This window comes from Tachypleus tridentatus, chromosome 1 (assembly GCF_004210375.1).
Source record: "Tachypleus tridentatus isolate NWPU-2018 chromosome 1, ASM421037v1, whole genome shotgun sequence".
NCBI classification, from domain to species: domain Eukaryota; kingdom Metazoa; phylum Arthropoda; class Merostomata; order Xiphosura; family Limulidae; genus Tachypleus; species Tachypleus tridentatus.
Genome location: NC_134825.1, coordinates 177662447 through 177793405, shown reverse-complemented (window position 1 = coordinate 177793405; position 130959 = coordinate 177662447). Strand labels below are relative to the sequence as shown.

The 130959-nt window shown below is 35.2% G+C and overlaps 4 protein-coding genes across 4 annotated transcripts; 2 read left to right on the top strand and 2 right to left on the bottom strand.

Moving 5' to 3' along the window:
* Window positions 1-15260: 15260 nt before the first annotated feature.
* LOC143231139 (uncharacterized) lies at window positions 15261-22893 on the bottom strand. Its single transcript, XM_076465780.1, has 4 exons — window positions 22660-22893; window positions 21790-21827; window positions 18888-19130; window positions 15261-15912 (listed from the first exon to the last, which is right to left on the bottom strand). Exons 1-4 carry the CDS (start codon window positions 22661-22663, stop codon window positions 15829-15831), a joined length of 369 nt encoding a protein of 122 aa, XP_076321895.1. The 5' UTR covers window positions 22664-22893; the 3' UTR covers window positions 15261-15828.
* Window positions 22894-36503: 13610 nt separating this feature from the next.
* LOC143231134 (calcyphosin-like protein) lies at window positions 36504-50274 on the bottom strand. Its single transcript, XM_076465769.1, has 5 exons — window positions 50117-50274; window positions 42707-42853; window positions 38890-39067; window positions 38341-38550; window positions 36504-37330 (listed from the first exon to the last, which is right to left on the bottom strand). The coding sequence occupies exons 2-5, from the start codon at window positions 42847-42849 to the stop codon at window positions 37229-37231; spliced, it is 633 nt and encodes a 210-aa protein (XP_076321884.1). The 5' UTR covers window positions 42850-42853; window positions 50117-50274; the 3' UTR covers window positions 36504-37228.
* A 6924-nt stretch (window positions 50275-57198) lies between these two features.
* LOC143233768 (uncharacterized) lies at window positions 57199-64426 on the top strand. The gene is made up of 6 exons (XM_076470407.1): window positions 57199-57216; window positions 57641-58236; window positions 58374-58748; window positions 59271-59360; window positions 59863-60012; window positions 64063-64426. Exons 1-6 carry the CDS (start codon window positions 57199-57201, stop codon window positions 64241-64243), a joined length of 1410 nt encoding a protein of 469 aa, XP_076326522.1. The 3' UTR covers window positions 64244-64426.
* Window positions 64427-72311: 7885 nt separating this feature from the next.
* LOC143233763 (cilia- and flagella-associated protein 57-like) lies at window positions 72312-109144 on the top strand. Its single transcript, XM_076470393.1, has 11 exons — window positions 72312-72630; window positions 73451-73959; window positions 76952-77211; window positions 77463-77637; window positions 80167-80316; window positions 86172-86311; window positions 90475-90640; window positions 100493-100606; window positions 100799-101011; window positions 101395-101568; window positions 108956-109144. Exons 2-11 carry the CDS (start codon window positions 73486-73488, stop codon window positions 109142-109144), a joined length of 2055 nt encoding a protein of 684 aa, XP_076326508.1. The 5' UTR covers window positions 72312-72630; window positions 73451-73485.
* Window positions 109145-130959: the final 21815 nt, after the last annotated feature.

Sequence of the window (130959 nt, the reverse complement as noted above, 5' to 3'; positions counted from 1 at the left end):
TATGCGTACGCCGCGATCGCTGTATGCGTACGACGGATTGATCGCTGCTGCGCGTACGCCACGTCGCTGTATACGTACGCCAGATTGATCGCTGCTATGCGTACGCCGCGCCACTGTCATTGCTGTATGCGTACGACGGTTGATCGCGACTGCACGTACGCCGCATCGCTGTATGCGTACTGACGGATTGATCGCTGCTGCACGCACGCCCGCGTCGCTGTGTGCGTACCGGGAGTTGATCGCTGCTGCACGTACGCCGCGTCGCTGTATGCGTACGACGGATTGATCGCTGCTGTATGCGTACGCCGCGTCGCTATATGCGTACTGCCGGATTGATCGCTGCTGCACGTACGCGCGTCGGTTGCTATGCGTACGCCGCGTGATCGCTGCTGCGCATACGCCACGTCGCTGTATGCGTACGACGGATTGATCGTTGCTGCGTATGCGCCGCGTCGCTGTAATACGTACGTACTGACGAGTTGATCGTTGCTGCACGTGCGCCGCGTCGCTGTATGCGTACTGACGGATTGATCGCTGCTGCATATACGCCGCGTCACTATATGCGTACGACGGTTGATCGTTGCTGCGTATGCGCCACGTCGCTATGTGCGTACGACGGATTGATCGTTGCTGCACGTACGCCACGTCACTGTATACGTACTGACGGATTGATCGTTGCTGCGCGTACGCCGCGTCGCTGTATGCGTACTGACAGTTGATCCGCGCTGCACGTACGCCGTATCGCTGTATGCGTGCGACGGTTGATCCGCGGCTGCGCGTACGCCGCGTCGCTGTATGCGTACGCGGTTGATCGCTGCTATGCGTACGCCACGTCGCTGTATGCGTACGACAGGATTGATCACTGACTGCACGTACGCCGCGTCGCTGTATGCGTTGCTGACGGATTGATCACTGCTGCTTGCGCGCTGCATCCGCTGCTATACGTACGCCGCGTCGCTGTGCGTACTGACGGATTGATCGCTGCTGCGTACGCCGCGTCGCTGTATGCGTACTGACAGTTGATCGCTGCTGCACGTACGCCGTCGCTGTAATGCGTACGACGGTTGATCGCTGCTGTATGCGTACGCCGCGTCGCTGTATATGCGTACTGACGGATTGATCGCTGCTGCACGTACGCCGCGTCGGTTGCTATGCGTACGCCGCGTGATCGCTGCTACACGTACGCCACGTCGCTGTATGCGTACAACGGATTGATCGTTGCTGCGTATGCGCCGCGTCGCTGTATGCGTACTGACGGTTGATCGTTGCTGCGTACGCCACGTCGCTGTATGCGTACGACGGATTGATCGCTGCTGCACGTACGCCGTCGCTGTATGCGTACTGACGGTTGATCGTTGCTGCGTATGCGCCACGTCACTGTAATACGTACTGACGGATTGATCGTTGCTGCGTACGCCACGTCGCTATGTACGTACCGACAGTTGATCGTTGCTGCACGTACGCCACGTCGCTGTATGCGTACGACGAGATTGATCCTGGCTGCACGTACGCCACGTCGCTGTATGCGTACGACGGATTGATCGCTGCTGCGTATGCGCCGCGTCGCTGCTATGCGTACGACGGATTGATCGCTGCTATGCGTACTGACGGTTGATCGCTGCTATGCACGCGCCGCGTCGCTGTAATACGTACGCCGCGATCGCTGTATGCGTACGCAGTTGATTACTGCTGCGCGTACGCCGCGTCGCTGTATGCGCGGCGACGGATTGATCGCTGCTACGCATACGCCGCGTCGCTGTGTGCGTACGACGGATTGATCGCTGCTATGCGTACGCCAGTTGATCGCTGCTATGCGTACGCCAGTTGATCGCTGTACGTACGCCAGTTGATCGCTGTGCGTACGCCGCGTCACTGTAATGCGTACGCGGATTGATCACTGTGCGTACGCCACGTCGCTGTATACGTACAGACGGTTGATCACTGTACGTACGCCACGTCGCTGTAATGCGTACGACGGATTGATCGCTGCTATACGTACGCCACGTCGCTGTATGCGTACGCCAGTTGATCGCTGCTGCACGTACGCCGCGTCACTGTATGCGTACGACGGATTGATCGCTGCTATGCGTACGCCACGTCGCTGTAATGCGTACGCCGGATTGATCTTTGCTGCACGTACGCCAGGTCGCTGTATGCGTACGAGCAGTTGATCGCTGCTGCGCGTACGCCGCGTTGCTGTAATGCGTACAGGGTTGATCGCTGCTATGCGTACGCCGGATTGATCTTTGCTGCTGCGTACGCGCAGGTCATGTATGCGTACTGACGGATTGATCGCTGCTGCACGTACGCCGACTCGCTGTAATACGTACGACGGATTGATCGCTGCTATACGTACGCCGTGATCGCTGTATGCGTACGACGGATTGATCGCTGCTATGCGTACGCCGCGTCACTGTATGTACGTACGACGGTTGATCGCTGCTGCGCGTACGCCACGTCGCTGTATACGTACTGACGGATTGATCCGCGGCTACGCGTACGCCGCGTCACTGTATGCGTACGACGGATTGATCGCTGCTGCTTATGCGCTACGTCGCTGCTATGCGCATACGCCACGTCGCTGTGTGCGTACTGACGGATTGATCGCTGCTGCACGTACGCCGCGTCGCTGTATACGTACCTGACGGATTGATCGCTGCTGCACGTACGCCGCGTCGCTGTATGCGTACGACGGATTGATCGCTGCATGCGTACGCCGATCGTCGCTATATGCGTACGACGGATTGATCGCTGCTGCACGTACGCCGCGTCGGTTGCTATGCGTACGCCGCGTGATCGCTGCTGCGCGTACGCCACGTCGTTGTACGTACTGACGGTTGATCGTTGCTGCATGTACGCCGCGTCGCTGTATGCGTACGGGCGGTTGATCGTTACTGCGCGTACGCCGCGTCGCTGTATACGTACGGCCGGATTGATCGCTGCTGCGTACGCCGCGTCGCTGTATGCGTACTGACGGATTGATCGTTGCTGCGTATACGCCGCGTCGCTGTATGCGTACTGACGGATTGATCGTTGCTGCGCATACGCCGCGTCGCTGTATGCGTACGACGGTTGATCCGCTGACTGCGTACGCCACGTCGCTGTGCGTCGACTGTTGATCCGCGGCTACGCATACGCCACGTCGCTGTATTGCGTACGACGGATTGACGCTGCGTATGCGCCACGTCGCTGCTATGCGTACGACGGATTGATCGCTGCTATGCGTACCGACGGATTGATCGCTGCTATGCGTACGCCGCGTCGCTGTATGCGTACGCCGCGTCGCTATATACGTACGCCGGATTGATTGCTGCTGCGCATACGCCGCGTCACTGTATGCGTACTGACGGATTGATCGCTGCTATGCGTACGCCACGTCGCTGTATGCGTACGCCGCGATCGCTGTAATACGTACGCCGGTTGATTGCTGCTGCTGCTGCGCCGCCGCGATCGCTGTATGCGTACCTGACAGTTGATCGCTGCTGCACGTACGCCACGTCGCTGTATGCGGCCTGACGGATTGATCGCTGCTATGCGTACGCCAGTTGATCGCTGCTAATACGTACGCCAGTTGATCGCTATGCGTACGCCGGTTGATCGCTATGCGTACGCCGCGTCGCTTTATGCGTACGCCGGATTGATCGCTGTACGTACGCCGCGTCGCTGTATGCGTACGACAGGATGATCATCGCTATGCGTACGCCGCGTCGCTGTAATGCGTACGACGGTTGATCGCTGTGCGTACGCCACGTCGCTGTATGCGTACGACGTAGTGGATCGCTTTGCTGCGTACGCCGCGTGTATGCGTACGCCGGATTGATCGCTGCTGCACGTACGCCGCGTCGCTGTATGCGTACGACGGTTGATCGCTGCTATGCGTACGCCACGTCACTGTATGCGTACGCCGGATTGATCTTTTGCTGCGCGTGCGCCAGGTCGCTGTATGCGTACTGACGGATTGATCGCTGCTGCGCGTACGCCGCGTTGCTGTATACGTACGAGGGAGTTGATCGCTGCTATGCGTACGCCAGTTGATCTTTTGCTGCACGTACGCCGGGTCGCTATGTGCGTACGACGGATTGATCGCTGCTGCACGTACGCCACTCGCTGTAATGCGTACGACAGTTGATCGCTGCTATGCGTACGCCGTGTCGCTGTATGCGTGCGACGGATTGATCGCTGCTACGTACGCCGCGTCGCTGTATGCGTGCGTGACGGATTGATCGCTGCGCTACGCACGCGCCGCGTCGCTATGCGTACAGACGGATGATCGCTGCTGTACGTACGCCGCGTCGCTATGTACGTACCTGACGGATTGATCGCTGCTGCGCATGCGCCACGTCGCTGTATGCGTGCGACGGATTGATCGCTGCTGCGCGTACGCCGCGTCGCTGTATGCGTACGACGGATTGATCGCTGCTGTATGCGCTGCGTCGCTGTATGCGTACTGACGGTTGATCGCTGCTGCGCGTACGCCACGTCGCTGTAATGCGTACGACGGATTGATCGCTGCTGCGCATACGCCACGTCGCTGTATGCGTACTGACGGATTGATCGCTGCTATGCGTACGCCGCGTCATGTATGCGTACGGCAGATTGATCGCTGCTGCACGTACGCCACGTCGGTTGCTATGCGTACGCCGCGTGATCGCTGCTGCGCGTACGCCACGTCGTTGTATGCGTACTGACGGATTGATCGTTGCTGCGTATGCGCCGCGTCGCTGTATGCGTACCGACGAGGTGATCGTTACTGCGCGTACGCCGCGTCGCTGTTGTGCGTACGTGACAGTTGATCCGCTGCTACGGATGCGCCGCGTCGCTATGCGTACGCGACGGTTGATCGTTGCTGCGTATGCGCCACGTCACTGTAATGCGTACTGACGAGTTGATCGTTGCTGCGCGTACGCCGCGTCGCTGTATGCGTACGACAGTTGATCGCTGCTACGCGTACGCCGCGTCACTGTATGCGTGGGACAGTTGATCCTGCTACACGTACGCCGCGTCGCTGTGTGCGTACTGACGGTTAGAGCGCTGCTACGTATGCGCCGCATCGCTGCTATACGTACTGACGGATTGATCGCTGCTATGCGCCTGACGGATTGATCGCTGCTATGCGTACGCCGCGTCGCTGTAATGCGTACGCCGCGTCGCTGTATGCGTGCGCCAGTTGATTGCTGCTGCGCGTACGCGGTCGCTGTATGCGTACATGACGGATTGATCGCTGCTGCGTATGCGCCACGTCACTATGTACGTACGACGGATTGATCGCTGCTGCGTATGCGCCACGTCGCTGCTATGCGTACCTGACGGTTGATCGCTGCTACGCGTACGCCGCGTCGCTGCTATGCGTACTGACGGATTGATCGCTGCTGCACGTACGCCGCGTCGCTGTAATGCGTACGACGGATTGATCGTTGCTGCACGTACGCCGCGTCGCTGTATACGTACTGACAGTTGATCACTGACTGCGTACGCCGCGTCGCTGTATGCGTGGGACGGTTGATCCGCGACTACGCACGTACGCCGCGTCGCTGTATGCGTACGACGGATTGAGCCGCTGCTGCATGTATGCGCCACGTCGCTGCTATGCGTACTGACGGATTGATCGCTGCTATACGTACGACGGATTGATCGCTGCTATGCGTACGCCGCGTCGCTGTATGCGTACGCCGCGTCGCTGTAATGCGTACGCCGGATTGATTGCTGCTGCGCGTACGCCGCGTCGCTGTATGCGTACGACGGATTGATCGCTGCTGCGTATGCGCCGCGCGTCGCTGTATGCGTACTGACAGGTTGATCGCTGCTGCGTATGCGCCACGTCGCTGCTGTATGCGTACGACGGTTGATCGCTGCTGCACGTACGCCCGCGTCGCTGCTATGCGTACACGACGGATTGATCGCTGCTGCGCGTACGCCGCGTCGCTGTATGCGTACTGACGGATTGATCGCTGCTGCACGCCTACGCACGTCGCTGTATGCGTACTGACGGTTGATCGCTGCTGCGCATGCGCCACGTCGCTGTATGCGTACGACGGTTGATCGCTGCCATACGTACGCCACGTCGCTGTATGCGTACGACGGATTGATCGCTGCTGCGCGTACGCCACGTCGCTGTATGCGTACTGACGGATTGATCGCTGCTATGCGTACGCCACGTCGCTGTAATACGTACGCCGGATTGATCGCTATACGTACGCCACGTCACTGTATGCGTACGCCAGTTGATCGCTGTACGTACGCCGTGATCGCTATATGCGTACGACATTGATCGCTGCTATGCATACGCCGCGTCGCTGTATGCGCGTACGCCGGATTGATCTTTGCTGCACGTACGCCAGGTCGCTATATACGCGGACTGACTGGTGATCGCTGCTGCACGTACGCCGCGTTGCTATATACGTACGGCGGATTGATCGCTGCTGCACGTACGCCGCGTCGCTGTATGCGTACGCCAGATTGATCGCTGCTACACGTACGCCAGGTCACTATGCGCGTACGACGGATTGATCGCTGCTGCACGTACGCCAGGTCGCTGTATGCGTACGACGGATTGATCACTGCTATGCGTACGCCACGTCGCCGTATGCGTACAGACGGATTGATCGCTGCTATACATGCACCGCGTCGCCATATGCGTACAACAGATTGATCACTACTGCACGTACGCCACGTCGCTGTATGCGTACGACGGATTGATCGCTGCTGCACGTACGCCGCGTCGCTGTATGCGTACTGACAGTTGATCGCTGCCGTACGTACGCCGCGTCGCTGTATGCGTACGGACGGTTGATCGCTGCTGCGCGTACGCCGCGTCGCTGTATGCGCACGACGGATTGATCGCTGCTATGCGTACGCCACGTCGCTGTAATGCGTACGCCGGTTGATCGCTATGCATACGCCACGTCACTGTATGCGTACGCCAGATTGATCGCTGCTATGCGTACGCCGTGTCGCTGTATGCGTACGACGGATTGATCGCTGCTATGCGTACGCCGCGTCGCTGTAATGCGTACGCCGGTTGATCTTTGCTGCACGTACGCCAAGTCGCTGTATGCGTACGGCTGGTGATCGCTGCTGCACGTACGCCGCGTTGCTGTATGCGTGCGGCGGTTGATCGCTGCACGTACGCCGCGTCCGCTGTGCGTACGCCGGTTGATCTTTGCTGCACATGCGCCGGTCGCTATATGCGTACCAGACGGATTGATCCTGCTGCGCATACGCCGGTCGCTGTATGCGTACGACGGTTGATCGCTGCTATGCGTACGCCGCGTCGCCGTATGCGTACAACAGATTGATCGCTGCTATACGTACGCCGCGTCGCCGTATGCGTACGACGGTTGATCGCTGCTACGCGTACGCCGCGTCGCTGTGCACGTACGACGGTTGATCGCTGCTGCACGTACGCCGCGTCGCTGTATACGTACGGACAGTTGATCGCTGCTATGCATACGCCGCGTCGCTGTATGCGTACGACGGATTGATCGCTGCTGCACGTACGCCACGTCACTGTATGCGTACGCCGGATTGATCGCTGCTATGCGTACGCCGTCGCTGTATGCGCATACTGACGGTTGATCCGCGCTGCGCATACGCCACGTCGCTGTATGCGTACGACGGATTGATCGCTGCTGCGTATGCGCCGCGTCGCTGCTATGCGTACGACGGATTGATCGCTGCTATGCGTACGCCGCGTCGCTGTATGCGTATGACGGATTGATCGCTGCTGCACGTACGCCGCGTCGCTGTATGCGTACGCCAGTTGATCGCTGCTATGCGTACGCCGCGTCGCTATATGCGTGCGACGGATTGATCGCTGCTGCGTACGCCGCGTCGCTGTATGCGTACGACGGTTGATCGCTGCTGGCGCTGCGCTGCGTCGCTGCTATGCGTACGACGGTTGATCGCTGCTTGTGCGTACTGACGGATTGATCGCTGCTATGCGTACGCCCGCGTCGCTGTAATGCGTACGCCGCGGATCGCTGTAATGCATACGCCAGTTGATTGCTGCTGCGCGTACGCCGCGTCGCTGTATGCGTACGACGGTTGATCGCTGCTGCGTATGCGCCGCGTCGCTGTATGCGTACGACGGATTGATCGCTGCTGCGTATGCGCCACGTCGCTGCTATGTATACTGACAGTTGATCGCTGCTGCGCGTACGCCACGTCACTGTATGCGTACGACAGTTGATCACTGCTGCGCGTACGGCACGTCGCTGTATGCGTACGCGACAGTTGATCGCTGCTGCGCATACGCCACGTCGCTATGTATGTACTGACGGATTGATTGCTGCCGTACGTACGCCGCGTCGCTGTATGCGTACGGCAGTTGATCGCTGCTACGCGTACGCCGCGTCGCTGTATGCGTACTGACGGATTGATCGCTGCTATGCGTACGCCACGTCGCTGTATGCGTACGCCAGGATTGATCGCTATGCGTACGCAGGTCACTGTATGCGTACGACAGTTGATCGCTGCTGCACGTACGCCGCGTCCGCTGTATGCGTACGACGGATTGATCGCTGCTGCACGTACGCCAGGTCGCTGTAATGCGTACGCCGGATTGATCTTTGCTGCGCGTACGCCAGGTCGCTGTAATACGTACGACAGTTGATCCGCTGCTGCACGTACGCCGGGTCACTGTATACGTACGACAGATTGATCGCTGCTGTATACGTACGCCCGGATCGCCGTATGCGTACGACAGTTGATCGCTGCTATGCGTACGCCAGATCGCCGTATGCGTACTGACGGATTGATCGCTGCTGCACGTACGCCACGTCGCTGTGTGCGCGTACTGACGGTTGATCGCTGCTGCATGCGCCACGTCACTGTATGCGTACTGACAGATTGATCGCTGCTATGCGTACGCCACGTCATCTGTATGACATACAACAGGTTGATCGCTACTGCGCATACGCCACATCACTATATACGTACGCCAGTTGATCGCTGCTATACATACACCACATCACTATATGCATACGACAGGTTGATCACTGCTACACATACACCACGTCACTGTATACATACAACAGATTGATCACTACTGCTTATACGCTACATCACTACTATATACATACACCACGTCACTATATACATACAACAGGTAATCACTACTACACATACTGCGACATCACTATATACATACAACAGGTAATCACTACTACACATACACCACATCACTATATATGCTTACACCAGGTAATCACTACTACATATACAACACGTCACTGTATATATCAGGACATGATGTCTCTCAGGACGGCTGGTAAGGGCATTAAAACTTTAATTGAAATAAAGTCGAGAAGAACATTTTGACCTTATTGGGTTATCGTTATGTAACTACTTATCTATATAAATATAATGGTACTGTCTGTTGTATGTCCATGTAAGTACTTATCTGTATAAGTATAATAGTACTGTCTGTTGTATGTCCATGTAACTACTTATCTATATAAATATAACAGTAGTTTGTTGTATGTCAATGTAACTACTGTAACACATGTTGTATGCCATGTAACTGCTGAATCACATGTATTTCAATGTAACTACTGTATCACATACTGTATGTCCATGTAAGTACTGTTTCACATGTTGTATTTCATTGTAACTACTGAATCACATGTTGTATAGGCATATAACTACTGTATCACATGTTATATTTCCATATAACTACTGTATCACATGTTGTATTTCCATATAACTACTGATCACATGTTGTATTTCCATATAACAACTGTATCACGTATTGTATTTCAATATAACTACTGTATCACATGTTGTATTTCCATGTAACTACTGTATCACATGTTATATACCATATAACTACTGTATCACATGTTGTATTTCCATATAACTACTGTATTACATGTTGTATTTCCATATAACTACTGTATCACATGTTATATTTCAATATAACTACTGTATCACATGTTGTATTTTCCATCTAACTACTGTATCACATGTTGTATACCATATAACTACTGTATCACATGTTGTATTTCCATATAACTACTGTATCACATGTTTGTATACCATATAACTACTGTATCACATGTTGTATTTTCCATATAACTACTGTATCACATGTTGAATTTCCATATAACTACTGTATCACATGTTAAATACCATATAAGGAACTGTATCACATGTATTTCAATATAACTACTGTATCACATGTATTTGAATATAACTATGTATCACATGTTGTATTTCCATGTAATTACTGTATCACATGTTATATACCATATAACTGCTGTATCACATGTTGTATTTCCATATAACTACTGTATTACATGTTGTATTTCCATATAACTACTGTATCACATGTTATATTTCAATATAACTACTGTATCACATGTTGTATTTCCATCTAACTTCTGTATCACATGTTGTATACCATATAACTACTGTATCACATGTTGTATTTCCATATAACTACTGTATCACATGTTGTATACCATATAACTACTGTATCACATGTTGTATTTCCATATAACTACTGTATCACATGTTTGAATTTCCATATAACTACTGTATCACATTTTTAAATACCATATAAGGAACTGTATCACATGTATTTTCAATATAACTACTGTATCACATGTATTTGAATATAACTACTGTATCACATGTTGTATTTCCATATAACTACTGTATCACATGTTTGTGTTTTCCATGTAACTACTGCATCACATGTTGTATTTCCATATAACTACTGTATCACATGTTATATTTCAATATAACTACTGTATCACATGTTGTATTTCCATATAACTACTGTATCACATGTTGTATACCATATAACTACTGTATCACATGTTGTATTTCCATATAACTACTGTATCACATGTTGTATTTCCATATAACTACTGTATCACATGTTTGTATACCATATAACTACTGTATCACATGTTGTATTTCCATATAACTACTGTATCACATGTTGTATACCATATAAACTACTGTATCACATGTTGTATTTCCATATAACTACTGTATCACATGTTGTATACCATATAACTACTGTATCACATGTTGTATTTCCATATAACTACTGTATCACATGTTAAATACCATATAACTACTGTTTCACATGTTCTACATCATGTAACTACTGTATCACATTTTGTGACTACTGAATCACGTTATTATATTTTATGCTTTGAGCATTAACTTCATCTTTACAAAAAACTCTGACAAAGTTTCCTTCCTTAAAATGTTAGAGGAAATTCATAGCCATTGGTAGCCATTCTGGTATCCCAGCTTCAACATGAGTTGAGTAACCTCTGTAGTACTGCTGATCTGAACATCAACATGAGTTGACTAGTCTCTCTATTACTACTGATCCGAACTTCAACATGAGTTGAGTAACCTCTGTAGTACTGCTTATCCCAGCTTCAAGATATTCAGGTCACGTGAAGTCAGAGGCATGTTGATTTTCGAATTCTTACTAATCCTGGAGTGGTCCAAATGAAGAGTCATATGTCTCTTAAGTTCAGATATCACCCGAAGTGTGGGAGAGGTATGAAGAGCGGGTTCGCCACTGTATCTACTGTCGGCAACATTTATGGTTTAGTTAGTGAGCTTCTAAACTTGACGTATATGTAAATAGTCTTAACAGAAAATATCCAGCCACAAAGACACCAACTATGTATTATAATAGCAATGACGTGTCATTGCATCTATAAACAACGTGACCACAATGCTAGAGAGCCAGTTGGAAACTTCTCTATTAGATGAAAATGGGAAACTTTGATACAAAGTAACTTCAGAACCTTGCCACACACATCTCATGTTTTCTACGTAAACCTATTAACTTCTACATTAAAATATACTTCATATATATTCACCTACATATCTTTACAAAATAAATCCATTCGTGAGTACTTAGCTACACATCTTTTGTCATAACTTTAAAAACACATATTAACCTTTGTGGTGTTATACACTTATTGTCATAACTTTAAAAACAACACATTAACCTCTGAAGTGTTGAATACTTGTTTTCATAACTTTAAAAACACACATTAACCTGCGAGGTGTTGTACAGTTGTTGTCATAACTTTAAAAACACACATTAATCTGTGAGGTATTGTATATTTTTTGTAATAAACCCAGTAATGTTTTATCAACTTTAAGAACTGTTTCTTTATTTATTCGTGAATTTCGGTGAAGAAAAGATGGCATGGAGGCCTAATACCTTCTTTTTCTTCGTTTCTTTCGCTGTAGCAAAGTAGTACAACAGCTAATCAACCATTCAGACTGGTATAGCTGAAGCCACAGCTAACCAACCATTCAACTAGCTTAGCTGAAATCAAAACTAATCAACGCTATTTGGAAGATCAAAGTAAATAAGTGAATTAAGCCTCACGTATTGACATTTTCCCTTAACCACAAATATGTTTAAACTCAATAATGTTTAACCACAGGTGGCTGGCCCAGTAAACACAGATATCTTCTAGATCGTGTCAGTTTTGATGCCTCAACTTCTGCACCCCATACACTGATGTATAGTACCCTATCAGAACAAGTCTATTTATGTTGAACGTTCATCTTTCTTCTGACAAACATTATAAAAACTCAGTCGTTACATAAATATTACTATTAATAGTGGTGTAAAGTTCTTATGACCTATGAGGTGATATTTGCAATACTGTTTTGATAAACAACCTACCCCTATGTACCAGGGTTGTACGAGACATCAGACAATACTTTCTTATACATACAATATATATCTGTATGATAATTCTGTATTACTGTCATATTTAAAACGTGACAGTAAATGATCACTGGTTTGTAATAAAACTATTTTATCTTCACGTGTAAATATATTTACAAACACACATTTTTACATAATATTTTAAAGTCATAATTCGAATTTTAATTAACTATATTAGAATATTATTAGGTAATCCAAACGGTTTTAACTTGTTTGTTACTATCAAAGACTCTTTTACTTATGTTCACCAGACAGCTCCATCTGTAGAAACTAAAACAAAATACACGTCGTCCAATTACGTTATTGTATAATACTTCTAGAATTTGTTCACTTAATCAGCTGGCGACCTTGGTAGAAGGCCCGGCATGGCCAGGTGGTTAGGGCACTCGATTCGTTATCCGATGGTCGTGGGTTCAAATCCCCGTCGTACCAAACATGCTCGCCCTTTCAGCCGTGAGGGCGTTATAATGTTCGGTCAATCCCACTATTCGTTGGCAAAATAGTAGCCCAAGAGTTGGCGGTGGGTGGTGATGACTAGCTGTCTTCTCTCTAGTCTTACACTGCAAAATTACGGGCAGCTAGCCCTCGAGTAGCTTTGCGCGAAATTCAAACCAAACAAATCTTAGTAGAAAGTTCAAACACTCTCAAATAAACAACTCTGATATTGTAAGGCCTACTTTTGAAGTGATAGAAGGGAGTTAGTTAACATCATCAATTCTAAAGCTTCTCTTTACCAACGAATAGTTAGATCGTCACATTATAAATCTATCACGGTTAAAACGATCAGTATGTTCGCCGACAGATTATGATCCGGGGCCCTTCTAGGTTCATTGATTACATTACAAAACTATGTTAAGAAGACATATATTAAGAAACACAAATTTTCTGGAACTTATTGTATTCGTAATATCGTATCCTCATATTCACAATTCTAATATATAAAGTTTTAATATGCCGGTTTCAACGAACTTATTATTATACATTTCCCGTAGCAACCAGACGTCATCTGTATATTTAAGATTCTATTATTTTAATGTAATTATTTTTTATATAAAATTAAGTCTTTTATTGTTTACTGATTTCTCCAGATAAAACTGAGAATTTTCATGCCACCAGTTTTCTAAATATATCTGCTAAAAAGTTATGACAATAAATAAAAATAACTATATTAGATCTCCCATCCGTGAACACAGGTGAGCCAGTCTACTTTAGACAACAAGCGCACCCCCACACACATACGTTCTCGTCCATCAAACGCAATAGTAACAACTCAGGAATTTGTGGCTGTAAAAACAACAACGCTCTCGAATATCCTACAAGTCTTATATTTCCGGTGACGTACTTCCTCCTACGCATGTATACAGAGGTAGCGACAAACGTTTAAATCATGAAGTTCATTCCAGTTGTTACTACTGTTCTTAATTGACTGAAAGAGATGACGCTTCAATACCATCTTCATTTGATAAACTTCAGTACGAATACAAAATCTGTGAAATAATAATTTATCTGTTTCATGTACTAACTGATCACCTCAAAGGTTTACTACTAAATTATTATACAGGTTTTAACTGTTCAAATTAGTAAATATTTAGCTCCATTACACAACATGGGTTTCATGTAAGTTTGATTAAAGAACATGTTTTACGTAATGAATAAGTGTAATAAAACAACACGGGTTTCACGAAATGAACAAGTAATAAAACACGGGTTTCACGTAATGAACAAGTCTAATAAAACAACACGGGTTTCACGTTATGAACAAGTCTAATAAAACACGAGTTTCACGTTATGAACAAGTCTAATAAAACACGAGTTTCACGTAATGAACAAGTCTAATAAAACAACACGGGTTTCACGTAATGAACAAGTCTGATGAAATGTAGGCCTCCCAGTCCATTTTGTAAAAAAAGAAACAAAGAGACTATAATAATAAAAATTAAGTTTTCCTACATCCAGAATGATTGTTGTTTTCTAAATGGATTTACCACATAATTTCTCAGACAATCAAACAATTTCTTAATCTTAAAACACAGTAATATTAGGATTAAAATAAGTTTTACTGTTTGTTTTTTTTCAAACAATACCTACCAAGTTATCAGGTTGTTGTTATAGGATTTGTTTACAGTTATTGTGAATAAATCTTTATCGTTTTTATTCTACTGTTACTATAATTAGCTTAGGATTTCTATTTAGGACTAGCCTAAACGTAAGAATGTGTCCGAACCTCATGATATATTATTGGTATTAAGAATGAAAATAACATCAAAAGATACGATATTTAAATACATTGTAATATTTATATGCACGTAAAAAGAGTGTATTTAGTCAGCTGTACTGATTAATGTTCAGCTTCGTTGTAAGTGCATAACCTATCGGAAGATTTTATTTCTTATCACTGTTCTGTATCTTACATAATTTTATGAAAACATAAAGTGTATACAGGAGTTCCTATTGAATAAAACGAAATACTGTTTTTATAAAAATATTCTGACAGGTTCATTGGAAGACAACTGTTGTCAGGTTTAATAATTGTTTGGTATAACACATAAACTTCGGACTGTCAGACACTTTAATAGGGTCCTAACGGGACAATGAAAACTTCAAATAACATAAAGGTTGTAAGAATTGTTTGAAACCAACCAATATCAAATATACTCCATCGATTACACCAGTTTTTCCTGCCATCTATTGATAGCTTTTATTATTACCGCTGTAAGGTTTCTCAATTCACAGAACCAATGAAACGTAATTACAAAATTATTCTACCAAAAGTCGCCCTTCAATACTGATTGTTTAAAATGAACTCGATATCGTTTATTAGCACACACTAACCATCACCATTTTACACTGAAGTTGTGGGATTATGGGATATCCCATATATCTTTGTTAACAAGTTTAGTGAAATTTTCCCGACACCTTAATATCAAATGTTCATAATGCCAAGCAGCCCAAATTTCGCCCTTCACCGCTAAAGTCTTAACAAATATTGTGCTCAAAACCTTTGTCCTATCGTGGCAATCAAATCCTTGTTAATGGATATGTTTACATAAATAGGGTAAGCTCCAGGTACAGATAAATATATGAAACGTTTCCGTTTGCTCCATATCTCACTGATTCTCGACTAACCCAACAGATGGAGACGCAGTTGTAGAAAGAATCGCTTCTGTTTCATTTGAAGTTTTCATACGTTTCTGGAAATAAAAAGAGTCAAAGTCAAACCAATGATATTTGAAAGTATAACCGTTAAATTTTTCTCTAGAGTTAGATGTCTCTATAGAAAATAAGTCGGCTTAAAAAATCGTTCAATTTTGTTTTATTTCTTGATATTATTAAATTAAATAGTATATTCTTTCAGATATAAAACACTCGGATTTTAGTGACTTGTGAACAGAACCTTATCAAACACCTTATCACTGCTGTATACTCAAATTACTTGTTCTTTCAACACAAAAATGAAACTAGTAGAAAGATAAAGTGTAACTAAATGTTGGTCAAATAAAGTACATTTTTTTTTTACAGAGTTGCTAAATAGTTGCTACATTACAGTACAGTATTTACAGTGTCAACATACTTTACTGGATTCATTAGGTACAGTATTTACAGTGTCAACATACTTTACTGGATTCATTAGGTACAGTATGTACAGTGTCAACATACTTTACTGGATTCATTTGGTACAGTATTTACAGTGTCAACATACATTACTGGATTTGTCAGGTACAGTATTTACAGTGTCAACATACTTTACTGGATTCATTAGGTACAGTATGTACAGTGTCAACATACTTTACTGGATTCATTAGGTACAGTATGTACAGTGTCAACATACATTACTGGATTTGTTAGGTACAGTATGTACAGTGTCAACATACATTACTGGATTTGTTAGGTACAGTATTTACAGTGTCAACATACTTTACTGGATTCATTAGGTACAGTATGTACACTGTCAACATACTTTACTGGATTCATTAAGTACAGTATGTACACTGTCAACATACTTTACTGGATTCATTAGGTACAGTATGTACAGTGTCAACATACTTTACTGGATTCATTAGGTACAGTATGTACAGTGTCAACATACATTACTGGATTCATTAGGTACAGTATTTACAGTGTCAACATACATTACTGGATTCATTAGGTACAGTATTTACAGTGTCAATAAACTTTACTGGATTTGTTAGGTACAGTATGTACGCTGTCAACATACTTTACTGGATTGGTTAGGTACAGTATGTACACTGTCAACATACTTTACTGGATTGGTTAGGTACAGTATGTACACTGTCAACATACTTTACTGGATTGGTTAGGTACAGTATGTACAGTGTCAACATACTTTACTGGATTCATTAGGTACAGTATGTATGGTGTCAACATACTTTACTGGATTCATTAAGTACAGTATGTACACTGTCAACATACTTTACTGGATTCATTAGGTACAGTATGTACAGTGTCAACATACTTTACTGGATTCATTAAGTACAGTATGTACACTGTCAACATACTTTACTGGATTGGTTAGGTACAGTATGTACACTGTCAACATACTTTACTGGATTCATTAGGTACAGTATGTACAGTGTCAACATACTTTACTGGATTCATTAAGTACAGTATGTACACTGTCAACATACTTTACTGGATTCATTAGGTACAGTATGTACAGTGTCAACATACTTTACTGGATTCATTAAGTACAGTATGTACACTGTCAACATACTTTACTGGATTCATTAGGTACAGTATTTACAGTGTCAACATACTTTACTGGATTGGTTAGGTACAGTATGTACACTGTCAACATACTTTACTGGATTGGTTAGGTACAGTATGTACACTGTCAACACACTTTACTGGATTGGTTAGGTACAGTATGTACAGTGTCAACATACTTTACTGGATTGGTTAGGTACAGTATGTACAGTGTCAACATACATTACTGGATTCATTAGGTACAGTATTTACAGTGTCAACATACATTACTGGATTCATTAGGTACAGTATTTACAGTGTCAACATACATTACTGGATTCATTAGGTACAGTATTTACAGTGTCAATAAACTTTACTGGATTTGTTAGGTACAGTATGTACAATGTCAACATACTTTACTGGATTGGTTAAGTACAGTATTTACAGTGTCAACATACTTTACTGGATTCATTAGGTACAGTATGTACACTGTCAACATACTTTACTGGATTCATTAAGTACAGTATGTACAATGTCAACATACTTTACTGGATTTGTTAGGTACAGTATGTACACTGTCAACATACTTTACTGGATTGGTTAGGTACAGTATGTACACTGTCAACATACTTTACTGGATTCATTAGGTACAGTGTCAACATACTTTACTGGATTCATTAAGTACAGTATGTACAATGTCAACATACTTTACTGGATTCATTAAGTACAGTATGTACAATGTCAACATACTTTACTGGATTGGTTAAGTACAGTATGTACACTGTCAACATACTTTACTGGATTCATTAGGTACAGTATGTACAGTGTCAACATACTTTACTGGATTCATTAGGTACAGTATGTACACTGTCAACATACTTTACTGGATTCATTAAGTACAGTATGTACAGTGTCAACATACAATACTGGATTCATTAGGTACAGTATGTACAGTGTCAACATACTTTACTGGATTGGTTAGGTACAGTATGTACACTGTCAACATACTTTACTGGATTCATTAGGTACAGTATGTACACTGTCAACATACTTTACTGGATTCATTAAGTACACTATTTACAGTGCCAACATACTTTACTGGTTTCATTAGGTACAGTATGTACACTGTCAACATACTTCACTGGATTCATTAAGTACAGTATGTACACTGTCAACATACTTTACTGGATTGGTTAGGTACAGTATGTACACTGTCAACATACTTCACTGGATTCATTAAGTACAGTATGTACACTGTCAACATACTTTACTGGATTCATTAGGTACAGTACTTAAAGTGTCAACAAACTGGTTACTTCCACAAATGAATGCGGATGTTTTTAACATTGTACTGGTTATCTAACAGTCCACATGCGCTGGCCTCAGTAATTAATCAGCCATCTTAAAGTTACCAATCTTTACGTCTGATTATCCCAAAGGCTCTTCCACTGACATTGCTTACCAAAATCCGGCGCTTTTCAGCGCATGCGTATTCTGTTTCGTCCACATCGTTATAACAGTCGGAAAGGTAATTTTTGGGAAGTTTCTTTCCTCCATATTCACACAGTTTCTCTATCGGTTTGGCCTTCACGTACATCTTTTCCATACCTGTCGGTTTATCTTGAGGACAGTAGAACACCTTGGGAGTCTTGCTGTCAAAAACTATGCTCTTGCGCATCATATCTGCGCATGTTACTGCAAGTACCTGAAATAATAACATTATGTAGTTGATTGTCGGTTTCAGTACACTTTTGTATATTAATTTTAGTTTGTGAATTATAACCTCATCACACACAGATGACTTTCATTTTTATACAGTAAAACCACTGTCTGTATTTTATAATCTTGTAATACAGATTGTATTGGCCATATTTCTATTTATGCAACAGAATGCCTGGTTACAAATCAGAAATATTAATAGGAACATGAGAATCTATGGCATACAATAAATAATGTGAATAAACAACTGTGACTACTTCGTAAGAGACATCAGTAAATCATCACTTGAAATCCTTTTAGTCAGGATTATAATACTTTAATATATAAGACCTTTTTTACCTTTATATTACCTATATTTTTGTAAGTGCCATTAAAAACCAACGTGGAACGCACATGTACCCGAATCATTCCAAGATTGTTGGGGTGGTCAGTGTAATTAGAATGTCACTGATATTACTAAGAAACTCCTTACATTTAACACTATAGGGATGGTCGGTGTAGTTAGAATGTCACTGATATTACTAAGAAACTCCTTACATTTAACACTATAGGGATGGAAAGTGTTGTTAGAATGTCACTGATATTACTAAGAAACTCCTTACATTTAACACTATAGGTATGGTCGGTGTAGTTAGAATGTCACTGTTTTTGCCGTCTTGGAAGTCAATATAAAACTCATGTTTGAAAACTTGTTTAGTGAAATGTATCATTTTCCCACACGCTTTCGAACAAATGTTGTCTATAATTTTCAAACAGCTCCAAGACTGGTCTGTAAAACGTTTTTTTTTTTTTCAGGTTTCTCATTTCAGTCTTTGTTTTGTTGTAGCTGCTGAGACTATGTTTGGCTGGTGTGTATCAAAATGTTAACACTTTGTCTCATGATAACCGAGATCATAGCCTATCACTATGATAAATTATGACTAAGAACTACCACTTCCATTGACAACAGTACCAGTTTCACGAACCTCCTTCATTGTCTTGCATGTAACAATGAGTGAATGAAACAAAGTCAGACTGCCACATACGAGTGCCTAACATGTTGATTTCTCAACGTTTATAAGTATGCAATTTCCTTTTCAGGAGCTACTATGTTCAACACAGGGCTTGTGATGGTTGGTCACCTTCCGACTGATATTTTAATGTCAACAAAACAATGCACTAGTCAACATTTCATTGTTACACATGTCAACACGACAATGCACTAGTCAACATTTCATTGTTACACATGTCAACACGACAATGCACTGGACAACATTTCATTGTTACACATGTCAACACGACAATGCACTGGACAACATTTCATTGTTACACATGTCAACACGACAATGCACTGGACAACATTTCATTGTTACACATGTCAACACGACAATGCACTAGTCAACATTTCATTGTTACACATGTCAACACAACAATGCACTGGACAACATTTCATTGTTACACATGTCAACACAACAATGCACTGGACAACATTTCATTGTTACACATGTCAACACGACAATGCACTGGACAACATTTCATTGTTACACATGTCAACACGACAATGCACTAGTCAGCATTTCATTGTTACACATGTCAACACAATGCACTAAACATTTCATTGTTACACATGTCAACACGACAATGCACTAGACAAGATTTCATTGTTACACATGTCAAAACAACAATGCACTGGACAACATTTCATTGTTACACATGTCAACACAACAATGCACTAGACAACATTTCATTGTTACACCTGTCAACACAACAATGCACTGGACAACATTTCATTGTTACACATGTCAACACGACAATGCACTGGACAACATTTCATTGTTACACATGTCAACACAACAATGCACTTGTCAACATTTCATTGTTACACATGTCAACACAACAATGCACTGGACAACATTTCATTGTTACACATGTCAACACGACAATGCACTGGACAACATTTCATTGTTACACATGTCAACAACAATGCACTGGACAACATTTCATTATTACACCTGTCAACACAACAATGCATTAAACATTTCATTGTTACACAAAAAATGTATGTACGTATAATTATCGTTACCTACCAATTTTCTTTATTTTCATAAATATTTCTAAAACTGCATCTAATTTATGGCTTACGTGATGTAGGTATTTATGAAAAACTGGCAATATATATACGTGAAAAACGGCACACTTTCCATCGCCAGAATAGTTCCAATAATACATATACAGTATACTTACCATCGCCAGAATTGTTCAAAAATACATATATAGTATACTTACCATCGCCAGAATAGTTTCAATAATACGTATACAGTATACTTACAAATGCCAGAATTGTTCCAATAATACGTATACAGTATACTTACAAATGCCAGAATTGTTCCAATAATACGTATACAGTATACTTACAATCGCCAGAATTGTTCCAATAATACATATACAGTACACTTACCATCGCCAGAATTGTTCAAACAATACATATATAGTATACTTACCATCACCAGAATTATTCCAATAATACATATACAGTATTCTTACCACCGCCAGAATTGTTCTAATAATACATATACTTACCATCGCCAGAATTGTTCCAACAATGCATATACAGTATACTTACCATTGCCAGAATTGTTCCAACAATACATATACAGTATACTTACCACCACCAGAATTGCTCCAATAATAACAGCATTTCCACCTGGAAATACCAACAAGAGGAATATTAAATGTAGTTATTACCTGTCATAACAAAACGTTATAACCTTTATTTATATTAGAACAACAATGAAGGCTATTAACCCTAGTTAAGGGAAATCACTTGGAAACTCAGTTTAAATTCTTTATGGCGTTTGGAAATATTTTGAAGAACTTTCACATAGTATTAAGAAGAAAGCCCCTAGTGGCACAGCGGTATGTGTGCAGACTCACATGGCTAAAAACCGAGTTTCGATACCCGTGATGGGCAGAACACAGATAGCCAGTCCATTTTGTAGCTTTGTGCTAAATTAAACAAAATTAAGAAAAAGACAAGATAAACTATAGTGCTGCTATCTAGTGTAAAACCTCGCAAATTGCAAGGGCAATTTATCAACAGCTGAAACACGTGATTTATAAACATTAGGAACGAGTTAAATCTTTTGTTTTAGTTCGGTTATTATGTGTAATTCCTAAAACTTTACAGAGAAGATATAGGTGTTATTTTTAAATTTAATTTATAATTCTTTGTTGTCTGAATTACTACATACCAGGAATAAGTAAAAATGACTTCTATATACAATTTGTTTTTGTTTAGCAAATTATTCCAAAGTAACGTTTAACAATACTATTTAAAAATCTAAACTGTTGATTTTTTACCTTGTCGTAAAAAGGTATCGTTTATTTTGCTTACGTTTCGTGAAATGAAAAGAAACATTCACGAAATACAATTAAGGAAAAATAACTTTTCAACAGTCAGGTTACAGCAACATTTTAAGTTTCAAACTAAGTTGGCCTCTTGCAGTAAAAACATATATTTAACAAATATTACTTACCCATTTTATACACCAACACACTGTTACACAATCGTTACAAACACCAGTCTAACTATGCTTCTTCCACAGAACAAAGGAAGGATGAAACAACTGACGTGTCACAACCACGGTTATCCACCCTAGTCCTAATCACCTTTTACTCAGGTTGGTTTATTTCATTCCAAAACCGGTCTTGCAAGTCTGACATACATCACCTCTGTGTCAGGAGTTGATACTATACAGTAGCGCCGTCTATACCTGTACCTTGGCGCACATCCTTTCACTACTCGACTAGCGTTAAAAGAAATACTAGATTATCACAGCTATTATTGTAAAGAATTGATTTTCCAAAACTTAACATTAAATCACAATCTTTATCTCAGTTCACGATCAATAAAAAACTCTAAGCCTATCGTTTTCTTTACACTGTGTGTATTCAATAAAACAGCGTTGTTAGTTTGTGGTGGATCTCCGAATACATAGCTGGTGAGCCAGGTTCGAATCCGTGTGATATCACCAAATAGTTTCAAATAGCTGTGGGTACACTATGAGGCGAGCTAGCAGAACACTCTTGACTAACTGTCTTTCCTCTGATCAGTGATTCAAATAAGGTGTGTTAGCAGATAGCTTACGTAACGTGACCACAAATACAGAACCACTCTGTTGGTTTTGCCACTATGTTTTAAGAATAGCACCTCACATACCGGTATAATGGTTTAGTAAAAATGATGCAAAGTTCAGTCCGTCTAACGATTAAAAATATGATTTATTTCTTCGACACACCTTTCTGTAGGCTACGTTCGCTGATATACCTAATATCAAAAACCATTCCTTAAAATCTACTCTCGTTTGGTTCGTTTTGAATTTCGCGCAAAGCTACTCGAGGGCTATCTGCGCTACCCATCCCTAATTTAGCAGTGTAAGACTAGAGGGAAGGCAGCTAGTCATCACCACCCACCGCCAACTGTTTAACTTTATAATTGACGGTAACTCTTCAATAGACTCAATGGCTGATTATCTGTCTAACTAGTTCACTCAATAATTGACTAACTCATTCTGATTCACTGGCCAACTGACTGACTGACAACTCCAACTCACTCATTAGCTGACTAACTCACTGATTAATTAGCCAATTGGTTATTTCACTCACTGTTTAACTAGACGGCTTGTTATGTGACTTATTAACTCTCTGTTTTTAATAAGATATCTGTTATTATAAAAACTTACAAAGTTCGTTATTGTGTGTTTCACTCACTGTTTAACTAGACGGCTTGTTATGTGAATTATTAATTCTCTGTTTTTAATAAGATATCTGTTATTATAAAAACTTACAAAGTTCGTTATTGTGTGTTTTACTCAACACTTTTGAAGCCACATCAAATGTTATTGTTAATTATCTAGTACCCTATTACATTAAAAAATAATGTCATACATGACATCAAAGTAAGGGTTTGTGTCACAAATTACAACTAAGTAATTGAAATCCTGTCGCACATTACACGTTAGTGACTAATACTGTGACGTCGAATACAGTCTTTCAGGCACTTCACTCATACAAGTCAATTACTATATAAATTTGTAATATAACATGTTAAGGACAAACAATTCATTAATATAGGTTTTGGTTTGGTTTTCAATTCTCGCGCTAAGCTCACGAGGGCTATCTGCGCTAGCGGTCCCTAATTTAGCAGAGTAAGACTAGAGGGAAGGCAGCTAGTCATCACCACCCACCGCCAACTCTTTGGCTACTTTGATAGTGCCCCGTCGCACCAAACATGCTCGCCCTTTCAGCCGTGGTGGCGGTATAAAGTAACGGTCAATCCCACTATTCGTTGGTAAAAAGAGTAGCCCAAGAGTTGGCGGTGGGTGGTGATGACTAGCTAGCTTCCCTTTAGTCTTACACTGCTAAATTAGGGACGGCTAGCGCAGATAGCCCTTGAGTAGCTTTGCGCGAAATTCAAAAACAAAAACAAACAAACTTTGATAGTGGAATTGATCGCAACTTTATATCGCCTCCACAGCTGAAAGGACGAGAATGTTTGGTATGATGGGGATTCGAATCCGCGACTCATTATTTGGCCAGGTAGTTAGGGTCATGCTGAGCCCTCAATAATACTAATTAACGTTTATTAATAGTTGTAATATAACTTTTTAAAGAACAAACGACTCACTCATATAGGTTAATTATTATCCTAATTTGTAACGCAATACCTGGAAATACAAACATTTCAGTGGTACATGTCTATTAGGGTCAGAAGAGCTCCCATGAAAGGGCGCATTTATCCTTTACATTTCACACACACATACAGAAAATTGCACGTATTGTGATGTTAATTTAGCATCATAGTTAAAATAAATGTTTTTAGTAATTTTTATTAGAACTGTAAGTTTGTGTATAAGCAGACAACATTTTGTCTGTTGGCTTACACTATAAAGGTTGAGCCTCTATGTATATATATCTGTTTTCAAAAGATTCTTGTGGGCATCCTTATAATCGATTGTAACTCCCTCATTAAAATGGGAGATGACGTTTCGGCTTCGTTACCGAAGCTTTTTCCGGGTCACTGTAGGATGAAAGGATCAGAAATCTTGTGGAAAAGGATGTTCAGAGACAGGAGTCTCAGGAAATAGTTAAGAATCGTATGATTTTGCAGTTAAAATACATGAGGAAAGAGAAGAAATTGGAACTGGAAGTAATATTTCCAGAGTGAAGAACAACCAGAAGTAATCACTCAGGATGGAATTCATGGCAGGAAATCTCCTTTGTTTTATCATTCACGGTGAAGAAGGTGTTTCTTTTGATTAACGGTGGTCTTTCTGAATATGGATGAATGTTTCCTGAACTCAGACACTTTTCAAGTTGTACTCATCGTTGGTATTATTCTTGTTTCGTGAATAGAATAGTTTTACTCTGTTCTTTGATAAATCATTATACCTAAAATAGGGTTACCACTTTTTCATAGAAACATATTGGTACTCGTGTAGATGACACAATTAGCAAGTTAAGAGGACACAGGATTTCCTGTTGGCACTCTTGTAGGTGAAAAAATGGTAAGGACATAGGGTTTCCTATAGCCAGTCGTGTAGCTGACACAATTTGTAAGTTGAGAGGACAAAAAGGTTTCCTGTTGACACTTGTGTAGATGTCACAGTTAGTAAGGTGAGAGGAATCTTTAATAATCAGGAGAATTGTTATCCAACAGAGAAAATATTTACTTGGAGTTATTCAAAAAGTTGCATCACGCGTAACGAAACCTGATTTTCAGTGTTTTAAGACTGCAGTCTTACACCTGTGCCACTTGAAGGGAATTACGAGTGTTAATAATTATTACTTCAGTGTTTTAAGACTGCAGTCTTACTGCTGTGCCACTGGAAGAGAATTACGAGTGTTAATAACTATTTCAGTGTTTTAAGACTTCATTCTTACTGCTGTGCCACTAGAAGGGAATTACGGGTGTTAATAATTATTTCAGTGTTTTAAGACTGCAGTCTTATCGCTGTAACATTAGAAGGGAATTACGAGTGTTAATAAGTATTTCAGTGTCTTAAGACTGCAGTCGTACTGCTGTGCCAGTAGAAAAGAATTACGAGTGTTAATAACTATTTCACTGTTTTTTCTTTTTAAAATTTATTTTTTCTCTTTAATAACAGCATCTGGATTCTATAAACAGTGGTGTTGTCGATATTTGTTGTTCTGTTATTGGTTAGTTCAATTTTTAGGTATTTATTCTCTGTACTTTTAGTTTAGTAGAGTTACACCTTTGTGCAAATTAATTGAAACAAATGGTCATTTTAAAATATTTTCAGCATGGCGGCCGGTGTTGGCTCGCTGATTTCCTTTTATAGTCGTTTTTACATACAGACGGCGTCATTATCCGTGTTTTGCAGTTCGGTCGATCTATTTTTGGAATATGTGACGAAAATTTGAGGAATGTTACGTCATTCGAAATTGCGTTGTAAGGGTAAGGAGACCAGTGAAAAAAGAACTTCTTACCAACTCAATGAAGAAAAAACGGTATCAGTGGGGTCTGAAATACAAGAACTGGGTGCAATAACAATGGAGGAAGGTATTATTCAGTGACGAGACTCATTTCTTCGTACAGGGTCAAAGAAGTCTGCATGTTCGCAGATCTCCAGGTGAGAAACTTCGAGAATCTCAAATCAATCAGTTCGTAAACATTCTTTGAAGATGTTTTGGGGCTTTTTCAGCTAGTATGGCGTCGGAGGCTTACATATCGTAGAAGGTATTGTGCGAGGACCACAGTGCATCGAAGTTTTGCAGAGAAGAGTCGTTCCAGAATTGAAAAAGAGATTTCCAGATGGATCTGGCATTTTTCAGCAAGATGTGGCTCCGTGCCACACATCGAAACTTGTGAAGAATTTTATGACAACAACTTGTATAAAGGTGCTGGACTATCCTGGAAACTCTCCGGACTTAAATCATATTGAAAATATTTGGACGATATGTAAAGAAAGACTTCGGAGAAAAGTTTTTTTGTTTTTGAATTTCGCACAAAGCTACTCGAGGGCTGTCTGTGTTAGCCGTCCCTAATTTAGCAGTGTAAGACTAGAGGGAAGGCAGCTAGTCATCACCACCCACCGCCAACTCTTGGAATACTCTTTTACCAACGAATAGTGAGATTGATCGTTGCTTCATAACGCCCCCACAGATGAAAGGGCGAGCATGTTTGGTGGGACCGGGATTCGATCCCGCGATCCTCAGATTACGAGTCGCACGCCTTAACACGCTTGGCCATGCCAGGCCTCGGAGAAAAGACTGTACTACGAAAGATAAGCTAATTAAGGTGTGATACCGCGATCCAAACATTAGTAAAGATTGCAGTCAACTCGATGCCAAAGCGGATTAATGATTTTCTGAAGTATAAAGGCAGTCATATCATGTATTAATTTGTAGTAATGTTTTGGATTCTCAGAAATAAAACGCAAAAAATTTAACAAATCGTAATTTTCCGTCTTGTTTCAACTAATTTGCACAAGGGTGTATATCCTAGTACTTATTGATGGAACAACCAATTATCTTGTGTATAGATAATTTCATTTCGATCAATAATGCACTTGGATCTTTAACTTTAATGTCACGGAAATGTTTGTTCGATGTTAGTATGTTGTCAGCAGGTTTTATTCTTCGGTATATTCTAATATTGACCTGCTTTGTTTATTTTACCGTCTTCTGTGAGATAAGTACATCTGGATTCATTGTTTGGTTAAGCTGTTATTTAACTCCACTTTCTGTTCAACTCCATACTAGTATACCATTCACAAACTAGTAGACTTGCATCTATAAGTAATAAGTTGAAGTAATCGGCATGTGAAATAAAATAACGAATCTCTGAAATACAACAGCAGAAAGAACGCTCAGTGTCACCCTTACATTTAACATATAGTTACTTAAAAAACCAGAAAGAAATCTTTAATTTTGGAAAACTCAGTCATTTTATATCCCATCCTGTAGTGTTAGACTATATGTTATTCGGTAGTGTTAAACTATATTTTGTCGTGTAATATTATTCTATATATCATTCTGTAGTGTTAGACTATATGTTATCCCCTAGTGTTAAACTATATTTTGTCGTGTAATATTATTTTATATCTCATCCTGTAGTGTTAGACTATATGTTATTTGGTAGTGTTAAACTATATTTTGTCGTGTAATATTATTCTATATCTCATTCTGTAGTGTTAGACTATATGTTATTCGGTAGTGTTAAACTATATTTTGTCGTGTAATATTATTCTATATCTCATCCTGTAGTGTTAGACTATATGTTATCCCGTAGTGTTAAACTATATTTTGTCGTGTAATATTATTTTATATCTCATCCTGTAGTGTTAAACTATATTTTGTTGTGTAATATTATTTTATATCTCATCCTGTAGTGTTAGACTATATGTTATTTGGTAGTGCTAAACTATATTTTGTCGTGTAATATTATTCTATATCTTACCCTGTAGTGTTAGTCTATATGTTATTCGGTAGTGTTAAACTATATTTTGTCGCGTAATATTATTTTATATCTCATCCTGTAGTGTTAATGTTATTCGGTAGTGTTAAACTATATTTTGTCGTGTAATATTATTTTATATCTCATCCTGTAGTGTTAGACTATATGTTATTCGGTAGTGTTAAACTATATTTTGTCGTGTAATATTATTCTATATCTCATTCCCTAGTGTTAAACTATATGTTATCCTGGGGTGTTATTCCATATCTTATCCTGTAGTTGGAATATACGTTATCCTAAAGTGTTAGTCTATATGTTATCCTGTAGTGTTAGACTATATGTTATCTTGATGAATACTCTGCCTAAACAATCTATCAAAGAATATATGTTATCTTGTATTGTCAGTCTGTGTTATCTTGTGGTTTTAGTTTCTATCTTATCCTGTAGTCTTAGTCTATACCTCATCCTGTAGTTAGACTATATTTTATCCTGTAGTGTAAAGGACTTTCTGTAGCATAATTGTAATTAGCAAAACTTGCCAGGAAGACTAACAGGTAAGTACAAAAACCACCGTCAGTCACCTGAAGTTGGCCTTTCTAGACCTGGTTCCGAGTTATTTGATGTTACGGCCATTTTTTAAATTTCATTTCCAACTAGATGAACTTGGGTTCTTAAAAGTGAATCACATTAAAGGTCTAATGTATAAATTAAAAACTTAACCAGCATTAAAAACATATTTTTTTGGAATTTCGGGCAAAACTGCACGAGGGCTATCTGCGCTAGCCATTCCTAATTTAGCAGTGTAAGACTAGAGGGAAGGCAGCTAGTCATCACCACCCACCGCCAACTCTTTTACCAACGATTGACCGTCACATTATAATGCCCCCACGGCTGAAAGGGTGAGCATGTTTGGTGCGACCGGGATTCGAACCCGCAACCATCGGATTACGAGTCGAACGCCTTAACATATTTGGCCACGCCGGGCCCATAAATATTAATGGCCTTTAAAAAACTAGAAACATTTTTAAGGTGGATAGTGTCACCATCACCAATAACACTAACATTATGGATAAACCTTGGGACAGAACACGTTTAAAATATTGCCGTCGTTGAGAGTCATAACGACAACAAGAATGTAAAATGTGCCTTATTGTGACCTGTGTGTTACACAAACTACACATTGGTGCATCAGTTACAGATAAAAGAAAACGATAAGTTAATAAACTGTGACCAATGCATAGACCAGTTAGAACAACTTCCTTTTTCCGATCCTTATGGGAACAAAATGGACAAAGCCCAATATAGGGTTTTATTTGAAAAAGCTTCTTTTCACGTTGCTCACTCCAAGTTGACTGACAGCTGGCATGGAGCCGAGCCTTGAATACAGGACCATAGTCCATGTATGGAACAGGCACAGCAGTGATAGTGCCAGAGCAGATAGATTTAGCTGCCATGTCTACAAGCTCGTTCCCGCGAATACCAACGTGGCCTGGTATCCAGAAAAACTAGATAGAAGAAGATGTTAAAGAGAAATGAGCCAGTCGGTCTTGAATATCGGCAGCAACAGGGCGAGAACTAACGTGATGCAATTCCAGGATAAGTAGAGAACTGAGCAAGTCAGTATAAACAGTGCAGTTGGAGTACTGCTTACCTTCTATGTTATCCAGGGCAAGAGAAATGGCATATAGTTCAGTAGTGGACACAGAAACTATAGAGATGATTCTGTGTGCAACCACTGAACCACAACAAACCATGACAGAGCCCACACAGTCATCTGTATAAATAGGAATGGAAGTATGGTTTGAAAGATGTTCAGCAAATAGCAGACAGTATTTCTAATCAGGAATGTCTACATTTCTCAGATGACTTGATGATAGGTCACAATTGGGGACTGTAAGAAGCCATGGTGGGATAGGCTGTCCAGTGGATACAGCAATGTTATCCAAGGACAGACCCAATTCATCCAACTTCACCTGGATACGAAGGCCAAAAGCAACAATGACAGACCGTGTGGTCTGAAAAAGCATGGCCCATTGAGGAAGGAAAACAGAGCCCCAGGTGGGATGCTGTGGTAAGGAACGAAGTTTCGAAGCATATAGTAAAAGACAGTTGCAAACGGCGAAGGTGCAAAGAAGGTTCATAAGACTCTATGCATAAGCTCTGAACTGGGGAAGTGCAGAAAGTTCCAGTGCAGAGCCGAAGTCCTTGATGATGAATAGAGTATAGCCGATGGTCTGGCAGAGCCACAGACCAGTGATCCATAGTCGAGTTTCGAATGAATAAGAGCATGATGTATCTTTAGCATAGAACGTCAATTTGCTCCCCAAGTGGTGGAAGAGAGGACAGGGAGGATCTTCAGTGCTCTTGTACATTTGACCCACAGCTGCTTGATGTGTGGTATAAAGGCCAGCTTATGATTAAAGATAAGCCTCAAGAACTTAGTCTCAGATACCACATGCAGTACAACTTCACTGATCCGGAGTTCAGGATAAGGGTGAATACACCATTGGCGGCAAAAATGCATGCAAACGGTTTTAGAGAGAGAGAGAAGGTAAAACCGATTTATGTGGTCCACTTCAGTAAACAATTGAGGGCATTCTGTAGCTGCTGCTCAATATACCTCATGTTTGACAACTGACATGATATAAAATTCGTCAACATGGAGCCCGTTTGCAACAGTGAGAGTGAGTTATTCAGTGATGACATTAATTTTTATACTGAAAAGTGTGACATTCAGAACACAGCCACGAGGGACTCCAAATTCCTGTAGAAAAGAACGGGAAAGTGTCGAACCCACACGTACTTGGAATCTCCTGTCCATTGAAGATTTTTTAATAAAAATGGGCAAATGGCCACGCAACCTGTAAATAGAGGTGGAAAATGCCAAACTCCATGTTGTATCATAACCCTTCTCAAAGCCAAAGAATATTGATACAAGACGTTGTCACTTGAGAAACGCTTCTCTGATTGACGTTTCAAATCTAATTAAGTGGTCCATGGTGAAGTGCTGTCATTGGAATCCACACTGGGTGGGCGAAAGGAATGTTGTTTGATTCGAGGAACCAAAGAAGACGAGCATTAACTATCCTCTCTAAGGTCTTACAGAGACAGCTCGTCAAAGCAATTGGACAGTAGTTTGAAGTTAAAAACAATCAAAAGGATAGCAAGAGAAGCAGGAGAGAGATGGCACAGCATCTCATAGTGTATATCATCAGGTCCAACAGATGTACTGCAGACAGATGAAGGACCAGTTTCAATTCCACCAGTGTAAAGGGACGATTATAGTCATAGAGACAATCAGCTCGAGAGAAAGAGGTGATTGCTTTGCCTGCATCTTGATGGCTAAGAAAGTGGAAGAAGAAGCAGAAGTGCTGGATACCTGCCAAAAGCTTTCACCTACAATATCGACGCTGCTCTGATTATCAGCCACTTCCTGGCCATCAGAGAGCAAGATTGAAAAGGGTACAGAGTTATATTGCCCACTGATCTTTCGAATCTTGTCCCATATGACTTTGGAAGTGGTGGTAGAAGATATGCTGGTTGTGAACTTAATCCATGATTCCTTCTGGCTTTGACGTCTTATCCATCGAGCTTGTGCATGGGCCCACTGGAAAGCGATGCGGTTCAAGAGTGTGGGATATCTACGGAAATTATCCCAGGTTTGTTTCTAAGCCTTCCTTGCCATGTGGCAGGCAGGATTCCACCATGGACGAGTATATAGTGGTAAACGTGTCGAGGTTTTAGGAATATATTGAGTAGCTGCTTGTATAATACATTCAGTTATTGCTGCCACACAGTCATCTATTGAGGGCTTACAGACAATGGCAGAATCAAGTTCTGCGAGAGCAAAGAAAGAGGACACGCGGGTCGGGTGGCATCGACCATGGCCAGTCTCTCTCACCATTACAGGGAAATGATCACTGCATCGTGAATTATTGCCAACACTCCATCAAAAATGGGAGAATAAAGAAGGGGAACAACTTGAGAGATCAATAGCAGTAAAAGAGTGACTAGGCACATGGAAATAAGTAGAAGAACTAGTATTGAAAAGAGAAAAGTTGTGATCAGAAAGCATACGCTCTACAGAGTGACACTTCCTATCAATATCAGCACTTCCCCAGAGGGGATGATGTCCATTAAAGTCCCCCAGGATGAAAAAGGAGAAACAGCAACTGTTCAATGAGATCATCAACGTCTGATTTATCATATGTCTCTCAAGGTGACAGAACAAACAGTGATGGTATGACCCAAGGAAGCATGGATGGCTACGGCCTCCAAGGCTGTGTCAAGTGGCAAAGACAGGGCGGGCACATGCTGATCAACAAACAACGCCACACCTCCATCACACAGCCTGTCATTTCTGTACAAAGAAAACTGCCGAAATGTGACTGTATCGGCAGGTTTCCTGCAAGGAAAGACAAACAGCATGGTAGGAAGCAATCAGTGTTTTAATGTCATCCAGATTAGAAAATAAACCTCGACAGTTCCATTGTATCAATGTGGCCATTTTTATTTACGTGTAGGCGAATTGGGTGGAGAACCCTTGTTTACGACCACATCTTTTTGCCATACTTTCCTCATTCGAGGGAGGTCTATCAACCTCCATGGATCCTGCCCTGGGTCGATTGGGCAGGTCTTTGCTGTTCGATGGGGGATTCCAGTAACTGAGGACGTGAACAAATGATTGTTTTGCATTTTGGGGTGAAAGAAGAAGATGGATCCGAGGAAATGCCTGTACCTGGAACCAAAGGATGTGGATCTTGGGGTTTGGTGGAATGTATATAAGGGACAGAGATATATGTTGATTCATCAACATTTTTAACCATGGAGGTTAGAAGACTTCATTTTTTTGGAGAACGATTCTTTAGGAGGTACAGAGAGATCTATTTGCACTCCCACAGTAGTTGTGGAACAAAGTGCAGCAGCAGACGTCTGAGATGAAGTGGTGAACTGAAACTTTCGAGCCTTAGGATAAGCAATGTCATTAATCGTTTTTAAATGCAGCACCTCTTTCTTTCAACCATTTAGGGCAAGAACGAAAGTAGGACAGGTGAGAGCCATTGCAATTGATGCGATGAGGGTGTTTCACACTCGTAGGCATCATGGTCCTTGCCACTGCAACGAGCACACGTCAAGGAATAATGACATGACGTCTTCGAGTTACCTAACCAATGGAAACATTGGAGAGGGTTTGGAATGTATGGCAGTACTCTGCAATTAACATAATCAGCCTTGATGGTGGCAGGTGGTTTTAGAGAGAGAGAGAAGGTAAAACCGTTTGCTGTGGTCCACTTCACGAAACGATTGAAGGTAATCTGTAGCTGCAGCTCAACATACATCATGTTTGACAACTGAGAGATGTGAAAGTTGTCGACATAGAGCCTGTTTGCAATAGAGGGAGTTGTTCAGTGATGGCATTAATCTTTATATTGAAAAGTGTGACACTCAAAACACAACTCTGAAGGATGCCAAGTTCCTGTAAAAAAGAACGAGAAAGTATCGAACCCACACAAACTTGGAATTGCCTGTCCATTAGAAATTTTTAAATAAGAATGGGTAAATGACCACTTAACCCATACAAATGGAGGTATCGCAAAATGTCATACCTCCATGTAGTATAATAAGACTTCAAGGTCAAAGAGTATTGATGCAAGATGTTACTGTTTGAGAAAGGCTTCTCTGGTTGACGTTTCAAGTTGAATAAGGTGGTCTATGGTGGAGCACTGTCTTTGGAACCCACATTGAGTGCGCAAGAGGAGGTTGTTTGATTTGAGGAACAAAACAAGATGAGCATTAACCATCCTGTAAGGTCTTACAGAGACAGCTTGTCAAAGCAATTGGATGGTTGTTTGAAGTAATTTTTGGATCCTTTCCAGACTTAGAGAAAGGTAGGACAATAGCCCAGCGCCAGGCATCGGGAAAAACATTCTGCTGTCAGATCCAGTTAAAAACAATCAGAAGAATAGTAAGAGAAGCAGGAGACAGATGGCACAGCATTTCGTAGTGCACATCAGGTCTCACTGATGTACTGCCAGACCAATGAAGGGCCAGTTTGTGTTCCACCAGTGTAAAGGGACGATTATAGCCATAGAGACAATCAGCTCAAAAGGAAAAAGGTGATCACTCTGCCAGTCTTGATGGCTAAGAAGGTGGAGGATGAAGCAAAAGTGCTAGATACCCAGCAAAAGCTTTCACCTAGAGTATTGGCGATGTTCCATGTATCAGTTACTTCCTTGCTATCAGAGATTAAGATTAAAAGGGTGACAAAATTATATTGCCCAATGACCTTTCAAATCTTGTTCTCAGATCTGTTTCACACTCATAAGCATCATGGTTCTTGCCAATGAGCATATGTCAAGGAACTACAACATGATGTCTTCAAGTGACCAAACTGCTGATGCTGGAAACATTGAGAAGAATGTATGGCCATATTTTGTAATTAAGATAACCTGCTTTGATGGTGGCAGGTGGTGTAAATGTTAAAATGAGGACATTGGTTGGCATCATAATTCCATTTTTTTTTGCAGAGATACGTTTCACTGCAGAAATTCCTTGGGAGGAGAAACCAGCAAGAACCTCCGACTCGGGGATGTTATTCAAATCCCTCTCAACAATAACCCCTCGTGACGAATTCAAAGTATCATGCATTGCAACCTCAATAGTTATATCCCAAATTGCCTTTCAATGCAAGAGGAGTTCACTGTGTTGAGATGTGGATGTTTCAACCAATATGTCACCAGATCGAAGCTTGTTTGCTGACTTTGGAGAGCCAGCAAGTCCCTTCTGAATGAACATGGGAAATATTTGCCCTAAAGGTTTGTCTGAAAATGAGTGCAATATAAGAAAATGAGGTACAACAGGTAGTACAGATGGTGAGAATTGCTGCTCAGAATCTTCCAGACGTGGTTGTTTACCTATGGACTATTTTTTACTATTTTATTTGGAGGATCCATAATAACAGTGTTTCAGTGCCCACTGATCCCATCCACCATGAAGCCCTACAATGCCAATCAAGGACACTGCAGCAACACCAGCGTTTCGTGAGCACTATACCCAAAACACCAGCATCAGATACAATGTCCACAACACTTGTTGAGAACACCCAACACTGGTACTTGGTTGACCCTAGCCCACGTAGACTAGCCGATTGACCCAAGGGGGGCACCCCAAGGTTGCCAGTCTACAGGAATTCAAGATCACAGTGGTGTGTTAGGGTTGGACCTCTCAACCACCAGGATCCTCTCCTCCCCTTCACAGGTCACCATGCACAACAAACACGTGGGTGGATGTTTAGATCCCAGAGGAAGTAAACTGAAAGAACAGAACCTTCCTTGGGAGGTCCCTTCACCACATACAGGAATCCACACTGAGGGGCTTGAGAATTTGATGGCAGAGAATTATGTGACATCAATAAACTGTTATCTCAGATTGTTTAGTTAAACAAGAATGGTGGTCTGTGTTACAAATATGGTAAGGCTGCTTTAAAAGTGGAAGCTATTTGCTCACTTAATATAACTGGGTGTTTGAACCCAATGATACTGTTACTGAAAATGTTTAATGTCTGAACAGTGTTCAAAGTGTAACAAGACTAAACTGTGTAGTTTCAGTAAATAACTGTTAGTACTGTGAAATCATATGTTAAATGTATTTTAGGGGTGGTTGTCCCTAAGCCACTGTTTAAGGGTTCAGGTTAGTGCAGCTGGAGTCAGATTTTTGTTCATTTAATTTTACTTAGCAGTGGAAACTTTTAAAAGTTATTTCATTTCCAGTGTTTTTGATAACAAAATACAGGTGAAAGCTCTGGACTTTTTAATTTTGGCATATAAAACATAAAACTTGGTACAATATAAGATCCTCAACATGAATGAATTTGATATTTTAAAACAGATCAGACAACCAGTCTAATGTTGATATTTTATTCAAGTAGCTACATAAGCATTTCCTGAACGTATGTGATCGTTCAGGATAACAAAATGGAAGACGACTGTCTAAGAATAGTTGAACACAGAAAATAATATTGAGTTTCAAAGCACCAGCTAAACTTGATCCTTTTAAAAACATTAAAAATAAAATACACTTATAGTTCACCTATATTGTAGCTTGTACATTCACACAAAATATACGAAGTTTAAAGTTTGAAACAAAAGACAATAAATTCAAAGTTAAGGTTTTCAAAATGTTTAAAATAAAAAACAAAGGACTTTATGTTCTATGAAATGTTTCCATGTACTACACTATTTTACATAAAAACGAACAAGGTTTACTTTCTGGCTTTATGTTTGTCATTAAAAGCATATATAGCAAGTTGTAAAATGAAGTGTGGTCGGATCATGTCCATCTTAGATTGTCAGTTTACAAATATATGGAATGGAAGCTCTAGAAGGTACAAAAATAAAGGTTCACACAATAATTTATGAAATAAATGAATTAAAAAGAATTCCTGTTTATCTACTGGAATGTACCATTGTATATTTAAAAAAAAATAATTTGAGAATCCTATATCCTGCTAGAATCAGATATAAAAAGTTATTGTACCTAAATGCGTATACTATGATTCTTCTAGAAGTTAAGTCAGGTTAGTTTGAAAGTGTGGACAGCTTTGTTGCCAAGGGCTCAGCTTCTTTGGCCTACAGTTTCCATGCCTGTCTCATCATTAGATCAAAGTAAGCATCAGTATCAATCGAAGCACTCACACCAGAGTAATAGTTGACAAACTCTTCCCATGTCACCTGTAACAAAGACAGGAACTTCAGTAGGTGTAGAAACACAGTGGTCAAATAAATAGTGAAGTGGTCTTGATATGTGTGTCATTAAGTTATAAAAGGATGGGCACATTTGTCAGGATATTCAGTTAAGACTTAGTTGAGTGCTTGAACCAACAACATAACCCTGCCTTTCACTTTTATAAACAATGAATATTCCATACTTCACTCATTGTATGCACTAACAAGTGTTAGTGTAGATTCTCTAGGATGAGAGATATTTTCAAACACCAATTAACCTCTTAAGTTTCATTGTAATCAAGCTGTTTCGAATGTCAGAAAACTTTTCTATTAAAGTGACAAGTGTAGTCACATGACAGAAAACTTTTCTATTAAAGTGACAAGTGTAGTCACATGACAGAAAACTTTTCTATTAAAGTGATGAGTGTAGTCACACAACTGTAAACGATTACTTACAAAGAAACTTTTTGCACAAATGAATATGTTTCTGCAGCTTGTACAATACAAAGACTGAGATATACAGTTAAACAGGAAACAATTCACATCTAAAAAGGTCCTCTTGCTATATTACTACAAGAACTGTAACTATGGTTGGGATGGTGTAGTGGGTAAGTTGTTACTTATTATTAATATACAAGTTGTGTTAATTACTGCCAAAAATTATAAATTAAAATATTCATGTCATATAATCAGAAAGTGATTGTTACATATACAATTAATGTAAAGTAACTACTGGAAATGATACAAACACACCAGTGGACAACTCTTATTACAAAGATTTTTGATAATACTGTAAAAAGCTAGTGATGAGAGTGAAATAGAACCTTGTAACTTTATAATTTATTACTAGAATACTAGTAGCCCTGAAAGAAAAAATTTTACATCATTAACAAAGGAAGTAAGCAGAGTCAATATACTGAAGTAAGTAAATTAACAACACAGCACTCAAGTTACTTTAGCAATATAACCTGATGTCAGGAAGAGTTGTTTTTATCAGAGTTTGATTGCAAACTTACTTTAGCATCAGGATTGCTGGGAGAATCAAAGCTTTTCAAGAAGAGTTCAAACACTTGGTTCTCAGTCAGTTCACCATTTTGATACTTTGGATGATAGCGAGCATTGTACAAACCTCGCAAATCATCGACAGTGATCACCTTGTCACCAGTACGGTCCAGCTTCCGAAAAGCTTGTTCAATAAGATTCAGACGTGCCTGTGACATAGGGGGCTAAAAGGTAGGGTTTATGATTAATAACAGCCCAAGCCAAAATTAACATCTTTATGAATGATTCTGGAAAAAAAACCCAAAAAAACAATATTTTGTGCAGATGTGTACAGAAACAATGGCTGCACTCTACAGACCTTATGTAGTATCAATTATAATAAATTAGAATCTAAACCAATAATATTACTTATTAAAAGGTACTTAGTAAAGAAGAGAACAACAGTGGAGAAGGTTTTATAAAGAGTGGTTTCAAAAATACTATGCCAAATAATACTTTATATATGCTGTTGTATGATAGAGTATAGAAAAGGATGGCAGCTAAGATTATGAAATATTACATACCCTCAGTGCTTTGAGAAACTCATCAAAATTTAGGTTTCCACTGTTGTCTTTATCTATATCGTTGAACAAGTTTTCAATCTCACTGTTGTCCAGATCAACTCCATAGTCATGGAGACCTTTGGAGAACTCTTCAAGATCTAGCTTTCTGTCACCAGAATCATCCATGATCCGAAAGGATCTAAGAATAGTCAACAGTCTTACCAAACTTCATTTGCTAACTACTAGTAAACATGATCCTTAAATGTTAAACATAGAAATGACATCCGATTACTTAACACAATTTTAACAAATAGAACGAAATTCATTAAAATTATGTAAAAATTGTATTCAGAGAGAGAGAGAGAGAGTGAGAGGTTAAGATCCAAGTAAAAATTGTGTATTAAAACTTTTTAACCTCAACAGAAAACTACATAAACTAACTTGACGATAGTATTCAAAGGTTATTGAGCTACAAACAAACTAGTTAACTTTGTTTAGTTTTATACAAATGTCTTACATCCACATTTAACAGTTATTTACACTGATCACAGCTGTCATCAATACCTACTGCCAAAAGCCTAGGGCAACTTTTTAGTTATACTCTGCCCATCAAACACTTCCATTACAGGCCTAAAACAGCAGTATCATGATAAGATGTAGACTGTACTAAAACAAAACTGTAGACATCTAATATAAACTATTGTGTTAACAACACTTCTATACACTAGCTATTACCATTTTTACAATGACATGAAACATTATGAAATGTACAGTTTGCTGTGTAACACTTTCTCTTTAACACAAGAGGAGATACGAGTACAGTGTTATAGTATATCTGGAGTCATTAGTGTCAACCATGTACTCTCACATTAACCTAAAGAAAGGAATATGTTCTGTGATAAAAGTTGTTATAGTTTAAAACCCAATAGGGAATAAAATATTTCTAGTTTAGAACCATGAAGAATCTACTCATTGTAATCAAACTTACAAGAGTGCTTGGAGCAGTAAAACATTTACCACTGTTACTAGACATCACTTTTTGAAGTAAGAACTCTACAGATAAAGTTTATATGTAAACATGCAATTATTGAAAATGAAATACCTAAATATAAGCACAATAAATAAAGTTATATCAAAATGATAGCAGCAAAAACACAGAAATAAAAACATGTGGTGATTAAATACAACGATAAAATAAAGAAACAAGAGAGGTAGTGTGGTGATGAAATACAAAGATAAAATAAAGAAACAAGAGAGGTAGTGTGGTAATTAAATACAAAGATAAAATAAAGAAACAAGAGAGGTAGTGTGGTAATTAAATACAAAGATAAAATAAAGAAACAAGAGAGGAAGTGTGGCAATGAAATACAAAGATAAAATAAAGAAACAAGAGAGGTAGTGTGGTAATTAAATACAAAGATAAAATAAAGAAACAAGAGAGGTAGTGTGGTAATTAAATAAAAGATAAAATAAAGAAACAAGAGAGGAAGTGTGGTAATTAAATACAAAGATAAAATAAAGAAACAAGAGAGGTAGTGTGGTAATTAAATACAAAGATAAAATAAAGAAACAAGAGAGGTAGTGTGGTAATTAAATACAAAGATAAAATAAAGAAACAAGAGAGGAAGTGTGGTAATTAAATACAAAGATAAAATAAAGAAACAAGAGAGGTAGTGTGGTAATTAAATACAAAGATAAAATAAAGAAACAAGAGAGGTAGCGTGGTGATGAAATACAAAGATAAAATAAAGAAACAAGAGAGGTAGTGTGGTGATGAAATACAAAGATAAAATAAAGAAACAAGAGAGGTAGCATGGTGATGAAATACAAAGATAAACTAAAGAAACAAGAGAGGTAGTGTGGTGATGAAATACAAAGATAAAATAAAGAAACAAGAGAGGTAGCGTGGTGATGAAATACAAAGATAAAATAAAGAAACAAGAGAGGTAGTGTGGTGATGAAATACAAAGATAAAATAAAGAAACAAGAGAGGTAGCGTGGTGATGAAATAAAGATAAACTAAAGAAACAAGAGAGGTAGTGTGGTGATGAAATACAAAAGATAAAATAAAGAAACAAGAGAGGTAGCGTGGTGATGAAATACAAAGATAAAATAAAAGAAACAAGAGAGGTATGTGGTGATGAAATACAAAAGATAAAACAAAAGAAACAAGAGAGGTAGCGTGGTGATGAAATACAAAGATAAACTAAAGAAACAAGAGAGGTAGTGTGGTGATGAAATACAAAGATAAAATAAAGAAACAAGAGAGGTAGTGTGGTAATTAAATCAAAGATAAAATAAAGAAAACAAGAGAGGTAGTGTGGTAATTAAATACAAAAGATAAAATAAAAGAAACAAGAGAGGTAGTGTGGTGATGAAATACAAAGATAAAATAAAGAAACAAGAGAGGTAGCGTGGTGATGAAATAGAAAGATAAAATAAAGAAACAAGAGAGGTAGCGTGGTGATGAAATAGAAAGATAAAATAAAGAAACAAGAGAGGTAGCGTGGTGATGAAATAGAAAGATAAAATAAAGAAACAAGAGAGGTAGTGTGGTGATGAAATAGAAAGATAAAATAAAGAAACAAGAGAGGTAGTGTGGTGATGAAATAGAAAGATAAAATAAAGAAACAAGAGAGGTAGTGTGGTGATGAAATAGAAAGATAAAAAAAAAGTCAAACAAGAGAGTAGTGTGGTGATGAAATAGAAAGATAAAATAAAAAAACAAGAGAGGTAGTGTGGTGATGAAATAGAAAGATAAAATAAAAGAAACAAGAGAGGTAGTGTGGTGATGAAATACAAAGATAAAAAAAGAAACAAGAGAGGTAGTGTGGTGATGAAATACAAAGATAAAATAAAGAAACAAGAGATGTAGTGTGGTGATGAAATACAAAGATAAAATAAAGAAACAAGAGAGGTAGTGTGGTGATGAAATACAAAGATAAAATAAAGAAACAAGAGAGGTAGTGTGGTGATGAAATACAAAAGATAAAATAAAGAAACAAGAGAGGTAGCGTGTAATGAAATCAAAAGATAAAATAAAAAGAAACAAGAGAGGTAGTGTGGTGATGAAATACAAAGATAAAATAAAGAAACAAGAGAGGTAGTGTGGTGATGAAATACAAAGATAAAATAAAGAAAAAGAGAGATGTAGTGTGATGAAATACAAAGATAAAATAAAGAAACAAGAGAGGTAGTGTGGTGATGAAATACAAAGATAAAATAAAGAAACAAGAGAGGTAGTGTGGTGATGAAATACAAAGATAAAATAAAGAAACAAGAGAGGTAGCGTGGTGATGAAATACAAAGATAAAATAAAGAAACAAGAGAGGTAGTGTGGTAATTAAATACAAAGATAAAATAAAGAAACAAGAGAGGAAGTGTGGCGATGAAATACAAAGATAAAATAAAGAAACAAGAGAGGTAGTGTGGTGATGAAATAGAAAGATAAAATAAAGAAACAAGAGAGGTAGCGTGGTGATTAAATCTATACAAAGAATAACTAAGAAGCACAATAGATGTATACAAAAACACTTCTACCTCATAAACAAGTTATTTTACAATACCAATTGTCTTAGTTATGGTTAGACAACTTGAGATATGTGAAGATTACGAGGAGGTAGCCTAGCAACCGAGCAGAGGAATGCCCAGTGGGGAGAAGTGTGCTGCATCCCTCTAAACAGCAAAAAACATTTCATGGTTTGAAATATTTTCAATGACAGGTATATCTGTGATTGGTACTAAAAGTTTACAATTATTTAAATTAAACTAACGAGACATCCTGTGTTAAACACATTACAACAGTATAATACAAAACCACAATACAATATTTATTTACCTTCCTAGTTCTTTAATTCCTTTAGCCCCTCTCTGCAGACACTGGTATCTCAGCTTCTCTATTGGTGTTGTGGCCTGGGTGGCCATTTTCTGGGCTTTTTGCTTCATTTCTTCTTCCTGGTGGTCTGTCTGGATAGCTGACATGGTTCTGTTGAGATTAGTTTAGAACTGTTTGTACAGGTTTTATATATGATCTAAGTAGGAACTTCATCTACACTACACAGTCATCTTGTAAGGGTGTGAAAAATGACTCATACTATTAACTCCCACCCCATTCTTCAAGATTTAGTAAGGTAAGAGTGGGTGTTTGATGGGTCACAGCTACACAGTGGAATAAACATAATAACCAGAACTAGACAGACCTGCACGTCACGTCTGGATACAATACACATAGCTGTAATTACATTCATATGTAAATAAACATGAATGAGTGACAAGTTCACGAAAATCTACATTCCTATACTAGAGCAGAAATAGCCAAGTATATATAAATGAGGAGGGCTGATAAGTTTAATCTACACCCAAAGGAAGACAGTGTTTCTACTGACACAAGTATCATGTCCCAGGTCGTCAACTGTCAAATCTGTTGGACAGTTTCAAAAGAAGCAACAAAGCAGTCACATTACTACAGGAAAACAGAGCACAAAGTTGTTCAGTTGGAGTTGACTTGTTATCATACATTAGATTTGTTATGAACAACAGTTGTTTATGAAGTACAAGTCATCTTACATTTCATCATCTGATCAAATTACAGATTTATTTTTTTTAGTTTAGTTCTACTTGTAATTAAGTCATTCTTTAAAATTAGGAAACAAATGTTTAGTTTCATAACTTTATTTTTTACTGCTAGTAGTTTAGAACCCTGAGAAAAGAATGTATAAAACTGCTATTATTCTGAAAAGTTTCTAGAAAAAGATATTTTCAAATACCTAAAGAACTCGGGTACCATAATTTTGTAAATAAACTAAGTAGTTTGACTGGTACAGATTGAAGACTCAGGTCTTTTGGGAAAACATTAACAAAATATGGAATATAGACATTGAGAGCTACTAAACCTTACATTCTTAGATATGGAAGAGATATAATAAAAATTATGTTCTAAGTAAGACTGTTACAGTGGAACTTGCTTTACTCGTGCATAAATAAACTATCAATGCAGATAACTAGAAAATATTAATAAAACACAATAACAAACATTTACTAAAGATGACCAAGATAGAAATATGCTTTAAAGTGAGTTTACTTTGAAAATGTTTTATTTAACTAAAATACAAAATGTTCTTTGTGATATATTCAGTTTGATATTATACTATTGCCAATTTATGGATCATGTTTGTAGATATACAGTCAAAGCAGGTGGGCAACATAGTAGGTGCAATACATTTTTGAGTGCAGTGCGTGTGTGTGTGTGTGTGTGGATGGACAAAAGAATCAAAGTTAAATACATTTTGAGTTTAGAAAAATGTATTTCCAATACTTACCTCCTTGACACTATAGCTATTTCTCGATATATAACTTTTTAACACTTTGCCCATCTACACATTTAGAACACTTGCTCCAGTCTTATACCAAACTCAAATGTCTTGGACACATTCTAACTTAAAAATTTCTCACCAACTTCAATGTACCCTCTATATAGGTACTGTATACAAGCACCCAATTCTAATAATGTAATTACTTTTTCAAGATATGAACCAGTTTTTAGTAGAGTGTCAGCTAAGGTAACCATTAGTGGAAATACATTTTTCAGTGCTGGAAAAATTTAACTTCCAAAACATACCATCTAGCTAGAATCCAGCATAAAAAGTAGAGGGGTCAAGGTTGGCATGATCCACACAAAAATCATCTGTATGGAAGAGGCATATACCAAGATAAAAAATGGTATAAGAGGAAGGGAACTGCACTACATCCAAAATAGGCCTGCTCTTCATGGAAGAGGCATATACCAAGATACAAATGATATAAGAGGGAGGGAACTGCACTACATCCAAAACAGGCCTGCTCTTCATGGAAGAGGCATATACCAAGATACAAATGATATAAGAGGGAGGGAACTGCACTACATCCAAAATAGGCCTGTTCTTCACCTAGAACTTAGTTTCTGTATCAATGTTGAAATAGGATATGAGTAATCATCAGTATAGGCTAACCATGAACACATACTTTTGATTGGATCCCAAACTGTAGCCATAGTGATGTATTTCACACCAACTGAATCGTGATGAGAAAGTAAACAACACCTACATGAACAGACTTTCTCTTCCACCTGAAAAAGTCCAAAAGGCAACATCCTGGACTTGGAATGATGGGATCATGTATGCTATACACAACCAAAGGAACAGAACTCATCCAGTCTGGAATTATCAACATTTGTCCTCACTCCCCAACCAAGAGAAGAAGGAGTACTCTGCTTGTCTCCTGGAATTATAGAGGGGATGTGGAGCCTGTGTCCAACCAAGGACCTAAGATGGACTGGTCGGTTTGTTTGTTTCGCATTTTATGGCACATAGCAACTAGGCTATTTGCACCAAGGATGGGACCACTTTACTTCCAGAATTATGAGGAGGTAGTGCACCACCTTTCATGAACAATATACAAATCCAACAGTGATCAAAGAAAAGGGCCACGCATTCCTCAACCAGATATTACAAGTAGTTACCACACAAACTGGACTACTCCTACTGACATTTGGGAAAAACATCCAGGGTCCCTAGTAAGAGGGCCTCCAACTTCAACCTCTTCTTCAAGAAAGGAGAAACACACTTTAGCAACTGTAGACTATGGGAGATAAGGACTTAGAGGGTGAACGAAGTTCCTCACATTTTTAAAAGCAAACAAATTCCAATTTAAACATTCTGAAGATTGGCAAAGACAGGCAGGATCCCCTTTAGCTTTACTAATTATTGTACACAACTGCCAGTCTGTAATTAGGTAACACCATCAGGTAGGTGCCTAAAAGCTCCTATGGAATACCCCATTTTGACAGAGCCTGTTGCAACATCTAAGTGAGGTTGTCTCAACAGACACTTCCAACATGGAAGAAGTAGAGAAGGACATTCCTGCAAATACTGAAGAAGCAGAAACCATGCTGGAGCTGGCCAATAAAGTGCAACCAAAAGAACTCAACATGGAGTAAAACAAACCACAATAAGAACCAAGGACAATAAGTAAATTGGGAGAAAGCTATACATGTGTAAACCTGTGCAGTCCTGACTGAACGCATCTACTGCCAACATGCGAGGATAAGATAGAGAAACCAAAACAATGACAGTGGAGAATTCCACTGAGTTGCAAAAGACAAACTTTTAGAGACATGAAATGAAAACAAATCCACTGTAAAACCTTGTGATGTAACATCCATTCCATCAAAAGAATGTGGCTGGATTGAGACAAGTGATCTGAAACTAAATTTGTCACTCCTGGAATATGACATGCTAAAAGACAGATGCTATGAGAATGAGATCAGTACAAAAGACCTAAGGTATGAGAAAAAAGGTCTGGAGGATGTGTACCTTCTTGATGAGATAGCTTTTCAGAGATGTCAGAATGTATCATGGCAAATTTCCCCATTCAAGAGAGACAGACTTCAAACCATTGCCCAATGTACTGCACGAATTTGAATACATCGATATGGAGAGTAGACTTGCCTTTTGTCCAAGGACTCTGGAACTCCTGACCTTGAAGATAAGTTCTCCATCCCTGAAATGCATCTCTAAAGAAATGGATCTCAAACAAGGTGGTGGAATGGGCACCTGAATAGTAGTAATGCTCTGATTCAAACATCATTCACAATCAACTATGATGATCCTGAGTAATGATAGCAAAGTATGGTCCATTGGTTGTGTAATGACCACTGAAAGGACTTCAATATGTGCTCATCTCAAAGGAATGAAAGGCTTGAGGGATGCTGATATCTCCAAATGAGAAAACCATCTGCACAATAGGAGAAGGAGATCGAAGTTGATGCATTTTCCATAACTTGAAGGCTGACAGAGATTATTGAGAATTACTTAAGTGACTATTGAAAAATAAACCCACACAACTGATGCGATACTGCATTTGTGACAAGACAGATTTCTCCAATCTGATAAGGAAGTACACTTTCATAGGTTCCACAAGGAGAACCTGAAACTGTTGTTCTGCTGATAACTAGTGGGATAGTGCCAGAAGAAGCAAGTTGTCCATATAATGGTGTGTACACAGGTCCAAAGAATGCAGGTGAAAAGAAGAAAAACTTGAACTCTGCAGAAGACAAGGTGCTGATGAAAGACCAAAATGAAGAGCCCATTGTGGTACCTGTCCCTTGTACATAACACTGAGAAACCTCTGAGGAGATTCTGCAATGGGAATATAAGATAACCATTAGTACCATTGAACTTTGTCATCCAGAGGCCTGGTGCAAAGTGCCATCATAGGGTGAGAAAAGATTTCACCATGAAGCAAAGAGAATCTAAAAAATTGGTTGAGTTGAACTAAATCAATGATTGGACACCAATCTCCCATCTTCTTGGGTACCATGAATAAATGGGAATAAGATCCCAGAAAAATGGGATCAACCCTCTCTAATGCCTTTTGGCTAACAATTCTTATGGCTTGGGAACAAAGCCCCAGTCACCTTGGATCTTTTGAAGGTGAAAAGTCAATAGGCTGAGCAGAGAATGGTGATAGTGATGTAAACTGAATGGTCTGCCCTGAATTTGGAATACTCATGAAAACCTGAAGAAAGAAATTCAGGAAGTGATGTAATCATACTTTTACTGCCCCCCTGCCTCCAATATAGTCACCGATACCATTTTCATCAGTTTAACTGAGTCAAAGATCCTTGAAAATACAGGTACACCATTTTGTGGAAATCAATAAACCTGAGAACCAAAGTAGGTGGTCAGAAAAGCAAGAAGCAAATGATAGTAAAGAAAAATGTAAACAAAGCGTTCCAATTTGTGATTCTAACATCTCTGGAACTCAAGCAAATAACATGAGATGGAGGAAAGGAGCTTTCCCTAATTTCTCAACAGAAGAAAAAGGCAAATAAATCCTTTCTAACAAAGTGTCTCTACCCAATAAATTCCAGCAACAAACCACCAAGGAAAGGAAGAATGGAAGAAGACAATCTGAATGAGGTAATGTCAGCAATATTCCTAACTCATCCTCAACTTATTGGAGGGAACACTGATAGGGTTCAGGCAAATGTTAGATTGAAAATAACCAAAAGGTCATAAAATTAGGATGGATCCATGAAAATTGATTGGTTAAAAGTAATCACAGGCTCCAATCTTGAACCCCACAGGTCCAAAAGGTGTCCATCCATTGAGATTCTCCTGATGGTGATAAGCCAAATTATGCTGATCCAATAAACACAGGTGATAAGGTATAGCTATCTGGTCATGTAAGAAACATTCAAATCTTCCAGCATGAACATAAATATCAGGAGAAGGGTAAAAACCAAGTAGTCTATTGGTGTCTTTTCTGCTAACCAGGAAGTTGAGTCAAATACAATTAGAGAGACCCCCAAAACCTCACAAACTCAAGTAACTAATGGGGAAAAAAGGAGCTGGAGGATCAAACTGATTCTCTGTTGAAGTTGACCAAGTAAAAGAAGGAGCTGGAGGATCAAACTGATTCTCTGTTGAGGTTGATCAAGTGAAAGAAGGAGCTGGAGGATCAAACTGATTCTCTGTTGAGGTTGACCAAGTGAAAGAAGGAGCTGGAGGATCAAACTGATTCTCTGTTGAGGTTGACCAAGTAACAGGAGCTGAAAAACAAGAGTAAATTCCTGCCAGTGATTTGCAAAAACAACCTCAGAACAACCCCAGAGAGACACTATCAGTTCATATAAATATATCCAACTTACAATGGAATATATCATAGACAGCTTTGACTAAGAGTGACTCCTCCCCTGGCTGTTGGCAAACTCTAGATAACATTAACTAGGAATTTCATACCCATCTGCAAGAAGATTTTTGGTTAACATAAATATAAAAATAAAAGATAACCATGGAAATGCAGACTGCATTCAAAATCACAATGTAAAAAGTAAATAATTACAACACTTCTGTTGATAGAAACCCATTCTGAATGTTTTGTTGAGAAAAAAGTAATTACATTATTGGAATGAGGTGCTTATACACATCACTCGAATAAAGAGTACATTGAAGTTGGTGGAGAAATTTGAAAATTAGAATTTGCCCAAAGGCACTTTAGTGGAACATGAAGAACTGAAGGAAATGTTCTTGCTGCTTAAATGGGCAAGGAGTGGAAAACTTGGAGATCAAGAAATAGTTGCAGTGTCAAGAGATAGCAAGCATGGTTTGGAATTGGTACTTAAATATTGCAGATGATAGCCATGTCTTGGAAAGTAACCTCTTCACAGGCATGATATGAAACTACTTAAACCCTGATTCAGGTTATCAACTACAGCAGAAATATGTACCTTGCACAAGCTCTATGTTAAGGGCCTGTCAATTTACTTTTCTAATGCCCATAACATGACAAATCTGACATCTTAAAGCTGAATTAGCAAGAGAGATACTATTCAACGTATTTACACTACATGCACAATGAATAAAATTACACATCTAACATGGAAGCAAATGTACATGCCAAGGGACCCACATATCAGTTACCACCTTAAACTTGTAATATAATGTTCCTCATTACACATTCAAGCTGTTTTCAAATTTTATCTGAAAGAAGATTCTTAATCATCAAGCAATCAAATAAATTTACTTTAAGAATATTAAGATGTGTACTTAGGTATGTGTTAATCGAAGTTATATTTCTAATAAATAATTGTTGCATTTCACATCTATACTGGAATACCCTTTGTTCCGTTTACGATGTTAAATACAAACTACAACTTAAGTTACATTTATTTATAAACAATGAGCAAGAATTTAACAATGTGACACGCGATTTAATTTTAGATAAATCTGTCTATATTTTCTATCGTAGACTACATGAACACCTTCGAACTATAGCTGAATTACACCACAAACCACACCCTGCGACCCACTTTACAAATTACATTACAGTGACAAAAAAAACACACCACTCGGAGTTGCGTTATTCGTTATAAAAGTCAAATATACATTATAGTTTATACAGCTCAGTTTATTGAAGTTGAACTATCACACCACACTAATTACGGAAAGGACGAACTTGAAAAACAAGGCTAAACTGACCCAACTATAGACCAAACTTAGGACTAGCCCTAGTCTTAAGACAAATTTAAACGGAACCGGTTACAACTATATATTATCAATAGTTTAACGTTATATGAACCTCATATTCAAAATAATATCGTATTACTTTTGATGTTAACAAAAACGAAAGTATTATAACAACACGCTAAATATACGTATATAACTTCTGACTTCAAAATAAGAATCTTTACAAATTAAATTATAAATACCTATTACTATAACTGTTTACACCCCAATCTTCAACGTCTTTCTCGTGAAAGAAACCTCACACTGCCCAAATATGTAGCGTGGTTCCGGCCTTCCCGTGATGCTTCACAGCCTTTCTTCTGCATCATCAGTAGGTTGGAACACGCTAAAGTGCAAAAGAGAACCAAAATGGTTGCCCTCTGTTGCCATAATTATTTCCAAATAAAAAGGGTGTGAAACTAGACTTTATTTTCAAAAATAAATGTTCACTTATTGGTTTCTCTCCCTCTCTCTGTATATATATGTGTGTGTGTGTACATTGCATATCTCGCAAAATAATTTTATAAGTATTTTTTATGTCTACTTATAAAATTATTTTGCCCCGGAGAGCCAGCTATATCATAATAAATTTCTGACTCTTGAATTTTTAGACGCAACTATACAGGTAGTATTTTAGGCCTTGAAATTGTTTATAAGTACAAGCCACCTATTATTTACATTTGTATAACCAAATGGAATACTTGATTTTAAAAAACAACTAGAATTAATGAAGCAACTGTAGTTGTCCCATTTATATGGGTTGAGAAAATATTTTACATGTAGTTGTTCAAGTGCGTTAGCGTTGAGTCTGAAGACTCATTACCCCAAATCGCATAGCTTCAATAGTTGTGCATTTGCTTTTGAATTTCGTGCAAAACTACGCGAGTCCTATCTGCGTTAGGTGTCCTTAATTTAACGGTGCAAGACTAGAGGGAAGGCTACTAGTTATCACCACTTACCGCCAACTCTTGGACTACTCTTTTACTAACGAATAGTGGGATTGAGCGTTCCATTATAACGCCTCCGCAGCTGAAAGTGTGATCATGTTTGGTGTAACAGGGATTCGAACCTGCGACCCTCAGATTACGAGCTCAGCGCCCAAACCATCTGGTCATGTCGTTGTAATGGGCACAGCACGGTCAACTCATGCTATGATGTTGTGCTCGGTAACAAATGAAATTTGTAGTTTGTATAGCAGCTCCATACAGACACGAACAGACGTTATTGTCTGCTCCGGCCTCACTACGTTCTGGATATTTGTCTAAAAGTGAACCATGTCATAAATTCTACGTGAGACATTACTCTCTGCAGCTTATTCGATTTAGGAACTTGTCTACTGTTTCGTGAGATAATTGTCGATCTGGGAACTTGTCTACTGTTTCGTGATATAGTTGTCGATCTGGGAACTTGTCTACTGTTTCGTGATATAGTTGTCGATCTAGGAACTTGTCTACTGTTTCGTGAGATAGTTGTAGATCTAGGAACTTGTCTACTGTTTCGTGAGATAGTTGTCGATCTGGGAACTTGTCTACTGTTTCGTGATATAGTTGTCGATCTGGGAACTTGTCTACTGTTTCGTGATATAGTTGCATTTTTCATTACTTGATCTTCTAATTGGGTATCCACCTAATATCTTGCAGTGAAAATCCCATTCTGGTCGCGGCCCGCTATAGCAGGTGGTTAAGGCACTCAACTCGTAACCTGAGAGTAGCGGGTTCGAATCCTCGTCACATTAAATATGATCTCCCTTTCAGCTCTGGGGACAGCCATTCCCACTATTCATTGGTAAAAGAGTAGCCCAAGAATTGGCGGTGGGTGGTGACGACTAGTTGCTTTCCCTATAGCCTTATACTCTTAAATTAGGGACGGCTAGGGTAGATAGCCCTTGTGCAGCTTTGTGCGAAATTCAAACAAAACCAAACCCATTCTAGTCGCATTGTGAATATAACTGTTGATCAAGTTACATTCAAGTACCATTTATTGTTTCTTTGCATTCTCGTCATTTTCTTACTCGTTTGTTTATTTTTGTATGTTCATCAGTTTATTTATTAATAAGATGTGTTATTACTAATTTACTTCATAATTCTATTATTCCACAACTCACTGCACGTTTCTTCCGTAAATTAAATCACAAATCTCTCGTTTTTACCGAGGTTAGATTACTGTGTACAGATATAACCGTGAATTACTACAGAGTATCTCGATAAAACGTACGTGATGTCTGTGATTAAGATCTAGTTATTGTAGAATTTGTGATTTATTCCATTCTCGTTCGTTTTACCTTTTTTCTCTCACTTGTTATTAGCAGTGAAAAAAAATCTAACAATTGCCTCTCCATGTTAAAAATAAATGTAGCAACTACTAGTAGAAACAGACTGTTCTGAAGATAAGAACTGAGAATATCCATCTAGCTTAAAGCATCAGTCTGTTGAAGGTTGATTGAAGAAGAAACAGACTGTTCTGAAGATGAGAACTGAGAATCTTTATGGTTAGCACGTCACATATTTCAGATAGACAGAGAGCTTTCTTGTTATGAAGGAAGAAATGTTGGTGCTTGTGGTCGAGCAGCCACAGATAAAAAAAGCACAAAACAATTCCTATGATAATGCTACACTTTACTAAGTAATTCAACTGGTGAGGAAAATATATGTGTAGAAAACGGCTGGTATGAGTTGGGAAAAATTTTTATGTAGAGGAGCAAACAACGTTGCGACCTTTTTCGGTCATCGTCAGGTTCACAAAGAAAGAAAGAGGTAACTGTTCGATAGCTGACCACATGTTTCAAAGGGCCTGTGTAATTGAGTGTAGGAATGTAGAGGGCGTGCTTAGATGTTTGACTATATTTATTAATATAGGTATAAAGGTGTTCCTTTGTATTGATTTATTTTGGGCTTGAGTTGTTATATAAGTAAGGCTTCTTTAATTTTGCGCTTGTTTATTTTTGTTTCTTTGTTTAGTATTTGGGCGTTTTTTTTTTATGGTTATGTTGTGTTTATTTGATTTTCAGTGTTCGAAAACGTGTGAAGGTGACTTTTTGTGTTCTTTGAATCTGGTTTCCATTTTGCTACTTGTTTCTCCAATATACAAGTCGTGACAGTTGTCTAATTGTATTTCATAAATAATGTTGGTGAGGTGTTTGTCAGTGAAGTTTTTACATAGTATAGACCTCAGTTTTGAATAAATTTGGTATTAACTGGAATGTCATATTTTGTTACTAGTTTTTGCCAAATGTTGGTTATTTTTCTGCTGATGTCGGGAATATATGGTATGCAGCAGTATATGGTTTCGTGATTTTTTGATTCGTGGGATATATTTACTTTTGTTACTTGATTTTGCTTTCTGTCTAGGTGTGTGCGTATAATGTTTTCTACGGTTTGTGGAGGAAACTTGTTCATGTTGATGAAGTATTGTTTTATTTCGTCTAATTCATCGTTAATTTTATCTGGTTAGCATAGTTTTATGGCTGTGTTTATTTGTTTTTTTTAGTATGTTGAGTTTTTGTTTTGTTTCATGTGCTGAGTCCCAAGGAATGTATAGTCCAGTATGGGTGACTTTTCGGTGGATTTCTGTTTAAATTGTGTATCGATTCTTGTAATTTTGAGGTTAAAAATGATATTTGATTGCTTTCTTCCTGTTCACATGTGAAGTTAATATTGGGATGTATAGCGTTAATGTGATTGAAAAATTTAAGTGTGTGTTCTGTAGATGTGAATCCTGTAATCGTGTCGTCTACATATCTGTACCAGTACAGTGGTGGATGCAATGTTGTGTTAATTGCTTGTGTCTCAACTTGTGTCATAAAAGTATTGGCTAGAACTGGTGATAATGGGTTGCCCATGCTCAGGCCATTTGTTTGTATATACAGTGGAACCTCTCTAAGTGGCCACCCCTCAGATTCGGTCACTCCTTGAAAGCGGATATTCAATCACAGTCCCTTTTTTTGTTTACATAATCCTTAATTATGTACAGTGGAACCCCTCTAATCAGGCCAGTTTGTCTCAGTCCCGAAGGTGGCTGCTTTAGAGGGGTTCCACTGTTATTGTGGTTGTTGAACACGAAGTTTGTCTTCATCGTGGTGAATTCTATGATGGTTACTAATTGGTTGCTGGGAATGTCTATAGATGGGTCAGGGTCTCGGATATAGAGTTCTAAGGCTATCTTGCAAGCTTCAGCGGTTAAGACTTCTGTAAAGAGGGATATAACATCGAAACTGGCCATTAAGGCTTCATGGTTAGGTTGATTAAGATTAGACTTGAAATTAAAGGAGTCTTTGATGAATGAGTTGGCTGATGTTACGTATTTGGAGAATGCCCATGCTATGTATTTACCAGGATTGTAATTAAACGATTTGTATGTGGACATTATTGGTCGTAATGGACAATCTGGTTTATGAGGTTTGGGGATGCCGTATATTTGTGGTGTGCGTGAGTCGGTTTTACGTAGGTAGGAATAAAGTGTTTGTGAAACTGTGTTGGCTCTTTTCATTTTTAGTAGTAATTAGTTCAGTTGCGTTTCGTGTGTCTTTGTTAGATTTGTGTGTATTGGTTTAAATTTGTTTGTGTCTGATAGAAAGTTTGTCATTTCTTGGATGTATTCATTCGTGTTTATTATGACTATAGCGTTTCCTTTATCTGCTTTTAGAATTTTTATGTATTTGTCTTGTTTTAGGTTTTTAATGGAATTAATGTCTCTTTTTGTAAGGTTGTTTTTTAGCTTTTTGTTTTGTGAAATTATGTTGATAGTTTTGTGAGAAAATTCTTTGCAGAAATCTTTTAAGATGTTTATAGGTGTTTCTGGAAAATATAATTTTATTATTTTTTCTGAAAGTTTGGCTGCTGGATGTCAATAAAATTGTCTAAGTTGTCTTCTTTCTGTTGGTTGTCTTCTTGTTTTTGTTTTCTGTAGAAAGTATTACAAGTCTCCTAGCTAGATCTTCTAAACATGTTTTAATTTATAAAGTTGAATTGCACCTAGGTGCTATTGTGAAGTTGAGCCCTTTGTTAAGTAAATGTATCACTTAAAGACTCAAATCATGGATACTCGTCACAGTTCGCCGATGATGTAGCAATATGGAAAAGTGTCCCTATACCAGAAATTGCAGCCACTAACATATAACCACAACTAAACAGAATAAGTGAATACTGCCAAAATATAGAATCAAAATAAACGCAGCAAAGATAGAATTAGTGATATTTTCAAAATCAATGAAACATCAAAAAGTACAACCCCAGTTTTACATGAACGGAGCGCTTCTCCAGACTGCTACATCTGCAACATTTTTAGGACCAGCATACGATTCTAAATTTACCTGGATAAAACATGTTAATAACATAAAAACTAAAATTTGGCGAAGAATAAACTATGCTAGGAGTCTAACTGGTAAACATTATGGAACAACTCGTGAAAACATCCTTAAAATATACAAAACATATGTAAGACCTGTAGTAGACTATGTAGCTCCTGCATGGATTAACTTAAGTAAAAAAACAACTGAAAACCAAACTACAATCATTACAAAATACATTAATTACAACAACATATATAGTACCCAAAACCACTTCATCAAAGTTCCTGCACAAATACTCCAATACACAAACAATACCAGATAGACTTCTACATAGTACAATAAAACATTTCGATAAAAATTGGAGAAAAAATGAGCTGTTATGCGAACAAGACAGGTATTACATATATGAGAGTCCTAAACACCTCTCTCCGATAAACTTATACATTAGATCATTGAGCTAAAATTAAGTATTAAAATTCAATAAGAAATAGCAATAAAAATAATATACTAATGAGAAAAACAGGTCACCTATGATCCAGACTTAGATATACATATACATACAATATACATGGATATTACCCTGAAAAGGGCCTGAGTTATATTCATCACTCTGGCCCACATGTATTAAATTTAAAAATACTAACAAGTCTACTCTAACAATGAAAAGGAAGAAGGAAAAGACCTAGTGTACCTGACTCTCCCGGGTATACAAATTTAAATACCCAAACAACTAGGGAGAGAGAGGAAGAAAGAGACCTTGTGTACCTGACCCTCCCAGGTATACAAATTTAAATACCCAAAGAACTAGGGAGAGAGAGAGGAAGAAAGAGACCTAGTGTACCTGACCCTCCCGGGTATACAAATGTAAATACCCAAACAACTAGGGAGAGAGAGGAAGGAAGAGACCTAGCGTACCTGACCCTCCCGGGTATACAAATTTAAATACCCAAACAACTAGGGAGAGAGAGAGGAAGAAAGAGACCTAGTGTACCTGACCCTCCCGGGTATACAAATGTAAATACCCAAACAACTAGGGAGAGAGAGGAAGGAAGAGACCTAGTGTACCTGACCCTCCCGGGTATACAAATTTAAATACCCAAACAACTAGGGAGAGGGAGGAAGGAAGAGATCTAGTGTACCTGACTCTCCCGGGTATACAAATTTAAATACCCAAACAACTAGGGAGAGAGAGGAAGGAAGAGACCTAGTGTTCCTGACCCTCCCGGGTATACAAATTTAAATACCCAAACAACTAGGGAGAGAGAAAGAAATTTCCAGTTTTTAACGATATTACTACAGCTTTTCACAACTGACTTCTTCAGCAATGCATAAAAAGAAAGTTGTATACAAGTACACTTAAAAACAAAAAGTTTGACGTTATTAATTTTGTTTTGTATTATTTTATTCAGAGAACTGAGCATTCACAGTTGAGGTAAGAATGACGTCACATGCTAACAGAAGCATTTATTAAAGTTTTGAAAAATAACACGAAGCGTTTCGATGAACAATGTACTAAATACTGAACCATATCTATGATGCATACTGAACCATTGGATTAGCGTTGAGTATGAAGGTTTATAACGCTAGAAACTGAGTTTAGATAAATTACACACACACACACACCATTGTATAGATTTGTGCTTAACTAGGAACAAACGATATTTACTAGAATATTGAGTTTTTAAATCATTATTTTCTGTGCCTGTTAAAGTTTTTCCATCTCTTTTGTCTACAATTAGGTCACTGTAATAGAGCGTGAACAGTGGAATAAAGATAAAACTAATTAATTAACAGCTGACCGTCAAATATCCGTTTTGTACATAAATCAATGACCTTTTGCATGCTATGGTTCGTCCCACTTTACTTACACAGTGTCATAGTCTTTAGTTTTATATGTTGGTCGCTTGGGAATCAGTATCACTCCCTTGTGGTTTCCAAACATTGTGTTTACTTACATTAGAAGAAGCTGTAGTCACTGGTGAAAATAACACAAACGGAATGGTTTGGGAAAGTTTGGTAAGTCACTGAAGTCCTTATTGTCAAAACTACCTGGAACACCTCGAACTAACCACAACAATACTCTTTAACAACTTGTGACGAGATTAGAAATGTTTCAAGAGCATTTTAATCATTTAACATAATCGAAAGTTGTGACGTCAAGATTAGTATTGTTTAAAATACTGGCAGAAATAAACAGGTTAAACAAGTGATTAATTTTTACCTCAACTTTTCAATAAAACAGTTTTTTGTTTGCTTACTTTTTAATGGCATACATTTTTTTACTGTAATTGAATCATCTTTCTTACTTTTCTTGATTATAAATTGTACATCTTCATATGTTTCTTATTTAAATCCGTAAGTAACGGTGTAAAAAGTAAGAAACATTAGTGGCGCTACCTTAATAATGTTGTTCTTATTAATTGTTTTAATTATTATTTAGTTATTCCTCGTACTACCTACAACGATATTATACCATACTGTAACGTCGGATCAAGATGGTGAAACAACTAGACGACATGAATATGACCTTCAACCACCACATATTGGCCATTCTGTGTCGCTAGGAGGAAAGCTTACTCTAGAACAACGTCCTGGCCGTGGTTTGACTGAAGTACTAGATATTGGTCATTTTGAGTCATTAGACGTAACCGTGACATCAAATCAACATCCTGACCACGAGTTGACTAAATCACTAGACAGTGGTCGTCTTGGTTCACCAGGTGGAACTCCGATCACAGAACAACATCATAACCACGAGCTGAATAAATCACTAGATAGTGGTCATCTTGGTTTACTGGATGGAACTCCGATCCCAGAACAACATCATCACCACGACGTGACTAAATATCTAGACAGTGATCAGTTTGGGTCACTTGATGATATTCTGATACCAGATCAACATTCTTACCATGAGCTGACTACGGTACTGGATAGTGGCCATTTTAAGTCACTAGATGGAATTCTGACCCCAGAAAAATATACTGACAAGGGGTCAACTAAATCACTTCGTCCTTCTCCAGAACAGATATTGGATGAGCATTTTGAAGACGAATCAAACACACCTCAAGTTAAAGGCCTATATTTTGAAGACGAATCAAACACACCTCAAGTTAAAGGCCTACATTTTGAAGACGAATCAAACACACCTCAAGTTAAAGGCCTACATTTTGAAGACAATCAAACACACCTCAAGTTAAAGGCCTACATTTTGAAGACGAATCAAACACACCTCAAGTTAAAGGCCTACATTTTGAAGACGAATCAAACACACCTCAAGTTAAAGGCCTACATTTTGAAGACGAATCAAACTCACCTCAAGTTAAAGGCCTACATTTTGAAGACGAATCAAACACACCTCAAGTTAAAGGCCTACATTTTGAAGACGAATCAAACTCACCTCAAGTTAAAGGCCTACATTTTGAAGACGAATCAAACTCACCTCAAGTTAAAGGCCTACCTACTCAAGCTGCTGACCACTGCAACGTTCTTATTGATGGAAATCAAGTCAGTTGTTTTAAGCCCGAGGATGGACATTACGATAAAAAACTGTAAGTTATGAACAAAAACCTGCTAATCGAGAAAATGTATGTATACAGTATTTAGTTGAGTCGACAATGATTACTGTCGACATTGAATTGTTGATTACCAATCATAGCAATCTAGGTTTCCGTGACTTGCTGATCGCCAGATATTCTGCTCTTCTTTGGAGTGGGACCAAGAAAAAAAAAATTAGATTTACTCTTCAAATTTATCTCCAGTTCCAGTTTAGGAAATTTTGTCACTTTCACCATCAAGTAATTAGCACAATTATTTTTGTAGAAGAAAATAAAACTGATTGGAGTTCAACCAAGAATTATTATTTACAATTTTTATTTTATTTAGAGCAAAGTTACAATGAGCTATCTGTTGCTTACAGAACGAGAAATCAAACCCCAGATATTAGAGTTGTAAGACTGTAAACTTACTGCTTGCCCACCTAATTTAAATATAATTAAAGCATTGGTAAATGTGTATTTCATTTATGTACAGAATAATGTCTATACATCTTGAGAACTATGTGATTCTTACAGAGAGCAGCTACAATACCATTATCCAGCTCTTCCTCGAGTATCTACAGGAACCAGCCGCTGTTCCACTTTAAAATATTACACCAGAAGGAGGTAAGTTTATTCACGGTGTTTTGGCTTTAAATACGTGTTTCTCACATTTTCTAATTGGTCATAAAAAACGTTTTGTTTTTATTCATAAAACGTTCCTTCTGTGTCTTTCTCGACACGGATAGGGCTGAGTTTCGGTAGCTGTTCTGGAAGTGTTCGTACATTTTATTTGTTTTTTATTTGATAACCAATCTTATATAACATTGAAGCGATTCTAACGACCACACAGTACTTCACCATATCCTTCTTTGTTAACCTATATAACATTTTGAATACCGATACCAACCATATTGTATTTTTAAAAGCAATTATGGACGCTAATCTTGGATCGAATTATTTGGATCTGTAATATTAATGTAGGTTTTCTAAAATAACTCTTTGGTTAGTTAATTTGATAACTAAGATATACAACACATAATACCTAATTTATAACCTTTCATCTCCTTCTTATATATTCAGTTATTTATTTCTTTATTTTTAAATATTATTACATTATTATTTTCAGGATAACTCTGGGATCGTTATTTAGCCCGTGTGTGGAAACAGGTTTCATTCTACGAACTCCTTTTTTCATGTATAACATAGACCAACAGTTGAGATACATTGTTCAAGATCCACCTCACATTCAACAATGTTATTTTGATGCTCGTTGTAGGTAAGTCTTGTGTTGTACAACATTCATAACACACGTACAACAATGATACATTGGCATTTAAGCCTCGTATTGTACGACATCTGTCAAACACATACAACAACTTAGTTGAGTTTTATTCTGTTGTAGGAAATATTATAATACTTCAAATATTTATTTACGTGAGTTTTATTGCATTGTAAGAAGTGTAATAACATATCAAATATACATTTATATGAGTTTTCGTCCATTATAGGAAGTCTAATAACACATATTTATTTACACGAGTTTTTATTGCATTGTAGAAAGTCTAATAACATATCAAATATTTATTTACATGAATTTTATTGCATTGTAGAAAGTCTAATAACACATGAAATATTCAATTAAATCAGTTTTATTGCTTTTTAGTAAGTCTAATAACACATGAAATATTCATTTACATGAGTTATATTGCATTGTAGGAATACTAATGACACATCAAATATTTATTTACATGAGTTTCATTGCATTGTGTGTAAGAAAATAACAGATGAAATATTTATTTACATGAGTTTTATTGCATTGCAGGAAGTTTAATAACACATCTTATATTTATTTACAAGAGTTTTCCTCCAAAGTAGGAAGTCTAATAACACATCAAATATTCATTTACATGAGTTCGATTCCATTTTAAAAAGTCTAATAACAAAAGAAGTATCAATTTACACCAGTTTCATTACATTGTAGGAAGACTAATAAAACGTTAAATATTTATATAAATGAGTTTTATTTCACTGTAGCAAGTCTAAATTCACATAAAATATTTATTTAGATGAGTTTCATTACATTGTAGGAAGACAAATAACATATCAAATATTTATTTACATCAGTTTTATTCAATTGCAGGTAGGCGAATAACACATGAAATATTTATTTAAATCAGTTTTATTGCATTTTAGTAAGTCGAATAAAACACATCTAATATTTATTTACATGAATTAGTGCATTGTAAAATGTCTAATAACACGTAAAATATTCATTTACATGAGTTTTCTTTCATAGTAGGAAGACTAATAACTAATCTTATATTTATTTGTAAGAGATTTATGGTACAGTGGAGCGCCGTTAAGCCGCGGTATTTGGGGGGGGGGGCAACCTGCTTAACCGCGGCTTAAACCTTTGTGACTGAAAAGCCGAAGTCGCCAACAGATCCGCCGAGGAGCCTCATCCGGGCCATTGCGTGATCATTATATCGGATTATCGAATTAAAATAATACTTTAATTATTGATCACTTTTTTCACGGATTTACCGCGGATTAACTTTAATGTATGGAGAGATGTGATTCGGTAACAATGGCGGCCTCCATAACGCTGACATAGAGACCGGATAAGGTAGATTAACGGTCGATTTCTATTGTAATATATTTTATTTATTTCCCAAGTTAAAGCAAATCCTTTTTAAATATACCCTTGAAGTTATAAAGCCAGGATTAAATTCGTAAGCCGCGTTTTTACACGTTCTTAAATAATCCTCGCTCACAAAGACTTGCTACAGCGGCTTAAGCGATTTCGCGGTTTACTGGTCCGCGGCTTAATGGCGCTCCACTGTATTGTAGGAAATTTAATAATTCATGTTATATTTATTTATTGTTTGTTTTTATTGAATTTCGCGCAAAAGCTACTCGAGGGCTATTTGCGCTAGCCGTCCAAAATTTAGCAGTGTAAAAGTAGAAGGAAGGCAGCTAGTCATCACCACCCACCGCCAACTCTAGGGCTACTCTTTTACTAATGACCGCCACATTCTAACAACCCCCACGGCTGAAAGGGTGAGCATGTTTGGTGCGACCGGGATTCGAACCCGCGACCCTCGGATTACAAGTCGAACGCCCTAACATATTTGGCCATGCCGGGCCATATTTATTAATATTTTCATTGCATTGGAGGAAGTGAAATAACACATCAAATATTTATATACATGAGTTTAAATGCATTGTAGGAAGTCTAATTACACATCAAATATTCATTTAAATCACTTTTATTGCATTTTAGTAAGTCTCAAAACACATCTGATATTTATTTACATGAATTTTATTGCACTGTGGAACGTCTAATAACACATCAAATATTTATTGACATGAGTTTTCTTCTATTATAGGAAGTCTCATAACACATCTTATATTTATTTACATTAAATTTATTGTATTGTAGGAAGACTAATAATAAATGTAATATTTATTTACATGAGTTTTGCTGCATTGTAGGAACTCTAATAATATACCTTATATTTATTTATATGAGTTTTATTGCATTTGAGGAAGTGAAATAACACATCAAATATTTAATTACATAGTTTTATTGCATTTTAGTAAGTCTAATAACACACTAATATTTATTAATATGAATTTTATTGAACTGCAGGAAGTTGAATATTACATCAAATGTTTAAAAAACACATCAAATATTTATTTAAATCAGCCTTATTGCATTGTAGGCAGACTAATACCACTTCAAATATTTATTTATATGAGTTTTATTGCATTTTGGGAAGGCTAATAACACATTAAATATTTATTTACATCAATTTTATTGAACTGCAGGAAGTCGAATATGACATCAAATTTTTATTTACGAGTTTAAAAGCACTGTATAAGATTAATAACACATCAAATATCCATTTACACCAGTTTTATTGCATTGTAGGAAGTCTGATAACACATCAAATATTTATTTACATGAATTTTGATGCATTTTAGAAAGACTAATGACACATAAAATATTTATTTACATGTGTTTTATTCATTGTAGTTAGGCTAATAACACATGAAATATTGATTTGCATGAATTTTATTGCATTGTAGGAAGACTAATAACAAATCAAATACTTATTTACATGAGTTGTATTCCATTGTAGAAATTCTAATAGCACATGAAATATTCATTTAATTCAGTCTTAATGCATTTTAGAAAGTCAGTAACACATCAAATACTCATTTAAATCACTTTTATTGCATTTTAGTAAGTCCAATAACACATGAAGTACTAATTTACACCAGTTTTAATGCATTGTAGGAAAACTAATAACACATCAAATATTTATTTACCTTAGTTTTATTGTATTGTAGGAAGACTAATAACATATGTAATATTTATTTACATGAATTTTGCTGCATTGTAGGAAGTCTAATAATACATCTTATATTTATTTATGTGAGTTTTATTGCATTTGAGGAAGTGAAATAAGACATCAAATAATTATTTACAAAGTTTTATTTTATTGAAGAAAGTCTAATAACACATTAAATATTCATTTAAATCAGTTTTATTGCATTTTAGTAAGTCTAATAACACATATAATATTTATTTACATGAATTTTATTGCATTGTAGAAACTGATAACACAACAAATATTTATTTAAATGAGATTTGTTGTTGTTTTGAATTAAGCACAAAGCTACACAATGGGCTATCTGTGCTCTGCTCACCACGGGTATCAAAACCCGGTTTTTAGCGTTGTAAGTCAGCAGACATACCGCTGAGCCACTGGGGGGCATTTAAATGAGCCTTATTGCATTGTAGGCAGGCTAATCACATATCAAATATTTATTTACATGAATTTTATAGCATTGTAGAACATCTGGTAACACATCAAACATTTGTTGACATGAGTTTTATTGAATTGTAGAAAGTCTAATAATACATCAAATATTTATTTACATGAGATTTCTTCTATTATAGGAAGTCTAATAACAAGTTATATTTATTTACATAAGTTTTATTGCATTGTAGGATGTCTAATAACACATGAAAGATTTATTAATACTCTTTTTGTTAGTTGGAATGACAATCGCCATAAATATTGTTATTTTTAATTTCAACCTTTATATACACATTGTTGACTTCAATAAAATGAATGAAACGATAAATTGAAGTTTCTAATGTTGCATTGTTTTCCTTTTAAAGGAGAAGAGGCTTAATCAATTTCAGGGTATAAATATTAATAAGATTACGTTATATTTAAAGATGTGAGCGAAAATTTAAAATCACAGAAATCATTTTTTCCTATTTATGTAGAAAAAGACACTCTTCTTTCAGGTTCGCAAACAGAATTTGCTTCCGTTTCAATATATATTTGTTAATGTCCAAATGTCATTTAAGGACCTGTGTCCACACCCTCTTGGCATGGAACCCTTCTACACCTCAGCTGGGAACGTTTTTCGACACTTTCCATTTCGCCTGCTACTGCGAGTGTCCTGGACATTTCCATAAAGGATGACATTATACTGTGTATCTTACATGATGGTTTTATAAGTATTATTAAACTGCACTTAAATAACAAATTTAACTTTTAACGTTTCAAATAACAGAAACTAATAGTAACACCTAGACTTGATAAACGTATTAAAATATTAACTATTAAATGTCAAACAAGGTGTGAAAACACAAACAACTATTTCAAGAAAGAAAGTGTTTAAAATAAAAACTGTTTGATGGAACAAAGTGTTGAAATATTAACTACTCTCAGATGAAACAAAGTGTTAAAATACTGACCACTGTTGAATGAAACAAGAGCTTAAAACACCAGCTACTGTTTGATGAAACAGAGTATAAAACACACTATTGTTTGATGAAACAAGGTGTTTAAACAATAATCAATGTTTGATGAAACAAGACATTTAAACACTAACTATTGTTTGATGAAACAAAACTATAAAACACTAAATAAATCATGATGAAATAAGGTATTAAAACACGAAATACTGTTTGATGAAACAAGGTGTTAAAAATACGTTCTATTTTATGACACAAGGTTTTAAAACAAACTATTCTTTGATCTAACAAGGTGTTAAAACATTAACTACTGTTTGATGAAACAAGGTGTTAAAACACTAACTACTCTTTGAGTATACAAAGTATTAAAACACGAACTACTGTTTGATGAAATTAGGAGTTTAAACACTAACTACTATTTCATGAAGAAAGGTGTTTAAACACTAACTACTGTTTCAGGAAACAAGGTGTTAAAACACTAACTATTGTTTGACAAAACAAGGAGTTTAAACATTAACTATTGTTTGATGAAACAAGGCTAGTACTTATTTTTTATTACCTTGATTCATCAAACAGTAGTTGATGTTTTAACACCTTATTTCATCAAGATAATAAAAAATAAGTACTATTTTATGAAACAAGGTGTTCAAACACTAACTATTGTTTGATACAATAAGATGTTAAAACACTAACTACTGTTTGGTGAAACACAATGTTTAAACACTTCCAATTGTTTGATGAAACAAGGTATAAAACACTAACTATTGTTTGATGAAACAAAACTATAAAACATTAAATAAATCATGATGAACGAAGGTGTTAAAACACTAACTACTATTTCATGAAAAAGATGTTTAAGCACTAACTACTGTTTGATACAATAAGATGTTAAAACATTAACTACTGTTTTATGAAACCAGGAGTTTAAACATCAACTACTGTTTGATACAATAAGATGTTAAAACACTAACTACTGTTTTATGAAACAAGGAGTTTAAACATCAACTACTGTTTGATACAATAAGATGTTAAAACACTAACTACTGTTTTATGAAACAAGGAGTTTAAACATCAACTACTGTTTGACACAATAAGATGTTAAAACACTAACTACTGTTTTATGAAACAAGGAGTTTAAACATCAACTACTGTTTGATACAATAAGATGTTAAAACACTAACTACTGTTTTATGAAACAAGGAGTTTAAACATCAACTACTGTTTGATACAATAAGATGTTAAAACACTAACTGCTGTTTTATGAAACAAGGAGTTTAAACATCAACTACTGTTTGATACAATAAGATGTTAAAACACTAACTACTGTTTTATGAAACAAGGAGTTTAAACATCAACTACTGTTTGATACAATAAGATGTTAAAACACTAACTACTGTTTTATGAAACAAGGAGTTTAAACATCAACTACTGTTTGATACAATAAGATGTTAAAACACTAACTACTGTTTTATGAAACAAGGAGTTTAAACATCAACTACTGTTTGATACAATAAGATGTTAAAACACTAACTACTGTTTTATGAAACAAGGAGTTTAAACATCAACTACTGTTTGATACAATAAGATGTTAAAACACTAACTACTGTTTTATGAAACAAGGAGTTTAAACATCAACTACTGTTTGATACAATAAGATGTTAAAACACTAACTACTGTTTTATGAAACAAGGAGTTTAAACATCAACTACTGTTTGATACAATAAGATGTTAAAACACTAACTACTGTTTTATGAAACAAGGAGTTTAAACATCAACTACTGTTTGATACAATAAGATGTTAAAACACTAACTACTGTTTTATGAAACAAGGAGTTTAAACATCAACTACTGTTTGACACAATAAGATGTTAAAACACTAACTACTGTTTTATGAAACAAGGAGTTTAAACATCAACTACTGTTTGATACAATAAGATGTTAAAACACTAACTACTGTTTTATGAAACAAGGAGTTTAAACATCAACTACTGTTTGACACAATAAGATGTTAAAACACTAACTACTGTTTTATGAAACAAGGAGTTTAAACATCAACTACTGTTTGATACAATAAGATGTTAAAACACTAACTACTATTTTCTGAAGCAAGGAGTTTAAACATCAACTACTGTTTGACACAATAGAATGTTAAAACACTAACTGCTGTTTTATGAAACAAGGAGTTTAAACATCAACTACTGTTTGATACAATAAGATGTTAAAACACTAACTACTTTTTTATGAAACAAGGAGTTTAAACATCAAGTACCGTTTGATGAAACAAGGGTATAAAATTCTAAATACATCTTGATGAAATAAGGTGTTAAAACGCGAACTACTTTTTGATAAAAGACGGTTCTAATACACTAACTACTGTTTGAATAAACACAAACTGTTGTTAGATGAAACAAGGTATAAAATGATAAATACTTTTGATGAAACAAAATGTTTAAACACTAACTACTGTTTGATGAAAGAAGGTTATGATACAATAATTACATGTTGATGAAGCAGGGTGTTAAAACACGAACTACTGTTTGATGAAAAAAGGTGTTGAGAAATAAGTACTGTGTAATGAAAAAGATGTTAAAATCCTAACCATTGTTTGATGAAACAAAATGTTAAAACACTAACTATTGTTTGACGAAACAAGATGGTTAAACACTAATTACTACTTGAGGAAACAAGGTGTTAAAACACTATCTACTGTTTGGTGAAACAAAATGTTTAAAGACTTCCAACTGTTTTATGAAACAAGGTGTTAGAACACTAAGGACTGTTTCATGAAAGAAGGTGTTTATTCAAAACGTATCGAACTTCAAGTATAAAGCTGACAATAATAAAAATTCTGTCATAACCAATAGTATTTACTGCAAAATAGTAGCATTACAGTGCTGATTGAAATGCACGATCTGGCACGAAATATCATGTACACACACACATGACGATTTATTAAAATGGCCCTTGGTTTTTACAAAACTGCCACCCTTCATCTTGTTCTAATGTACAGTAACTTACAACAAGTGTTATATATATTAGCTAACATCTAATGGTTGCTCAAGGTTATTGAACTTTTTCTTTGTAACTCGCACTATATGTGAATATTCCGAATATTTTAAAACACTTAAAAGATTAATTTGTGAAGAGATTCAATCATTTCATAGAAGAACTGCGAGTCATTGATCACGTAAAGGCAGTCTACGATGATAGAACAAGCAACATTGGTCCCTGTAATACAGCGTACGTCCTGAAGAACAGAAATGATAGAATATTATTCTACTTTTGGCATACTGGCATCACGTGTTAGACCTTTTTTGGTATGTTTTCTAGGATTGTTTAGTTCTTTCCTCTAGTTTAGGTATTGCAATTTTTAAATTGATTCCAACAATCTTAGGGCCTGGCATGGCCTAGCGCGTTAAGGCGTGCGCTTCGTAATGTGAGGGTCGCGGGTTCGCGCCCGAGTCGCGCCAAACATGCTCGCCCTCCCAACCGTGGGGGCGTTATAATGTGACGGTCAATCTCACTATTCGTTGGTAAAAGAGTAGCATAAGAGTTGGCGGTGGGTGGTGATGACTAGCTGCCTTCCCTCTAGTCTTACACTACAAAATTAGGGACGGCTAGCACAGATAGCCCTCGAGTAGCTTTGTGCGAAATTTCAAAACAAACAAACATCCAACAATCTTAGGAATACATGAACTAGTCCAGTTATGAAACTTCAGCTGACCATGATAGGTGGCGGAATCATAAACAAAATTAAGGATAATGTCACCGAGCTTACCACAAAACAACTTCCGGTCAGTCAATCTATAGACGGTCTTGGACTAACCATAACCTTTCTTAGTGGTATTCCTCCTGGTGGAATGCGATTTATAATATAAATAACACTGCATCATGCATGATGGATGGCTGAGACATTACATAAACTCAAGATCTGAATAATTATGGGACACTTTAAGCTCATTGGCTGCAAGGAAGGAGGATCCTGTAACATCTGAATCTCTGTTGTTTGAGTCTATCTTACGGCATGGTTCACTACTGCTGATGCCACTTCTACTTCTTGCGTTGTCGTGTTTAATATAGGAAAATGAATTCTGCTCTTTCAAAATTTGTCTATTAAACACTTGCTAAATATTTATGGTGTTCAATCACGAACTCATTGATTTGACGTTCATGATTGAACCTGTAAATTGCATATCAGGATGTCTGAGGGCATTTTAATTGGCAATATGGTCACGAAGAACGTAATAAACCTCTTCGGGTGCTCTGACATTCCATCTGGTTTTCTAGATCGTGACCCTGAACCATGAGAGTTCAGGAAGGTCTGCTGACAGTTTAAGACTTTAGTGTGGTAAATAACAGTGCTGAACGAGGTGTGACTGTTATTGAGGAATACAATGTCACCATTACAAAGGAAGAACAGAAAGCGTTCTTTTTAAGTTGTGCAGGATCGTGAAAGACAGTTTTAAAACAGCAACAATAAATCATTAACAATGTAACCACACCAAATAATATCAATATGTATTTATACCATTGTATATGCAATAAAATATAATAACATACTTCAAATAAATCATTTATAGTATATGACAGGTGTATTTTATATCACTAATATAAAGGTCCGTAAAAAAAAAAAAGACGGGAAACCATTGGAGTATGATTAAAAAAATTACAGAATTTAACTACAACGAATTTGTCTGTACCTCCAAAATAGATTTACTCTTCACTTATTTCACCGGTCTTGAAACAATTCTTTGTTCGCCTCATTTTTAATAAAAACTACACAGAAAAGTAAAATTTTATCATAAACAAAAGTACGTGTACACTCTGAAAGAGACTGAAGTAGCACCCTTGAGTCTTTTAATTGTATTCTAGGTCAGGAAGTAAAGAAATATAGTGCGGACACTCTTTTATGGTTCGTGACATACAGTAGCAGGCTTCTGCAGTTTAGAAAGTATAAACTTCTCTAAATATGGTGCAAGATGGATGAAGTTAGACATATATTTTTGTACATTGGAACAAAAGTAGTGGTTGAAAGTTTTAGAATTTTTAACTTGAAATTTTACGTGGAAACGAGAACCGCTCTAATATGTGTATTTCCTGCTCATCACAAAACTGATGACTCTGCTTGTTAGTTGTTAATTTGTTAATATTTAATTTGTGTTGTATTATACTTTATTTTAAAGAAAGACCAGATCAATTTTAAAATCACTTTAAGTGTTAAGGTAAAAATTTTGTAATATTTCAGATGATAAGACTTAAGGTGCCATAGTGTATGTGGAAAAAAGTCACTACGGTTTGAAATAAAATCATAGAAAATCTTACACGTTGGCTTTTCTTTCAGAATTTCATAGTCAATTTTTAAAATTGAGCTAATTGATTAGGGGAGCCGACTGTTAACTCTTTAAATATTCTTGTCTGTGAGATTTGACAGTTACCCTTATAGTGCAACCACGTTAATAAGATTTGGAGCACTCTTTTGCAACAAAAGACCATGAACAGGGAATTTACTGATTCACAGTTTGGCACATTAACCACCAGGCCGCGTCTGGCCCTTACATGTGCAAAATAATAATTTTTCTTAAAACATACAGCTGAAAGGCTTATTTCATTTTCTACCAAATCCATGTAAATGTACTTATGACTTTGTGTATCTTACCCAAGCCACAGATGTCTTTCACATCTGCACGTAGTTGTTGCTTAAGCAGAGATATTGAAATTCATTGTGGATATTGTTGTCTCAGTTATCTTGTCGAACTGAAGTGGCCATTCTAGCCTTTGGGTTGGTGTGAGGTTTGTGGTTAACGTCAATGAATGTGAACTTTACAAAAGTTTAGGGATTAGGCTCTTGAAAATGTACCATGTCATAAAACTCAAAGAATTTCTCCAGGCAGTATTTGTTCCCTCTGACACTGCAGTAACCACCCAGAATAATGTATAACTGGCAAAGTCTATTGCACTTTTTATGAATCTGTGTTTAAGCATCAGCTTCCTTAGCCTTCTCCTTCTGGACAGCTGAGGTCGTCTAGTGACAATAAAAGCTCTGTTTGCTCTGACTTGTATATGCTATCGCCTTGGCACTACTCTTTGAAGTATGTCTGATGTAGCCTAATGGTTAGGGTGCACAACCTACCATATGCACATCGAGGGCTCGAATCTCATTATCGAACATGATTGCACTTTCAGTATAGGGGCGTTATAAAATGATAGTCAATCCCACTTTTGTTAGCAAAATGTAACTCAAGAATTGATAGTAAGTGGTGTTGGCTAGCTGCTTTTCCTCTAGTCTGTCACTTATCAAGTGGAACAGCTAACACAATTCCCTTCTAGTAGCTTTATGCAAAAGTCAACAAATAAACAAATTTTTAACTAATCATTTTCTGTTCAGATTTCTTACTCCTAGCTATGTCTGTCCTAACAAGTATGGTTAGTGGTGGGCAGTAACTTGTTAGAATAGGCTGTAGTTGGCTTACGCTAACCAACTGAATGATAAGTACTCTCCAACCATCAAGAAGCCTTCCTGGTGCAGTACTTTATGCATCTCAGCCCTACTTATAACTGTTAACTAAGCATTTTCATATTGTTACTATAGCAACAGAGAGTGGTAAAGTATCTTATCCGTTTGATGATATAACCAGTTTATATGTGTGGCACTATCTCGTACATCTTGTAGAGCAAATTTGTGTTAGCCATAATTCCCATATGCCAAATATGTATTATCCTAGTTGTGCATACAACTAGGCTTCAGGTGTTTAAATAGTGGGACTAATATTATTAATAGATTAAACTCTGTTTCGATTTTTTACAATAATTGTTCTTGTACGAACACCTTTTACAAGCTGGCACAGCATGGTTTATATTTAATTATACTTGTCATAAGACATTATGCAAGGCCTATTATATATATTTGAAGCTTAATATAGTTCCTTAGAGATTTTCAAGAATTAGAAAAGCAAATTATAATAACAGTAATGTTCTTGTAACAAATTGCCTAATATAATATTCCGTTTAATAGTATGACTGTTATATCTCAAATGGCCTGAAGAACTCTAGATTGAGCCAAACGTAAGTCAGCAATGCATATGACGAATATAGTGTAATCGGAATGCTACAATTATATACCTTTATATATATTTTTTTAATTCTCTAGTAAACAAGATTAAAAATATTGTGTTAAATCGTATAATGAGTCTAACATGATATATCATGAGAAGTGTAGTCAATTATAATCATTATTGGACAGCTTATAAAACGCGTTCACATCGAAGCAATTGCTGTTAAACTCAGAGATCTGAGAACTTCTAATTGTTAACGGGCCTAACTACTTTGTTCTGTTGGTTATTCAACATAAATCACACTATTAATTCACAAAAGACCACGAACTATTTTATATAATGAGACAAAATAGGCTATTGCTGAGCACCAACGTAAATTTTTTGTACATTTCACTGTTTATGTCATGGATAATTATTGCATAGTATGTAATATTCAACATTGTTGTGTATAATGTAACGATTGTATTTAAATTTCCACATCTGACAAATAGCGCATGTAAAATATTGAAATCTTCTGGTATTAACTCCAAAATTATTATTATTTAAGAAAATTATTTCAAACTACATATCAAAACTTTAACTGAAAGCTACTTGTAAAAGATATAAGCTAATAATATGTTGTTGTTTGTTTTTATAACAATGTATCAAGCTATATTTCTCTTTAAATAAACGGAAAATAAATGCAAAGTTGAAATGAAGGGCGACACCTATTATTTAAATTTAGCGTTCCATTCTGTAGTTATGACAACTCTACAAACAGGAATTTATTAGCTGGACACAATTTAAAACGACTAATTTATAGCTACGATGAAACATAATACAAAATAATTTTGATGGTTTATTGAACCTCAGAGCTTTGTATGAAATGAAAACAAAACGTATTTTGATTACTCTCTGTAAAAATCTGTCGTGAGAGAACAGCTGTTCTTTTATTTTATGACGACTTAGGTTAATGTTAGTGTTTTTATACTGTAGACTGTATTGTAGGCAAGGGCTGTATTTAATTTTACAATACCAGAAAATCAAAGTTCACATATTTGGAAGCTTAACGTTAGGATAGGTAATTCATGACGGTTTTTAAGGAATGCTTCTTTAATTTTTTGGATTACTTATAGTAGTTAGTACTGTTGAGTGTTGTAATATATTTATTGTTTTAAATTGGGTATTAATATCGATGCTGAATGTGAAAAGCAGAGGTCTAATTGTACTACTTGTAATTAAGTAGTACATAGTGTCTGACTTGTTCTAAGTAGAATAGATTTCATTTCAATTTCATGAGGAAGCAGAATGAAAAAAATAAAGTGAAAAATTAGTGTTTTAAAATTAGGTTTTGAAAGTGTTTTTGTAATGGAAACTTCAAATTGGCATCATAAAGTTTGTTTTCAACTGTAGCTTAGAAAGAGTTGCAAATAATTTATTGTTAATGAAATAGCTTATTTTTTTCTTCATAAAATCCATATAATTAACTGAATCTACTAATTACTTTGGGGTTTTATGGTTGTTTTTTTTTCATATAGACAGCCACTAGTAATGGTAAAGTATAAGATGTAATTTATGTAACTGTGTGGATGTAAATAATGTTGTTACAAGAGAACGCCTAACTTGATAAAAACTTGTGTTTCCAGTTGGTCAACATCATATGAGGTGAATGTCTAATATATTGATTTTAATGTACTGAATCAGTAAGGCTTGTTACAATCCAGTAATAAGAATAAATACTATGTGTTGTAAGCCAGTACATAATGTACATTAAAGAAAGCACAAAAACAGGTTTATTCTTTTAAAATATCTCAATGTATGAAGGTAAAAATGTCATTTTATTATATTTTTATATTTATTATTTGTGTTTAATTCTTATAAATATTTGTGTGTTGATATAGGTTTCAGGTCTCAAGGAGTATTTATTGAATACAGCATGACAAGTTTACCCTTGGTACAGTTGCATCATGTTTTTGGCTTCTTTTGTAAGGTGCGAAATTGTGTTGAATTTTATGACGAGCAGACAGTCATATATGTAGCAGGGAAAGTTATTGTATTCCATAATGCTGATCATAATGTTCAAAAATTTATTGTCTGCAATGAATTGAACGATATTACTACATTGAAAATAAGCAGTAACCGGAAATATTTAGCCGTTGGAGACAAAGGAGTTGATAAACCGAGTGTATTAATATTTGACTTGGAGGCTTTACGTAAGAAAAAAATACTTTCTTCTAGTGATATGCAGTCCAATATCTTTGTGAGTGTGGCTTTTTCTCCTGAATCAAAGTATGTGATAGGGCAAGGTGGTATGCCAGAATGGACACTCAGCATGTGGCACTGGGAGAAGAATCGTCTCATAACAACTTTCAAGCCTGTAAATCTCTCTCCTCATGCTGAAATTCATGAGGTAACAAACTAAAGCAATTATCAAGTGCCATATGCAGTCTTAAATAAAATATCTTAATCTTAAAGGATTAAAATAATTAGTGATAGACTAATTAAAGGCATGGTTATTGGTCAGTTCAACTGAAACAACAGTATTAAAGTAAACTTATAATCATTTTGAACTCGTTGGTAAGGTCTATAAGAAACAACAGAACAGATTACCTTTCAAGTTACAAATATTACCAGTCAATTTGTTAGATAAGAACCTTGAACTAAAATCCAGAGAATATGATGATTTGTTGTATGTAATAATAAACATCTTTTTAAATTTGCTTTTACTTAAAGATGCATCTTGTATCAATACTGTAAAATATGTATATTATGTGCTGACATCTCTTGTTTATGTGTTGTTTATATTATTTTATGATTCAGATAATGCTAACATATTGTTTGTGTGTACTTCTATCATTACAGCACCTCTACACACATCACATAATTTATTTAAAGCATGGTTAAGAAAAGTAGTGTTAATTTAATACCTTCTAGTATGTAGGGAATTAACATCTGTTACATGGGTGTCAAGCACTATAGAGTAGCATCTGTTACATGGGTGTCAAACACTATAGAGTAGCATCTGTTACATGGGTGTCAAGCACTATAGAGTAGCATCTGTTACATGGGTGTCAAGCACTATAGAGTAGCATCTGTTACATGGGTGTCAAGCACTATAGAATAGCATCTGTTACATGGGTGTCAAGCACTATAGAGTAGCATCTGTTACATGGGTGTCAAGCACTATAGAATAGCATCTGTTACATGGGTGTCAAGCACTATAGAATAGCAGTCAATTTGTGGTTGTTTAATCACTTGTTTTTAAATGTATATTTAATTCCAAAAATTATTATTTTATGTTTTATTTGTATTATGTTATAAATAATAGGTATAATGTGTATGTTCTTCTATCTTGCTGCTGCTTTACAAAAGGATTTTGGTTTTGGTGAATAAATGGCAGGTGGCTGTTTGTGATAGTAATTACTAACCATAATATTTAAACCTCAATGAAGAAAAAAATTAGAAGTGAACATTTTCTAAAAACGTTTTTTTATAAAGTGCTGTATAAGAAAAGAGTTCCTATTGTACTCTTTAGTGATACACAACTCACTGAATCAGTTATTCAATTATTATAACTTTAGTGATACACAACTCACTGAATCAGTTATTCAATTATTATAACTTTAGTGATACACAACTCACTGAATCAGTTATTCAATTATTATAATTTTAGTGATACACAACTCACTGAATCAGTTATTCAATTATTATAACTTTAGTGATACACAACTCACTGAATCAGTTATTCAATTATTATAACTTTAGTGATACACAACTCACTGAATCAGTTATTCAATTATTATAACTTTAGTGATACACAACTCACCGAATCAGTTATTCAATTATTATAATTTTAGTGACACACAACTCACTGAATCAGTTATTCAATTATTATAACTTTAGTGATACACAACTCACTGAATCAGTGATTCAATTATTATAACTTTAGTGATACACAACTCACTGAATCAGTTATTCAATTATTATAACTTTAGTGATACACAACTCACTGAATCAGTGATTCAATTATTATAACTTTAGTGATACCAACTCACTGAATCAGTTATTCAATTATTATAACTTTAGTGATACACAACTCACTGAATCAGTGATTCAATTATTATAACTTTAGTGATACCAACTCACTGAATCAGTTATTCAATTATTATAACTTTAGTGATACACAACTCACTGAATCAGTTATTCAGTTATTATAACTTTAGTGATACACAACTCACTAAATCAGTTATTCAATTATTATAACTTTAGTGATACACAACTCACTGAATCAGTTATTCAATTATTATAACTTTAGTGATACACAACTCACTGAATCAGTTATTCAATTATTATAACGTTAGTGATACACAACTCACTGAATCATTTATTCAATTATTATAACTTTAGTGATACACAACTCACCGAATCAGTGATTCAATTATTATAACTTTAGTGATACCAACTCACTGAATCAGTTATTCAATTATTATAACTTTAGTGATACACAACTCACCGAATCAGTTATTCAATTATTATAACTTTAGTGATACACAACTCACTGAATCAGTTATTCAATTATTATAACTTTAGTGATACACAACTCACTGAATCAGTTATTCAATTATTATAACTTTTACTGATATAAGCTGTAATATTTTCACTTATTATAAGTAACAAAGTTTAATGAAAAAATTAGTTTTTTTAAGAACTCCAGTTTATCTTATCTCTATTTAAAAACTACATCAATAAAGATATAAGCAAACAATATTTAACTAATATTTTAATAGTTCATAATTAGACACCATGCTGCTCATAAGATTTAAATCCACTGAGTATTTTCTAAGCATGTTATCATTGTGAAGTCAAATATGATGTGTTGATAGTTGTCATGTGTTCTCAGTTTGAAGACAGGAAAAATACATTTTGGCTAAAGATAACAAGAAGTTAATGAGCGTTAATCATTAAAATGATTTGACTATTAATATTAAATGTGTGGTGATTTTCACTTGTCAGAGTTAATAGTTTATCACATCAGGTAACAAAATGTTTTAAACTCACAATTTAACAGTTAATATAAACTGAACAGATGTGAAATGTGGGAAAATTATTTTACATTTGACAGTTATATTCATAACCTAAAGATTCATGGTATTAGGAAAACACAGAAGTTACACAGTCAGTTGAAAACAAAAGTAGTAAATCTTAAAACCCAAGTGCTTTAAAAAAAGTGTACATTTTTTTCACCAGGGGGTACACGTAACACTGGTATAGCAATCAGTAACAGTTTCTTGATAGCATGTTAATGTTTATTTTAGTGAGATTTGGTAAAGATTTATTAGAATTACAAATGTGAAATTTATTAAATATATTCAAATCTCTTCATAATCTAAGACAATTTACAGGTTTCATTTCATCCTCAAGACTCAAGTCAAATCTGCATTGTTGGGAAGGGGGTATTTCGTCTTTATCGTTTTACAGAAGGAGCTTTCAAACAGTTTGCTTGCCAGAAATATGAACAACAAAACGTGTTTTTGTGCCACAGCTGGACTCATAGTGACAAAGTTGTTGTTGGGACACAAGACGGTCGTATTGTGGTGTTTGAAGCAGGGGAAATAAAGGGTGAGATTTTTGTCAACGATACCGATGTAGGTGATACACAAAGGTATGGAAAGATTGTTTTCATAAATTATTAGCTGGACTGCCAAATGTTTGTTTTATAAAAATATCCTTCTGGGTGTGTCAGTTGATTACTGACCAATTTTATTATAAATGTAAATATTTGAAGTAGTATATCATGACAAACCTAGTTAATTTGACACTAACATTAGTAAGACATCTCTTTTAACTTAATGTGTTTAAATATGTTTTTGTGTGATGTAAATATAATTTGATTTGTTTTAATAAAATCTTCAGTTCACATGCTAGTCTCAAGAGTGTTATGAACAAACCATTATCCACCACCCAGCCTGTGTCATGTATTGTGACAAAAGCTAAAGGGCTGATCTGTACATTTGGAGCTGAGAAAGTTGTCGTGTATGAAAGAATAGAAAATACAGAGGTTGGATATAGATACGTAAGATCAGTGAAGGTAATTCAAGCCACTAGTGTGTTTACTTATAAATTAACAAAACTTTACAGTTATAGTTTGCCTATAATTGTTACAGTAATATATACTTTCATCAAACTACCTAACATTTTTACCAAACATTGTGTTTTACAAGACACCGCCTTACAGTTGAGAAAGAACAGTCACAATAAGTTTCATACTGTTTGTTATAGTTACTGTTCTTCAATATGTACTATGTTACTAAAGTCTCTTAACTTACTTTTTTTTATTGATGTATAACATGTATTATCTAAACAGGCCCATCACTGGGTCATTCACACAAACTATGGTACCTGAAGGAAACATGTCACAAGGAGTGTGTAACTTAACATAATATTTACAGACAGCAAGGTACCTATTGGTCTATCTCAGATGTCCTATCCTCTAAACCAAACTAAAATTATTAAATAAATATATTTTTTAAAAAATCTTAAAGCCAGCCCTTATCATTCATATAGTTATCAAGCTTTCTCTTAAACTCACTTAACTTTACTGTGTCTACAACATTTGAAGGCAATCCATTCTATAGGACAACCACTTTGTTAGAAAAACAGAACTGATTTGTCTGAAGATGACTCCTATCTGCCAAAATTTATATTTTTGTCCCATAGTCCTGCTATTATCACTGAAAGAAAGATAATACATCAAGACTATTGATTGACTATTGACTATTGATTCATTTTACAGTTGTAAACACCTAAATTAGATCCACCTTAACACTTCATTTTCTTCAAGAGAAAGTAATTTCATGGATCTTAATCTCTTCATCCCAGGTACAATTTTTGCAATGCCCTCCAAACCCTTTCCAAAAGTTCAATGCCCTTCCTAAGGTAAGGAGCCTAAGATTGAACACAGTATTTGAAATGTTGCCTAACCAGTGACCAGTACAATGAAATTATAACCTCTTTAGACTTGTATTCAATATTTCTGTAGATTTGTCATGTATATATCATGACTCATTCATGTATCACATGTTATATTAAGTAAATTTGTCACATGTACACTATGTGGTGGGTTATGTATGTTATATAAAAATAACTTTGAACATGCAAATAAGTAAGCCACAAGACAGTTATAACTGTTAAAGTTACAGTTGAATGTCATGAATCAGAAGTAAGCTAATATGCTGTTTGGCATTTCTCAAGTAGTGCTGTATCACCAAATATTGATTGTATATGGGAAGTATGAAACATTGTAACACATTCATACTCAGATCATAAATACATGATAAAATGATACTCAGAATTTTCAAAATGAAAATGTTCCCATACATTTCATGACATTAGAAAGAAAGGAATGTAGATAAACTTGGTGACCAAGGACCAACTACAAAGGAATATAGATGAACTTGATGACCCAGGACTATCTACAAAGGAATATAAATGGACTTGATGACCCAGCATCATATACAAAGAAATATAGATGAACCTGATGACCCAGAACCATCTACAAAGAAATATAGATAGACTTGATGACCCAGCATCATATACAAAGGAATATAGATGAATTTGGTGACCCAGGACCATCTACAAAGAGACTTGTAATAAGTTGTATCCCATTATTAACATGAGTCTCCATTCATAAAAAGAGGCCAACAATATATGGAATTAATGAAGAAAAGGCTTCCAGTTATACCTCTTGTTCAGTCATCACACAGCTTAAAGAGTTAGAAAATAAATTTGGTATTTCTGCTATTCAATATGGAGATATAACAGTCAAGTTGCTGGACACATTTTCAATGGATTACTGTGTGACTAAATTGTTGAAATATGATCTATACACATGATAAGAGTATGGAAAGAAAAATGGAGGATAGGTTGTACTTTGGACATCACAGTCTTCTGAATGAGTCACTTGCAATGGAAACTAACTACAGAGCTATTGTCAAGATGCATGTTGATCAGATACAATATGGACAATAATAAACTGGAGAGGTTTCAAACTTGGTTGAATATAAAAAATACAACCCTTAAATTTGTAATAATTCACAAAAAAGTGACTCTTTTTACCACACCTGCCACAAGCATGGTCATAACATAAAAAAAACTAATGTTGTTATTACTATCCTTTACCCATCAATGATGACGAGAAAACCCACTTGTAGAGAAAAATATATATGTAAAAATGGCTGGTTTTGGTTGAGAAAATTTTTATGTAGAGCAGCGAATAACGTTTTGACCTTCTTTGCTCCTCTACATAAAATATTTTATCAACCCAAACCAATCGTTTTTACATATATATTATCCTTTACCCATGTGGATGAAAGACAATCTTCATTTATATTCTATATTTTTTATATCAGTTTCAAAGAAAACTAGAGTATAACTGTTCATTATGGTACAGAAATCTTTTGTATTAGTTTCTTTCTAACACCAAGCAACAACAAAGTCTAAGTAATTGATAACAGTAGAGACTGTTCTAGTACATAGTCATAAGTATAAATGTAACTTAAGTGTTCTTGATAACTATCTACATTAAGTGGTATAATTATGCTTTCTTTTTGTACAATAGTTACCTGCTGAGGAAGAGATCACAGATGAAATGTGTCAGAAAGCAAGGATTCTCTGTCTTTGTGTGAGTCCAGCAGAAGAAACACTTGTAGCTTCAACTGATACTAATCAGTTGTATAGTTATTCATTGTCAGCTGCTGAAATACAGAAGGTAAATGTGTGTAAACATTTATTGATGGTAATATTAAATTCTGATACGGTACATTACCTCCACTCACATAAATAGGTATTCTCATTCACTGCTGTTCTATATATGCAAAACTTTTATCCATCTCAATGTATCTCTTAAGCAAATCATCACGTGACAACCTTTCACCAATAAGAGTGCAACATACTCTCATTATGCATGTGAATCACACTATTCAATTCTATCTAACTTTCCCTTCTCATTTCACAGTACTTGTGCTCAGATGTTTTTTTTTATTTCATTTGGTGCTTTCCACTTGAACCGAATGGTTTCAATTCCAAAGTGTGATTTCTTCATTAATATTTTATCGTTATTTTGAAGATACCTTTAACTTAATTTTCTAGTCTTTATTTTGTTTCTCACATTTACATTTGTCTATCACTTTTGGTTCAATTCATATGCCTGAAATGAATTCATATTACTACTTCAGGTGTCATACCTTTTACAAGCACTCTTTTCACAGGTTACAGGTGAGGGTGACTTGTCATTGGATTTATCAACAATTGTCTGCCAAGAGATTAATTATTATATGGGTCAACCACTTTCTCCTGAACTTGCCACACTTCTTCCTAAAAGCTGAACCTATTTAGGCCAATAAATTCTAACTTTTTTACACCACTGGATTTTGCTGTGTCTTCCTATGCCCAGCCTGCAGAATAATCTAGGCCTAATACAGCATTTTTAGAGATGGCTTTTGAGGTATGTGATGTCTTATCCATTTCCCTGATTTTCTATAATTCCTGTTCTTCTTTGTTGCATGATAATTCTTCCTCTCTTGTTTAGTATTCCTCTTCTCCCCAGACATTAGATTTTGGCTTACCATCAAGCTAACTTGTTGCTTGACTCTTGGCAGTTGTAGTCTGTTTTACCTGTATTGGGGGTGGTCACTACCTAGATGCTCTTAGAGTTGTGCTTTCATTATTTTATGGACAAATGGCTTCTATTAGCTCATTCTGAACAGGAGTTCACCAAGCACACTCATCAGCTGCTCCTGGAGGCAGCTGGAATTGGCCAGTTCATCAAATTGGAGAAGTCACTTCTTCAATAAATCCAATATCTTGGCCATTTGGGTGTATTTTTTCAACACACATCTCAGTCATGGCAAACCTTCTTATCTTTGACTTTGTTTCTATGGAGCTTCCAGGTCTTTATCCTTTTACTGCTCCTTCTATTAAAATACACAGGGTTCTATTCCTTTTGAGAATGTGGTCTTCCATGGCAGCCTCTATTTCTTTAAGTCGTGTTCATGTGTAGACTCACTTCAAGACCAATGGAATCTTGCATGGGATCCTTTTAAGGTTTTATTATTATTTATCCTCCTACCATAGGTGACGATCTTCAATGGTGATTGGACAAGACTGATATGCCCAGATTTACACATTTTCATGGATGCATTCCTTTGAGAATGGGGTGGGTGGGTTCATAAACAGAAAGCTTCAGGGTATTGCTCTGCAGTTGAGAAGTATTACCATATCAACGTCCTGGAACTTCTCACTGTATGTCGGGTTTTGGTACATTTTCTCCATCTGGCCAGAAATTGTTTTTTAATTATCCATTCTGACAGTTCTACACTGGTTGCTTATATCAATCATCAGGTTGATTGTCATTCTTGATCTCTCTGTATTCATATGTTGGATCTTTTTCTTTTATGGGACTACAAGCAAGATATGCATATCATTGCATATCATGTTCCATGTGCTTTCAGTTTTGTTGTGGATTGGCTTCTTTGTCCAGACAAAATCTGTCTGATAGAGTGATCTCTCAATCCTCTTGTTTTCCAGTAGTTTTGCCTTCACTGAGGCACTCCTCATATAGATGCTTTTGGCACATCCCTCAGTCATAAATTACCTCCATTTTGGTCTCGTGTCCCTCATCATCTGGCTCTAGCTGTCAATGCTTTTAGCCAGGATTGAATCAACAAATACCTATGTTTATCCTCCCATTCGTTACTTCTTCACCAGGTGATTTAGATCATCCATACCACTCTGTGTTGAGTCTGTCTAATTATTCCTTACTCCTGGCTCAGTCATGGTTTCCATAGCTTCTTTAACTTCAATTTACCCCTCCATTACTTCATTCTTTCTCTTCATCTACCTTAATTACTGGCCAGGTTTTGGATTGTAGTTGAGTTACTGATGAGATGATATTTGTTACACCCCCATGTGAATATCAGTTTTAGCAGCATGGGTTTTGGAGGTACTTGACTTCTGTGTATGGTCTGTTGTGACCTAGCCACTCTACACCTAGGATACACCCTTTTCATTTTACCCACTTTAATAATATCTGGGATTGACTTTCATAAATATTTCATGGTTTGGACCACATTATGGCCATAGTTCTCTCCCAGTTGGATGTGTTCCTTTGTTTTCCACAGAAATATACAACATCTTTCTATGAATGGTGAAGAGTATACCTGGTTCAGATGTGTTGCATTGTATCTCTCACATCAGATCTTCAAATCTCACTGTTTCATCTTGGGGAGTGTCCTTTCAACACTTTTAAAGGATGCTTATTTCTCTTCCTTGTACCAGTCTCTAGCTATTTACAAAATGGAGGTAATGTACTGTGTTGGAATTCAGTTTAAGTAGTTAGCACACAGGATCACCTACAAAAGTTGTAATATTTTCAAAATGAGACTAAAAACTCGAGCACTTTCAAATAGTTGACTATTCTCCTTCAGGAGAATAAAGGATTATGTTTAATGTGTGTGATGAAATATATAGGCTTGAATGTTAATGTCACATAAACCTGATGTTTAATGTAAGTTGGCTTTAAAGAGTTAGCCAATCATAACCTAGAGTTTGTGTCAGGTTTAGTGTTGTGTCAAAGGTGTATGTAAAGTTCATAATAGTTATAAATATCTTTATATAGATTAGTTAACAACTGTTATAACTACAATGAACTTTACATACACTTTTGACACAAACAACTCTAAGTTATGATTGGCTAGCTCTCAAGGCCAACTTGCATTGAACATCAGGTTTATGTGATATTGACATTCAAGCCTATATATTTCATCACACAAATTGAACATAACCCTTTCTTGTCCTGAAGAAGAATAGTCAACTATTCAAAAGCACTCAAGTCTTGGGTCTCATTTTCAAAATATTATTGTATTGAAAGTTATAATTTTCCTATACTGAAAATTTATTTTTGATAGGTATCTCCCATATTTCCTCCTCACTGAAAATCGGTACTTCCATCTCCTGTCAAAACTCGATGTGATATTTAGGTATAATTCAATAGAGGGAGCAACATGGGCAATGAGAGTATGTCACACTCCTATTGGTGGAAGGTTTTGGCAAGATAATTTGTATAAGAGATGAATTGGGATTAGTTAATTCCAATGGAGGGAAGGAAAAAGGCTTGTAGTATGCAAAATTTTTTTTGCTTATAGAGGGCAACACTGAATGAGAATAGCTGTAAGTACCTATGGAAAATACATTTTTAGTATAGGAAAAGTACTACCTTCCATTTAATAAAGCTGTTTGTAGGTGTTGATTTGAATAAACATACTCATGATTGATAATTATCAATAATTGTAAAAAAATATTTTATGAACAGAAATTGTAAACATTTCATAATTACCAATAACGGTGAATGTCTCTTAGTTACAATAACATTGTAAACAGGTTTTAGTTTACCAGGACTTATAAACATGTTTCCTTACCAATAATTGTAAACATGTCTTCATTACTAATAATTGTAAACATGATTTAATTACAGTAACATTATAAGTTTGAATTAAATATCAGTAATTGCAAACATGTCTTATTGAAATAATATTATAAACATATTTTAATTCCCATAATATCTTAAGCATGTATTAATTACCAGTAATATTGTAAATGCCTTGATTACTAAGAAGTGGATAATAATACACATCATATACAAATGAATAATAATACACATCATGACAAATGGATAATAATAATACAAATCTTGAACAAATGAATAATAATAATACACATCATGACAAATGAATAATAATACACATTATGAACAAATGAATAATAATACACATTATGAACAAATGGATAATAATAATACACATTATGAACAAATGAATAATAATACACGTAATAAACAAATGGATAATAATAAACATTATGAACAAAAGGAATAATAATACACATCATGAACAAAAATAATAATAATAATACACATCATGAACAAATGAATAATAATAATACACATCTTGCACAAATGAATAATAATAATACATATCATGAACAAATGGATAATAATAATACACATTATGAACAAATGATTAATAATACACATCATGACAAATGAATAATAATACACATTATGAACAAATGAATAATAATACAAATCATGAACAAATGAATAATAATACACATTATGAACAAATGGATAATAATAATACACATCATGAACAAATGAATAATAATACACATAATAAACAAATGGATAATAATAAACATTATGAACAAATGGATAATAATACACATCATGAATAAATGGATAATAATACACATCATTAATAAATGAATAATAATACACATCATGAACAAATAAATAATAATAATACACATCTTGCACAAATGAATAATAATAATACACATCATGAACAAATGAATAATAATACACATTATGAACAAATGGATAATAATACACATCATTAATAAATGAATAATAATACACATCATGAACAAATAAATAATAATAATACACATCATGAACAAATGAATAATAATACACATTATGAACAAATGGATAATAATACAAATAATGAACAAATGAATAATGTACACATCATGAACAAATGAATAATAATAATACAAATCTTGAACAAATGAATAATAATAATAATACACATCAAGAACAAATGGATAATAATACACATCATGAACAAATGAATAATAATAATACACATCATGACAAATGAATAATAATACACATTATGAACAAATGAATAATAATACACATCACGAACAAATGGATAATAATACACATTATGAACAAATGGATAATAATACACATCATGAATAAATGGATAATAATACACATCATTAATAAATGAATAATAATACACATCATGAACAAATAAATAATAATAATACACATCATGAACAAATGAATAATAATACACATTATGAACAAATGGATAATAATACACATCATGAATAAATGGATAATAATACGCATCATTAATAAATGAATAATAATACACATCATGAACAAATAAATAATAATAATACACATCTTGCACAAATGAATAATAATAATACACATCATGAACAAATGAATAATAATACACATTATGAACAAATGGATAATAATACACACCATGAACAAATGGATAATAATAATAATACACATCATGTACATATGGATAATAATGACACATACCCTACATATGGATAATAATAGCATACATCACCTACATATGGATAATAATAACACACATCATCTGCATGTGGATAATAATAGCACACATCATGTACACATGAGTGATAATACACATCATGTACACATGGACAGAGTGAAGACAGTTTCAAGAAACAATATATTTGTCTTATGTATATAATTTTCTCAAGTTTTATATGTGTTATGTTTGCTCAGTATCTGTTTATAAAGTTCATCATTGGTGTGTGGTACTTAGCATATTTCTTTTACTTGTATTGATACTAATATATTTATATATTTGGGTGTGTTTGTATTCATTTTACTATGAAATAAATACCATGAATCTTGTAGATAATGTAAACATTTCCACTTCATTTCTGCAGTAGTACGTGTATGTCACATGTTCTAATCTTTAATTTATTTCATGATAATTTTTATATTTACAGACATGTCAATCAACTTTTGACTTCTTATCTCATTCTAATCACTTCGGTTCCATTCTGGGGTTAGACATTTGTATACGAAAACCTCTGATAGCTACTTGCTCCACTGACAACTCTATTCACATATGGAATTTTGAAAAAAGGTATAATCTTGTTCGAGGAACTCTTCGGGTTTTCAACACTTTTGTTATCATGAGTGTTATTTTATTTGGTTAATTTTCATCTTGATGTTTAACACATGTTTCACACATTCCTCAACCTCACCAGTTTAGTAAAGTCATGAGAATAAAATATTTCAGCTCATGAAATGTGTTACAATTCAAGGTAATTTGTGTCATGATTGTCATGTATGATGAACAGTGATGGTTTTGTGTATTTATAGGAATACCACACATTTAATTATGAGATTTTTACTGCCTCAGAATCTGCTGTGGTTCCAAGTATTACAGTTTGAGTTTGTACTTTTGAGATATCTGTTTTACATAATGAAACGTTCAGTTAAGTGTGAAGATGATCCTTGTTGCCTTTGATATGTTCAGACTACAGTAGGAAAGCATTGATGTAGTTAAGTTACAGCAGGCATATTATTAAAAAAAATTAATACTTCAGTGTATTGACTTGTAATATAATAAATTTGTTATACACAACATAAAGATGATTTTGTTATTGCATGTATGGAGCACACCAACGTGTTCTATTTCTATATTCATGTAATTTACATCAATATAAGTAAAGTTAAATATATATGTAATTAAGATAAAAACATAATAAATAGTATGTTTAACCACATTCGACATTCTTTGACCAGTCTTCTGGCTGCTTATTTTTGCTCAAATACTCAACTCTGACTGAGATTTCAATAATATAATTAAATTTTACATAGAAGGTAATTTGAATATATGGTCTAGATTTTCTGAATGAAAATTTCTGTAGGTTCAAGAATCTCTATCTCAGAGTTTATGGATTTAGATCATTATAAAATCAGTCTTCACTAATCTATACATGTAAGGTACAAAAGTCTGTATCATAGTCTCTTATCTAACTAATTTCAGCTTGGTGGGTCAATTCCAATCTGACTTTTTAGAATGATAGTGTATGAAAAAGGGAATGTTAGTGAGGATTCATAAATTTTCTATTTCCATTATTAATGTTATTCAGTGTATATTGTTGATGCAGGTTAGAAGGATTATGTGATTAACTGGTGTTGAAATTTAAAATATTACCTTATTAGTTGTAGTTTAAGGTTATAGAACAGTGATGTTATTAGCTGTGGTTTAATGTTACAGAAGAGTGCCTTTATTAGCTCTTGTTTAATGTTATACAAGAGTGATGTTATTAGCTGTGGTTTAATGTTATACACAAGTGATGTTATTAGCTGTGGTTTAATGTTATACACAAGTGATGTTATTAGCTATAGTTTAATGTTGTATAAGAGTGAATTTATTAGTTGTGGTTTAATGTTGTATGAGAGTGAATTTATTACTTGTGGTTTAATGTTATGCAAGTATGATGTTATTAGTTGTGCTTTAATATCATAAAAGATTGTTATTAGCTCTACCTTAATGTTATAGAAGAGTGACTTTATTATCTGTGGTTTAATGTTATAGAAGAGTGATGTTATTAGCTCTAGTTTAATGTTATACAAGAGTGATGTTATTAGTTGTGGTTTAATGTTATAGAAGAGTGATGTTATTAGTTCTAGTTTAATGTTATACAAGAGTGATGTTATTAGCTATAGTTTAATGTTATAAAAGAGTGATGTTATTAGTTGTGGTTTAATGTTATAAAAGAGTGATGTTATTAGTTGTAGTTTAATGTTGTAAAAGAGTGATGTTATTAGTTGTAGTTTAATGTTATAAAAGAGTGATGTTATTAGTTGTAGTTTAATGTTGTAAAAGAGTGATGTTATTAGTTGTAGTTTAATGTTGTAAAAGAGTGATGTTATTAGTTGTAGTTTAATGTTGTAAAAGAGTGATGTTATTAGTTGTAGTTTAATGTTGTAAAAGAGTGATGTTATTAGTTGTAGTTTAATGTTATACAAGAGTGGTGTTATTAGTTGTAGGTTAATGTTATAAAAGAGTGATGTTATTAGTTGTAGTTTAATGTTATAAAAGAGTGATGTTATTAGTTGTGGTTTAATTTTATAAAAGAGTGATGTTATTAGTTGTAGTTTAATGTTGTAAAAGAGTGATGTTATTAGTTGTAGTTTAATGTTATACAAGAGTGGTGTTATTAGCTGTGGTTTAATGTTATTGAAGAGTGATGTTATTAGTTGTAGGTTAATGTTATAAAAGAGTGATGTTATTAGTTGTAGTTTAATGTTATAAAAGAGTGATGTTATTAGTTGTGGTTTAATTTTATAAAAGAGTGATGTTATTAGTTGTAGTTTAATGTTGTAAAAGAGTGATGTTATTAGTTGTAGTTTAATGTTGTAAAAGAGTGATGTTATTAGTTGTAGTTTAATGTTGTAAAAGAGTGATGTTATTAGTTGTAGTTTAATGTTGTAAAAGAGTGATGTTATTAGTTGTAGTTTAATGTTGTAAAAGAGTGATGTTATTAGTTGTAGTTTAATGTTGTAAAAGAGTGATGTTATTAGTTGTAGTTTAATGTTATACAAGAGTGGTGTTATTATTTGTGGTTTAATATTATAGAAGATTGTTCTTTGCTCTAGTTTAATGTGATAGAAGAGTGATGTTATTAGATCTAGTTTAATGTTATACAAGAGTGATATTATTAGTTGTGGTTTAATGTTTTACAACAGTGTTATTAGCTGTAGGTGAATGGTATGGAATAGAGACTTTATTAGTTTTGGTTAAATGTTGTACAAGAGTGATGTTATTAGCTGTAGTTTTATGTTTTAGAAGAGTGATTTTACTATTTTGTGGTTCTATGTTTTAGAAGAATGATTTTACTAGTTTGTGGTTTAATGTTATAGAAAATTAACTTTATTGTTTGAGGTTTAAGGTTATAAAGATGACACATTTAGCTGTTGTTGAAGTTAAGATGTTGCATTGTTTCACTGATTTATGACTCCTGTTGTTGATTGTTTTAATATATTGTGTTTCTCTTGTAGAGTGTATCTGAGATGGTGTACATGTTATAATTTATCTGAGACAAATCTCCAATTTATTTTGATATGTACATTATATATTATGAATTTAGATTGCAGGAAATTTTAATTTATAAGTTAATTGAATGTTGATATGTGTGAAATTTATGATTTTTGACTACAAGATTTATGTACATTTATATAAACAAATGTATTTTAATTTACAAACAACAATACAATTTATAATAACAATTATTAAATATAATGCTTTGTTTACAAGAGTTGTACAAACTATATTGGGTCTTCTATCTGGCTTAGAACTGGTTCAGTTCCACTACAAGCAGATTAATTTTGAGTTGATATTGTAATATTCAAATAATATTAAATCCATAACAGAGGTGGTAAATTATTACTTCCAAAAATCTGTTTAATGTATTTGTGAACTAAGCAAAATAGTGCATTATGATATATTGATTTGATTATTATTGGGAGCTTGGATGAAGTATCAATTCAATTATTGTTTCAAGAAAAATTTACCTTATTATTACTTTAAAATGTAATGTATACTTTGTGAATCCTATAAATAATAAGGTGTTTGATATTTAATTATTGTTTTCTGATGGTTCTTAACTAAAATATGTATTTGTTGTTAAAATATTTCAGTTGATTTTAAAATGCTGTTGGAGTTTAAGTAAATCCATATACTGTAAAATATTATTGTAATTGTTGCTCTTCTAGGAGTTTAAGTAAATCCATATACTGTAAAATATTATTGTAACTGTTGCTCTTCTAGGAGTTTAAGTAAATCCATATACTGTAAAATATTATTGTAATTGTTGCTTATCTAGGAGTTTAAGTAAATCCATATACTGTAAAATATTATTGTAATTGTTGCTCTTCTGTACATTTTTTGTCATGGTTATTGTTATTATATGGAATTTTGCTGCTAGAAGTTATTTATGTTGGTAAAGTGTCAAGGATATTTTCAGCTGAAGCTATAGCTTCACCATTGCATTGCTTGTTTCTAGAATAGAACAATATCTTGGTTTGTATACTGTTTGACCTTAGAAAGACATCAGCATAGAAACCAAAATGTTAGTCCACTGGAGGAAAAATGTGGGAGCAATCTTTAAAAGCTAGAATATAATATTAATGTAACATTAAAGTATTTGTTTTAGTTACAAGACATTTTATTATGAAGTTAGATTAGTATTGTGAATAATTAATAAATTAGTTAGCTTTTATCTATTTTGGCAGATCTCTTGATATTCATAAAACATTCCAGGAAAAAGTGTACTGTGTGGCTCTTCATCCATCTGGACTTTTTCTAGTAGCAGGCTTCAAGGACAAACTGCGTGTACTTACAGTTTTAATTGATGACTTAAGGGTTGAGAAAGAGTTCCCAATAAGGAGTTCTAAGGAGGTAAGGGTTTTTATCCAAGTTGTAGAATGGATGTCCCAGTAAGGAGTTGTTCTAAGGAGGTAAGGGTTTTTTATACAAGTTGTAGAATGGATGTCCCAGTAAGGAGTTGTTCTAAGGAGGTAAGGTTTTTTTATACAAGTTGTAGAATGGATGTCCCAGTAAGGAGTTGTTCTAAGGAGGTAAGGGTTTTATACAAGTTGTAGAATGGATGTCCCAGTAAGGAGTTGTTCTAAGGAGGTAAGGGTTTTTTATACAAGTTGTAGAATGGATGTCCCAGTAAGGAGTTGTTCTAAGGAGGTAAGGGTTTTTATACAAGTTGTAGAATGGATGTCCCAGTAAGGAGTTGTTCTAAGGAGGTAAGGGTTTTTATACAAGTTGTAGAATGGATGTCCCAGTAAGGAGTTGTTCTAAGGAGGTAAGGGTTTTTATACAAGTTGTAGAATGGATGTCCCAGTAAGGAGTTGTTCTAAAGGAGGTAAGGGTTTTTATACAAGTTGTAGAATGGATGTCCCAGTAAGGAGTTGTTCTAAAGAAGGTAAGGGTTTTTATACAAGTTGTAGAATGGATGTCCCAGTAAGGAGTTGTTCTAAGGAGGTAAGGGTTTTTATACAAGTTGTAGAATGGGTGTCCCAGTAAGGAGTTCTTCTAAAGAAGGTAAGGGTTTTTTATACAAGTTGTAGAATGGATGTCCCAGTACATCCATTGTTCTAAAGAAGGTTAGGTTTTTTTATACAAGTTGTAGAATGGATGTCCCAGTAAGGAGTTGTTCTAAAGAAGGTAAGGTTCTTTTATCCAAGTTGTAGAATGGATGTCCCAGTAAAGAATTGTAAGCAGTGGCAGTGCCAACGGGGGCCTTTTAATAAAATATGGAAAACACAATTATCGTTGTTGCTTAACAATTAACATCAAAGAGACATAGATCTGTAGAACTCAACCTCTTCATTAAGACAGAAGTATGTGTCATGCGTCCCATAACAACGTACTGAATGTACTGAAACTCGTGTTGTATTGCCGCTCACTGTGTAATGCCATTCTATCTTGAGCGTTGACGAAGATTAGAAAACCACGTTGATTTCAAGTTACAACAGATTATCAGGGATTTTACTTGATAAACTAAAGGTTTTACAGGTATTTACCCATTAATTTCATTTATATTTTATTGAAAAGTAAAACACAGCATGCATGTACAAGTGTATTGTGTATAGGTCAAAACTATAAAGCGTTTAGCCAGTTTTGTGTCCTCTATGTGATCATATTGCATTGTGTATCAGCCATCCAAAATTGTACTGATGATTGTGGCATACACTTAAAATTGTGACTTACAATCCAATTAATGTTATACTTATGATTAGATAATAACCTTACATGTTAACTGATCAAATAATATTTCTAAACAATTCTAGAATGAATTTTGAAATTGTCATTGGGCTATTTAGAAGTGCCTAATTTAATGTAGTGTAGTAGTTACATTATTTTAACAGGTGCTTGTCACACTTATGATAATAAGAACAATACCACAATCACAGTTTGGCACACCTTTCTGAAATGTACCTTGGTATTTACATTATTATAATTTACCATCTATACTTCATATTGATGGCATTTTGGAACCCCCTCCACAGTTTACCTCAGACCTACCCAACGAAAATATCCTGGCGTCGCCACTGGTTGTAAGAAGGTAAGGTTCTTTTATACAAATTGTGGAATGGATCTTCCAGTAATGAGTTGTAAGAAGGTAAGGTTCTTTTATCCAGATTGAAGAATGGATGTCCCAGTAAGGAGCCCCTCAGTGTGGATTCCTGTATGTGGTGAGGGGACCTACCAGGGAAGGTTCTATTCTTTCTGGTTACCTTCTCTGGGATCTAAACATCCACCCACGTGTTTGCCGTGCGTGGCGACCCATGAAGGAGAGGAGAGGATCCTGGTGGTTGAGGGGTCCAACCCTAACACACCACTTTGGCCTTGAATTCCTGTAGACAGGCGGCCTTTGGGTGGCCTCCCTTGGGTCATTCGGCTGGTCCACTTGGGCTAGGATCAACCAAGTACCAGTGTTGGTGGTTCTCAACGAGCGTTGTGGTAATTGTTTGATGCTGATGTTTGGGTATAGTGCTCATGTAACCCTGGTGTTGCTGCAGTGTTTTTGCTTAACATTGTAGTGTGTCCCCTCATAGGGCTCCATGGTGGGTGGGATCAGTAGGCACCGAAAGTTCCTCTTTCTTATGGGTCCTCCAAATAAAAACTTAAATAAAATAGTGAAAAAACAGTCAATAGGTAAACGACCACGTCTTGTAGACTCTGATCAGCAATCTTCAACATCTGTAACACCATTTTCTTATCCCACATTCTCTTTCACAGAAACCTTTAGGTCAAATGTCCCCCTTTTTTATTCAGAAGAGACTGGAGGGACTGGCTCTCCAAAGTCAGTAAAAATGCTTCGATCTGGAGACATATTGGTTGAAACATCCACATCCCAACACAGTGAACTCATCTTGAATTTAAAGGCAATTGGGGATATACCTATTGAGGTTATGCCTCATGCTACCTTGAATTCATCACAAGAAGTTATTGTTGAGAGGGATTTGAAGAATGCCCCTGAGTCAGAGATTCTCGCTGGTTTCTCCACTCAAGGAGTTTCTGCAGTGAGGCGCATCTCCACTCGCAAAGATGGAGTTACACTGCCGACAGATATCCTCGTTTTGACATTTACATCACCATGTGCACCTGCTACACCATCAAGGCAGGTTATCTAAATTGCAGGGTATGGCTGTACAATCCAAACCTTCTCGAATCTTTTCAGTGTCAGAGGTTCGGCCACTCAAAGATGTCATGTCGTGGTTCCCTGACATGTGCTTGTTGTGGTGCCAAGGACTACGATGCCTATGAGTGTGAAACGGACCCACATTGTGTCAACTGCAATGGTTCTCACCCTTCCTACTTTAGTTCTTGCCCTAAATAGTTGGAGATAAAAGAGGTGCAGCGTTTGAAAAGGACTCGTAACATTACTTATCCTGAGGGTCGGAAATTACTGTCCACCACTTCATCTCGGACATATGCTGCTGCACTTCGTTCCACAACTACAGTGAAAATGCAGACAGATCCATCTGTGCCTCCAAGAGAATCGTTCTCCAAACAAATGAAAAGCCTTTTTACCTCTATGGTTAAAAAAGTTGATGAATCAACTTTTACACCCATCTCTGTTCCTCCCATTCATTCCAACAAACCCCAAGATCCACATCCTTTGGTTCCAGGTACAGGCATTTCTTCAGGTATAGCTTTTTCTCCCACCCCAAGATGCAAAACAATTGTTCGTTCGCGTCCTCAGTCACTGGAATCCTTTTCCAACAACAAAGACTTGCCCAATTGGCCCAGGGCATGATCCATGGAGGTCGACAGACCTACCCCGAATAAGGACAGTAAGGACAAAAGACGTGGTCGTAAACAGAAGAGTTCTCCAGCCAATTCGCCTACAATTCTTCAGATACATCTTTTTCTCCCACCCCAAGATGCAAAACAATCGTTCGTTCATGTCCTCAGTCACTGGAGTCCCCTTCCAACAACAAAGACCTGCCCAATTGGCCCAGGGCATGAAGGTCGATAGACCTTTCCCAAATAAGGACAGTAAGGACAAAAGACCTGGTCGTAAACACAAGGGTTCTCCAGCCAATTCGCCTATGCATCATTAAAAATGGCCACCTTGATACAATGGAACTGTTGAGGTTTACATTCTAATCTGGATGACATCAAAACACTGATTGCTTCCTACCATCCTGTATGTTTTTCCTTACAGGAAACATTACTGAAACCTGCCAGTACAGTCACCTTTCGGCAGTTTTCTCTGTATAGAAATGACAGGCTGTGTGATGGACGAGTACATGGAGGGGTGGCACTATTGGTTGATCAGCATGTGCCCACCCTGTCTTTGTCACTCAACAGATCCTTGGAGGCTACAGCCATCTGTGTTTCCTTGGGTCATACCATCACTGTTTGTTCTCTCTACCTGTAGCCTGGAGAGACATGATCGATCAAACCTTGATGCTCTTGTTGAACAGTTGCTGTCTCCATTTCTAATCCTAGGGACTTTAGTGGACATCATCCCCTCTGGGGAAGTGCTGTTATTGATAGGAGGGGTCGTTTTGTAGAGTGTATGCTCTCTGCTCACAACCTTTCTCTTTTCAATACTGGTTCTTCCACTTATTTTCACGCACCTAGTCAGTCCTTTACCTGCTATTGATCTCCCTTTATTATTCTCCCAATTTTCATGGAGGGTTGACAATGATCCACGAGGCAGTGATGATTTTCCTCTACTTTTGAGAGAGACTGGCCATTGCCGATGCCACCCTATCTGCGTGCCCCATTGGAAGCTGGATCAGGCAGACTGGTCCACTTTCACTGCTCTCACAGAAATTTATCCTGCCATCGTCTGTCAGCCATCAATAGACGACTTTATGGCAACAGTAACTGACTGTATTATACAAGCAGTTACTCAATGTATTCCTAAAACCTCGACATATTTTCCACTATATTCTCATCCGTGGTGGGATCATGGTTGCCACATGGCATGGAAGGCTCAAAAACGGGCCTGGGATACTTTCCATAAATATCCCACACTTTTAAACCGCATCGCTTTCCAGCGGGCCCATGCACATGCTAGGTGGGTAAGATATCAAAGTCAGAAGGAATCTTGGATTAAGTTCACAACTGACATATCTTCTACCACCAGTTCCAAGGTCATATGGGACAGGTTTCGAAAGGTCAGTGGGGACTACAATTCTGTTCCCCTCTCGATCTTACTCTAAGAAGTAGCTGATGTCCGGAGCATTGCCGATACTCTAGGTGAAAGCTTTTGTCAGGTATCAAGAACTTCTGCTTGTTCCTCCACCTTCTTGGCCATCAAAACTTGGGCAGAGCAATCACCTCTTTCCTTTCAAACTGATTGTCTCCATGACTATAATCATCGCTTTACACTGGTGGAACTGAAACTGGCCCTTCATCGGTCTGGCAGTACATCTATTGGACCAGATGATGTACACTATTACATGCTGCACCATCTATCTCCTGCTTGTCTTGATGTCCTTCTAATTGTTTTTAACCAGATCTGGCAGGATAATGTTTTTTCTAATACATGGTGCCAGGCTATTATCTTACCTTTCTCTAAGCCTGGGAAAGATCCCAAGATTCTTTCAAACGACCGTCCAATTGCTTTGACAAGCTGTCTCTGTAAGACCTTAATGAGGATTGTTAATGCTCTGCTTGTTTGGTTTCTCGAATCAAACAACCTCCTCTCGCCCACCCAGTGTGGGTTCTGACAACAGCACTCCATCATGGACCACCTAATTCGACTTGAAACGTCAATCAGTGAAGCCTTTCTGAAACAACAACATCTTGTATCAATATTCTTTGACATTGCGAAGGCTTATGACACAACATGGAGGTATGGCATTTTGTGAGACCTCCATATACAGGGTGTTCGGAAAGTCACTGTGCAGTTTTGTAATCATATTTTATTCAATCTATTTCAAGCTAGCAACTCATAGTGGTGTTTAGAAACAAAATAAGAAGGATCCAGGCCTGTATTGATGCCAACGGGGGTCACTTTCAACATTGTTTATAATTGTCATTCATATTTACCTCCTGTATTCTATATTAAAACATGTCTTTTAATAAATATATAAGTGCACAGTGACTTTCTGAACACCCTGTATATGGGTTATGTGGCTATTTACCCATTTTTATTGAAAATATTTTAATTGATAGGAAATTCCAAGTTTATGTTCATTCAACACTTTCCCATACTTTTCTACAGGAACTTGGAGTCCCTCAGAGCTGTGTTTTCAGTGTCACACTTTTCAGTATAAAGATAAATGCCATCACTGAAAAACTCCCTCTCACTGCTGCAAATGGCTCTATGTCGACGACTTTCACATCTCATGTCAGTCGTTGAACATGAGATACATTGAGCTGCAACTACAAACTGCCCTCAATCATGTACTGAAGTGGACCACGGCAGACGGCTTTAATTTTTCTCTCTCTAGGACTGTTTGCATGCACTTTTGCCTCCAACAGGGTATTCACCCTGCTCCTAAACTACGTATCGGTGAAATTTTGGTCCTTGAGACCAAGTTCATGGAGCTTATCTTTGACCATAAGCTGACCTTTATACCACACATTAAGCAGCTACAGGTCAAATGCACAGAGCACTGAACATCCTCCGTATCATCTCCACCACCAGTTGGGGAGCGGATCGATGTTCTATGTTAAAGATATATCATGCTCTTATTCGATCGAAACTTGACTATAGATCACTGGTCTATGGCTCTGCCAGACCATTGGCCTTAAACGTGCTGGACCCCATTCATCATCAAGGACTTTGACTCTGCACTGGGGCTTTCCACACCTCTCCAGTTCAGAATGTGTAGAATCACATGAATCTTCTTTGCACCTTCACCATTTGCAAGTGTCTTTACTATATGCTTCAAAACTTCGTTCCTTCCCAAAGCACATCACCTGGAGTTGTGTTTTCCTTCCTCGGTGGGCCATACTTTTTGAGAACAGATGATCTGCCATTGCTCCTTTTGGCCTTCACATACAGGTGCAATTGGATGAATTTGGTCTGTCCTTGGATAACATTGCAAAATCCACTGGTCAGCTCAGCCCACAATGGCTTGTTACAGTCCCCAAATGTGACCTTTCTATACGTAATCTGAGAAAAACAAATACTCCCGATTGGAAGTACTGTCTTCTTTTTACTGGACATCTTTTAAACAATCTTTCCATTCCAATTTATACGTATGGTTCCAAATCAGATGACTCTGTGGGCTCTGCCATGGTTTGTTGCAGTTTGGTGGTTGCATGCAGAATCCCCTCTACAGCTTCTGTGTTCACTGCTGAACTGTACGCTATTTCTCTTGCCCTGGATCATATTGAAGCTAAGCAGTACTCCAACTGCACTATTTATACTGACTCACTTAGTTTGCTACTGGTTCTGGAATCGCTTCACGTTGGTTCACACCCTGTTCTTGCTGATATTCAAAACCAACTGGCCCATTCCTCATTGATATCTACTTCTATCCAGTTTTACTGGATACCAGGCCATGTTGGTATTCGCAGGAACGAGTTTGCAGACACGTCAGCTAAATCTATCTGCTCTGGCACAATCATTACTGTGCCTATTCCATACATGGACTATGGTCCAGTATTCAAGGCTTGGCTCCATGCCAGCTGTCAGTTGACTTGGAGTGAGCAGCGCGAAAACAAGCTTTTCCAAATAAAACCACATATTGCACTTTGGCCATCTTGCTTCCGTAAGGATCGGAAGGAGGAAATTGTTCTAATTAGACTATGCATTGGTCACAGTTTTTAACTCATCGTTTTCCTTTATCTAGAACTGATGCACCAGTGTGTAGTTTGTGTAACACTTAGATCACTATAAGCCACCTTTTACTTTCTTGCCATTGTTACGACTCTCAATGACCACACCATTTTAAACATGTTCTGTGCCAAGGTTTGTCCATAACATTAGATAGTGTCATTGGTGATGGTGACACTGTCCATCTTGATAAAGTTTTAGTTTTTAAAGGCCATTAATCTTTTTAATGTCATTTAAATGTTTTAAATTTATACATTAAACCTTTTTTAATGTGGTTCCCTTTTAAGAACAATCTCTAGTTCAATTTGAAAAGCAGGAAATGGCCGTAACATTAAATAACTTGACACCAGAACTGGAAAGGCCATCTTTAGGTGACTAACGCTGCTGTTTGAACTACCCTTTAGTCATCCTAGCGAGTTATTATTACAATTTTGCTGCATGTCTTTTAAAATTTTTATTACTTTACTTTTTGAAAATGGCCATAATGACACATAGCCCAGAACCAGGACTGGAAAGGCCAACTTCAGGTGACTGACGGTGGTTATTGTACTTTCCTATTAGTCTTCCTGATGGATTGTGATAGTTACCATTATGCTACAGAAAGTCCTTTACAACTTCTCTTACTGTAATTTCTCTCTTAACATTGTCAACTGGATGTCAACATTGGTTTTATGCTATTTATGTTTCTAAATGCTGTTTTGTTTTACCTTCATTTCCTTTTATGAATTTTACTACATTTACTTTATTTTTGCATTTTTACTGGACGTTTGGCAAGCTCTTATTACAATTTTGCTGCATGTCTTCTAAAATTTTTATTACTTTACTTTTTGAAAATGGCCATAATGACACATAACCTAGAACTAATACTGGAAAGACCAACTTTAGGTGACTGATGGTGGTTATTGTACTTACCTGTTAGTCTTCCTGGCTGGTTATGATAATTACCATTATGCTACAGAAAGTCTTTTGCAACTTTCCTTACTATGGTTTCTCTTTTAACATTGTAGACTAGATGTCAACATTGGTTTCATGCTATTTATGTTTTTCAATGCTGTTTTGTTTTACCTTCATTTCCTTTTATGAATTTTACTACATTTACTTTATTTTTACCTTTTTACTGGACGTTTGGCACAGATAGCCTAGCTGCTTTGTGCCATAAAACACTAAATCAACCAACCAACCAACCCAGTAAGGAGTTGTAAAAAGGTAAGGTATTCTTATATAAGTTGTAGAATGAATGTTCCAGTATGGAGTTGTAAGAAGGTAAGGTTTTTTTTTATATACAAGTTATAGAATGGATGTACAGATGACAATTAAATCCTTTAATATGTTTTAAATAATTCTTCTAATATTTATTGTACAATATTGTTAAATGATTCTTGCAGAATATAAAGTATAGAAACAATACTCATGTATTTGTAGGTAGTAATTATAACTCAGTTATGAGAGAAACAATACTCATGTATTTGTAGGTAGTAATTATTACTCAGTTATGATAAAAACAATACTCATGTATTTGTAGGTAATATTTATAACTCAGTTATGAGAGAAACAATACTCATGTATTTGTAGGTAATATTTATAACTCAGTTATGATAGAAACAATACTCATGTATTTGTAGGTAGTATTTATAACTCAGTTATGCTGGAAACAATACTTGCATGTTTGTAAGTAGTATGTATAACTCAGTTATGATAGTTTCATGGATATTTTATTATTTCAGTTATATTTTTGGTTTTATATACAGATAAAAAAACAATAATTAAGGAACAATTGTAGGAGAATATAAGTTTTAACCTGTAATCCATCACAGTTTGTTTCACAGTTTATATATTTAGTATTTACTTTAACCATTTGGATGCTATAATTGGATTTATATCTGTTTGATGCAACAAGCAGATTTATCCCATGGTGTCACACAAAGGTTTCCTCACAGTTTGACAGTCAGGATGCTCACACGTTTTTGAATATACCTCATGTGTCCACATCACTGAGTAAAACTAGTGAATTGTGATATTGAAAAAGTATTAAAAACTGTCAAATTTTAACTTTCTTTTTTAATGGATATTTGACACTCTGAGAACCCACCCAAAGTTTAATTACACACTCTATGGATTTAGTATAGTATTTACAATAGGTGTATAGTGATCTAAGTGGTTCATGAAACTGCTTGTGAGCTCAGTATTATGTTGTTTATAAAGCTTTCTCTAATAGCATACGAATCACACAAGGTGTGTAAACAAAATTCCATTTAGTATTGTATTACTGTTCTTCTTTTCTATATATTTGTGCAGGAAAAAAAAAGGTTTTTTTTTTCTCAGCTCTCTACATGAGTGCCGTAACTGACAAATCTTTATAATTACCCTATATTACAGAATATATTATCACTCACAACCAGTGAACAGTATATAAAGAAGTTGGTAGTTTTAAGGGTTTCTTGACTGCTATTGGTTTATGTGTTTCTATGTATAGTTTTTATCCTCAGTGTTCCTTTAGTAATGGAGGTCACATATTTGCTGCTGTTCATGGGAATGTGATTCAGTTGTTTTCAAGCATCACTTATGAAAACTTTGCAAATTTCAAAGGTCACAATGGATTGGTAAGCCTTTTAGTCACTTTCTTTTAAATTTGGATTTAGAAAATAATGTTTCATAAAGCATGCTTTTTAACTAAAAATAGTATTCACTCTCACAATTCACTGCAGCAAGTAAATCTTATGAATCATCTGTTATGATCAAGGTAAATTATTGGGTGGTAGGATAATACCAATTAACAGGTTTTTATCACATAGATAAGAACTTTAGTATGGAGTACCAATGATCATCAACTAGTTTCTTGCGGAATGGATGGAGCTGTGTACGAGTGGGATGTTTTATCAGGCACTAGATCTGGTGAAAGTGTTCTGAAAACTTGCAGTTACACGGGTGTGAGCACCAGCTCAGATGGTAAAACAACGTTTGCTGTTGGTACTGATAGAACAATCAAAGAGATTTCAGATTCTCAGGTTTGTTATATGGTTTCTGACTTGGTGTAGCTCATCATAATGTGGTAATTACTGTCTTGAAGTTTCAGAGCGCCATTAAATGATTAGATATGAGATTAAACAGTTATGAACTTAAGTAGTTTCGAAATTTAGTTCTTCTATTTTACAGTTTTAGTCTTGAAGATGGGAAACATCTGTCTGGGAAGTAAGAGAATTGAATAACCCTAAGTTTATTCATCTAGTAGTTTCTTACAATAATTAACATACACTAACTTAACTTATTTCGAATGTGTAGCAACTTCCCAATGTTATTAATTCTATATACATATTTAAAGTAAAATTATTTTCAAAATTACTAAATGTCTTCAAAAAGTCCAACTTTTGTTTCTCATGTAATTTTCTAGATTATACGAGAAGCAGAAATGGGAAATGTTGTCTTGACAACTGTTGCTTTGAGTCATTCAGGTCGTATGTTATTTGGTGGAACAAACAATGGCTTACTTCGTGCATTTTACTTTCCACTAACAGTACCAGCTGACTGGCAGGATTACACTGCTCACAGGCATCAGATAATTCGAGTAAGTTGGTTTAAGATCAGATAGCTGGAGTAAGTGGTAAGAAATTAGTTCCTTGGTTAAGATCAGATAGCTTGAGTAAGTGGTAAGAAATTAGTTCCTTGGTTAAGATCAGATAGCTGAAATAAGTGGTAAGAAATTAGTTCCTTGGTTAAGATCAGATAGCTGAAATAAGTGGTAAGAAATTAGTTCCCAAGTTAAGAGCACATAGCTAGAGTAAGTGGTAAGAAATTAGTTCCTTGGTTAAGATCAGATAGCTGGAGTAAGTGGCAAGAAATTAGTTTCTTGGTTAAGATCAGATAGCTGAAATAAGTGGTAAGAAATTAGTTCCCAACTTAAGATCAGATAGCTAGAGTAAGTAGTAAGAAATTAGTTCCTTGGTTAAGATCAGATAGCTGAAATAAGTGGTAAGAAATTAGTTCCCAACTTAAGATAAGATAGCTGGAGTAAGTGGCAAGAAATTAGTTCCTTGGTTAAGATCAGTTAGCTGAAATAAGTGGTAAGAAATAAGTTCCCAAGTTAAGATCAGATAGCCAGAGTAAGTGGTAAGAAATTAGTTCCCAAGTTAAGATCAGATAGCTAGAGTAAGTGGCAAGAAATTAGTTCCCAAGTTAAGATCAGATAGCTAGAGTAAGTGGTAAGAAATTAGTTCCTTGGTTAAGATCAGATAGCTAGAGTAAGTGGCAAGAAATTAGTTCTTTGGTTAAGATCAGACAGCTGGAGTAAGTGGTAAGAAATTAGTTCCCAAGTTAAGATCAGATAGCTAGAGTAAGTGGCAAGAAATTAGTTCCCAAGTTAAGACCAGATAGCTGGAGTAAATGGTAAGAAATTAGTTTCCAAGTTAAGATCAGACAGCTGGACTAAGTGGTAAGAAATTAGTTCCCAAGTTAAGATCAGATAGCTAGAGTAAGTGGTAAGAAATTAGTTCCCAAGTTAAGATCAGATGGCTAGAGTAAGTGGTAAGAAATTAGTTCCCAAGTTAAGATCAGATAGCTAGAGTAAGTGGTAAGAAATTAGTTCCCAAGTTAAGATCAGAAAGCTGGAGAAAGTGGTAAGAAGATGGTGTGGACCCTGTGTCAACCACAGATCAGAAGTGTTATTCCCAGTACCACTTAGATTTTGGAGTGGAATTGAATCACCAGATGGGTTTGAATGGATTGCAACTGTTATTCCCAATGTCAGTTGGAGTGGAGTTGAATGGCCACATATGGTCCATTGGGCCCTACCAACTCAACATTTTTATTTTTCCAATATTCTTTTGATGGTTCTTCTTCATCTTGATTGCGAGTTAAGTATTGTTGTCCAAATTCACCTCTACCTAGAATTAGGTATATTGTGGTCCAAATTCACCTCTACCTAGAATTAGGTATATTGTGGTCCAAATTTACCTTTACCTAGAGTTAGGTATATTGTGGTCCAAATTTACCTTTACCTAGAGTTAGGTATATTGTGGTCCAAATTTACCTCTACCTAGAGTTAGGTATATTGTGGTCCAAATTTACGTCTACCTAGAGTTAGGTATATTGTGGTCCAAATTTACCTCTACCTAGAGTTAGGTATATTGTGGTCCAAATTTACCTTTACCTAGAGTTAGGTATATTGTGGTCCAAATTTACCTTTACCTAGAGTTAGGTATATTGTGGTCCAAATTTACCTTTACCTAGAGTTAGGTATATTGTGGTCCAAATTTACCTTTACCTAGAGTTAGGTATATTGTGGTCCAAATTTACCTGTACCTAGAGTTAGGTATATTGTGGTTCAAATTTACTTTTACCTAGAGTTAGGTATATTGTGGTCCAAATTTACCTCTACCTAGAGTTAGGTATATTGTTGTCCAAATTCACCTTTACCTGGAGTTAGATATATTGTGGTCCAAATTTACCTCTACCTAGAGTTAGGTATATTGTTGTCCAAATTCACCTTTACCTGGAGTTAGATATATTGTGGTCCAAATTTACCTCTACCTAGAGTTAGGTATATTGTTGTCCAAATTCACCTTTACCTGGAGTTAGATATATTGTGGTCCAAATTTACCTTTACCTAGAGTTAGGTGTATTGTTGTCCAAATTCACCTTTACCTGGAGTTAGATATATTGTGGTCCAAATTTACCTCTACCTAGAGTTAGGTGTATTGTGGTCCAAATTTACCTCTACCTAGAGTTAGATATATTGTGGTTCAAATTTACCTCTACCTAGAGTTAGGTATATTGTTGTCCAAATTCACCTTTACCTGGAGTTAGATATATTGTGGTCCAAATTTACCTTTACCTGGAGTTAGATATATTGTGGTCCAAATTTACCTCTACCTAGAGTTAGGTATAGTGTTGTCCAAATTTACCTCTACCTAGAGTTAGGTATAGTGTTGTCCAAATTTACTTCTACCTAGAGTTAGGTATATTGTGGTCCAAATTTACCTCTACCTAGAGTTAGGTATAGTGTTGTCCAAATTTACCTCTACCTGGAGTTAGATATATTGTGGTCCAAATTTACCTCTACCTAGAGTTAGGTATATTGTGGTCCAAATTTACCTCTACCTAGAGTTAGGTATATTGTTGTCCAAATTCACCTTTACCTGGAGTTAGATATATTGTGGTTCAAATTTACCTCTACCAAGAGTTAGGTATAGTGTTGTCCAAATTTACCTCTACCTGGAGTTAGATATATTGTGGTCCAAATTTACCTCTACCTAGAGTTAGGTATATTGTTGTCCAAATTCACCTTTACCTGGAGTTAGATATATTGTGGTCCAAATTTACCTCTACCAAGAGTTAGGTATAGTGTTGTCCAAATTTACCTCTACCTGGAGTTAGATATATTGTAGTCCAAATTTACCTCTACCTAGAGTTCAGTATATTGTGGTCCAAATTTACCTCTACCTAGAGTTAGGTATATTGTGGTCCAAATTTACCTCTACCTAGAGTTAGGTATATTGTGGTCCAAATTTACCTCTACCTAGAGTTAGGTATATTGTGGTCCAAATTTACCTCTACCTACAGTTAGGTATATTGTGGTCCAAATTTACCTCTACCTAGAGTTAGGTATATTGTTGTCCAAATTCACCTTTACCTGGAGTTAGATATATTGTGGTCCAAATTTACCTCTACCTAGAGTTAGGTATAGTGTGGTCCAAATTCACCTTTACCTGGAGTTAGATATATTGTGGTCCAAATTTACCTTTACCTGGAGTTAGATATATTGTGGTCCAAATTTACCTTTACCTGGAGTTAGATATATTGTGGTCCAAATTTACTTTTACCTAGAGTTAGATATATTGTTGTCCAAATTTACCTCTACCTGGAGTTAGATATATTGTGGTCCAAATTTACCTCTACCTAGAGTTAGGTATATTGTTGTCCAAATTCACCTCTACCTGGAGTTAGATATATTGTGCTCCAAATTTACCTCTACCTAGAGTTAGTTATAGTGTGGTCCAAATTCACCTTTACCTGGAGTTAGATATATTGTGGTCCAAATTTACCTTTACCTGGAGTTAGATATATTGTGGTCCAAATTTACCTCTACCAAGAGTTAGGTATAGTGTTGTCCAAATTTACCTCTACCTGGAGTTAGATATATTGTAGTCCAAATTTACCTCTACCTAGAGTTCAGTATATTGTGGTCCAAATTTACCTCTACCTAGAGTTAGGTATATTGTGGTCCAAATTTACCTCTACCTAGAGTTAGGTATATTGTGGTCCAAATTTACCTCTACCTAGAGTTAGGTATATTGTGGTCCAAATTTACCTCTACCTACAGTTAGGTATATTGTGGTCCAAATTTACCTCTACCTAGAGTTAGGTATATTGTTGTCCAAATTCACCTTTACCTGGAGTTAGATATATTGTGGTCCAAATTTACCTCTACCTAGAGTTAGGTATAGTGTGGTCCAAATTCACCTTTACCTGGAGTTAGATATATTGTGGTCCAAATTTACCTTTACCTGGAGTTAGATATATTGTGGTCCAAATTTACCTTTACCTGGAGTTAGATATATTGTGGTCCAAATTTACTTTTACCTAGAGTTAGATATATTGTTGTCCAAATTTACCTCTACCTAGAGTTAGGTATAGTGTTGTCCAAATTTACTTCTACCTAGAGTTAGGTATATTGTGGTCCAAATTTACCTCTACCTAGAGTTAGGTATAGTGTTGTCCAAATTTACCTCTACCTGGAGTTAGATATATTGTGGTCCAAATTTACCTCTACCTAGAGTTAGGTATATTGTGGTCCAAATTTACCTCTACCTAGAGTTAGGTATATTGTTGTCCAAATTCACCTTTACCTGGAGTTAGATATATTGTGGTTCAAATTTACCTCTACCAAGAGTTAGGTATAGTGTTGTCCAAATTTACCTCTACCTGGAGTTAGATATATTGTGGTCCAAATTTACCTCTACCTAGAGTTAGGTATATTGTTGTCCAAATTCACCTTTACCTGGAGTTAGATATATTGTGGTCCAAATTTACCTCTACCAAGAGTTAGGTATAGTGTTGTCCAAATTTACCTCTACCTGGAGTTAGATATATTGTAGTCCAAATTTACCTCTACCTAGAGTTCAGTATATTGTGGTCCAAATTTACCTCTACCTAGAGTTAGGTATATTGTGGTCCAAATTTACCTCTACCTAGAGTTAGGTATATTGTGGTCCAAATTTACCTCTACCTAGAGTTAGGTATATTGTGGTCCAAATTTACCTCTACCTACAGTTAGGTATATTGTGGTCCAAATTTACCTCTACCTAGAGTTAGGTATATTGTTGTCCAAATTCACCTTTACCTGGAGTTAGATATATTGTGGTCCAAATTTACCTCTACCTAGAGTTAGGTATAGTGTGGTCCAAATTCACCTTTACCTGGAGTTAGATATATTGTGGTCCAAATTTACCTTTACCTGGAGTTAGATATATTGTGGTCCAAATTTACCTTTACCTGGAGTTAGATATATTGTGGTCCAAATTTACTTTTACCTAGAGTTAGATATATTGTTGTCCAAATTTACCTCTACCTGGAGTTAGATATATTGTGGTCCAAATTTACCTCTACCTAGAGTTAGGTATATTGTTGTCCAAATTCACCTCTACCTGGAGTTAGATATATTGTGCTCCAAATTTACCTCTACCTAGAGTTAGTTATAGTGTGGTCCAAATTCACCTTTACCTGGAGTTAGATATATTGTGGTCCAAATTTACCTTTACCTGGAGTTAGATATATTGTGGTCCAAATTTACCTCTACCAAGAGTTAGGTATAGTGTTGTCCAAATTTACCTCTACCTGAGTTAGATATATTGTAGTCCAAATTTACCTCTACCTAGAGTTCAGTATATTGTGGTCCAAATTTACCTCTACCTAGAGTTAGGTATATTGTGGTCCAAATTTACCTCTACCTAGAGTTAGGTATATTGTGGTCCAAATTTACCTCTACCTAGAGTTAGGTATATTGTGGTCCAAATTTACCTCTACCTACAGTTAGGTATATTGTGGTCCAAATTTACCTCTACCTAGAGTTAGGTATATTGTTGTCCAAATTCACCTTTACCTGGAGTTAGATATATTGTGGTCCAAATTTACCTCTACCTAGAGTTAGGTATAGTGTGGTCCAAATTCACCTTTACCTGGAGTTAGATATATTGTGGTCCAAATTTACCTTTACCTGGAGTTAGATATATTGTGGTCCAAATTTACCTTTACCTGGAGTTAGATATATTGTGGTCCAAATTTACTTTTACCTAGAGTTAGATATATTGTTGTCCAAATTTACCTCTACCTGGAGTTAGATATATTGTGGTCCAAATTTACCTCTACCTAGAGTTAGGTATATTGTTGTCCAAATTCACCTCTACCTGGAGTTAGATATATTGTGCTCCAAATTTACCTCTACCTAGAGTTAGTTATAGTGTGGTCCAAATTCACCTTTACCTGGAGTTAGATATATTGTGGTCCAAATTTACCTTTACCTGGAGTTAGATATATTGTGGTCCAAATTTACTTTTACCTAGAGTTAAATATATTGTGGTCCAAATTTACCTCTATCTAGAGTTAGGTGTATTGTGGTCCAGATTCTCCTTTACCTTATTATTGTCTCCTTTTTTTATTGTATTCCTCCCATTTTCTGCCTGTGTATGCAACTCCTGTTTCTGGGTGCTGTGTATATCTGTTACAGAAGTGGTGCAGCTTTCCAAATATGTTTCTTTCTTAAAAGCAATCACACTTGATGGCTGTTCACTTTTGAAGGATACTTTTTGAGGTGTGGAATTATTGCTGTACATGTGATTGTGGAGATAAGGTACATTACCAGAAGTTATTAATTTCCCATTTCTGATAGGTTTTTACCTCTTCTAACACTTTCCACCCTTTTCTCTTCTTAAAACTTGTGCTTCCTTTCTGCTTAATCTAGGAGTTATAGTTTGGTAGAGAAGTAGTGAACCACATTGATTTTGGCATGTGTTGAAGTTCAAGGCTTGTGGCATGCAAAAGATTTGGGCGTATAGAGAGCAGCACTGACTACAAATAGCTATACATATGAGCTGAGGTATATATAGCTGTTGGAAATATATTTTAAAGATTGGAAGATTATAAATTACAGTTACTTTACATCAGAAATAAGATATATACATATATATAACTTATCAGTGAAAAAAGGAACTGTTTTTTTCAAGTATTATATCACTGTACCTATCTAACATCTAGTATAATAATTACAAATCTTCATTTAATAGTTAACATTTTAAACCATATGGAATTATTTTACAGAATTAAACATATTTGGATTATATTTTATATTCATTGTTACACATACTTATGTTAATTTGAAAATTTAAGAAAAGTACAGCTTTATATAGTGGGGAAAGAACTTGCTCTGCTATAGTATATGTTTCACATCCAAAATGTTCCTTAGCTCTGATCTTTACCATTCCAACTACAATTGAAATCATGAGTGAAGTTAACCTAAAGTGTTACTTTTATAGCAGGTCCAGTCAAGTAATAGTTTCATTGGATAGTTCTGTTGTGTCATACTTTGCTTTGTGTATACTCTACGACTGTCATATAGAACTGAGACATTTCCAGATTCTTATGATCAGATTTTCTGAGTGTTTGGTTTTCCAATCTCTGAGCAGAGTATATTTTACCTCAACTTTTAAAGAGCCAAAACTTGCTATATGAATTTTGTCTTTGTTCATTAGTCTGCTGTGTAGTGCTCCTAAAGTGTGTTTACTGAAGATATTTGTCTCACTCCCTACTAGGTCCTAAGTGTTTATGTGTTTGGTCTAATCCTAACTTAATTGTAGTAGAAATGTATGAGGCAGACATAGAATTTCATTCTTAGGGAGTTAAATCCTATCAACATTTAATGCACTAGACCAGACCTAAATGATATTCGTTTTGTCTTCAAGATGAAAGTGACTTATAATGACCAGTATGTGGTCACCTCAGGAGAAGACAGTCTTCTCTGTGTGTGGAAACTTGCAGATAAAGAAGGAAGAACCATGAAACGAGACAGGAAAACAGCGTACAGTCAAGAAATTCTGATTACAAGGGCTGATCTTGAAGAAAAGGTAAACACAACTTCAAATATGCATTAAATGTTATTGTTTTCTTACAAGTACGTATGTATATAATGGTAGTACCTTATTTTCATTTTCTATTTGTTTATTTATTATTTTTCATCTTTTTATGTTTCTTTTTCATATTCTTATTTTAACTTGGGACAGCAGTCACCTTCCCCCATCTGTCAGCAAACAGTGAAGATGTTGTGGTTTTAACCACCCACATTTCACTCTCTAAATATCCAATTTTCTTAAGTTGAGCTAGAAAATTGGAGCTTAACACCGATAGACAGTGTATTCCCACCACAATGTGGGTCCTACTTCCCCAGTCACTTCCATAACCTGAAATAAAGAATAGCAATAGGTATAGAATTATAAATAGAATATGAAAATTAATTAGTTTAATACGATACTATAAAGAAGTGTTAGACAAAGCAACTAGTTTAATACTATACTATGATGAAGTGGTAGACAAAGTAACTAGTTTAATACTATACTATAATGAAGTCTTAGACAAAGCAAGTAGTTTAATACTATACTATGATGAAGTGGTAGCTCCATAATGTTATATTATCTAGTTTAATACCATACTATAATCAAGTGTTAGACAAAGTAACTAGTTTAATAATATACTATAATGAAGTGTTAGACAAAGTAACTAGTTTAATACTATACTATGATGAAGTGGTAGACAAAGTAAGTAGTTTAATACTATACTATAATGAAGTGTTAGACAAAGTAACTAGTTTAATACTACACAATGATGAAGTGGTAGCTCCATAATGCTATATTATCTAGATTAATGCTGCGCTATGATGAAGTGATAGACAAAGTAACTAGTTTAATACTATACTATGATCAAGTGGTAGCTCCATAATGTTATATTATCTAGTTTAATACTACACTATATTGAAGTGGTAGCTACATAATGTTATATTATCTAGTTTAATACTACACTATGATGAAGTGGTAGCTCCATAATGTTATATTATCTAGATTAATACTACACTGTAATGAAGTGGTAGACAAAGTAACTGGTTTAATACTACACTATGATGAAGTGTTAGACAAAGTAACTAGTTGAATACAACACTATGATGAAGTGGTAGCTGCATAATGTTATATTATCCAGTTTAATTCTACACTATGATGAAGTGGTAGCTACATAATGTTATATTATCCAGTTTAATACTACATTGTGATGAAGTGTTAGACAAAGTAACTGGTTTAATACTATACTATGATGAAGTTGTACCTCCATAATGTTATATTATCTAGATTAATACTACACTATGATGAAGTGTTAAGCAAAGTAACTGGTTTAATACTACACTATGATGAAGTGGTAGCTCCATAATGTTATATTATCTAGTTTAATACTATACTATGATGTAGTGGTATCTCCATAATGTTGTATTATCCAGATAAATACTACACTGTCATTAAGTGATAGACAAAGTAACTAGATTAATACTATACTATGATGAAGTGGTAGCTCCATGATGTTATATTATCAAGTTTAATACCACACTATGATGAAGTGGTAGCTCCATAATGTTATATTATCTAGATTAATACTACGCTATGATGAAGTGGTAGACAAAGTATCTGGTTTAATACTACACTACCATGAAGTGACAGACAAAGTAACTAGTTTAATACTACACTATAATGAACTGGTATACAAAGTAATTGGTTTAATACTACACAAAAATGAAGTGGTAGACAAAGTAACTGGTTTAGTACTGTACTATGATGAAGTGGTAGACAAAGTAACTGGTTTAATACTACACTGTGATGAAGTGGTAGACAAAGTAACTGGTTTAATACAACACTATCATGAAGTGGTAGACAAAGTAACTACTTTAATACTACACTATGATGAAGCAGTCGACAAATTAACTACTTTAATACTACACTATGATGAAGTGTTAGACAAAATAACTGGTTTAATACTATACTATGATGAAGTGGTAGCTCCATGATGTTATATTATCTAGATTAATACTACACTGTGATAAAGTGATAGACAAAGTAACTAGTTTATTACTATACTATGATGAAGTGGTAGCTTCATAATGTTATATTATCTAGTTTAATACTATACTGTGATGAAGTGACAGACAAAGTAACTACTTTAATACTACACTGTGATGAAGTGGTAGCTCCATAATGTTATATTATCTAGATTAATACTACACTGTGATGAAATGATAGATAAAGTAACTAGTTTAATACTATGCTATGATGAAGTGGTAGCTCCATAATGTTATATTATTTAGATTAATACTACACTATGATGAAGTGATAGACAAAGTAACTAGTTTAATACTATACTATGATGAAATGGTAGCTCCATAATGTTATATTATCTAGTTTAATACTATACTATGATGAAGAGTTAGACAAAGTAACTAGTTTAATACTATACTATGATGAAGTGGTAGCTCCATAATGCTATATTATCTAGATTAATGCTATGCTATGATGAAGTGTTAGACAAAGTAACTAGTTTAATACTACACTATGATGAAGCGGTAGCTCCATAATGTCATATTATCTAGTTTAATACTACAGTGTGATGAAGTGGTAGACAAAGTAACTGGTTTAATACTGCACTATCATGAAGTGATAGACAAAGTAACTAGTTTAATACTACACTATAATGAAGTGGTAGACAAAGTAACTGGTTTAATACTACACTATGATGAAGTGGTAGACAAAGTAACTAGTTTAATAATATACTATGATGAAGTGGTAGCTCCATAATGTTATATTATCTAGATTAATGCTATGCTATGATGAAGTGACAGACAAAGTAACTAGTTTAATACTATACTATGATGAAGTGGTAGCTCCATAATGTTATATTATCTAGTTTAATACTACACTGTGATGAAGTGTTAGACAAAGTAACTGGTTTAATACTACACTATGATGAAGTGGTAGACAAAGTAACTAGTTTAATACTATACTATGATGAAGTGTTAGACAAAGTAACTAGTATAACACTATACTATAATAAAGTGTTAGACAAAGTAACTAGTTTAATACTATACTATGATGAAGTGGTAGCTCCATAATGTTATATTATCTAGTTTAATACTACACTGTGATGAAGTGTTAGACAAAGTAACTGGTTTAATACTACACTATGATGAAGTGTTAGACATAGTAAATGGTTTAATACTACACTATAATGAAGTGGTAGACAAAGTAACTGGTTTAGTACTGTACTATGATCAAGTGGTAGACAATGTAACTGGTTTAATACTACACTATGATGAAGGAGTAGCTCCATAATATCATATTATCTAGTTTAATACTACACTGTGATGAAGTGGGAGACAAAGTAACTGGTTTAAAACTACATTATCATGAAGTGGTAGACAAAGTAACTACTTTAATACTACACTATGATGAAGCAGTAGACAAAGTAACTGGTTTAATACTACACTATGATGAAGCGGTAGCTCCATAATGTTATATTATCTAGTTTAATACTACACTATAATGAAGTGGTAGCTACATAATGTTATATTATCTAGTTTAATACTACACTATGATGAAGTGGTAGCTCCATAATGTTATATTATCTAGATTAATACTACACTGTAATGAAGTGGTAGCTCCATAATGTTATATTATCTAGATGAATACTACACTGTAATGAAGTGGTAGACAAAGTAACTGGTTTAATACTACACTATGATGAAGTGTTAGACAAAGTAACTAGTTGAATACAACACTATGATGAAGTGGTAGCTGCATAATGTTATATTATCCAGTTTAATACTACACTATGATGAAGTGGTAGCTACATAATGTTATATTATCCAGTTTAATACTACATTGTGATGAAGTGTTAGACAAAGTAACTGGTTTAATACTATACTATGATGAAGTGGTAGCTCCATAATGTTATATTATCTAGATTAATGCTACGCTATGATGAAGTGATAGACAAAGTAACTAGTTTAATACTACACTATGATGAAGTGGTAGCTCCATAATGTTATATTATCTAGTTTAATACTATACTATGATGAAGTGGTAGCTTCATAATGTTGTATTATCTAGTTTAATACTACACTGTCATTAAATGATAGACAAAGTAACTAGTTTAATACTATACTATGATGAAGTGGTAGATCCATAATGTTATATTATCTAGATTAATACTATATTATGATGAAATGTTAGACAAAGTAACTGGTTTAATACTACACTATGATGAAGTGTTAGACATAGTAAGTGGTTTAATACTACACTATAATGAAGTGGTAGACAAAGTAACTGGTTTGGTACTGTACTATGATCAAGTGGTAGACAATGTAACTGGTTTAAAACTACATTATCATGAAGTGGTAGCTCCATAATGTTATATTATCTAGATTAATACTATACTATGATGAAGGGATAGAGAAAGTAACTAGTTTAATACTATACTATGATGAAGTGTTAGACAAAGTAACTAGTTTAATACTATACTATGATGAAGTGTTAGACAAAGTAACTAGTATAATACTATACTATAATGAAGTGGTAGACAAAGTAACTAGTTTAATACTATACTATGATGAAGTGGCAGACAAAGTAACTAGTTTAATACTATACTATGATGAAGTGTTAGACAAAGTAACTAGTTTAATACTATACCATGATGAAGGGGTAGGCAAAGTAACTAGTTTAATACTATACTATAATGAAGTGGTAGACAAAGTAACTAGTTTAATACCATACTATAATGAAGTGTTAGACGAAGTAACTAGTTTAATACTATACTATGATGAAGTGGTAGCTTCATAATGTTATATTATCTAGATTAATACTACACTATGATGAAGTGTTAGACAAACTAACTGGTTTAATACTACACTATGATGAAGAGTTAGACAAAGTAATTAGTTTAATACTATGCTATGATGAAGTGGTAGCTCCATTATGTTATATTATCTAGATTAATACTACACTGTGATGAAGTGATAGATAAAGTAACTAGTTTAATACTATACTATGATGAAGTGGTAGACAAAGTAACTGGTTTAATACTACACTATGATGAAGAGGTAGCTCCATAATGTTATATTATCTAGATTAATACTATGCTATGATGAAGTGGTAGACAAACTAACTAGTTTAATACTACACTATAATGAAAGGGTAGACAAAGTAATTTGTTTAATACTACACCAATATGAAGTGGTAGACAATGTAACTGGTTTAGTACTGTACTATGATGAAGTGGTAGACAAAGTAACTGGTTTAGTACTGTACTATGATGAAGTGGTAGACAAAGTAACTGGTTTAATACTACACTATGATGAAGCGGTAGCTCCATAATGTCATAGTATATAGTTTAATACTACACTGTGATGAAGTGGTAGACAAAGTTACGGGTTTAATACTACACTATCATGAAGTGGTAGACAAAGTAACTACTTTAATGCTACACTATGATCAAGCAGTAGACAAAGTAATTTCTTTAATACTACATTATGATGAAGTGTTAGACAAAATAACTGGTTTCACACTACACTATGATGAACTGGTATCTCCATAATGTTATATTATCTTGATTAATACTACACTGTGATGAAGTGGTTGACAAAGTAACTGGTTTAATACTATACTATGATGAAGTGTTAGACAAAGTAACTGGTTTAATACTTCACTATGATGAAGTGGTAGCTCTATAATGTTATATTATCTAGATTAATACTACACTATGATGAAGTGTTAGACAAAGTAACTTGTTTAATACTATACTATGATGAAGTGGTAGCTCCATAATGTTATATTATCTTGATTAATGCTACACTGTGATTACGTGGTTGACAAAGTAACTGGTTTAATACTATACTATGATGAAGTGTTAGACAAAGTAACTGGTTTAATACTTCACTATGATGAAGTGGTAGCTCCATAATGTTATATTATCTAGATTAATACTACACTATGATGAAGTGTTAGACAAAGTAACTTGTTTAATACTATACTATGATGAAGTGGTAGCTCCATAATGTTATATTATCTTGATTAATGCTACGCTATGATGAAGTGATAGACAAAGTAACTTGTTTAATACTACACTATGATGAAGTGGTAGCTCCATAATGTTATATCATCTAGTTTAATACTACACTGTGATGAAGTGGTAGACAAAGTAACTGGTTTAATACTATACTATGATGAAGTGGTAGACAACGTAACTAGTTTAATACTATACTATGGTGAAGTGGTAGCTCCATAATGTTATATTATCTAGTTTAATACTCTACTGTGATGAAGTGACAGACAAAGTAACTAGTTTAATACTATACTATGATGAAGTGGTAGCTCCATAATGTTATATTATCCAGTTTAATACTACACTGTGATGAAGTGTTAGACAAAGTAACTGGTTTAATACTATACTATGATGAGTGGTAGCTCCATAATGTTATATTATCTAGATTAATACTACACTGTGATGAAGTGATAGATAAAGTAACTAGTTTATTACTATACTATGATGAAGTGGTAGCTCCATAATGTTATATTATTTAGATTAATAGTACACTATGATGAAATGATAGACAAAGTAACTAGTTTAATACTATATTATGATGAAGTGGTAGACAAAGTAACTAGTTTAATACTACACTATGATCAAGTGGTAGCTGCATAATGTTATATTATTTAGATTAATAATACACTATGATGAAGTGATAGACAAAGTACCTAGTTTAATACTACACTATGATGAAGTGGTAGCTCCATAATGTTATATTATCTAGTTTAATACTACACTGTGATTAAGTGGTTGACAAAGTAACTGGTTTAATACTATACTATGATGAAGTGTTAGACAAAGTAACTGGTTTAATACTTCACTATGATGAAGTGGTAGCTCCATAATGTTATATTATCTAGATTAATACTACACTATGATGAAGTGTTAGACAAAGTAACTTGTTTAATACTATACTATGATGAAGTGGTAGCTCCATAATGTTATATTATCTTGATTAATGCTACGCTATGATGAAGTGATAGACAAAGTAACTAGTTTAATACTACACTATGATGAAGTGGTAGCTCCATAATGTTATATTATCTAGTTTAATACTACACTGTGATGAAGTGGTAGACAAAGTAACTGGTTTAATACTATACTATTATGAAGTGGTAGACAAAGTAACTAGTTTAATACTATACTATGGTGAAGTGGTAGCTCCATAATGTTATATTATCTAGTTTAATACTCTACTGTGATGAAGTGACAGACAAAGTAACTAGTTTAATACTATACTATGATGAAGTGGTAGCTCCATAATGTTATATTATCCAGTTTAATACTACACTGTGATGAAGTGTTAGACAAAGTAACTGGTTTAATACTATACTATGATGAGTGGTAGCTCCATAATGTTATATTATCTAGATTAATACTACACTGTGATGAAGTGATAGATAAAGTAACTAGTTTAATACTATACTATGATGAAGTGGTAGCTCCATAATGTTATATTATTTAGATTAATACTACACTATGATGAAGTGATAGACAAAGTAACTAGTTTAATACTATATTATGATGAAGTGGTAGACAAAGTAACTAGTTTAATACTACACTATGATAAAGCGGTAGCTCCATAATGCTATATTATCTAGTTTAATACTATACTGTGATGAAGTGACAGACAAAGTAACTAGTTTAATACTACACTATGATGAAGTGGTAGCTCCATAATGTTATATTATCTAGATTAATACTACACTGTGATGAAGTGATAGATAAAGTAACTAGTTTAATACTATACTATTATGAAGTGGTAGACAAAGTAACTAGTTTAATACTATACTGTGATGAAGTGACAGACAAAGTAACTAGTTTAATACTATACTATTTTGAAGTGGTAGACAAAGTAACTAGTTTAATACTATACTATAGTGAAGTGGTAGCTCCATAATGTTATATTATCTAGTTTAATACTATACTGTGATGAAGTGACAGACAAAGTAACTAGTTTAATACTACACTATGATGAAGTGGTAGCTCCATAATGTTATATTATCTAGATTAATACTACACTATGATGAAGTGATAGACAAAGTAACTAGTTTAATACTATACTATGATGAAGTGGTAGCTCCATAATGTTATATTATCTAGTTTAATACTACACTGTGATGAAGTGGTAGACAAAGTAACTGGTTTAATACTACACTATGATGAAGTGGTAGCTGCATAATGTTATATTATATAGTTTAATACTACACTGTGATGAAGTGGTAGCTGCATAATGTTATATTATCTAGTTTAATACTACACTGTGATGAAGTGTTAGACAAAGTAACTAGTTTAATACTATACTATGATGAAGTGGTAGCTCCATAATGTTATATTATCTTGATTAATGCTACGCTATGATTAAGTGATAGACAAAGTAACTAGTTTAATACTACACTATGATGAAGTGGTAGCTCAATAATGTTATATTATCTTGATTAATGCTACGCTATGATTAAGTGATAGACAAAGTAACTAGTTTAATACTATGCTATGATGAAGTGGTAGACAAAGTAACTAGTTTAATACTATACTATGATGAAGTGATAAACAAAGTAACTGGTTTAATACTACACTATGATGAAGTGGTAGCTCCATAATATTATATTATCTAGATGAATACTACACTATGATGAAGTGTTAGACAAAGTAACTAGTTTAATACTACACTATGATGAAGTGGTAGCTCCATAATGTTATATTATCTTGATTAATGCTACGCTATGATTAAGTGATAGACAAAGTAACTAGTATAATACTATACTATGATGAAGTGGTAGACAAAGTAACTACTTTGATGCTACACTATGATGAAGCAATAGACAAAGTAATTTCTTTAATACTACACTATGATGAAGTGTTAGACAAAATAACTGGTTTCACACTATACTATGATGAACTGGTATCTCCATAATGTTATATTATCTAGTTTAATACTACAGTGTGATGAACTGGTAGACAAAGTAACTGGTTTAATACTACACTATCATGAAGTGATAGACAAAGTAACTGGTTTCATACTACACTATAATGAAGTGGTAGACAAAGTAATTGGTTTAGTTCTGTACTATGATGAAGTGGTAGACAAAGTAACTGGTTTAATACTATACTATGTTGAAGTGGTAGCTCCATAATGTTATATTATCTAGTTTAATACTATACTGTGATGAAGTGACAGACAAAGTAACTAGTTTAATACTACACTATGATGAAGTGGTAGCTCCATAATGTTATATTATCTAGATTAATACTACACTGTAATGAAGTGATAGATAAAGTAACTAGTTTAATACTATACTATTATTAAGTGGTAGACAAATTAACTAGTTTAATACTATAGTATGGTGAAGTGGTAGCTCCATAATGTTATATTATCTAGTTTAATACTATACTGTGATGAAGTGACAGACAAAGTAACTAGTTTAATACTATACTATTATGAAGTGGTAGACAAAGTAACTAGTTTAATATTATACTATGGTGAAGTGGTAGCTCCATAATGTTATATTATCTAGTTTAATACTATACTGTGATGAAGTGACAGACAAAGTAACTAGTTTAATACTACACTATGATGAAGTGGTAGCTCCATAATGTTATATTATCTAGATTAATACTACACTATGATGAAGTGATAGACAAAGTAACTAGTTTAATACTATACTATGATGAAGCGGTAGCTCCATAATGTCATATTATCTAGTTTAATACTACACTGTGATGAAGTGGTAGACAAAGTAACTGGTTTAATACTATACTATGATGAAGTGGTAGCTCCATAATGTTATATTATTTAGATTAATACTACACTATGATAAAGTGATAGACAAAGTAACTAGTTTAATACTATACTATGATGAAGGGTGAGCTCCATAATGTTATATTATCTTGATTAATGCTACGCTATGATGAAGTGATAGACAAAGTAACTAGTTTAATACTATACTATGATGAAGTGGTAGCTCCATAATGTTATATTATCTAGTTTAATACTACACTGTGATGAAGTGGTAGACAAAGTAACTGGTTTAATACTATACTATGATGAAGTGGTAGCTCCATAATGTTATATTATCTAGATTAATACTACACTATGATGAAGTGATAGACAAAGTAACTGGTTTAATACTATACTATGATGAAATGGTAGCTCCATAATGTTATATTATCTAGTTTAATACAATACTATGATGAAGTGTTAGACAAAGTAACTAGTTTAATACTATACTATGATGAAGTGGTAGCTCCATAATGTTATATTATCTAGATTAATACTATGCTATGATGAAGTGTTAGACAAAGTAACTAGTTTAATACTATACTATGATGAAGTGGTAGCTCCATAATGTTATATTATCTAGTTTAATACTACAGTGTGATGAAGTGGTAGACAAAGTAACTGGTTTAATACTACACTATCATGAAGTGATAGACAAAGTATCTAGTTTAATACTACACTATGATGAAGTGATAGACAAAGTAACTGGTTTAATACTACACTATGATGAAGTGGTAGACAAAGTAACTAGTTTAATACTATACTATGATGAAGTGGTAGCTCCATAATGTTATATTATCTAGATTAATACTATGCTATGATGAAGTGACAGACAAAGTAACTAGTTTAATACTATACTATGATGAAGTGGTAGCTCCATAATGTTATATTATCTAGTTTAATACTACTGTGATGAAGTGTTAGACAAAGTAACTGGTTTAATACTACACTATGATGAAGTGGTAGACAAAGTAACTAGTTTAATACTATACTATGATGAAGTGTTAGACAAAGTAACTAGTATAATACTATACTATAATGAAGTGTTAGACAAAGTAACTAGTTTAATACTATACTATGATGAAGTGGTAGCTCCATAATGTTATATTATCTAGTTTAATACTACACTGTGATGAAGTGGTAGACAAAGTAACTGGTTTAATACTACACTATGATGAAGTGGTAGACATAGTAAATGGTTTAATACTACACTATAATGAAGTGGTAGACAAAGTAACTGGTTTAATACTATACTATGATGAAGTGGTAGACAAAGTAACTGGTTTAATACTACACTATGATGAAGGGTAGCTCCATAATATCATATTATCTAGTTTAATACTACACTGTGATGAAGTGGTAGACAAAGTAACTGGTTTAATACTACATTATGATGAAGTGGTAGACAAAGTAACTAGTTTAATACTACACTATGATGAAGTGGTAGACAAAGTAACTGGTTTAATACTACACTATGATGAAGTGGTAGCTCCATAATGTTATATTATCTAGTTTAATACTACACTATGATGAAGTGGTAGCTACATAATGTTATATTATCTAGTTTAATACTACACTATGATGAAGTGGTAGCTCCATAATGTTATATTATCTAGATTAATACTACGCTATGATGAAGTGGTAGACAAAGTAACTGGTTTAATACTACACTATGATGAAGTGGTTAGACAAAGTAACTAGTTTAATACTACACTATGATGAAGTGGTAGCTCCATAATGTTATATTATCTAGTTTAATACTACACTATGATGAAGTGGTAGCTACATAATGTTATATTATCCAGTTTAATACTACACTATGATGAAGTGGTAGCTCCATAATGTTATATTATCTAGTTTAATACTACACTGTGATGAAGTGTTAGACAAAGTAACTGGTTTAATACTATACTATGATGAAGTGGTAGCTCCATAATGTTATATTATCTAGATTAATACTACACTATGATGAAGTGTTAGACAAAGTAACTGGTTTAATACTACACTATGATGAAGTGGTAGCTCCATAATGTTATATTATCTAGTTTAATACTATACTATGATGAAGTGGTAGCTTCATAATGTTATATTATCTAGTTTAATACTACACTGTCATTAAGTGATAGACAAAGTAACTAGTTTAATACTATACTATGATGAAGTGGTAGATCCATAATGTTATATTATCTAGATTAATACTATATTATGATGAAGTGGTAGCTCCATAATATTATATTATCTAGATTAATGCTATACTATGATGAAGTGGTAGACAAAGTAACTAGTTTAATACTATACTATGATGAAGTGTTAGACAAAGTAACTAGTATAATACTATACTATAATAAAGTGTTAGACAAAGTAACTAGTTTAATACTATATTATGATGAAGTGGTAGCTCCATAATGTTATATTATCTAGATTAATACTATACTATGATGAAGTGTTAGACAAAGTAACTGGTTTAATACTACACTATGATGAAGTGGTAGACATAGTAACTGGTTTAATACTACACTATGATGAAGTGGTAGACAAAGTAACTGGTTTAATACTACACTATGATGAAGTGTTAGACAAAGTAACTGGTTTAATACTACACTATGATGAAGTGGTAGCTCCATAATGTTATATTATCTAGATTAATACTATACTGTGATGAAGTGATAGACAAAGTAACTAGTTTAATACTATACTATGATGAAGTGTTAGACAAAGTAACTAGTTTAATACTATACTATGATGAAGTGTTAGACAAAGTAACTAGTTTAATACTATACTATGATGAAGTGGTAGACAAAGTAACTAGTTTAATACTATACTATGATGAAGTGGTAGACAATCTAACTAGTTTAATACTATACTATGATGAAGTGGTAGACATAAGTAACTAGTTTAATACTATACTATGATGAAGTGGTAGACAAAGTAACTGGTTTAATACTATACTATGATGAAGTGGTAGACAAAGTAACTAGTTTAATACTATACTATGATGAAGTGGTAGACAAAGTAACTAGTTTAATACTATACTATGATGAAGTGGTAGACAAAGTAACTGTTTTAATACTATACTATGATGAAGTGGTAGCACCATAATGAAGTATATTATCTAGTTTAATACTACACTATGATGAAGTGTTAGACAAAGTAACTAGTTTAATACTATACTATGATGAAGTGGTAGCTCCATAATGTTATATTATCTAGATTAATACTACACTGTGATAGTGAGATAGATAAAGTAACTAGTTTAATACTATACTATGATGAAGTGATAGACAAAGTAACTAGTTTAATACTATACTATGATGAAGTGGTAGCTCCATAATGTTATATTATCTAGTTTAATACTACACTGTGATGAAGTGGTAGACAAAGTAACTGGTTTAATACTACACTATGATGAAGTGGTAGCTCCATAATGTTATATTATCTAGATTAATACTATACTATGATGAAGTGGTAGACAAAGTAACTAGTTTAATACTACACTATAATGAAGTGGTAGACAAAGTAACTTGTTTAATACTACACTATGATGAAGTGGTAGACAAAGTAACTGGTTTAATACTACACTATCATGAAGTGATAGACAAAGTATCTTGTTTAATACTATACTATGATGAAGTGTTAGACAAAGTGACTGGTTTAATACTACACTATGATGAAATGGTAGCTCCATAATGTTATATTATCTAGTTTAATACTACACTGTGATGAAGTGGTAGACAAAGTAACTGGTTTAATACTACACTATGATGAAGTGGTAGACAAAGTAACTACTTTAATACTACACTATGATGAAGTGGTAGACAAAGTAATTTGTTTAATACTACACCAATATGAAGTGGTAGACAATGTAACTGGTTTAGTACTACACTATGATGAAGTGGTAGCTCCATAATGTTATATTATCTTGATTAATGCTACACTATGATGAAGTGATGATAAATGTGAATAGAAGTGGTAGACAAAGTAACTAGTTTAATACTATACTATTATGAAGTGGTAGACAAAGTAACTAGTTTAATACTATACTATGATGAAGTGGTAGCTCCATAATGTTATATTATCTAGATTAATACTACACTATGATGAAGTGATAGACAAAGTAACTAGTTTAATACTATACTATGATGAAGTGGTAGCTCCATAATGTTATATTATCTAGATTAATACTACACTATGATGAAGTGATAGACAAAGTAACTAGTTTAATACTACACTATGATGAAGTGGTAGCTCCATAATGTTATATTATCTAGTTTAATACTACACTGTGATGAAGTGGTAGACAAAGTAACTGGTTTAATACTATACTATGATGAAGTGGTAGACAAAGTAACTGGTTTAATACTACACTATGATGAAGTGGTAGCTCCATAATGTTATATTATCTAGTTTAATACTACACTATGATGAAGTGGTAGACAAAGTAACTAGTTTAATACTATACTATGATGAAGTGGTAGCTCCATAATGTTATATTATCTAGATTAATACTACACTATGATGAAGTGATAGACAAAGTAACTGGTTTAATACTACACTATGATGAAGTGGTAGCTCCATAATGTTATATTATCTAGTTTAATACTAAACTATGATAAAGTGGTAGACAAAGTAACTAGTATAATACTATACTATGATGAAGTGGTAGACAAAGTAACTAGTTTAATACTATACTATGATGAAGTGGTAGCTCCATAATGTTATATTATCTAGTTTAATACTCTACTGTGATGAAGTGACAGACAAAGTAACTAGTTTAATACTATACTATGATGAAGTGGTAGCTCCATAATGTTATATTATCTAGTTTAATACTACACTGTGATGAAGTGTTAGACAAAGTAACTGGTTTAATACTATACTATGATGAAGTGGTAGCTCCATAATGTTATATTATCTAGATTAATACTACACTGTGATGAAGTGATAGACAAAGTAACTAGTTTAATACTACACTATGATGAAGTGGTAGCTCCATAATGTTATATTATCTAGATTAATACTACACTATGATGAAGTGATAGACAAAGTAACTAGTTTAATACTATACTATGATGAAGTGGTAGACAAAGTAACTAGTTTAATACTACACTATGATGAAAGTGGTAGCTCCATAATGCTATATTATCTAGTTTAATACTATACTGTGATGAAGTGACAGACAAAGTAACTAGTTTAATACTACACTATGATGAAGTGGTAGCTCCATAATGTTATATTATCTAGATTAATACTACACTGTGATGAAGTGATAGATCAAAGTAACTAGTTTAATACTATACTATGATGAAGTGGTAGACAAAGTAACTAGTTTAATACTATACTGTGATGAAGTGGTAGACAAAGTAACTAGTTTAATACTATACTATGATGAAGTGGTAGACAAAGTAACTAGTTTAATACTATACTATGATGAAGTGGTAGCTCCATAATGTTATATTATCTAGTTTAATACTACACTGTGATGAAGTGGTAGACAAAGTAACTAGTTTAATACTACACTATGATGAAGTGGTAGCTCCATAATGTTATATTATCTAGATTAATACACTATGATGAAGTGATAGACAAAGTAACTAGTTTAATACTATACTATGATGAAGTGGTAGCTCCATAATGTTATATTATCTAGTTTAATACTACACTGTGATGAAGTGGTAGACAAAGTAACTGGTTTAATACTATACTATGATGAAGTGTTAGACAAAGTAACTGGTTTAATACTACACTATGATGAAGTGGTAGCTCCATAATGTTATATTATCTAGATTAATACTACACTATGATGAAGTGGTAGACAAAGTAACTAGTTTAATACTACACTATGATGAAGTGGTAGCTCCATAATGTTATATTATCTAGATTAATACTACACTGTGATGAAGTGATAGATAAAGTAACTAGTTTAATACTATACTATGATGAAGTGGTAGACAAAGTAACTGGTTTAATACTACACTATGATGAAGTGGTAGCTCCATAATGTTATATTATCTAGTTTAATACTCTACTGTGATGAAGTGACAGACAAAGTAACTAGTTTAATACTATACTATGATGAAGTGGTAGCTCCATAATGTTATATTATCTAGTTTAATACTACACTGTGATGAAGTGTTAGACAAAGTAACTGGTTTAATACTATACTATGATGAAGTGGTAGCTCCATAATGTTATATTATCTAGATTAATACTACACTGTGATGAAGTGATAGACAAAGTAACTAGTTTAATACTATACTATGATGAAGTGGTAGCTCCATAATGTTATATTATCTAGATTAATACTACACTATGATGAAGTGATAGACAAAGTAACTAGTTTAATACTATACTATGATGAAGTGGTAGACAAAGTAACTAGTTTAATACTACACTATGATGAAGTGGTAGCTCCATAATGCTATATTATCTAGTTTAATACTATACTGTGATGAAGTGACAGACAAAGTAACTAGTTTAATACTACACTATGATGAAGTGGTAGCTCCATAATGTTATATTATCTAGATTAATACTACACTGTGATGAAGTGATAGATAAAGTAACTAGTTTAATACTATACTATGATGAAGTGGTAGACAAAGTAACTAGTTTAATACTATACTGTGATGAAGTGACAGACAAAGTTTAACTATACTATTTTGGTATACTAGTTTACTATGATGAAGTGGTAGCTCCATAATGTTATATTATCTAGTTTAATACTATACTGTGATGAAGTGACAGACAAAGTAACTAGTTTAATACTACACTATGATGAAGTGGTAGCTCCATAATGTTATATTATCTAGTTTAATACTACACTATGATGAAGTGATAGACAAAGTAACTAGTTTAATACTATACTATGATGAAGTGGTAGCTCCATAATGTTATATTATCTAGTTTAATACTACACTATGATGAAGTGGTAGCTCCATAATGTTATATTATCTAGTTTAATACTACACTGTGATGAAGTGGTAGACAAAGTAACTGGTTTAATACTATACTATGATGAAGTGGTAGCTCCATAATGTTATATTATCTAGATTAATACTACACTATGATGAAGTGATAGACAAAGTAACTAGTTTAATACTATACTATGATGAAGTGGTAGCTCCATAATGTTATATTATCTAGTTTAATACTACACTATGATGAAGTGGTAGACAAAGTAACTAGTATAATACTATACTATGATGAAGTGGTAGACAAAGTAACTAGTTTAATACTATACTATGATGAAGTGATAGACAAAGTAACTGGTTTAATACTACACTATGATGAAGTGGTAGCTCCATAATGTTATATTATCTAGATTAATACTACACTATGATGAAGTGCTAGACAAAGTAACTAGTTTAATACTATACTATGATGAAGTGGTAGCTCCATAATGTTTAATATTATCTAGATTAATACTACACTATGATGAAGTGGTAGACAAAGTAACTAGTTTAATACTACACTATGATGAAGTGGTAGCTCCATAATGTTATATTATCTAGTTTAATACTACACTGTGATGAAGTGGTAGCTCCATAATGTCATATTATATTGTTTAATACTACACTGGTTTAACTGGTTTAATACTACACTATGATGAAGTGGTAGACAAAGTAACTACTTTAATGCTACACTATGATGAAGCAGTAGACAAAGTAATTTCTTTAATACTACACTATGATGAAGTGTTAGACAAAATAACTGGTTTCACACTACACTATGATGAACTGGTATCTCCATAATGTTATATTATCTAGTTTGATACTATACTATGATGAAGAGTTAGACAAAGTAACTAGTTTAATACTATACTATGATGAAGTGGTAGACAAAGTAACTAGTTTAATACTATACTATGATGAAGTGGTAGACAAAGTAACTGGTTTAATACTATACTATGATGAAGTGGTAGCTCCATAATGTTATATTATCTAGTTTAATACTACACTGTGATGAACTGGTAGACAAAGTAACTAGGTTTAATACTACACTATGATGAAGTGGTAGACAAAGTAACTAGTTTAATACTACACTATGATGAAGTGTTAGACAAAGTAACTGGTTTAATACTATACTATGATGAAGTGGTAGACCATAATAACTATTATCTAGTTTAATACTACACTGTGATGAAGTGGTAGACAAAGTAACTAGTTTAATACTATACTATGATGAAGTGGTAGCTCCATAATGTTATATTATCTAGTTTAATACTACACTATGATGAAGTGATAGACAAAGTAACTAGTTTAATACTATACTATGATGAAGTGGTAGACAAAGTAACTAGTTTAATACTATACTATGTTGAAGTGGTAGCTCCATAATGTTATATTATCTAGTTTAATACTATACTGTGATGAAGTGACAGACAAAGTAACTAGTTTAATACTACACTATGATGAAGTGGTAGCTCCATAATGTTATATTATCTAGATTAATACTACACTATGATGAAGTGATAGACAAAGTAACTAGTTTAATACTATACTATGATGAAGTGGTAGCTCCATAATGTTATATTATCTAGTTTAATACTACACTGTGATGAAGTGACAGACAAAGTAACTAGTTTAATACTATACTATGATGAAGTGGTAGACTATAATACTATGATGAAGTGGTAGCTCCATATGAATGTTATATTATCTAGTTTAATACTACACTATGATAAAGTGATAGACAAAGTAACTAGTTTAATACTATACTATGATGAAGGGGGAGCTCCATAATGTTATATTATCTAGATTAATACTACGCTATGATGAAGTGATAGACAAAGTAACTAGTTTAATACTACACTATGATGAAGTGGTAGCTCCATAATGTTATATTATCTAGTTTAATACTATACTATGATGAAGTGGTAATTCATAAGTTAACTAGTTTAATACTACACTATGATGAAGTGGTAGCTAACTGGTTTAATACTACACTAATGAAGTGGTATATTATCTAGTTTAATACTACACTATGATGAAGTGATAGACAAAGTAAATGGTTTAATACTACACTATGATGAAGTGGTAGCTCCATAATGTTATATTATATAGTTTAATACTACACTGTGATGAAGTGGTAGCTCCATAATGTTATATTATCTAGTTTAATACTACACTGTGATGAAGTGGTAGACAAAGTAACTGGTTTAATACTATACTATGATGAAGTGGTAGCTCCATAATGTTATATTATCTAGTTTAATACTACACTATGATGAAGTGGTAGACAAAGTAACTGGTTTAATACTATACTATGATGAAGTGGTAGCTCCATAATGTTATATTATCTAGATTAATACTACACTATGATGAAGTGATAGACAAAGTAACTAGTTTAATACTACACTATGATGAAGTGGTAGCTCCATAATGTTATATTATCTAGTTTAATACTACACTATGATGAAGTGGTAGCTCCATAATGTTATATTATCTAGATTAATACTACACTATGATGAAGTGGTAGACAAAGTAACTAGTTTAATACTACACTATGATGAAGTGATAGACAAAGTAACTGGTTTAATACTACACTATGATGAAGTGGTAGCTCCATAATGTTATATTATCTAGTTTAATACTACACTATGATGAAGTGGTAGACAAAGTAACTAGTTTAATACTATACTATGATGAAGTGGTAGCTCCATAATGTTATATTATCTAGATTAATACTACACTATGATGAAGTGGTAGACAAAGTAACTGGTTTAATACTATACTATGATGAAGATGAAGTGGTAGACAAAGTAACTAGTTTAATACTACACTATGATGAAGTGGTAGCTCCATAATGTTATATTATCTAGATTAATACTACACTATGATGAAGTGGTAGACAAAGTAACTAGTTTAATACTATACTATGATGAAGTGGTAGACAAAGTAATTTTATATTATATACTACTTACCTATATGATGATGAAGTGGTAGACAAAGTAACTGGTTTAATACTATACTATGATGAAGTGGTAGACAAAGTAACTTTAATACTTACACTGTGATGAAGGGGTAATACTACTACACTATGATGAAGTGGTCCATAATATTATATTATCTATTAATGTACTGTGATGAAGTGATAGACAAAGTAGTTTAATACTACACTATGATGAAGTGGTAGCTCCATAATGTTATATTATCTAGTTTAATACTACACTGTGATGAAGTGGTAGACAAAGTAACTGGTTTAATACTACACTATGATGAAGTGGTAGACAAAGTAACTAGTTTAATACTACACTATGATGAAGCAGTAGACAAAGTAATTTCTTTAATACTACACTATGATGAAGTGTTAGACAAAATAACTGGTTTAATACTACACTATGATGAAGTGGTAGCTCCATAATGTTATATTATCTAGATTAATACTACACTGTGATGAAGTGATAGACAAAGTAACTAGTTTAATACTATACTATGATGAAGTGGTAGCTCCATAATGTTATATTATCTAGATTAATACTACACTATGATGAAGTGATAGACAAAGTAACTAGTTTAATACTATACTATGATGAAGTGGTAGACAAAGTAACTAGTTTAATACTACACTATGATGAAGTGGTAGCTCTAGTTTAATACTATACTATATGAAGTGATAGACAAAGTATACTACACTATGATGAACTAGTTTAATACTATACTATGATGAAGTGGTAGACAAAGTAACTAGTTTAATACTACACTATGATGAAGTGGTACAAAAGTAAATTTGTTTAATACTACACTATGATGAGTATGACTAACTAGTTTAATACTACACTATGATGAAGTGGTAGACAAATGTAGTAATAATGTCATAGTATATTGTTTAATACTAGTGATTTAATACTACACTATGATGAAGTGGTAGACAAAGTAACTGGTTTAATACTACACTATGATGAAGTGGTAGTCCATAATGTTATACTCCATAATGTTATATTATCTAGTTTAATACTACTATGATGAAGTGATAGACAAAGTAACTAGTTTAATACTATACTATGATGAAGTGGTAGCTCAAAGTAATCTAGTTTAATACTATACTATGATGAAGTGAATAGACAAAGTAACTGGTTTAATACTATACTATGATGAAGTGGTAGCTCCATAATGTTATATTATCTAGTTTAATACTATACTGTGATGAAGTGATAGACAAAGTAACTAGTTTAATACTACACTATGATGAAGTGGTAGCTCCATAATGTTATATTATCTAGATTAATACTACACTATGATGAAGTGATAGACAAAGTAACTAGTTTAATACTATACTATGATGAAGTGGTAGACAAAGTAACTATCTAGTTTAATACTATACTATGATGAAGTGGTAACTCCATAATGTTATATTATCTAGATTAATACTACGCTATGATGAAGTGGTAGACAAAGTAACTGGTTTAATACTACACTATCATGAAGTGATAGACAAAGTAACTAGTTTAATACTATACTATGATGAAGTGGTAGTCCATAATGTATATTATCTAGTTTAATACTATACTGTGATGAAGTGATAGACAAAGTAACTAGTTTAATACTACACTATGATGAAGTGGTAGCTCCATAATGTTATATTATCTAGATTAATACTACACTATGATGAAGTGGTAGACAAAGTAACTAGTTTAATACTATACTATGATGAAGTGGTAGCTCCATAATGTTATATTATCTAGTTTAATACTACACTATGATGAAGTGATAGACAAAGTAACTAGTTTAATACTATACTATGATGAAGTGGTAGCTCCATAATGTTATATTATCTAGTTTAATACTACACTATGATGAAGTGGTAGACAAAGTAACTAGTTTAATACTACACTATGATGAAGTGGTAGCTGGTTAATACTATACACTATGATGAAGTGATAGACAAAGTAACTAGTTTAATACTACACTATGATGAAGTGGTAGCTCCACAAAGTAATTATCTAGTTTAATACTATACTATGATGAAGTGGTAGACAAAGTAACTAGTTTAATACTACACTATGATGAAGTGGTAGCT

Bases quoted from the DNA above. Each gene is read 5' to 3' on its own strand.
- LOC143233763 (XM_076470393.1), top strand. From the start codon at position 73,486: ATGACAAGTTTACCCTTGGTACAGTTGCATCATGTTTTTGGCTTCTTT. The intron at 77,638-80,166 runs GTAATTCAAGCC...TTTGTACAATAG, and splicing joins GATACGTAAGATCAGTGAAG to TTACCTGCTGAGGAAGAGAT. The intron at 90,641-100,492 runs GTAAGGGTTTTT...TTTTATCCTCAG, and splicing joins CAATAAGGAGTTCTAAGGAG to TGTTCCTTTAGTAATGGAGG.
- LOC143233768 (XM_076470407.1), top strand. The intron at 58,237-58,373 runs GCATTTTGAAGA...TACATTTTGAAG, and splicing joins CCAGAACAGATATTGGATGA to ACAATCAAACACACCTCAAG. The intron at 60,013-64,062 runs GTAAGTCTTGTG...CTCTTCTTTCAG, and splicing joins TATTTTGATGCTCGTTGTAG to GTTCGCAAACAGAATTTGCT.
- LOC143231134 (XM_076465769.1), bottom strand. From the start codon at position 42,849: ATGTCAGCTATCCAGACAGACCACCAGGAAGAAGAAATGAAGCAAAAA. The intron at 39,068-42,706 runs GTAAATAAATAT...GACTATTCTTAG, and splicing joins GGAATTAAAGAACTAGGAAG to ATCCTTTCGGATCATGGATG. The intron at 37,331-38,340 runs GTAAGTTTGCAA...TCTTTGTTACAG, and splicing joins CCAGCAATCCTGATGCTAAA to GTGACATGGGAAGAGTTTGT.
- LOC143231139 (XM_076465780.1), bottom strand. The intron at 19,131-21,789 runs GTAAGTATACTG...TTATTATTTCAG, and splicing joins TTGGAGCAATTCTGGTGGTG to GTACTTGCAGTAACATGCGC. The intron at 15,913-18,887 runs GTAAGCAATGTC...TTTTATTTCCAG, and splicing joins CTGAAAAGCGCCGGATTTTG to AAACGTATGAAAACTTCAAA.